Genomic DNA, 144,179 nt, shown 5'->3' on the forward strand with positions numbered 1-144,179 from the left:
AGATTGCTGCCTCACTGCTTCAATTAATCTTAATCATTTATTATAAAATTATAAATTCTAACAAAAGAAATAAAAAATAGTGAACAACTGATGTCTTCCACAAAAAGCATATGATTCAAAATATATATGACTGTGTATTGGGAGGAAATGAGCTTGGGTGACACATGATCAACAATGGATAGATGACATCAGCCCTCAAAACCTTCTTCCCAAGAAACCTTGACAGCACTGTGATGTGATGTAACTGGATGGGATGGCCAGTTTGGATGCTGCCATGTGAATTGCATTGCAGAATGTTTTGGTGTGATGGGACTTAAAGTGACAGGTAGTGTGAATTGACCTTTAGATAATATCATGATTTGGGTGATACTATGATTGAAGTTAATGTTATCTGAACGATACTGTACCTATTTATGTATTATATATGGAGAATGTCCGCAGCTTGTGGTCTCGCTGTAGCGTTCTTGTTTCCGAAGCAGGGGTCCTGCATTCAATTCCCGGCAGGGTCAGGGATTTTCACCTGCTTCAAGATGACTGGGCATTGTTGTGTAGTCTTCATCCTCATCATTCATCCCCATTATGGTTGGAGGAAGACAATGGTAAACCACCTACACTAGGACCTTGCCTAGTATGATGGTACTGCTCTCCTGCATCGTTCCCCTATGCTCTGTCAAGGAGTATGGGATTTCATCATCGTCATATGGAGAATATATAAGAAAAGAGTCCACATAAAGGCTAATTCACACTGTCTGTCACGGCATAATCACGTCACGTCACATCAAGGTGTATTCACACTGTCTGTCATGTCACGGCATATCAAGTCAATTCGAGTCATGTGATCTCAGTTAGCATTGCTATCCTCAATTGTTCTTTTTTACAGAATTGGATCTTCACAAGATGTTTTTCAACTGTTTTTAAACGTGAAGTGCACATATGCACTGTGGTAGCTTAGGTTGGAGTGTACATTTATATGAAAATGATGTTTGTTGGACTCAAATTGTTTGTAGCTTGCAGGGATAGCTTTTATATTACAGAAGGAAGACAGAGGTGCAAAACAGTAAAAAGAAAGTGTGTGGGCCTTCAAAAATGTCATTACATGGTACAGAAGGAGAATGTCACACACTTGAGGAAGAGAAATATGCATTTTATATTTTGGAAAGACAAAGCAACGTTCTTTTTATTTGTTATGCCCCCAGCATTACTGTAAGAAACACAGTGTTAGTGGCGACCATTACATACTGTGAAAATTTGGTTTGTTTTAAGGTTATCTTTAGTTTTAGTTCAGTGCAAATTTTTGTGAACTAGATCTCCCTCAATACCTTTCCGTTCAAGATAGATTTCCTTTAAATGTTTTACTTGGTTTTGATATTTAAATTGCCTTAGTTGTATTAGGGTTAGCAAATGAAACCACCTAAGTATTGACCACTGATGTTTGCAGACCTGTTTCACACACAATTCAGAGAGCTACTTAACAATAACTACGCCTGCCATAAATACACATTAAAACAAACAGCTTGAGGAGTCTAAGGGTTTCAGTGCGTTTATTTATGTAACACTATAAATGCGTGACAACATACACATAAATTCTACCTACCAATCAGTCTGATTCTAACCACAATATTTTGTTTACTTGTAGTTGCACCCATGTTGCAATCCATTTCATTGTAAAATGTTAAATACTGTTCCAATATCAATAAAAATCACTCCATATTTGTAGTAAGGAACAAATAATTTAGTACGCTTATGTTGTACAATTCAGATTGCTGTCTCACAGCTTCAGGTAATCTTTCGTCATTTATTATAATTTTTAACGAAATAAATAACGAAACTAAACAATTTATAGCTAATTATGAGCGGCAAATAACTGATATCAACTACTAACACCACGATGGAACGAAATATCTTCGATGGCCATGTATTGCTAGGAAATGAGCAAGTGAGTCACGTGATCAGCAACGGGCGGATGTCGTCAGCCGTCAGAACTTTCCACCAGAGAAACTTTGACCGTGCCGTGACCTGACCTGACTTGACGGGCCGGTCAGTGTGAATTGGTCTGAATTGTCACAGAAAATTTCTAGTTATATTACATTTTCTTCCAACAACAATGAATCAGTCAAGATTTGATGCTTTGTATTGGAGCATTCAAGGCAACGGTCAACTAAGAAAAAGAAGGAAAAAACAGAATAATATTAATTCTTTTCTGAATGTACTAAATAAAAAGTCCAACATGATACACTAACCAAACAGATGTATTCTGGCCGCAAACTGCATTTTAATTACGAGTATTTTCTATTACGATACTTTTGCTAAGGCGTTACGTAACGTAGTGAGATGGGATAATTCAGGACCAACAAGAGAACACGTGAATTCCTGAAAAAGAAAAAGACAAAACGCTTTAATGCACCAAGGATGCCTTAATCCACCATGGAGGTTCTAGCCTCCTCGGAAAACGGGAAGATGATTTCAACTTTCCAAGTGGAGCTTCTTTGAAACGAGAGTGTTTGGCAAGTGCGATCGCGATGTAGGAAGAAATGACTTTTAGCGGAAATGGATTTAGATAACAAAGTGCAAGTGAGGTGTTTTATTATCAGTTGTGTAAACAAGTAGTAAGGATGTGAGACACGTAGCGGTATTTTGAGGTAGGTTTGACTTGCCGAAATGCGTGGAAGCAGGAATACATTTTATAAGTGCTCTGCTTCAATCCATTCCTAGGCTGTAATACTACATGTAGAATTTATTATTTTACCACATATTTACATGCACATACCTCAAAAGTTCCCATCACTTTTTGTAAAATTTAATTTTAAATCGTATGACGTTATGGTGGATTTGAATTTTTAAATCGTGGTTGTATCAGAATAACCACAAGAACTAAAATTATTGCCCATCTTTTCAACTTTGGCGGTGTTTATAATCTACTCGTAACTTTACGTAAGTATGTTTGCAAATGACTTGTGAGATTTCATTGGAGTTAAAGAAAATCATTGCGCCTTCGTGATTGTACTCTGGTGTTTTTAAAATATGCCACGAGTTGAGCAAGGTATCTCATGTGATTCTCTTATATTAGGTAATAGAGATAACCATGGAGAACGCAATGTGTGATTAATAAGGAAAGCGATTAGGTAATGTTGAACAGGTTGCAGCAGTCTAGGGTGTATAATTATGTTTAGCTGATGGATGCAGAAACTTTTCGAAATATGCAAACAGCATACAGGAAGCTGGCGAAAAACGAAAGAAAAAGAATCTGGGAGTGGTTAGATGGACTTGGGGGGGGGGGGGGGGGGTGTAACTATTGAATGTATTGGTGAACTAGTAGTGGGTGAAGGATCCTCCTCACTTCTCCCAATCACTAGTAGGTGAGTCACTACTGATAACTTGCATGTGAAATCCAATTAGGATTAACAAACTTTATGTAGGCTATGTGTTTTTCTGCCAATCCTGTATAGGAGTGATAGTCCAATTCTTGTTTTTTACACTGGATCACCAGTGATATGAGCCTATTTCACTGTTGAATATGACAGTTTAAACTCTCAAAACCAGTTAAGTGAACCAAATACAGTACTTCTTATGCAGCTGACAACTGACTTCCTATCATTGGTGAAATATCCTGTAACTGTTGAACTACAGCCATGAATAAAATCATTCAGCGAATATTGATATATACTAGTGGAGAACGAGGTTGAGAGATTGCATTTCTACATTGGATGTAGTCACCCATTGGCATCTGAAAGAACCTTGTTGGCTTGGATGGTTTGTGGATACCCTGTAATTTAAAAATGGAAGGATTAGGGTTAACGTTGTGTTATCCTGTAATTTAATCCCAGCCAATATCCCAAGGAGATACAGCGGAGGCGTGAAAAGTTCCTGACAAACAGAACACAGCCTGTCATTGTCAATAAATGAAGATATTCAGGTGTAAAAGTAACTTTGTATGTACCCCAAGGGAGTGTTACAGGGCCTTCACTTTTCATGGTATATATAAATGAACTGATAGATAACATCAGAAGTTCCATGAGGCTTTTTGATACTTGTACATACAGAGCAGTCACAGTGCTAGAATTTTTAGTGAAATAAAAGATGACCTGCAGAGGGTTGACACCACATGCTTGATTGACAGTCGACACTCATTGTAGACGGTTGTAATGTGTTGTGCATAAATGGGCAGAAAGACTTACTACTATGTGATTACATGATTGCAGAACAATCACTGGTAGCAATCACAATAATTGAATTTCTGGAAATCAGCATTAATGTGTAACAAATATACAAAACTACTTGCAAGTAAGGCGGTGAGTCATTGGAAGAATCCTCACAAAATTTAGTCCACCCACAAAGGAGGTAGCTTATGGACGAATACTTGAACATGGCTTTGCAGTCTGGAATTCGCACCACAAGGTGTGCCACACACATCATAAAGTGGTTTATGATACAGATACTTTTCGTTTGAGTATTACACATGTTCCAAACAAAGTGATGACAGCTTTTGAATTGTTAGGTGTAAGTTTGCATTGCTAGTTTTGGAGTGGTTATTATGATAAAGCTTTGAGATATTTCCCCTGTTCAAAGATTGCATCAGCTTTTTGTTACCAAAATCTGCAGAAAGGGTTGCCCAGTCCTAGCACAGAATGTGTTAAAGTGTATTTAATTTAAATGATGCCAATAGGCACTGCTGAAAATAGGCTTAGATGTTTAATGCATTACTGGCAGAATATTCCATTTTATCTTTTATGAGCAAATAAAGTACTAGAAGAGAATAGGCCTAGATGCTTTTGGAAGCAGATTCACCTGCATTGGGCCCGTCTACATCCTTCCCTGGCAATAGAGAAGGGATTTTTTTAGGGAAAATGGGACTCTTCAAGTATTAGACATGCAAGTCATCCACAGCCCCTTCTCAAGGAAGACTGATCAGAATTGGATGACTGGGAAGTCACAGTGTGAGAACATAGGACCTATCTTGGTTTTCAGGGTGGGAACTGTGGTGCTTGATTCCGAGTGATGTCTGCATAATCTGACCATTGTGCTCAAGCCTCTTTTGACAGAATAAATTAGTCACTATCTCTCGTTTTTCTTTGCGTGTTTACTTAATGCTGTTTGATGACTGTGCAGTCCTTTAATCTCTTTATAAAGCTATTATTTTTGACTTCTTTTGTTTAGGATTGTATTTGTATAATACATATAACTGAAAAATATTGTCTAGCACATCTCTTCTCGAGCGTTATGTGACATTACTCATTTTTTATTCACATTACCATAGAGCTATCAATGTGAGAAACATGTCATTTTGTCGATGTTCCAATCACTGCAGTGTTTTTTATTATAATTTTTGAAACTAATAATTTTTTATTTTTATTTTCTAGAATCATATTTCCAATATGCCTTGAGATCTTTAAAAAAAGAGGAGGAGCAAAAAACGAAAAAAAAGCTATGGATACGGTTGTTGATGAATTATATCTCTCTCTGTCAAATGTAGTTAAATGGATTGCTATAGGAGCAATAGTGTTTGGTGGCATAGTGCCATATATTCCACAGTACAAGGAAATAAAACGAACAGAAGATACAGAAGGGTTTTCATTATTTGTATGTCTCACATTGCTAATTGCTAATACACTGAGGATATTTTTCTGGTAAGTAATGAAGCTTTTTAAGACAACCTGCTATTTATTACTGTACATAAGATATATACCTGTGAATGATTTGTAATCCATTTTGTTCCCAATTGGTTGTTCTGTTGTTTCATAAAAGTAGCTTTAGGTAGATAAGCAAGAGACATTGCATGAATAACTTTTCTGTACCTGTAAACTTCATTAGAATGTTGGGTATTGCATCTCCCTATGGGAGGAAAATTAGGTTTAGGTTATGACTCGGTGCATTAGAGGACTTCAAATAGAATTAAATTCTGGAGAAAATAAAACGATTTGTAACTGATAGAAATTATTGTTGGATTATTATAGAGAGATACAAAAGCTTCTGTTTCTTATTTTTATTGCAGTGTTTAGCAAAATCCGATTTAAAGAGCTCTCAGGAAACGTACTGAAATCCTGGTTGTATGTGTGCATTGTCAGTGTTAAAGACAGACAGTCACGGCTGCCAAAGCATCCAAATTTGAGGGTAGGAAATCAGAACCAGAAATGAACTTACTTTCCAATTGTTCCTTTGCAAAGCAAAGTGCTGGAGTAAAACTTCAGTTTAATTCTCACACCACCTCAAGGATGAGTGATTGGTATCGGTGGCATTGAGAAATAACTTTCATTGATAAAAGTTCCAAAGCCTGATGGAACCCTATCAGGTTTTATATAAAATTTTGCAGCTGATTTAGCCCCTCTTTTAATCGTAATGTACCGTAGAAAACAATGTGCACAGCAGTTGGAAGAAAGCAACAGGTCACAAGGAGGATAGCAGAAGTGACCCTGCACTATTGTTCAGTATCTGTTGCATAATCTTAGAAAATATTGTGAGTTCCGATATAAATATGTATCTCAGAAGATCATCTCCATGCAAACTACCAGATATTCCTAAGACATAAGTTGTGTGAAACTCAAATCGTGCATTGCTCAGATTTCCTGTAAGCAGGGCATCGAGGCAGTCAAGTAAATGCAGTATTTCTTGACTTCTTAAAAGCTTTTGATTCAATAATGCACCCACACTTGTTATCCAGTGTACTTTTGTATGGGGGTATCAAATGAAATTTATGGTCAGATTGAGATTTCAAAGGGAGGATTCAACATATTATGTTGTATGGAGAGTCATAGAACTTCATGTGTGTTGTAGGTACCATTCATGTTCTTGTATATTAATGATCTGCAGGCAATATTAATAGTAACCTTAGATATTTTGCAGAAGATGCATACATTTATAATGACAAAGTGCTATCTGAAAATAACTTTGTTGTCAGACCTTGACAACATTTCAAAGTATTGTGGATCCCAGAAATTTGCTTTAAATGATCAGAAATGTAAAACAGGCTGTGCACAAAATGCAAAAGCATTGCATCCAATGACTTAAAATCAATGAATCACAATTGGACAACTCTTACAAATATGCAAATGTGTTGTTGATATTAAATAGAATGATCATGTAGGTTGTCATAGGTAAACCAGGGGACAGACCTTAGTTCATTGGTGGGATACTGGGAAAATGGAATCAACTTTCAGATCAGATTGCCTATGAAATACTAGAATGAGCCTTGTGAGAATATTGGTGATGATGTGAGACCTGTACCAAATGAGTCCAACAGACTAATTTCTTAACTCAGTGTTTACCTTCCATCACTAATGTGACAAGGGAAATGGTGTGATCAAAAGTATGCCACACTACATTAGGATAACAAACATACACAGAGAGGGGCAGCACAAATAGTGACAGGTTCCTTGACTGACAGGAGAGTTTTAAAAGGGCTGAAAAATCTGAATTTGTAGATAATTGGAGGTAGATGACAATCCTGCAAAAGCCTACTTAGAAGTTTACAGAAACTGTATTCAATGAGGAATCTACATATATACCACTGCCAGCTATGTTCCCTCTTGGGGCACACTGATGAGATTAGACTAATTAACATGTGTGCAGATGCATTTAAGCAGTCATTCTGCGTGCACCCCTTTTGTGCATGAAACAGGAAGAAACCTTAATAGAAGTGGCTGAGCGATTCTAGGCGCTTCAGTCTGGAACCATGCAACCGCTACGGTCGCAGGTTTGAATCCTGCCTCGGGCATGGATGTGTGTTACGTCCTTATGTTAGTTAGGTTTAAGTGGTTCTAAGTTCTAGGAAACTGATGACCTCAGATGTGAAGTTCCATAGTGCTCAGTCATTTACACCATTTGAAACCCTAATACACATTATTGCTTGGCTGTCAGGAGAGCATTGTGTGATAGCTTCTGTGACTACCGTAGCAGACTATTATTAAATGTCATTCCGCAAAATCCAAAGAAATTTGGTCATACACTATGTGATCAAAAGAATCCGGACACCCCTAAAAACATACGTTTTTCATATTAGGTGCGTTGTGCTGCCACCTACTGCTAGGTACTCCATATCAGTGATCTCAGTAGTCATTAGACATTGTGAGAGAGTAGAATGGGGCACTCTGCGGAAGTCACAGATTTCGGACGTGGTCAGGTGATTGGGTGTCACTTGTCATACATCTGTATGCAAGATTTCCACACTCATAAACATTCATAGGTCCACTGTGTCCAATGTGATAGTGAAGTGGAAATGTGAAGGGACACACAAAGCACAAAAGCATACAGGCTGACCTCGTCTGTTGACTGACAGAGACTGCTGACTGTTGAAGAGGGTCATAATGCGTAATAGGCAGACATCTATCTAGACCATCACACAGGAATTCCAAACTGCATCAGGATCCAATGCAAGTACTATGACAGTTAGGAGGGAGGTGAGAAAACTTGGATTTTATATTTGAGTGGCTGCTCATAAGCCACACATCACACTGGTAAATGCCAAACGATGCCTCATTTGCTGTAAGGAGGTTGTGCAGGGTGACGAATCATGGTACACAATGTGGTGATGTGATGGCAGGGTGTGGGTATGGCGAATGCCCTGTGAACATCATCTGCCAGCAGTAAAATTCAGAGGTGGTGGTGTTATGGTGTGGTCTGTTTCTCATGGAGGGGGCATGCACTCCTTGTTGTTTAGCTTGGCACTATCACAACACAGGCCTACATTGATGTTTTAAGCACCTTCTTGCTTCCCACTTTTGGAGAGCAATTCGGAGATGGCAATTGCATCTTCCCACTCAATCAAGCACCTGTTCATAATACACGGCCAGTGGCGGACTGGTTACATGACAACAATCTTCCTGTAATAGACTGGCCTGCACAGATTCCTAACCTGAATCCTATAGAACACCTTTATGATGTTTTGGAATGCCAACTCCGTGCCAGGCCTCACCAACCAACATCGATACCTCTCCTCAGTGCAGCACTCTGTGAAAAATGGGCTGCCATTCCCAAAGAGACCTTCAGCATCTGATTGAACGTATGCCTGCGAAAGTGGATGCTGTCATCAAGGTTAAGGGTAGGCCAACACCGTATTGAATTCCAGCATTACCTATGGAGGGCGCCACAGACGTGTAAGTCATTTTCAAGCAGGTGTCCGGATACTTTTGATCATATATTGTATGTAAGGGCTGTTTGTGGCACCAAAGTTAGTGTTCAGTCCCTACCGAATGAGACAGGAACTTAATTGAGGGTAGCAAAGCGAAAAGTGAAATACTTAACGCCATTTTCAAATGTCACGCTACAAAGGAAATCCCAATAGAATTGTCTCGATTTAATCTTCGTACCTTTGAAAAGATTAATGAAATAAATATTAGTATCAGAGGTGTTCAGAAACAGCTGAAATCGTTAAAATTGAACCAAGCTCAAGGCCCTGATGAAATCCCTGTCAGATTCTATACTAAATTTGTAGCTGAGTTAGCTCCTCCTCTAATTGTAATTAAAAAAAGAAAATGGTGCCCAGTTCTTTGAAAAAGGCAAGGGTCACATCTGTCTATAAGAAGGGTAGTGGAAGTAATCCACAGAACTAGCGTCCAATATCCTTGACATCAATTTGTTGTAGAACATATTCTGAGTTCTAACATATGAGGTATCTTGAACAGAATGACCTTCTCAGTGCCAACCAGCACGGATATCGAAAACATCGATCATGGGAAACCCCCACATGATATACTGAAAGCTTTGGATCCAGGCAATCGGGTAGATGCAGTGTTTCTTGATTTCGGAAGACAGGGTGTATACAATCTGGGAAAAACTCGGGAATTTTTTAGAATTCCTGGAATTTTTTGTTGTTTCAGTTTTCAGTTAAATTTTCGTAATTTTGACTGGTAAGAATCAATACTCTAACAAAGGGTATTACTGTATCCTGCTACTGCAGAATAATACTGCAGCAATAAAACATGAATGAGAGAGAGAAACGAAAATGAAACTTCAATTTAAAAGGAAATGCGCGACATACAAGAACAAAACGCAGTACTCATACAAGTGTTTGCCAACAGCAAAATGTGTCGAAACACTTTAGGAAGACTGTGCAATGCTTCATAACAACAAATTGCCTCCAATGAGTGTGACGTCACAACTGTTTGGATTCATTTTAGCAGATAGAAGTGGGCTCTGTGCAAGCACAGTTGAGTGGCGTATGAGTGGTACCTTCTCCTGTTTCTGGCTGCATAAATGTGGCTGTTGGTTGTGTAAGCAGTCACAGCAAGCAGCTAGATGCAACCAGGAAAAATTTTGCTACTGCGCCCAAGCTGCCAGATTCATGCATACGCAATGAACCCAGATCGATGAGGGAGGGGGGGGGGGGTGCCAAATTCATATTCTTGAGGAGAAAAAAAAGGCCTTGTTTCACAAAGCGCCTAGCATCCAGCACACGTTGGTCTACCGATTACTAATATGATTTTGATGCGCATCCCTGTTGGTTTTTGAACACACTCTGTAAGTTGATTTCTGAATGAATCATAAGCTGTGCGGGATAGCCGTGCTGTCTGAGTCGACTTGTCACGGTTCCCACAGCTCCCCCCATCGGATGTTCGAATCTTCCCTTGGGCATGAGTGTGTGTGTTGTCCTTAGTGGAAGTTAGTTTGTTAGATTAAGTAGTGTGTAAGCCTAGGTACCGAAGACATCAGCAGTTTGGTCCCACAGTAAGAAAAGATTCATAAGTTGATTTTTGAATGCATGCATGGTGTATGTGATGTCTGTGTCGGGAGAATCCTTGTTGCATCTAGAAATAAACTTTCCTGTAGGTGAAAGGGGACAGGGCTATACAAGCTGAATGGAGTAAAGCCGAACGAGTGAATGCCAATCACTCTCTGATTATGGTATTGTTTAGGTTTGCAAATGATCAGCGTTGTTATAATTACTAGGGAAATCCATAGATTCAGACTACCAGAGTGGAAATAAATGACTAACAGGAAAACAGGTAAGAAAGATTACCTGTTTCGTCAATTTTTTGGCCAGATCGCTACACTAATAAGAGCCAGTTGTACAGTCCCTGTCTAGCAGCCGCTTAAGTTTTATTCTGGAAATAGCGTGGAAAATTGTTTGTAAGAACATAACAAAGCCTAACCAGATAATAGTAAGGGATAACTAAACTGGTGATTATGACAGGGTAGTGAAGTTGACTGGCGAATAAGTTTTGACTAAGGCAGGAGTAGTTCCAGAATTAGTCATGACAAGACTGTTTGTTAGAACAAGGAAGGAGAAGAAACGGGGACATCACACAAATTAGGGAAGAATATGACAATTCCAAATTTATATAAAAATCTCTTACTACTACTTTTCGATCTCATGCTTGCAAAACTGCAGCGTATAAATGAAATATGAAACTATTTTCTAACATAAACCTTTTTGCTTGTTGTATGCCTAATAGGCATTTTATGTTGGTCTACGTGAATTATATTCTGTCGTGTTATAAAAATGACCATTTCTGCCAAAACAGTCTCGTTTATTTGGTGTGTGTTGCAATTTTTGCAGTGTTACAAAGACCTATTTGTTTTTTCTAGAAGACAGTGACAAAATAGACGTAATCAGATTGAGAAACTACACCATACTTGGGTGTTATTTGTATTAACAGCTTACACAGTATTAGACAACAATATTTATATTTTTCATGCAGCAAAACGTTCCAATGCTAGGAGCTAAGGATTGAAGAAATGTGTACTGTATTGCTTGTCTCTTGTCTTTACTGGTTTTTTGTATCCTATATTTAATTTTCTGTCACCCAAAAAAAAGTTATTAGCTAACAGGCAATAAAGAGTGCAAATTTTCTGAAGAGTTCTTGTTCTCCCGATTACAACAATTACATTAATCCCATCCAGTATTAATTGCAAGGTGGTGGTGTTTTTGTGAAAAAAAGGAGCAGGATGTCAAACCGAACGGCTGAGAGCAAGCAGGAGAGGCACCGCAGGACATTTTAATTTCCACTGTCCTGAATATAGTTTGATGGCATAGAAGGATGCTGTGTGAAGAGGGATGGCACTGCACTGTGACACACTCAAGACCAAATAATATTTCTTACATTTCCTCAAACGTATATGTTTTATGTAGCAGATTCTTCAGAAAGCTGTGCACTAAAAAGCAACATATTGGAAATTTGACGTTTATAAATTTTTGACGTTGTATCTCAAATGCTCGAAGGAGGGGGGGGGGGGGGGGCACTATCTTAGTATTGAAGCTGATGCGCAGAGCAGTCTGAGTTACAGTGGGGAAGTGTGTAGTCTCCACATGACCTGTGTTTACATTTAGTGATTTTGCTGTTTCCTCTTCGTTTACTGCTCTCACATTAAATGAAAACAAAATGGATTTACGGGTCTGGGAGCTATCAAATGAATTAAAATACATTCACATAATTACGGAAGGCTAATATAAGTTATTAGTTTCAGGCTTTAGTTTATTTCCATTTTTCTGACAACCATGCATTAATTGCCTTGTAGAACAGTGAAGTTATTTTTGTCGGTTTATTAGCGCTAGGATGCATGGTGCCGAAAACACACATGAATGCATATGCAGGGCCTTCAAGGTCTGCCCTAATTTAAAATTTTCCTCTTTTCATATAATCATTCTTTGGAGTTAAATTTATTTCTGTCAAATTTATTGTCATATTGAAAGATTCCTAAGATACAGTAACAGGATCTGGTGGGCCTGATTAACATTTTATTAATTTTTTAAAAAACTCTGAGTGAAATTTTATTGGTTACATGCATTTACATACAACATATACAAATAATTTTATTAATTCACTTGTTGCAGTTTACATTTTATAACATTTATTACAACCAATTTCTTCAGTTAAAAAATACTCATTATTCACAATATATGTATATAGGCAATATTTTGACAAAAAGTTATTATTCATTGTTCACATAAAATTTAATTTTTCTTAGTTTTCAACATGTGACAAACAAGAACCACAAAGAATGCCACTATGTTCCTTGCAAATGTTGGTTTTACACTTAATGCATGACATAGCACTTTTCCTGTGTTTATTATATGGACAATAACTGAATCTTCTTCTTTTTCCTGAAACAGGTAGTTGGTTTAGCGACATGCCATCTTTTTGAACACCTCATCTTTGCATGGCATCAACTATTTTCTTTGGAAGAATAGGGATTTGAATACGAAGTTCCATTAGTGGTCTTACCATTTCCTCTGCTAAATCTCTTAGGAACAAACGCCTTTTATCACTTCTTCTACTATGGTATGTCAGATGTTGGGTGGAAAACAAAATTTCACTCTTCATTGCTGCAATGTCCATCATATTCATCCATAATGCAAATGGCCATCTTCTTGTTTGTCTCTTGCATGTGTAATAACAAATTCTCTGGTCCATTTGATCTACTCCGCCCTTCGTAGAGTTATAGAACTTTATTATCTGTTTTTTTTTTTTTTTTTTTTTCCGTTTTCACATGAGTTTCATCAATGTTTGTCGTGATGCATTGTGCTAATGAGAACTACACATTTTTTCTTTTTGCGAACATAACTCACCATTGTAATGTCACCTCTAAATGCAAACAAAGAGGAATGGATTGCTCTTGAGGCAGATGGTTTCATCTCATTAGGAATTTCTGGTTTATTTTGTTTGATTGTTCCCACCACTGTAATTTGCTTCTGAAGCATCTCTTCTGCCAACTGCACACTAGTAAAGAAGTTGTCAACAGTAATATTTTTTGATAATCCTTCAATGCTTTTAACAATATCTTTCACCACATTCAATCCAAGATTTTTATGGATAGGTTCATGGGGTTTCCTTCCCGTGTAAACAATTCTGTCTAAAGCATATGCCGATGTAGAATCACATAACCAAAATATTTTTATGCCATATTTGGGTGGTTTAGAGGGCATATCTTCCACGGAATGGGACTAACTATTCGTTAACTGTGAGCAACTCATTGGGAATCGTTCTATTTCTACACTTGTCAAGAAATAGTTTTCATACATAGCAAACAGCTGCAAGTCTGTCATCTGCAGATAGAGTTTCACGGGTACGCCTGTCATCAAACCTAATCATTCTTCTTATATCCTCGAATCTATTAACTGACATGGTGGCCTTATATGTAGAATTTGCCTTTTCATCCAAGAATAATTCTCTAATAGGGACATCCCAATTTTTCTCAACACCAGAAAGCAGTAACGGACCAATAAAACCCTCCATTTCAGCAAGCAAAACGTTTTACCACAGAAAGCAGCCACTCTTCTGCCTTTAATATTTGTGCAGTTGATGATTTCCTCTGCTATTTCCTTGGAGATGAAATAGTCCCAGGCAACCTTAGGTTCACAGGTTTTCAAACCACGGGCTGGACCAGGTGCCTTCTTTACCATATAATGGACAGACGTACGAAAAGTTGCAGGAAGATCTAATTTCCAAATTGTTCCATTCTGACTAATGTATGTGTGTGGTCTTCTATACCTTTTTGTGGTGGTTCTTCATTTTCAGACTCGATGAAGTAATATTATCGGAAGGACTGTCATCTGCCTCAGTATTCACATCTGCAGGTTCATTGGCTGATTCTTCACTACCTGCATCTTCAAAAATATTTCCTTCCTCGCAAGAATAATTTGCTTCAAACCAGTGAGCCACAACACTTTCAAAATTTGTTGCATTTGCACCTACTGACACTCTTGCTTTGCGTGTCGAAGCCATAGCAAAAGACATGTCTCTCGAACAGCAGCTTGTGCAGCACTAAACGAGTCATACTCGTAACAATATGGGCCTTGCAGCAATAAACAAACTACAGTAACAATGAGGCTGACAAGAGCAGCACAGGATAACAATACTATGCAATAATAAAACATTTGATAGCAAAATGATAAATAATACACCGACACTGCCAATATGTGAAAGTAGTGTGTATTATTTTTTAGTTATACTACTACTACTACTACTACTACTACAGCTACTGCTCCTGTTGGCACTCCTGTTGCTGGAAATACCACTACAGTTATTGTTGAATTAATAACTGCTCCCAAACAAATGTTGAAGACAATATAGGCTAAAGAACATTTATAAATGTGTGAGGGCTTCTGAAGCCCTGCTTATGCATTCACGGTGTATGGGTAAACATATTGAATTATACAAAAAACTTAAAAAGGTACCTCATTCAGACTTGATAGGAGGAAAGTCACAGTGTTACAGAAAGAGTACTGGAAAGCAGTTTGAAATCAAACAAAAAATTACAGAATTTTTTTAAAAATGAAGACACAAGGGCCTCGGATGCCCTGTATATGCATCCTAGGATTAAAGAAATTTGGTTTTTATTAATCTTTTATGCTGAGGCAGTCAATGTGTTTGAAATAAAGTGCTTAGTTCCACACTATTGGTTCATTTCAACTGCTTGCTGCCTTTTAAGTTCACATTTCCATCATCTACCATGTATGGCATTATGCCATAATAAGGAATCAAAAATGTGTTAATACAGTACTGGTACTCCAAGAAAATTTACATCCCGAAACCCACTCTTAAAAGCTTAATATCAGGTCAAGGCCTACTTCATTGGGAATCTGGACATACGAATGTGGTCATTAAGTATGAACTTTAAATGTGCTATTTTAGTATGGTTCACAAAATTCCGATGTTCTTGGAGTATCCTCTGATGCCTTTTTTCTTTTATGACATAATGTAAGATATTTTAATGTTTTACACGTATGAACATATGGGCTTCCTGTGTCATAGCAGCTGCCAAACGGCGGTGGCGCCTGTCATCTGGCACTCTCTGATGACTACTGAAACAAACCTGTTTCTAACAGGTCATGGGAAAATATTGCGAATGGTGGTTTGAAAAGTGTTAATTTCAAAGTGAATTTCCTTTTACGCAAGTTGAACTCTGTGCGAGAATGTACAATGAATTTCGTAAATCGGAGCGTTTGATGATGAGCCATTTAGAAGTATTTCGAGTTCAGATCATCAGTGTCGTTATTATGAGCAAATGGATGTAGTGCTCCGGGAAGCTCTCTCTCTCCTGTGCGGTAGCTAATTTATTTGTGGAAAACTTTGAGGACAAGTCACTGGACTCTGCTAAAAATAAAAATTTTACTGGCACATTTGTGTGATATATCCTAAAGTGTAACACGCGCAAAAAAATCAACATTGTGTGTGAAAGCTTAGCTTCTCTTGCAGCTTATTAACCTTAAAGACCAGTATTATATGTGAAAGCTTTGCTTTTCTTGTAGCAACACTATGTATATTAATTTAAAACATTAACATTTCCTGTTTGTGTATCTGCGCTACTTAACAGTGATGTTGCTATTAGCTGATTACATCACGTGTCGTGTCGCCTGAATATCCGCTGTCATCGGCGTGTAGGATCGCGTGGCACGAGCTATGGGTGACTTACAAAAGCACATCACAGTCTCGATTACAATGGTTCAGAAAGTAACATGTGTTTATTTGGTTGAATTCGAATGTGTACTTTCATAATGTGAAAATATACAGTGTGTATGTTGCTACACATCAAAAATTTTTCCAAAGGGAGTTTTCTTCCCCGAGTTTAGTTTTCTAAAGTGCCGGGGAATTCTATGCCCGTGTATTAAAACATAAACATTTAGAGGATTGATAAGTTTTACAGTTCTGAGGGAAAGTATACTGTCACTTAATAACATGGAAAAAATGTGTTTTCATCTGGGAGAAAATATATTTTTAGCTGGGAAATTTGTGAAAAACCTAGGAGTTTTTTTCCTTGACCTTGTATATACCCTGGAAGAGCATTTGACTCGCTACCGCTCCTATGCTTGTTGACAAAAGTACAATAATATGAGTATCAAGTGAAATTTGTGACTGGATTGGGGGCTTTTTGTTAGGGAGTACACAGCATGTTATCTTGGATGGAGAGTCATCGTCAGATGTAGAAGTAACTTTGGGTGTGCCCCAGGGAAGTGTGTTGGGACAGTTTTTGTTCATGTTGCATATTAATGATGTTGCAGACAATATTAATAGTGAAGTCAGGCTTTTTGCATATGATACAGTTTTCTATAATGAAGTACTCTGAGAAAAGCTGTATATTCAGTCAGATCTGATTAGATTTCAACGTGATGCAGAGATTGTAATCTTGCTGTAAATGTTCAGAAATGTAAAATTTTTCACTTCACAAAATTAGAAAAGTAATAAAATATTGCTATATTATCAGCGACTTACTGTTGGAATTGGCTAATTCATACAAATACCTAGGTGTAATACAATGTAGGGATATGAAATGGAATGATGACATAGGTTCAGTCATGGATAAAGGAGGTGGTAGACTACCTCATTGTTAGAATAGTGAGGAAGTGCACTCAGTCTAAAATAAAGATTGCTTACAAATTAGTGTGACCGTTTCTAGAACATTGTTAAAGTGTGTGGGGCCTGTACCAGAGAGTTGCACTGTCTGAGGTGCTTTGTCACGGTCTGTACAGCTTCCCCCGTCAAGTTCAAGTCCTCCCTCGGGCATGGGTGTATGTTATCCATAGCAGAAGTTAGTTTAAGTTAGATTAAGTAGTGTGTAGGCTTAGGGACTGATGACCTCAGCAGTTTGGTCCCATAAAACCTTACCACCACCACTTGTACCAGATATGACAAACAGGGGATATTGAACATATTCAGAGGAGAGCAGCATGAATGATCACAGGTTTATTTAATCCATGGAAGAGCGTCACAGAGGTACGGAAGGAACTGAACTGGTAGACGTTTGAAGACAGATGTAAACTATTCAAAGAAGATCAATTAACGATTACTCTAGGCGTATACTATAGACCCCTACGTATCACTTATATAGAGATCATGAGGATAAGATTAGAATAATTACTGAATACGCAGAGGCATTCAAACAATCATGCTTCCTGTGCTCCATATGTGAATAGAACAAGGAGAAACCCTAATATTTGGTACAGTGGGATGTACCCTCTGCCGCGCACCTCATGATGGTTTGCAGAGTATAGATGTAGATACATGCAGTTGTCTGGTGTGCAAATTATGGCTGTAAATGTAGATATTCTCAATTATGGCTGTAGAGATCTAGATATTCTCCAAACACTACTTGCTTACTGCATTTTATTTGTTTCTGATATGTCATGCTTCAATGTGTGCCAATGTACCAAACCATTTTGAACTGCTGACAGATGCTGTGTGACAAATGTTAGTTTCATTCAGTGGTGACATGGGAAGAACTTTGTAGACAGTGAATACTGTGATTATCTGGAATGATTACAGTATATGTTATAAGGAGTCCTTTGAGAATGTATGGGCAATTTGTTTTTGTATATATCCATATTACACTGTAATTGTTTACATTTTTTAAAATACTAGTGTATGTTACTTTATGTGCTAGGTAATTAATGTATTTTATAGTTTGTAGATATCATGGATTTTATGTAAATTGCTTATTACAAAAAGTAAGGGAGAATGTAGAGAAAAATCTGATTGGACAACTGCTCTTTCAGGTTTGGAAAGCAATATGAACTACCACTACTTATTCAAAGTATAATAATGAACATAACCATGCTCGCAATGGTTCACCTTTGTGTCAATATCAGGAACAAGAATCAGATAATCCGCAATAAGGACAAGGTGTTTTCAGGTATGGTCATACAATTTTACTCTTGACACAGTTCTTTCTGCCTGTGCAATATGCATTTTCTTAAAGACTAATAATATTGATGTATGTAAAAGGTATTGAGGTTCTTTGGAATTTCAGTTTTTTCCTGGAACACACTACTGTTACTGAGGAAAAAATCTTCTGTGATCAGTTTTTCCCCCCTGCAGTAGACTTCTCTTCATATTGAATATAATACTTGCACAGAATTTCATCGATAAAATGTAGGTTGCTTCTAAAAGGTGGACACGATGTCGTGTGACTATACTTTAAGACGTAAATTGACTTTAAACTGGATATCTTGAAGCTATCAGATGTGACCACTAGAGTGCTAATGAAGTTCCAAAGTACCATTGTTCATTGAGATTCATGAATGAGATGCATCTAAATGTGAAAGAAGGTAACTTTTTTGCCACTTTTAGTGAATGGGTGATGTTCCACAGAAATAGATGCAATGAATGTATTTGGGGAGTTCAAAATTCTGTATTATGAAAGACACTCCCCAGAAGTGAATGTGTTTTCTGTCATATCACCAACAGTTCCCTGAATCTTTTTTGCAAGAAAGTGATAGCTACAGAATGTATTTTGCGATGCTACAGATTATGCTCCTTTCTAGAAATGATGATGATGATGATGATGATGATTTGTGATGTTTCATTTGTCAACAGGATGTGTATCCAGCGATTTGGCACAGAGATGTTTGACAGTTCCTGATAAACCTGTCTGTCAACATTAAACAGGTCACATGTGAGAAACAGTCTTGCAGTTATTCTTGGGTTTGCTGCTGGATCATATTGTGTAAATACCACAATATTTCATCAGTGTAACTGCTAGTCATCTTCAGGTGGTGGTAGTTGCTGCTGTCATTACTCCAAGACGTGACTGATAATATCACGCAGTGGCATTGAAATTTAGTGCCACCTGCTGGGAGCTGCAGAAAGGTCTTCTATATGTTTGCTGTGGATACTGACTGTGCCGCTGGATGCTTTTGTGGTTAAAAGCTGAACTAAATCTCAGCAGTGCATTGCATTGACTCATGAATTGGAAGTTCTTGTTTTCCTTGTTTTGATTTAATGGCTGCCAGTGCTGGATTCCAGGGAGCACTTAATTGAAAACCTGCATCCCTGTTGATGAGATTGTCCATCATATAGATATGAATGGCTCCCTGAGTAACAAAATCCCAGAAAGATGTTGCTGGGGATAAAATTTCAGTATTTTCGTAAAATGTGTGAATCTACAGGTCCGGGCAATGCTCCGCTGATGTTCGATGCAATGTTCTTGTACAGTTTGGAGTGTCTGCCCAATATAATATTTTCCATGTCAGTATGGGATCGTATACATGCCACATTTCCTAAGGCCAGAGTTGTCTTTGACTGAGCACAATAAATTCCTCAGTTTTGTTGGTGGCCAAAAAACTCACTTGATGTCATGCCTTTTGACGATTCTTTCTATTCTTGAAGACATGCCACCAAAGTAGGATAAGAACAGCATTGCAGTGGGTGCCTGTGCATCTGCATTTACATCCCTGCTTTGAAATTGCTTGGAACAGAATGTGTGGCACATCTATCGGAATAGCTGTTCTGTTGGAATGCCATTCTTAAGTGTTGTAGCTCACCAGGTAGACTATCGACATTTGAGACCATGTGTGCTCAATGCATCAAATAACGCAAGATACTACTGCATTTTGCAGGGTGATTACAACTTATGGTCTGCAACCAAAGCTCTGTGTGAGTTGGTTTGCAATTGGCACTATTTCCCAGTGTACCATTGACTTATTTTCTGATCATGACATCCAGGTATCGTAAAATACTATCTTTTTCCATTTACGTTGTGAACTGTATATTCAAATGGAATGAGTTCAGATGCTGGAGAAACACAGGTAATGTTTCTATTCAATGGGGCCACCCTACAAATGTATCATCTACATATCACCACTATCAGGAAGGTTTGAGGCTTTATGTCAAGGTATTTGAATGTGAGCTACATCATTTGCACACTGTTTATAGTTCATGAAATCTTAAAGTATGACATTACCGTGAGTTTCCCTGTGTAATATAATTTCAGTCCTAAGTGCAGAATAAGTTGTTGAGTCCACGTGTGCTACTACCCAACTGAAGTAGTAAGTTAAGAGTATCAGTTGTTCTTTCCACCAAGACTGCATTATTTTTGTACTCTAAAGACAGTTTCTCAGTCGTTGAACAGTGGAGGAATTAGGTTATTGTCATAAAGTACAGCAGATGGCTTTATAACACATTTAGTTTTAGTTATTCTTTCATGAAAGATCTTTGGATGGTTTTGCACTGTCATTGTTGGTTAAAGTTCATTAGTTAGAACAAAGAATTGACATCTGCAACAACTAAAGAGAGCAGACAAAGGTTTTGGTGTTCGTGGTAGAAAGCAACTTGATCTTACAATTTCTACATCGAATATTTCAGCAGCGATACATGGAAAAATGTGTTTTACACAGTGTGGTCATTTCAACTTTTTGATTAATGACTTTCCATATTCATTTCACCTGAAATACACTTCAGTAGCAAAGTTAATATATAAGATCCATATTGTTGTGTTTATATTTTGCACATTAGTTTGGCAGCAGTCAAGATGAAATACCGTTTGCATTAAACTGACTACATGACAACTGATTCTGAGTGGAGATAAGCAGACAAGACATATTTCTAATGAGGACTAGTCTTTTATGTTGCAGCACAATCTTGGGGTGTGCTTTGTTTGAGAAAAAATTGAGTCGGAAATCTTTCACAGCTACTGCAAAACTGAAACTCCTTAGCTCGTAACTTAGTCACAAAAAATTCTTCTGGTTTCTTACCTCTCATTGCCTGCCCAAATCCACTCTTAAAAAGTGCTGCCAAGAAGCACTGCTGACCCATATGAAATATTAAACAACATACTGTGCTTTTAAGGGAAGTTTAACCCACAAAAATCTGAAGACAACCTCCCTTAGAACCTAGTGGTAGCATAAATAAAACTTTATGAACTAAGAAATAACATACATTTCATCGTCACTGAATAATGGCTCACCATAAGCAGAATATTTTTCATCTTAAAGTGACACTGTTTCAAGCAGTTGAAATATCAGCATGCACAAATGGTTTTATGAGTAAGAAATTAAGGCCAAGATTCTACAGAATAACAGACACTTGGGTTCTCTATGGCCCAAAATAATTACTTTCTTGTGTATGTCGAATCATAGAAAACTTAGATATTTGAGTAACTTATTGATTATTGTCATGATTTGTAACAAGTCAAGATTAAAGGTATTCGTTGATAGTGGGTAAGCTATTAAAATTTGTTTCTAATTTTCTTACATGGCTGAAGTTAACAATTTTAAAAGGGGACATCAAAAAAATGGCAAGGCTCTAAATCATCTTTGCTTCGAGGTAAAGTAAGAGGGAATGGTTGTTGATTAAAAATGATTATTCAGTAGATCCTTCGATTAATGATATATAAGGTTGGGATCTACACTAAATAGCTTTTTGTTCAGGGTTGTGGTTTATACATACCTTTACTGCATTTAACATATTACAGGACAATGTTTTTTCCCGAATCTGTCATTCGGAAAATACAGGCTTGTCTTATATTCGCAGGTTAAACTGTTGCTGCCGACATTGATATTTTTATGTTGTTTAATAGTGTGTTAGAGTGTACAGGGATTGTCCATCATTTAAAGATGAAACTTTGGATATTGAGGTCACATGCAGATTTATTTTGAAGAATTCAGAAAGGCAGCCGTGGGCAAACTATAATCCCATTCGAACAGGTTCGAAATTTCCCTATATGCTGAAGCACATGCTACAGTGTTGACATTTCTTGAACAATCATGTGACATTTGACTCATTTCGTGCTGGTGCAAGGGATATGTGAGAAACGATGAATTAACCACTACAACAGTCTATTGCTCTGCTTAAAATTTGGTAATTTTGTGAAACACAGGAGCAAAAAGTACTAAAGTTTATCATCTTAGGAATTGTTCTTGTATTTGATCAGGTTTGCAATAAAAGTTCTCGTACATGTGTGGATACTGTGTGCAAACATTAATGTTGCTTTTTAGGTAAAGGTAACATTCAAAATTGTAAATGTCGTCCTTCAAAAACCTTACTTGATTCTGAACCCAGAGTAATATCCTACTTGATTATGAGAGACTGCAATGATTTACTAAGTGGTTTGCAAATGAGAAATTCGGTTGATGTTCAGATATTAGAATACTGGGTAACAACATTACCAGCTTTTAATCCGCTTTCGAACGTGATGGTGACATTCAGATAAAACAGGAAGAAAAATTTATCAACAATGAAATGCCAACAGATGAATCCACTCAAATTAAACTGACTGTAATTGTTTTGAGAATAAGTTAAAGCAGCAATATCCAGTTGTGGAGACAGTACCAACAGTTGTCGTCATCACATATGACTTTCACCCTAGAAGGTACTGCAGTACGTTTCACAGTTGCTTAAACACAGCACTATGGAAGGGTTGGAGGGGAACAGTGATACAAACTTCACAGAGAACTAGATAAGTGCGGGGAGGGGTGTAGTAAGCAGGCAGCAAAGTATGTCATGTTGCCAACTATAGGACCACATTTAAACTGCAGTTTGTAGTCAGAATCTAATTGACTTTAAAACTGGACAAAAACAGTATTAATTTCCCCCCATGAGCCATGGACCTGGTGGGGAGGCTTGTGTACCTCAGTGCTACAGATAGCCATACTGTAGGTGCAACCACAATGGAGGGATATCTGTTGAAAGGCCAGACAAACATGTGGTTCCTGAAGAGGGGCAGCAACCTCTTCAGTAGTTGCAGGGCAACAGTCTGGATGACTGACCGACCTGGCCATGTAACATTAACCAAAATGGTCTTGCTGTGCTGGTACTGTGAAAGGTTGGAAGAAAGGGGAAACTACAGTTGTAATTTTTCCCCAGACATGCAGCTTTACTGTGTGATTAAATGATGGCGCCATCTTGGGTAAAACATTCTGGAGGTAAAATAGTCCCCCATTCAGGCAGGGACTCCTCAGGAGGGCATCGTTATCAGGAGAAATAAAAGTGGTGTTCTATGGATCGAAGTGTCTGTCAGATCCCTTAATCAGGTAGGTAGGTAGGTTACAAAATTTAAAAAGGGAAATGGATAGGTTAAAGTTAGATATAGTGGGAATTAGTGAAGTTGGGTGGCAGGAGGAACAAGACTTTTGATCAGGTGAATACAGGGCTATAAATATAAAATCAAATAGGGGTAATGTAGGTGTAGGTTTAGTAATGAATAAAAATCTAAGGGCATGGGTAAGCTACTGCGAACAGCATAGCGAATGCATTATTGTAGCCAAGATACACACAACCCACTCCTGCCACAGTAGTACAAATTTATATGCCAACTAGCTCTGCAGACAATGACGAGATTGAAGAAATGTATGATGAGATAAAAGAAATTATTCATATAGTGAAGGGAGATGAAAATTTAATAGTCATGGGGGACTGGAATTCAATAGTAGGAAAATGAAGAGAAGGAAACGTTTTAGGTGAATATGGAAAGGGTGGGGGGGTAAGGTATGAAAGAGGAAGCTGCCTGGTAGAATTTTGCACAGAGCATAACTTAATCATAGGTAACACTTCGTTTAAGAATCATGAGAAAAGGTTGTATACGCGACAGGCCTGGAGACACTGGAATGTTTCAGATATATTACGGTAAGACAGAGATTTAGAAACAGGTTTTAAATTGTAAGACATATCCAGTGGCAGATGTGGACTCTGACCACAATCTATTCGTTATGAACTGTAGATTAAAACTGAAGAAACTGCAAAAAGGTACAAATTTAAGGAAATGGGACCTGGATAAACCGAAAGAACCAGAGGTTGTAGAAAGTTTCGGAGGAGCATTAGGGAATGATTGGCAACATCAGGGGAAAGGAATACAGTAGATGAAGAATGGGTAGCTTGGAGAGATTAAATAGTGAAGGCAGCAGAGGATCAAGTAGGTAAAAAGACAAAGGCTAGTAGAAACCATTGGGTAACACAAGACATCTAAAATTTAATTGATGAAAGGAGAAAATATAAAAAAATGCAGTAAATGAAGCAGTTGAAAGTGAATACAAATGTCTAAAATTGAGACTGACAGGAAATGAAAAATGACTAAGCAGAAATGGCCAGAGGACAGATGTAAGGATTTGGAAGCATATATCATTAGGGGAAAGATAGGTGCCACCTACGGGAAAGTTAAACAGACCTTTCGAGGACAGCGAAGCAGTAGTGTGAATATCAATAGCTCAGATGGAAAACCAGCCATAAACAAAGAAGGAAAAGGAGAAAGGTGGAAGGAGTAAAAGGGAGGATGTACTTGACGACAGCGTTATGGAAATGGAAGAGGACTTAGATGAAGGTGACATGAGAGAGATGATACTGCATGAAGAATTTGACAGAGCAATGAAATACCTAACTTGAAACAAGGGTGTAGGAGTAGAAATTTCGTTAGAACTACCAATAGCCTTGGCAGAGCCAGCCATTACAGCAAGATGTATGAGACTGGTGAAATACCCTCAAAATTCAAGAAGATTGTAATAATTTCTATCCCATAGAAAAACAGGTGTCAGCATGTGTGTAAATTACCGAACTATCAGTTTAGTAAGTCATGACTTATAATTTGTACAGAAAACAGACGGCAGTTATAAGAATTGAGGTTCATGAAAGGGTGGTGGTGGTGGTGGTGGTGGTGGTGGTGGTGGTGGTGGTGGTGGTGGTGGTGGTGGTGGTGATTTAGTAGGGTCTTCAACTGCCTGCTCTTCAGCGCCCGTACAAAGTCCCAATTTTTACCAAGTCCCATCAAGCCACTGTCACAAATGATGATGATGATGATGATGATGATGTCAACCCAAACACCCAGTCCCTGGACATGGAAATGAATGAGACAGGAGCTTCTCACTGATGTTATTCAATCTGTATATTGAGCAAGCAGTGAAGGAAACAAAAGAAAAATTCGGAGTATGAATTAAAATCCATGGAGAAGAAATAAAAAGTTTGAGGTTTGCCGATGACAGTGTAATGTCAGGGACAGCGAAGGACTTGGAAGAGCAGTTGAACAGAATGGACAGTGTATTTAAAGGAGGATATAAGATGAACATCAACCAAAGTAAAATGAGGACAATGGAATGTAGTTGAATTAAATCAGGTGCTGAGGGAATTAGATTAGAAAGTGAGACACATAAAGTAGTAGGTGAGTTTTGATATTTGAGGAGCAAAATAACCGATGATGGTCGAAGTAGAGAGGATAGAAAATATAGACTGGCTCAGTCAAAGAAAGCATTTCTGAAGAAGAGAAATTTGTTTACGTTGAGTATGGATTTAAGTGTCAGTCTTTTGTGAAAGTAATTGCATGGATTGTAGCCATGTATGAAAGTGAAACATGGATTATAAATAGAAGAGAGTAGAAGCTTTCAAAATGTGGTGCTACAGAATACTGAAGTTAAGATCGGTAAATCACGTAACTATTAAGGAGGTACTGAATAGAATTGGGGAGAAGAGGAATCTGTGGCACAACTTGACTAGGAGAAGGGATTAGTTGGTAGGACACATTCCGAGGCATCAAGGGATCACCAATTTAGTATTGGAGGGCAGTGTGGAGGGTAAAAATCGTAGAGGAAGACCAAGAGATGAATACGCTAAGCAGATTCAGAAGGATGTGGGTTGCAGTAGTTACTTGGAGATGAAGCATCTTGCACAGGATAGAGTAGCATGAAGGGCTGCATTAAACCAGTCTCCAGACTGAAAACCACAACACTATTCATTTCTGCATGGGACGGTAAAAATCTAGGTTGGACTCAGTGACATGTTTCGTGCTGCAGCGTTTTGATGCTCACCATGAGTATGATGGGAAAGAAAGAGGGTGCGTTAGTTGCTAATTCTGCGCAGCCAATGAGAGAGCTTCGGGCAGAAGATATGTTTTCGAAGCAAGTGATGACATTGTAACATTCTCACATCAGTATTGAAGCGAAAAGCGATATGTATTCAGATAAAAACAGCTGTGTTCTGTGGTCCCATGGTAACCACAATCTCAGAAATCACAACATATTTGTAAAAAACAGCCAAATATTTGTTCCGATGGAGATAAGAATTTCCCAGCTGTACAATTAGGATGACGATGATGACAAACAGAAGAAGAATTAAAAATAGTGACAAGATAGACAAGAGGGTCAGTAAGCAAAAAATGTAAAAAAGAAAGTCTGCCAATAAATGTAAACCATTTATCAAAATGAAGACAACGAATAAATGGCATAAATTTAGTATATTTATAATGCTAACTTTTAGGTGGTACTTTGTGAGTAAAACAGTTTGTAATTTTTTTAGTCTGAATATGTTAAAGAAAATTTCTAAAGGAGCCTCATGAAAAAAATGGGGGTCATCTTACAATGAGGGTCGTCTCACACTCGCATAAATGTGGTGCACTGAAACATTAAAAACCAGAAAGTTGGGAGGGGGGGGGGGGGGGAGAGTGAGGGTGGCACGGGGGTTCTAGTGAGAGAAGAGTCTTCGTGACAGAACTTTCTCAATTTGATGAAGGGGTAAGGAATTGTTCATTGTTTTTTGGAGGAACTACCTTCAAGTTCACGTTTTGTGATTATTTAGGACACCTGTATCATTATGAATGTGATTGTCTTATTAATAACAAATCATATATCAGTTGCAGTGTGGAAATGTATTGGAGGAAAATATGAAATTTAATCTATGTACTTAAATTGAGCTTGTGGTTTATGATTGTTCAGAGAGAAAAGTTTTGTTACAAAATATGCTTTCTGTCTTAAAAGCAGAGCGTACCAGCTACGTATAGTCTCCCCTCCTGCCTTCCATATATTTTCCATTTTTTGTAAAATTTTCATCTCACTGCTGTGCTAGTTGGGCTGTACTATGACTAAATTGAGATGTGTGGGTATCTGTTGGTGGGTTGGAAAAGGAAGTTTAATGCATCACGACAACATTCCCTTTGAAGGTATTACAGTGGTGAGGGAAAGCATATTGGAGTTACATTGGATTGTGAAGGAGATTGTATGCAGTGGTGGTCCAATATTTTTTTGCAATATGGTGCTGTCTACCATCTGGATGTCTCTTACGAAGCGTTGCCACCAGTTGGATGTGATCTCAAAAATAGAACAAAGCCTTATAATCTTCAAGGACAATGTAGTTCCCCTTGAATTATTGCAGTTATAGTGATCAATGTGTGGTTATTATTACATATTAAAATCAGTTTCTTTCTGTAGGTTATGGTATGGGAAAAAGGATATTTTTAGTTTTGTTGTTGTTGAAATCCATGGTTTAGGAACATTTCTGGAGGAGACCAACAAGTACAGGTGTTGTTCATAACCTAAACTATCTCCAACAATGACAAGTTAGTGATAGAACTATTCCTGTTTGCATTCATTTGAAATATTTTAATACAATCAGTGTGAGTGTAATCTTTCCATTGCTAAGCAAGTCACTTACTTTTCACATTGCTCTTATTGATGCAGGCATTTCTAAACATGCTGCAAAGTTTTGTAGTTTAGGACAAAAGTTAATGGGTAAGGCTGAAAAGAAACAGTCAAGTATATACATTGTTCAGCCACTTGTGAATTCTTAGACTTACCCTTTATTGTTCATTTATTTCTTATTAAGGCATAAAAGTTTACTAATATTGGAAGACATCTCAGTTTGTATTTAGTGTGACTGCGTGTGCCATTCAGAGAAGCTATTCTGTCTCTGAAAGTATATGAACATGTAATTATACTTGATTTGTGAATCTGTAGTATTCCATCAAATGATTAGCCATCCCTCCCTCATAGGGAGTACAGGATGGACCACGGTAACTTAAAATGCAGTGCTGTAAAAGGCACCTGTTTAGATATTGGTAAACTGCACTTGCCAACATGACTAAAATACTTTGTGTGAGTGTGTGACATTCCCGGAATGTATCTACCTCTGTTAAGGCTGCAGCATGTGGAAGCAATATAAATGGTTGAATCAAAACACTTTCAGCTGTCTAAATTTCCAGTATTTTATTTGTGCAACTGGTTTCAGCACTACAGTACGCCATCTTCAGACCCCATGACCAACATGTAGGAAGGATCACACCTCTGGTCCAGTCAAAATATGGTCCAGCATTCATTGACTGGTTTGCGCAGATTTCTTCTTAACACCGTGATCCCTTTGATCGTCGGCAAGTGATGATTAAAGGGATCACTTTGTGAGGCACAAACCTGCGGACACCAGTCTTTGAACGCTGTTCCCTATCATGACTGGTCCAGAGGTGGATTCTTTCCTACACGTTGGTCAGGGGGTCTGAAGATGGCATAATGTAGCACTGAAGCTGGTTGCACAAATAAAATAACTGGAAATTTAGACAGCTGAAAGTGTTTTGATTTGATACTTTGTATTGAACAACCAAGGTCCCTGAACCATATGTATAGAAATGGACTTAGGGACAGGAAGCAATTTGTAAGAATTTATTGGACCATTATAGAATAGCAAATGTGGAGTAATCAGATAGTAGTTTTGGGTTTATGGGAAATGTGCATTTATTGGATGATAGTTTTGAACTTATCAAACATGGGAAAATCTAGGATGGAATGTAGGCAGTGTGGTTTCAGTTGCCTGAGACTGCAATTTTGTGTGTGTTGTTGTTGCTGACGAAGGCCTTAATGGCCGAAAGCTTTAAACTTGTTGTGCTTATCTGCGATTCAGCATCTCTGCTATATGGTGAGTTTTGAACTTGTCAGCCGAACATTATGTCCACCGATCTATATAGACCCATCCAGGTGACAGCAGTGTCACCTGGCAAGGAATGACTGCTAGTCACACATGCATGGTGCATGTAGCATGAGTGAGTGTGCTATCCATGTGTGGAATGGGGAAGGCATATTTGAAAGAGAGCCAATTGTGAGGGCCCGGAGGCTCGCCATGAGCATTTCGGAAACTGCACAATTTGTCAGATGTTAGAGGAGTGCTGTGGTGAGCATCTTAAAAACATAGTGAAACCAAGGTGAAACCACATCCAGACATCATGGGATTAGGTGGTAAAACAGGACAGGCAGCGAACTGTGGCGGAACTAACATCAGACTTTTATGCCGGACAGAGAAAAAGTGTGCGTGAACACACATTGCACCGAACACTTAACGATGGCCGTTCACTGCCGACGAACCTTGCAAGTGCCAATGTTTACACCACGATATCGGCAACTACAACTGAAATGGGAATGTGACCATCAGCATTGGACAGTGGCACAGTGGCAGAATGTTGCAGGGTCTGATGAATCCTGTTACCATCATCATCATGCTGGGAGGGCGCAAAACCATTGTCTTCTAGGGAAACAGCTCCTTGACACCTGTACTGTGGAACAGAGACAAGCTGATGGCGGCTCCATTACGCACTGGGGAACATCCACGTGGGCATCCATGGGTCCAGTGGAGCTCATGCAAGGAATCGTGATGGCCAAGGGGGTATTGTACACTGGTTGCAGACTACATACATCCCCTCTTGATGATTGTTTCCCGATGGGAGTGGCATTTTTTAACAAGATAATGCACCATGTTCCAATGCCAGGAGCGTGATGGATGGGTTCGAATAACTAAGTGGCAAGTTCAGTTCAGCTGCTGGTCCCCCAGCTGACCAGATCTGAATCTGATCGAACACTTGCGGGACGTTATTGGATGTGGTGTCAGAGCTCATCAGCCCCCTCCCCAGAATTTATGGGAGTTGGGTGACTTGTGAGTGCAGATGCAGTGCCAGCTCCCTCCAGTGATCTACCAAGGCTCATTGCTTCTGTGCCAAGATGTCTCACCACAGTTATCTGTGCCAAAGGTGGACGTACTGGCTGTGAGATAGGTGGTCATAATGTTCTGGCTGCAGTGAGTGAGTGAGTGAGTGAGTGTGTGAGTTTGTGTGTGTGTGTGTGTGTGTGTGTGTGTGTGTGTGTGTGTGTGTGAAGAATTACAGGGAACTTAAAGTCTGGTATTTGCAGTAGGAGTTATAATGATTTCTATTAAAGTTAAACAAAAGACCCAAAGACTTATAAACTGAGTGGCAGCATGTAGATGGCACAGTAGTTCTTTACTATGATTTTTTCTCTTCTTTCTTGTTTTATCCTGTTAAGTATTGAAGAAATTTATACTTCCAAATGATTACAGATCAGAACCTTCATGTTAACAATTGTTTTTTTACCATGCAGTATTATCACATTGCACAACTGTTTTTGCTACTTCATACTGATACAATGTGTTAATGATGTATGTTTTTCTCCCCTTTTGTGTGTGTGTGTGTGTGTGTGTGTGTGTGTGTGTGTGTGTGTGTGTGTGTGTGTGTGTGTGAGTGAGAGAGAGCTAGTTAGCAAGCAAGCCAGCTAGCTGTTCTGTGCTTAAATTATTTCCTCTGACCACCTATACTTCGCTCTTTGAGATTACAATTTACATATGATACTTTTCTTATGCTCGTGCATGAATGTTTGTGTGCAAAGCAAATTGTTATGTGCAGTTGTAAAGTAAATTGTTACACATGTCAGTGTTAAGGAATGCACAGAATATTTTTATTTCTGTCTCCAGTCTTCTGGTATTATCTTCAGCTAAATGATATGCTAAACTGTCACAGTTTCTAGGTTCCTTTGATCGTGCTGTCCACTGGAACTTCTGTGTGAACAGTCCCAAGCTTACATTCTGTAAAAATACTGTGAGAACTAATCCCATGCTCTGTTTCATGACAGAAGTGAGCAGCAAGGATGACACAAGTGGAAGGTCTCACAAGAGTAATAAGCAGCGGTTTCCAGTGCACACCTTCCGTGGTATGTGGTGGATAAGCCTCAGCCACCTTTTCTTCTTGTGCTCTATGCTTATAGATTGGTGAAATTGTGTTTCTGGGTTTCTCAGTCTGCACCTTATTTTCCTTCTCTTTGTGGTTAGCTTGGACTGGTGAATGACCTGGCTTGTTTCCAGTTTCTTATCTGCAATTGCTTGTCTGTCCCCTTTGCCATGTGCCTTGTAAAATTGCTAACGTCTTAATTCAACGTAAGTATAATGTCTATTTCTAACTTAAATATCAGTTACAGTAATTTAGTACATATCAGGTTTTAGAATGCTGAAAGTAGCAGGGAATAAATAGTTTTTTGCTCAACTCGCCATATCCCAGAAAAGGGATTATATACTCCTAGCTGCATGTGAAAAGCAAGGAGGGCAGATTTGTCTATTGTGAATTTTTTCATGTTTCTGAGCACTTCCCATTAACAATAATCACCTTTTTGTTACTATCAGCCATATAATGTATACACTAAATTATCTCTGAAAGGCGATTCGGGAACTTTCTGACAAGACAGATAATGTAAAATATCTAATTATCACTTTTTGAAACAGGAATTACTGAACAAAATGACATAATAGAAGAAAATAGCAGTTTGTTCCAACTTTTGGAATTTTTAAATGTGTTCACTCACTAATAGAATAGGAAAGGTACCAGATATACTTCAAGATGCAATGTTGATAAAGCTAGCAAAAAACTTCTGCAGAACCAAAACTTAAGGTACAGAGAGCTTGAATTAATAGAGACATCAAAAGTAAGCATTTTTAAATTTTTGTAGACTTCTCTTACCTCCTGCCTTAAACCTCTAATGGCTAGAAATTCAGCAGTGGATTCAGTGTGTTTTGTGCCGAGCCGTCCCTGTTGTAATTGTTTTATGTCTAGTCTGGTATTCAGAGTCTCCTCATGTATCCTAAGTATTACTAATATTAAATTTTGTACTTCCATTTTACCAAAAAAAAACCTTATTTAGCATATCACACATCAATGTGGAGCATATTTCATTACTTGCCTATTTGCAGATTGAAGAAATTAGTGATAAATACAGTACATCAGTATGAAATAACATTCATTAGCAGCAAAGTTTGAGGTGTTACTTAAAGTTGTTTACAAATATACTGGAAGATAGAATGGGAAATAGTCTGAAGTGGAAAGAAAAGCTGTGAGATTAAACACAAACTGAAAATTAAAAACAAAGCATTCCAAAAGCATCAAGCTTTACATAGGATGGAATAACCAGAAACAGTATGAATGACAGAATGATTTGTTTTTTCCAAATTTGAATGCTAAATGTATTTTTGTAAGTTCTTGTCTCCTCAGATAAATTACTCACTTTGTGACCTGCATTTGGGCTTCTAAATATGTGGATAGAAGGATTTTATCACGACTTGTTTAGTTACTTTTTCAGTGTTGACAAGGGCAAATACATACATAAGTATTTTGTGTGGTATTTACACGTGTGTTGGTATGCGTTTCTTGCACTGTAGTCATTGTTTTGAGAATACCAGGTACTGTGTGTTCTCAGTTATGTAGAAAATCACACAAACAAGCTAACACATTGTTAGTTTGTGTAACATCATAAAAATATATATCCGTAAATACTGCACTTGACAATGAGTATAAAATCTTAACACTTTTGCTCGGTATAAAAAAAAATGTAACTGGCACTATATTTAAACTACAAACATTTGCATAACCAGGGTTGCCATAAGGTGTGGAAATCGGGGAATTTCAGACTTGTCAGGGGAATCAGGGAAATTTAAAACAAAAATGCTGGAAAAATCTCATTTATGTCTCAGTAGATGAAATGATTTTTTTACGGAGATGTCATGCATCGTTGCTATCTGGGCGCAGCTGAGTACGTGCACTGCTTCCCAACTCTTTCATTCTTACTGCTTCTCCATTTCCTACCACTCGCCTCAGCTAGCAGTCAGTGCTGCCATCACTTCTTGCCACTAGCCTAATATCAGGCAATGAGAGGCAGGGAGGCATGAAGAGTGGTTTGTTTGGATCTGATTCTCAGAGACTGTTGGTGCAGCGGCCGGAGACAGCCGTCATGTGTGCATGAGTTGTGTTTGAGTGATTGTGTGAATATGTGTGTGCTCTCGTTTTCTGACAAAGACTATGGCCAAAAATTTAGTTCTGTGAGTGCAAATGTCTTTTCTATGTTGCCTGTCTGCAGCTCAGTGATCATCTTTATGGTGAATTGGTACCCATATTCGCTAGTATTGATTCTGAGTATTTGTGGTGCAAGTTACTTGTTGCATGGATTGATCACTGCAGTCTCATTTCATCAACATGGTGTCTGTGACTCGTGAATAACTGGCCATACGAGTGGACTTCAGCGATGGACCAAAGCCGCAAGCCATTTCTGCGTGTATCTCTAATGGTTCGGGCCTCCCAATCTGAAGCCCTTTTGTTTCCCACTAATGTGCAGGTCCTGCCGGTTGGATCCAGTCTCACCAATCTGCCTGCTAGCTGGGTCTATTTGTGTGTGGTGTAATGCACCAGATTTTTGTGGTTTATCCATTAACCCAGGACTGTGGAGTTCCTCGGAAGGCCAGAGGGAATGGACGTAAGGAATTGTGACTTGTCACCACAAGTTCATTGTACAATGCAGCATTTTATTTATGGACATTGTATTTATTCTAGAACGTTTTGGCTATTTGAAAGCAGTTCCTGTATTATAAAGTATAGATGATATGAAGAAAATTGTTGCAGTCACTGGCGGTTTATATGCTATGTACTCGTAAAATGATATTTGTTCAGGTGATGCCACATTGGGGGACTTGCATGTCTGAGATCTTGAAATGATGATGACGACAATAACACAGTCCATAAGTGGAGAAAATCTCCAACCTGGCCAAGAATTGCACTTGCCCATTGTGCTGTAAGCACACACATTACCAATCAGCTAAGCAGGCGGACACACGATACCTGTAAAATAATGGATATAACATTGTGGGTAATAGCTGGAAATAACATTATGGGCATAGGAAATCGGACAGGAGCAATAAAGAAGTCATGAACAGCAGGAAAACTGTAATTCTGGGAACGTGAAAGTGGGGTTATACTGTACTGCTGAAAATTGCAATTAGGTTGTGATTTTATTAGTTGTTTCATGAAAGTATAGCTGTAGTATAAAAACTTAGTCTGCCTCCATATCCAAGAGGTAGCACATCTGAGTTGCATGTTGAGGACCCAGATTCAATTCCTTTGCTGGCATGGACTTTCCTTCCTTGGTGGGAGTACTGGAACAGGGTGAATTCCACTACATGATGCAAATTGAAGAGTTACTTGGATGAGAAGTAATGGCTCCAAGACCTGAAAAGCCGATAATGGCTGGGAGAGTGGTGTGCTAATCCCATGCCCCTACATACTGCATCTACAGTGCCACTTGGTGGAGGTTGACATGGTGTCAGGTCAAGGTTGCATGGCATTCAGGGCCTGATCTTGTAGTTAAGTTTAGTTTGTCTATGACAAACCCTCACAGAGCAGTGTACTTCCTGACACACCGTGAAAGATTGAGTAATGGAAGAGAATCACAAAATTCTAATTTGATTTTAAAACATACAATAATATTTGAGAAAAGATCTATTTTGACAATTGTGTCCTCCTGAAGAAGCTTGTGTGTATCACCAGGGACCATTTCTTGCAGAAAACAGTAAGTTTGTACCAGCAAGTTATAAACCATTTTGTTGCTGTCTTCTCTCTGTGCACTTTCACTGCTATCTTCTGAGCACTTTTTGCTGCTGTCTTCATACATTTCCTGCCACCGTTATCTTCTTCTGTTGTTTTTCGTCATATTTATGCCACACACATTCTGATAATATTTCACGAAGTAGGCAGGTATTGCACCATTATCACTGCCACAACAACCACCTCCACCTCCTTCACTTGCTATTACCATCCTATACCCATGTGCAATAGAGCTGCTGTGAATTCTGATAATGTTTACATTTTTTTGTGTGAGATGCACAGCAAAAGTGTAAAACTCTAAATTTAAAAGAAATTTCTTAAGTCCTGATGTTTTAACTCTGTTCAGTCTCAACAATTGTTTTGTGGTGCTGGAAGAATTTACATATTTCATGCTAAATATCTCAGGAGCTGCTGGAGGCTGGTTGGGAGCTGTCCCACTTCTGTGATAGAGTTTCATAATGTTAAGATCAACTCCTTAGGTATAATTTTGCTGGTATTGAAACTACCTTAGTACGCATGCAATAGCCTTAAACTAGAAACAGTGCCAGAAATTTCCCCAAAATGCACCTAAATGTTGACTGTACAAATTTTCGTATTTACTGGCATTACGGAAAGGTGTAAAACTGAAGGGTTGAAATTATGCCAGTGATAAATAATCCATGTAAGACAGCAACCTTATCAAATAAGTTTGTGTAGTTCTCCAAATGTATTTTCTTTCCTTGCATTTGTTAATTTTGTATGTTAAAACTTAATTTCAGGATAATAGAAAAAGGTTTGTGCAGTCACTGAGAAGGAAATGACTGACCTTTTTTTTATTTATTTGTGTTATAGTTCATTCACCGAGTAGAAAATGATAGATTTTTCTTCAATTGTGTAATAGTTTCTTCTTCAGTTCACAGCATAGGCAAAATTCCTGCTCTGGTTTCACCCTGAGTGCTGTTTCCACCTTTCAGAGGTTTTCCAACATCTTTATATTCTCGTATCAGTTTTGGTTCTTTCAATTTCTTCGTATGTTATAATATTTTTGTAACAGTTTCAATAAGTATAATTCTGTTTGTATCTCAAGGGTACTGATCATTTGACTTTTTCCAGGAGTCTCCTTTCTGGTCTTTGGCTTTTATTTAAATCCTTCTTATAAGGGACACACATCACTTTCCCATATGTCAGTATTAGTACCACTGTTATTTTATAAATTTTTGTTCTTGTGCCTTTTTTTCATCGTAGTCAATATTCTGCTGGTGGTGCCACCTATATGATCGGAATATTCTTTTGTTTTTACATCTGTTTCGTTGTCATAAATTATGTCAACTTGCTAAACAAAATAAATGTGACATTTGTGCAATTGGTGTGTCTTCAATCACTTCAATATTAATCTTAAGAAACCATCATTTTGAGCTTTATCTTTGAAACTGATATTGCTAGTATGGCTAGGATGTACTCTTTTTTTCAGTTAATCTAATTTGTCCATAGTGGGTTGGGAGTGATGATTAAATAATGATAATTATCTACATAGTTGCCTTACATTATAGTTGGTTTTCACATTTTGTAAAATATTTTTTATAGATATTAGTGCTGTAGATCTGAAGTTAGTTTCACATCATGTGTTAAACTGGTGTCCTTTCTAGAAAATAGTTGCTAAGTCTGTGTAGTGGGTAGGTGGAACTAGCTATTTATCCTTATAAACTTTGATGACAGTATTTTTATGTATCTTCAACAAAGTGTCTGCAGTTGTTTTGACTACCTTTGTTAGGGACAATAGTGTTACACGATTCTCTCTCTCTCTCTCTCTCTCCTTTTCGAAATACTCCCTCATGGAGTACATAAGCTCACCTGTCTGACAACGTAAAACATGAGCAGATTGTTGAACTTTGCGAAATATTCTGTTGTGCAAAATAAACTGGCTGCACAGTGGAAAAAAGCCCAAAAGACGGACCACAGCTGTTTGCTTTACTGGTTGTGAGCATTGTCTGCAATTGGCTGCAGTAGCCACTACCTGCAATAGCAGAGAAATTTTACAATGGTGAACAGAACAGGAGGAGTGGCAATTACATTCTGTGATTCGGCGTTGCTATAGTAGCAGCACTGTGAACAGTTAGACATCAGTCGCTTCATTATTGTGATCTGGATGTAGAACGTGAACTTTCACAAGTAGCCAACAAGTGAAAGTAAAGGATTTTCACATATTACTGTCCTGCTGTATGTTACATTACTGCAGATTCTCCATTAATGGCATCATATGTGAAAAATTTATTTTACTGTGCGTCATCTGTATTGATTAGAAATCCAATTTGAAAGTGCTGCTGGATAGTGTTGATCTCATAGTCTGTGTATGCTACCTTCATACATTGTCACTACTTTGTTACAAGTTTGTTTCACAAATGTATCCAGTAAGCCAAAAAATGTCACCATGTCTCATTTATATTTTTTCGTCAGTTGTTATGAAGAATTAAATATCCTTGATTAGCTGTGACATGAAGACCTTTGGGCGATTTGTGACTATTTTAATCGCCCAAAGTAATCTTGTATTTGTATTGTAATATATATTAATACCACCTTATAATGCATTTTGATGTGCACTATCTTCAGATCTCTGACACACAACTAAGAGTATCTTGTCTATATGCACTTGCTACAAAACATAAATTCTGACACCTATAGACAACATTGTGCATGTTAAATGGGTTATGCTACAGTGATTGTAGAATAAAAACGATTTTGGAAGTTTTGTGGATTGTGCCTCTGAGAACAATTGCACAATTTATTTATACCTCATTGTATTTCATGTTACAATTAGTTAGCAATGAAAACTGTAAGGAAAGTGATACTTTTATTGTATAATAGTAGTGCACATAACTTCTGCTAAGCATAAAATGGCTGAGTTTGTTATTAATTATTCCTGAAGTTTTTTGGTGAGTAAGAATGCTTTGCCCTTGTATAAAGAGGTGCACTGTGTGGTACTCTACCCTCCACCTTACACATTTTTCAGGGGGAGGATACCTGTCTGTTTTCAAGTGTTTGAAATATCAGGGAGAAGATGTCTACATTCTAGCACATGTTTTACACACCAGGAAGAAAATAGATGACTTATCTGTAACATAATAATGAAATGGCATGTTTGCTCAGGTACAGATCAGATATATATTATTTGGTTTTATGTTTAAATGGCAGTAAATTTTATTTTTATGTTTTTGTAGTTAACTTTTTTAATACTAAAAGGTAAGTTGTACTATCGTTTTTTTGTTTTAAGAAATTCGATGTTAAAAGATGCTACACGTATTCTGTTCTTGTTGTGAAATGCTTGGTCTTTCTTTGCCATTGTAATACATGTAATAAAATGTTCCCCTTATCATTTTTGTTGGGCTCGTGTAACAGGATGTGATGTCTGTATTTGTTTAGTAACTGAAGAATTTGTTTTTATTCCTTTTTTTTTTTAAATATTTGTGCTTGCTTTTATGTTGTGGTATGTGTGTTATAGCTTAATGTTGGTGCAGTATAGAAGTAAGATATTTTCTTGGTTATCTTTACAGGGAATTCCTTATGATGGATATAAAAGCTGAGTCTGAGATATATTGTTTTCGGGCATTTTTATAAACATGGTGGAGATAATAGCTGATCTGATGATGGGGTAGCCTTTATTTCATGTATAATGCTCAGTCTGTACTCATATTCTTAATTGCCTAGACTAAAATGCCAAATATGGACATCATATAATGAATGCAAATCATCTTATCACTATAAGATGCTTTATGAGAGGTCATTTAAAAACTCATTGTGCTTACAAGAGGTCTATTTGATCTGCTGTTTCCAGCGTGTGTTGTGTTGGTAATATTTGGGTGTCATGCCAGGTGATTATAGATCTATAGAGAATTTCTGTGGCATAATATGGCCACTTTCATGCGATGCGTCTTAACTGACAAGAGTAGTTCCCCAGCAATGGGATCCACTTTTTGAAATGAAGTATATGGTGAAGGCCACTGCTTGAGAAAATTTCGAAATTTTGCATGATATCTCAGTAGCATTAAAAAAGTGGTGTTATTAGATTGATTATGTGGTGTATTGAAGAGGGTAATTATTTCATATGCAGGGGTGGTTGGGGGTTTGATTCTCGTCGGATGAAGTACGTATTTTTATTTTTAAATATTTATTGAAATGCTTTTCATCATTATTTTTAATCAATTAATTGGTTTAAATGTAATTTTTTGTTTCCATTTCTTTGTCACATCATTTTAAATGCCATATGAACTTTTTAATGTGTTTCATTTTTCTTTACATAATTCTTTTCCAATGGGAATTTTTGTGAATATGAATTTGATTACATTTATCTATTATTATATTCAGTTGTTTGAAAATTCCAATCTATCAGTTAAAAAACAAAAGATGAAATAATCTATTTTACATTGACTGAAGTGGTGAAAAATGTAGTTTTTGTTACCTGATGGACCATTTTTTCTGCACGGTAATCGTCAGACATTTTAAACATAACCTAAAAACCTACTGCACTTCGGACAAAATATCTGGGGACTGGACAGAATAACACAAATAGAAAGATTTAAATGAAAGAAGGGTTTATGAGTAAAATTAAAAACAAGCAAAATGAGGAATAATATTATGAACACAACAATGTGGATGAAAAAACAGGATGATAAAAGAAATTAAATCTAAATAAATACATAATCTTAAATAAAAACAGTGTAAAAAGACATGAATTGGAAAAAGACTGATACCAATAAAACTGAGAGCAAATGAAGTTGATATTACGATTAAAATTATGTGACAAGGAAATGGAAATAAAAAAATACGTTTAAATTAATTAATTGAATAAAAATGATCAGAGTAATTCTGGTTAAAACACACACACACACACACACACACACACACACACACGCAAAAAAAAAGGTGACTGACGAGATTTGAACCCACAACCTCTTACACGTGAATCTAGTATCCTCCATTACACCATACAATCAGACTATGTTTAAAAACTTTTTTAACACTATTATCACACAGAATTCCATTTTTTTCATCAGTTAGTCGTAAACTAGGGTCCACCAGGGTGAATGGCTGCAGTGAGCGATACCTGGGATCTTAACCTACATAACCTTAAAGCTGGTTTTAAAAAGTTGATCCCACTGTGGGGTGCTTCACTTTGTGAGATACACAGCAAACCTTTAAAGATTTGTCAGAGACTTTTCATGCTGCTCTTGCCGTCTTTTTTGTCCTGCATTCTGCCACAGCTAGCTGAGATGCACATTGCTGATAGTGACAATGAGGCAAATAAGAGTTCTGGAGTGAAATTTCACTCTACAACAGTGTTTGTGTTGTTTACAGACTTCCTAGCTGTTTAAAAACATATTTACTCATTGTTCACGAATTATTTTGTTCAGTGAGTGCTTCCTATAATGAAATTGCATGAAGAGAAGCTGAAAGATTCTCTGTGTAACCGCGGTGGTTTTGTTTTATCAGAGAGCATAAATTTGTGTGCACATGTATGTATTATTTTATCAAATTGTTTGAGAGATGATTAGAGCTTTTCTATAGCTGAAATTTGCCACATCCTTTCAGATACAGTGTAGTGTACATAGATTAGACACTACACAGATACTGATGCAAAACCATTACCGTAACTTCGTTACAGTGTAGGTAATTATTTATGTAAGGACAATGAGGAACAGTGGATATTATTTGAGAAAAGTATACCTGTTTAGGCCATTTTAAAGACTAACATTGGTGAAATTAGTGATAAAGAAATAAGTAATAGTAGTAGTAGCTATTGATACCAGAAAGTGACACTGGTGGTTTCATTATAACATAAAAATGGTTCTCACTTAGCATTACTTGGTTATGTAATGAGGGAATCTAACCTACTCGAACAGTTGCCACGCTTTTGTACAAAGTAAGCTGACATTTGCAACTTAAGAGTTTCAGGAATGGTGGAAATATGAGATAAAAAGTTGCCATTATCTGCAGGAAATGCACGTTACCTGACTAAACAGTACACCTAACATGAAGTGTTGCAAGTAGTTCTGCACATTCAGTGGAATCTTTAGCCCAGTCAACACCAGTCATGTTAATTAACTGCTTAATGTGACATGATGAAGAGATTGAAGAAACATACGATCGATAAAAGAAATTACTCAGATAGTGAAGGGAGACGAAAATTTAAGTCATGGGGGAATTAGGTTGTAGGGAAAGGAAGAGAAGGAAAAGTTGTAGGTGAATATGGAATATGGGTAAGGTATGAAAAAGGAAGCTGCCTGGTAGAATTTTGCACAGAGCAAAACCTAATCATAGCTAACACTTGGTTTAAGAATCACGAAAGAAGGTTGCATACATGGAAGAGGCCTGGAGACACTGGAAGGTTTCAGATATTTAACGGTAACACATAGGTTTAGGAACCAGGTTTTAAATTGTAAGACATTTCCAGTGGCAGATGTGGCTCTGACCACAATCTATTCGTTATGAACTGTAGATTAAAACTGAAGAACTGCAAAAAGGTACGAAATTAAGGAGATGGGACCTGGATAAACCGAAAGAACCAGAGGTTGTAGAGAGTTTCGGAGGAGCATTAGGGAATGATTGGCAACAACAGGGGAAAGGAATACAGTAGATGAAGAATGGGTAGCTTGGAGAGATTAAATAGTGAAGGCAGCAGAGGATCAAGTAGGTAAAAAGACAAAGGCTAGTAGAAACCATTGGGTAACACAAGACATCTAAAATTTAATTTATGAAAGGAGAAAAGATAAAAAAATGCAGTAAGGTGTGAAAATTACTGAACTATCAGTTTAATAAGTCATGACTGCAAAATACTAACACGAATTCTTTGCAGATGAGTAGAAAACTAGTAGAAGCTGACCTCGGGGAAGATCAGTTTGCATTCCATAGAAATGTACAGAAACCAAATAGCAGTTACGAGAGTCGAGGGACACAAAAGGAAAGCAGTGCTTGAAAAGGGAATGAGACAGGGTTGTAGCCTATCCTCGATGTTATTCAGTTTGTGTATTGAGCAAGCAGTAAAGGAAACAAAGAAAAATTTGGAGTAGAAATTAAAACCCATGTAGAAGAAATAAAAACTTTGAGGTTCGCTGATGACATTGTTATTCTATCAGAGATAGCGAAGGACTTGGAAGAGCAGTTGAACAAAATGGGCAGTGTATTGAAAGGAGCATATAAGATGATCATCAACAAAAGCAAAATGAGGATAATGGAATGTAGTTGAATTAATTCAGGTGATGCTGAGGGAATTAGATTAGGAAATGAGACACTTAAAGTAGTAAAGGAGTTTTGCTATTTGGGGAGCAAAATAACTGATGATGGTCAAAGTAGGGAGCATATAAAATGCAGACTGGCAATGGCAGGAAAAGTGTTTCTGAGGAAGAGAAATTTAACATCGAGTATGGATTTAAGTGTCGGAAAGTCTATCGTGAAAGTATTTGTATGGAGTGTAGCCATGTATAGGAGTGAAACGTGGACGATAAATAGTTTAGACAAGAAGAGAATAGAAGCTTTTGAAATGTGGTGCTACAAAAAAATGCTGAACATTAGATGGGTATGTCACATAACTAATGAGAAAGTACTGAGTAGAATCAGGGAGAAGAGGAATTTGTGGCACAGCCTGACTAAAAGAAGGGATCAGTTGGTAGGACACGTTTTGAGGCATCAAGGGATCACCAGTGTAGTATCGGAGTGCAGTGTGGAGGATAAAAGTCATACGGGGAGACCAAGAGATGAAGACACTAAGTAGATTCAGTAGGATGCAGGTAGCAGTAGTTACTCAGAGATGAAGAAGCTTGCACAAGATAGAGTAGTATGGAGAGCTGCATCAAACCAGTGTCTGGACTGAAGACCACAACAATGTTTTTTGGTGGGAAATAATAACATATATGCCCTGAATTCATTAAGAGTATAGTGCATTTTACTGCATTTGCAAATCTCTGATGGATAGACATTAAACAATGGAAACTCCAGGTAGAAAGCTCAATAGTATATGAAAATATGTATTGCTACGTACCACAAAGACAGGCACAATTAAGACACTTCCATAAAGGTTTCGCCCACAGTCTTCCTCAGCAAAAGAGAAACACATGCATCATTCATACACACAAGCAAGCACACCTTGTGCCCGTGTGTCTGCCACCTCTGGCAGCTTGGACTGGAATTCTGGAACAAAAAGTTATGTAATTAAGTTTTTTTCGATGTGATAAATAAAGCTTTATGGTGTGTTCATGAAACACTTGCTGAGCAGTATTCGTTTGGGATGTCTTCATCAATTTCTAGGACAAGGAGAAGACAGCTTTAAAAATATTAAATATATTAAGTGTGTATGTGTTTAATAATCTTCTAAAGACAACAAAATAAATTACAAACAGTTGAGTGGTTTTAAGACATAAAAATGAAACAAATGCAGTGTGGTCTTTCTTTAAGTTTGAATTCTAAAATTAAACCTGAACAATTATAATTTTTGGACAAACATGAATGCTTCAGTGAATTCCTATCATTTGCATTACGTGGTTATTATACTTCAGATCATTCCATATGTTAACACGCAGGAATTTGATGATAATTTTTGTTTCCAGTGATTTGTTGCCAGTGGCGTAATCAAAAAGTAGTTGATCTATTCCCTATTTGTGCTTATTACATTACATTTATTTCTCCCAGTCCATGCTCTGCTTATCAATCCTCCGTAGATATTTGTGCTCTTTCCTACAGTCGTCTAGTACTGCCATTTCATCCTTCATTCCGACAACAGTTTCATTTGTGAACAACTTCACAGAGCCTCCAACATTTTCACTAGATTATTAATATAACTCGCTACGGTGCATACCTGCATTGTCGATAAAGGCCTTGGTGTCTCTATGATCAAAGTCTTGAACAATAGCTGTAAACTGACACCCAGGAATTGTGCAAAAGATGTGCACTACACAGATTTCCAGCTTACACTGCATTTTTCTTCATCAATCATCACTCAAAACACTAGGATGATAGGATTCTGTTTCTCATCAAGTAGCTGTTCACAGTTAAAACACTCACATTCCCCTATGACACAGCATCACAATGCCAAATACAATCACAGTGCACTTTCACTAAGGTTGATACAGATGAACATTCTTATGTTGGTAATGAAATACTCAGTTGTGGACACATTAAGTTGCATGATAACGGATAATAAAGCATGGAAATGTATTTGGTACATGAAGACATTAACACAGTAAACAAACCATAACCGTGAAGTACTGTCTGTTGTTTAGGTATGAACTCGAGAGTCTACTTAACACAACCCACACTAGCCTCAGTTTCTCTGGATCTCGCATAGCTGTCGCACAAGTGGTAACTGGGCCTCCACTGAGAATTTGGGGTGGTGGTTTACGAAATTAAAAACAAGTTTATGAAACCATTTTATGCATTTGGTAATTACTGTAAATAATTCAAAAATTTTAATTAATGGTTTAATCAGTTAGTGAAGTATGTCACCTTGTGCATAATATCCAGGTCAAAGGTCAGAATATAACAAACACAGAGGCAAAATCTGCATTGGAAAATGTAGCTCCTCACAAACTTAAATATTAATGAACTTGTAAATTAATGAGTTTCAAAGAAATTGAAAAAGTTACGGATAAGTCAGATTGCCAATCTCTATAATGATGGTGTTACTATGTCCATAAATACACGTAAGCTCACATGAAAATTGCAATCATACTGTAGTAAAAAGTTCAGTAACTCATATTTTTTGATTAATAATGTTTTCTGCCCCCTTGCGGGTTCGGGGGTAAGAATAGGCCCGCGGTATTCCTGCCTGTCGTAAGAGGCGACTAAAAGGAGTCTCCCAAGTTTCGGCCTTATGTGATGGTCCCCACTTGGGTTTGACCTGCCATTTTCAAAATTTCCGTTGTTAGTGCGTGCCATTTGGGGAAGGACGCCTTACGTGGTGTTTTTCTATTGGTCCATCGTGCACCTCCATCTTGCATGCTATCTATTGTCGTGTGGAGGGATTTACACCCCATGTCTTCTGGGTTGCCTCCACGTCTTGTGCGCAATCCCCTTCTTAGTGCCCACGACAACTGTGGGCCCTTTCAACACCTAAAATCCAGCACGGTAGCCAGTCCGTTGTGGTGGGGTCGTCATGTACCCTCTTGGTGGTAGCCCCCTGACCACGCAGGGATCGCACTACAGATGCCAGAGCTGTTTCCTCCCCATGCATGCCAAGGAGTATGTGCCCATCTTGTCTGGGGCATGGGGACTCCGGGCAATGGGATATCGGCCAGGTACCCGTTGCTTTGGCTGGGTGGCGCCCTTGGGGAGAGCCCTCGTTCGGAGTAGGTGGCATCTGGGCGGATGTGGCGCAATAAATCTCACCAAGCTGGTGGTCGCACTGCCACCAGCGTCTCTAAGCGAGGCAGAATTGAATTCGATGCTGCACAATATGATCCTCAGTCGTTCCCCTCGTTGGCTGCGCCATGGGAGGGATGCAGATCTAGTGCCAAGCAGGAGCCTTATGTACCACAATACCTTGTCTGCAGCAGGACTGATGGTGTCTCCTTTCTTTCGACAAAGCCTATGTTTTTTGTGGAACACCTGGAGGATAAGTTTGGGGAAGTGGCGGGGTTGTCTAAAATGAGGAATGGGTCCATCCTCCTCAAGACGTCCTCCCCAGCCCAGTCACGGGCGTTGTTCTTGTGTGATAAGCTGGGAGATGTCCCTGTTACCGTCACTCCCCACAGTAGCTTAAATATGGTCCAGGGGATTATTTACCATCGCGACCTCTTGCTACAGTCTGATGATGAGCTGAGAGCTGACTTGGAACGACGTGGTGTGCATTTTGTCCGTCGTGTGCACAGAGGACCCAAGACCAACAGGGTGGCCACCGGTGCCTTTATCTTGGCCTTCGAGGGTGCTGTATTGCCTGAGAAGGTCAAGGTAATGGTTTACCGTTATGACGTCAAGCCATACGTCCCTCCCCCGATGCGGTGCTTCCAGTGCTGGAAGTTTGGGCATATGTCCTCCCGTTGCCCATCCAGCGCCACATGTCGAGATTGCGGACACCCCTCTCATCCCGATTCTCCATGTGCGCCTCCGCCTGTCTGTGTCAACTGTGGGGAACACCACTCTCCATGCTCGCGGGACTGCCCCGTTCTTCATAAGGAGCGGAAGATTATGGAATTTAAGACCCTGGGCCGGCTTACTTATCGCGAGGCAAAACTGAAATTTGAAAGGTTGCATCCTGTCCCTCTTCAAACTTCTTATGCTGCAGCCACGTTATCGTCGCCTTCGCGGGCGGCAGTTTTCGCCTCCTCTGTGCCGCCTTCAGTGGGCCCTCAGGGTCGTACATCTCTTGTCTGCCCCCCTCGTGTCTGGGGGCAAGCGTTCCTCTGTTGCCCCCTTAGCAGTTGGGGGCAAACCCCCTTCTGTCACTCCCCCCGCACATGCTTCAGGAGTGACATCTGCTCCAAAACCAGGGGGCTCGATCCCTCCCCCTACCCCTACCCCTCCCCCTCCCCCTCCCCCTCCTCCTCCGCCGGCGTCGTCTCTGCCGGCTCCTCTCTCGCGGAAGGGGTCCCTCGGGGCCCTCCCTCCTTCCGTTTCTTCTGCTACCCCGCCGGATGTCAGCCAGTGGCTGAAGGTTCCTCCACCTGCTGGTCGTAGGGCTTCTGCGTCGTCGTCAGCCTCCGACGCTTCTTCAGAGAAACTTTCCCAGCCCTCTAAGCCAAAGGACAAACGCAAGAAGAAAGGACGGAACGTGTCCAAGAAGAAGGATGCTCCGGCAGTTTCAGTACCGCCTGCTGTCAATAGTTCTGGCTCTGGGGATGCAGTGGAGATCCTCGCCTCTGCCACGGATCTCGCCCTCACGGAACCGTCGGGGGCCTCTCCTATGGACACAGCTGACTCTCGCCTAGTGGCGGCCGTTGACTCTGTGGCACCGTCTGCCTCTTAGTCGCCTTCACGCCCTCCCAGTCCCTTCCTGCTTCCATTCTTCAGTGGAATTGCGGCGGTTATTTCCGCCACCTGCCTGAGCTCCGGATGCTTCTGAGTGTTTCCCCTGTTCTCTGCATTGCTCTTCAGGAAACTTGGTTTCCAGCAATGCGGACCCCTGCCCTTCGCGGTTATCGGGGATACTATAAGAACCGCGCTGACTGTCAACGAGCTTCAGGTGGAGTTTGCCTCTTTGTTCACCACTCTGTCTGTAGCTCGCCAGTACCCGTTCTGACGCCTTTAGAGGCAGTCGCTGTCAGGATTGAGCTCTCGCTGGCTATTACTCTTTGCTCTGTTTACGTTCCTCCGTATGGGCAGCTCCCCTGACATGTCTTGGCTGTGCTGCTGGCTCAACTCCTGCCGCCATTGCTGCTTCTGGGCGATTTCAATGCCCACAACCCTCTATGGGGTGGGACTGTTTCCGATGACCGCGGTCGCGCTGTGGAGCATGTGTTGGCTCAGCTCGACCTTAGCCTCTTGAACACCGGTGCTCCCACGCATTTCAGTGTGGGCCATGGCTCGTTCTCGGCCATCGATCTCTCTCTTTGCAGCCCCGGACTTGTCCCATCCCTTCACTGGAGAGTGCATCCTGACCTGTGTGGTAGTGACCATTTTCCCATCTATTTGTCACTGCCCCAGTGTCATTCTTCTGGGCACCTGCCCCGCTGGGCTCTCAACAGGGCTGACTGGCCGGCTTATACTTCCGCTGCCACCATTGCTTCTCCCCCACAGGGTGACATTGACGAGGTGGTCCGTGTCTTGACCTCTTCAATTATTTCTGCAGCCGAGACTGCCATCCCCCGCTCTTCTGGACTCCCTCGGAGGAAGACTGTCCCCTGGTGGTCGCCGGAGATTGCTGAGGCTATTCGCGACCGTAGGCGGGCTCTCCAGCGTCATAAGCGGCACCCGTCTCTGGAGACCCTCATCGCCTTTAAGAAGCTCCGTGCCTTGGCCCGTCGTCTTATTGCACGGCGTAAGCAGGAGTGCTGGGAGAGGTACATTTCATCCTTGGGCTCCCGTGTCTCACCGTCACTCGTGTGGTCCTGCATCCGGCGGATTTATGGATACCAGACCCCTATGGGTGTCCCTGGAATCTCCCTGGACGGCACTGTCTGCACATACGCTGCCACTATTGCTGACCACCTTGCCACGCACTTTGCTACGAGCTCTGCGACTGCAACTTACCCTCCTGCCTTTCGCTCTCTAAAGGAGCGCGCCGAGCGGACGCCGTTATCATTCCACACACGTAGTTCTGAAAAATACAATGCTCCTTTCAGCGAGAGGGAATTCCTCGCTGCCCTCGCCGATTGCCCTGATACAGCGCCAGGACCGGACTGCATCCACGCGCAGATGCTCAAGCATCTCTCCGGGGACTGCCAGAGACACATCCTCACCATCTTTAACCGCATTTGGAGCGAGGGCGTGTTCCCGTCGCAGTGGCGAGAGGGTGTTATCGTTCCCATCTTGAAGCCCGGTGCGGACCCTCTGGCGGTGGACAGCTATCGTCCCATTACCCTCACCAACGTTTTGTGCAAATTGCTCGAACGTATGGTGGGGCGGCGTTTGTGTTGGGTCCTTGAGTCGCGCGGTCTCCTCGCTCCATCCCAGGGTGGCTTCCGTCAGGGCCGGTCTGCTGTGGACAATTCGGTGCGCCTGGAATCTGCTATCCGTACGGCCTTTTCCCGCCGTCAGCATCTCGTTGCTGTATTTTTTGATCTGCGGAAGGCATATGACACAACATGGAGGCATCACATCCTTGCTACGTTGCGCGACTATGCTGTCCATGTGCATTGCTCACCGGGCCATCCCAATCATCGCCTGCTTTTCCCTGCCAGGGTCCTCCCTCTGCCCGACCGGCGACCTAGGTCTGGGCTTTCCATTGCTGTCAGAGTCCAGTCCCTGCTGTCAGAACTGGGGTCGTTCCCTCTTCTGCCGCCCTTCCGGGCCTGTGCACCCACGCCTCCCTGGTGTATGACCCGTCCGTCCGTCCACCTGGGCTTGGCATGGGAACCCAAGGACTCGGTTCCGCATGTGGCCCTCCGTCACCGTTTTCTTGCGCTTGTCGCCTCATTTTCAGGCTGTGAGCCTGTCTACACTGATGGTTCCCTGGTGGATGGTCGTCCTGCCTACGATTTTGCTCACGCTGCCCATGTTGAACAGCGCTCCTTGCCGGCTGGCTGCAGTATTTTTACTGCAGAGCTGGTGGCCATATTGCGCGCTCTTGAGCATATGCGTTACTGCTCAGGTACGTCCATCGTCATCTGCAGTGACTCCCTGAGCAGCCTCCAGGTTATCGATCGCTGCTATACCTCTTCTCCTCTGGTATCCTTTATTCAGGAGTCTGTTTTTGCCATTACCCGCTCTGGTCGTTCGGTGGTCTTTGTTTGGACGCCAGGTCACGTTGGCATCCCGGGGAATGAACGTGTCGACAGGCTGGCCAAAGGGGCGGTCGACGCCCCCACTTTCGCGATCGGCCTCCCGGCTCGTGATTTGCAGCTGGCACTGCACCGTAAGGTGCTTCAGATATGGCGTGACGAGTGGCGTAGCCTGACTTTTCCGAATAAACTGCGGGCTGTTAAGGAGACGACCGATGTCTGGCGGTCCTCCCTGCGGGCTTCTCGCAGGGACTCTGTCATCCTATGTCGGCTCCGCATCGGCCATACCTACCTGACGCACGGACATATTTTGCGTCAGGAGGATCCCCCCCCCCCCCTCACCCCCCCCCCCTGTGTCAGTGTGGGTCCCAGTTGACAGTCGCCCACATTTTGTTGGAGTGTCCCCGCCTGCGCACCCTCCGGCAGACTTTTAATCTCCCGGGCACGTTGCCTTTGGTTTTATGCGACAATGCCTCCATGGCTGACGACGTTTTAAATTTTATCCGTGGTAGTCCTTTTTATGGTTCCATTTAGGGGTGACCTGTCCCTTTCCCTTTCTGTGCATCTTGTCCTAGAGTGTCTCATTGGTTGCAGATTTTAATGTGTGTATTCGGATGGTTGAGTCTTCTCCAATTTTTGTTCCCATGGTCAGTCAACCAGTCTCCGGCACTCTTCTTTTCTTCTGTTTCTTTCTGTCCAGTGTTCGTCTGTACTCTTCTTGTCTCTAGTGTTCGCTGCCACATTGGTGTTCTTTCAGTGACTGGGGGGAGGGGCGTCGCCTCCCCCCTTGGGGTTTTACTTGTTCCGTAAATTTTGTTTCGCCTGTTTTTGGAATGGGGGACTGATGACCTTAGCTGTTTAGTCCCCCTTAAACATCCCAACAACAACAACAACAACAACATAATGTTTTCGGTAAGTCTAGATGCACTATTGAAATTGACACATTGAGAATAATGGTGAGTAATGAATATATGTCATGAAGAGGTTAAGGTTTCGAAATTTTTGGACACCTGCAAGTATATTATCTTGGAAATGTATATAAACAGAAAATTTTGTAAATGAAAAAATAATTATTACTAACAGGAATACAACAAGAGCAGATGGGAGATTCCAGCTTGCTCTGTTTCAAAACCGATCTGTGAGTGATTTATTTTCATTTTTTCCATTAATGTTCCATTTGTGATACACAGGTCTTAGAACACTAGGGCCTCCACTTCTTATGTTTATTTACATATTTTTGTGTTTATGGATTGCTGTTAATTAGTGTTACTATACTTTACTTTGCAATACGGCGGCCGAACTTCCCCGCATGGGGCCTCCCGCCCAACAGTGCCATATGATCATTTCATCATTCGTACCCCGTTTTTTTTCCTTGAAAGTCCTTGATGTTCTCTTTAGGTTCTCCCCCAACTCCTTTCTCCAAAAACGAAAAGTGCTCTCTCCCAAACACACACACACACACACACACACACACACACACACACACACACACACACACAAACCCCTTCAGTAAAAAATAACAGTTCTTCATTGTGCTTCATTGTTTGATCTTCACGACTGCTTATCAGCAGCTCACAACTTATGGGAATGAAGTACTCATGACTTTTTTCTAGTTTTTGCCCTTGTAAGGGGCAGCTCTTTTGATATGATATGACATAGTTCAGAATTCTGTAGTTCCTGCTGACATTATTACTGCTGAACAAATGTTCTAAGTTCTAATGTATCACCTGCTGAGTTACCTAGCATGTATTTGTAAAGTATGATTGATTGCTTTTGTTGTCTACATTAGCAAACTGTGCTGTACATGAAAATGCATTGTAGTTGTTTTGATCAGCACATGTCCATTAATATTTCTTGAGTTTTGAAATATTATTCAGTGGGTCCCCTTGTTTCATATGAACCAAATGTTGTCCCTGGCTGGTTATTACCAGAATTCTTGCATCATCAGTGAATGTTACATTCTTTCTGGCATACTTTAAAAATATAACAGTGAATTAGATTGCAGTCATATAGAAGACATGTAAGGGGCTTTTGAGATATACCAATAAAATTTTGTAATTTTTTACATAGATCACTCAAAGGTCATGTAAGACAGCACCAGTTTCATTTATGTGCTTTACTCATAATGGTGTGTAAAGATGTCATGGTAAGAAGTCTTTATGAAAGATTTAAGTTTTGAAGTAATGAAGCAGCATTAAGATTCTTTTACAGAAATGTACTTTCTTATCTCTTGCTCTTGCAAGAAGACATTTTTCAGTCCCATAGCTAATATATGTTATTTATGATTCTTAGTTACGGTGACAAAATGCCGAAGGAAAGGGAAATCGTTATGCACTGTGTGAGGTAGTTCTGTCAGGCTGCTAAAACATCTATATTCACATAAGAGGGGTGTTTGAAAAGTCCGTGTAAAGTCAGAGAGATGGCACCAACAGCACGTATCAAGGTCATCTTTGGAAAGAACGCACACCAAGTTTCAGCCATATTGGTCGATTTCTTGGTGTTGTGATTAAACATTACTTTATGAAAGGCAAAATGCCTCAGGACACTAAAGAGAGGCTTGATAAACATTACGGTGAGTCTGCAACTTTGATTAGAACAGTGTATAAGTGGTTTCAAAATTTTCGGAGTGGTCATATGGGCACAAGTGATGCTGAACATTTTGGACGCTTGTGTGGAGGTTACTACTTCAGAAATCAATGATAAAATCCATGATATGGTGATGGATGACAGAACAGTTAAGGTGCATGAGATTGCTAGTGCTGTGGGTATCTCGAATGGGTACATAATATATTGCATAAACATTTGAACATGAGAAAGTTATCTGCAAGATGGGTTCTGTGATTACTCATGCTTGACCAAAAATGGAATTGTGTGAAGCATAGGAAGGATTGTTTGCAGCTGTTCAGGAAGAATTTGCATGACTTTTAAGTGTCATTTTGTCACTGGGTGAAACGTGGATACATTACCATACTCCTGAGACCAAACAACAATCTAAACAATGGGTTACCAAACGAGAATATGCACCAAAAAAAGGCGAAGATCATTCCTTCGGCCAGAAAGGCCATGGCGACTGTCTTTTGCGATTCACAAGGGAAAATCCTCATCGACTATCTGGAAAAGGGTAAAACTATTACAGGTGCATATTATTCATCGTTATTGGATCTTTTGAAAACCGAGCTGCTAGAAAAACGTCGGCAGTTGGACCGCAAAAAAGTCCTTTTCCTTCACGACAATGCACCAGCACACACCTCAGCAGTTGTGGTCGCAAAATTAATGGAAATAGGATTCAAACTCGTTTCACATGCCCCCTATTCTCCAGACTTGGCTCCCTCAGACTATTATTTGTTCCCCAGTTAGAACAAATGGCTGGCGGGACAAAGATTTTATTCACACAAGGTGGTGATTGCAGCAACTAATAGCTATTTTGCAGACTTGGACAATTCCTATTATTTGGAAGGGGTCAACAAATCAGAACAGTGTTGGACAAAGTGTATAAGTCTAAAAGGAGAATGTCGAAAAATAAAAAAGGTTTATCTCAAACACGTAAGTAGTTTTTATTTTTGCATGGACTTTTCAAATGCCCTTAGTATATACTTAGCATATAGTGGCACAGTGCTTGGTGTAAAATTGTTTGGAGCAGTATTAGCCACTTTGTCTACACTTTCTGCACATTGGAGCAAGGGAAAGTTTACAATATGTATGTGATCTGAAGCCCTCTCATCTTACTCCCATGCTCCTTGTGCAGGGTAAGCAATGGAAGGAGTAGAATTATTGGCACTCCTTTGTGAATAATGGCATTCTTATTTTACCCAACTGAGTTTCCTTAGAATATTACTACATTTCTTTCAAAGAGTTTCTCTGTTAGATATTTGTATGAACTATACAAACTTACGATCCTTCCACTGTGTTCTTAGATTGCTTTAATGTATGCTGTCATGTTTCCTTGACAAGGATCCCAAACAGTGGACAAATATCCTACAGTAGGTTGTAGCACCATTGCAACTGACGCGTTCCACTTTTCTCAGAACGCTCACTACATATTTGAATCTCCCATTCTCCTATCCTACTAGTAATTCCATGTGTTCTTTCCATTTCACATCCTGAGCAAAATTCAACAGAAAAGTCTGTAAGTGGTCATGTAAACCTCATTGTTTTTGTTACAGTTCATATCCCTTCATACTGTTACCCTGAGGTATGTAAACAATAAAACAGCCTCCATATGTTTACCAGTTATAAATGAGATGCTGTGAGATTCTCTCACTGATAATAAAACCTGCTTTGCAGTGCTCTAAGTGAAAACATTGTCCAAGCTTTTCTACATTTCGTTATGATCATCAAGCAACATACTTTCCTACAAACAGCAACATTGTGTTGAGTAGTGTGGCAGTTCAGCATAACACACTGGATTGTTCTGTCACAAACTCTTTAAGCCAGTTGCATACTTGCAAAGATGGTCAATATGATTTTATCTTTGTTATCAGTTGTAAGTATGGTAGTTGTCAGATGCTCCTTGGAAATAAAAGATGATAAAATCCACCTGTTCACTTGAACATGCTGTTTGCAAGATATTGTTTGTGAAAAAAAAAAAAAAACATGTTGCACAAAAGTGGTTTTGTTGAACTTATGCTGATTCGTAGAACGAAAATTTTTGACAAGGAAGTTAAAGGTGTGAAGGCTGTTCTGTTGTATGGTTGCGAAACTTGGAAGGTGACTAACCACATAAAAAACCAGCTCCAAGTTTTCATCAACCACTGTCTCCTACGTATTTTAAGTGTGAGATGACCAGATATAATGACAAATGAAGATCTTTGGAGGGAGACAAATCAGAAAACAATCAATATACAAATCAAAGAAAGAAAATAGAACTGGATTGGGCATATATTGAGGAAACCAGATGGAGCTATTGAAAGGATGGCATTGGAGTGGAACCCCTAATGAGTTAGAAAACGTGGTCATCCCAAACAGATGTGGAAAAGGACGATCAAGAGAAAAGCTGCAGAGGATGGGAAAATGTGGAGTGAAGAGACTTGCTGGAAATCGTACCAGGTGGAGGAATTTCATCATGGCCCTATGTTCCAGAGGGAATGACAGGAACTAAGCAAGCAAGTTACAGCATTTTCCTTTAGAATAGGCTGCAGGATGCTGCAACAAATGGATGTTAAGATTATCATGGGTTAGATATTCACTGTCGGATAAAGCAAACATACTTTTTCATGCATCTGGAGACTTTCAATAAGAATACAGAAACATTGCTGAAATTACTTTAATAAACTCCAGAATGCATTCCTTGTATTTCAGTCTGTTATCTGTACATAACACAGAAAAAATTCTGATTTTCCCCAGCTTATTAACTGTTGCTCATTACTACCACGATGTTCTTTATTTGTGGACAATTGCCAGTAGAATTAGATGTCATTCTTTTCTTCAAACTCTGTCTTCCTACTAGTTCTGTTTAAGTAGGTTGACTCTGCGTGTTGATGAACATTGATTTATCAGCCTCGTACGAGTATTTTGAAGTGTAGTTTCACATCTCAGCTGCCTTGATCTCAAACGAGGAGAGAGAATTACATGGATGGATTTAAAAGTCTGAAATTTTAGCAGGAAATTTTGTTTAGCATTAGGGCTAGTATCATAGTTATGGATCTATTGTTGCTTTCACAGTTGAATGGTAACATTGAAACAGATAATTGTAGTGTCATGTCTTAATTGATTGGTTTCACATGTTCAGTCAAAATGAGTAAAGACATGGATCAGGAAGAGGGTAGAAAAAAACCTTTTTATTAATGAAAACTTAATTGTAACCCAGATGCAATGTGAGTGCACAAAACTGTTCATGATTAGATAAGTAAATTTAAGCGTTGTTGTACTATAACATGTGATGATTCTAAATTGACTCTGCAACTTAAAAAGTGTACAAATCTAGTTACAATTGTGGTACTGGTGTAAATAGGTTTTGTTATGCAACAAGTTCACTTTTTATAAAATTCTATTTCACAGGTCTGTCTTGATCGCACAAACTTTTACACATCACTGTTATCGGTTTCTGCTACTGCCATCGTTAGATCATAAAGTATTCTGATGTAGTATCAGTGTCAAACTAAACAGGTAGGTACATAGTACATGCTGATGATGATCAGAATGCATTTGATATATATACAGAAAAAATTTTGGTATAAAAATCAGTCACATTCTGATCATCACCAGCATTTACCATGTATCTCCATGTTTAGTTTGACGTTGACACTACATCAGAATATCTTATGACATGAAGATGGCTGTAGCTGAAACTGGTAATAAGGAAGAGTAAAAGTTTGTGTGATCAAGACGGACCTGTAAAATAAAGTGCCAAAATATGATCACGGACTCACTTTCACACTTTTGTCTTCAGTTTTATAAAATTGCCATCCATTCGACATGCACTACAGGATAAACTATTCCTCCAGACATGCGTTACAAACTTCAGCTATTTATATCCATGATGTACTTGCATGTTTTCTAATTTCATCTGTCCACTGTCAATTAGGTCATCATCATTGCCATTGATTACCACTTATAATCCAGCAGAAAAATTATTTGATCCATCTGCCATCAGTTTGCTTGGCTACATGTTCCAGGAACCCCATTTCCCATCTTCCACTCCAGTCTGTTACCTGATTCATTTGTTTACTTTGAAGATATTAGTTTATAATTCCTTGCATTCTCATACCCTTTTTTATCATTGAAAATCACCTGTCCCTTGTCCTGAGGGAATGTTCATTGTGCAAGAGCAGTAGTGTTTCAGTACCGTTTGATAAATTTAATTATCAGCCATTTGTATGTCTGTGCTGATATTGAAACTTTGATATAGTAGTAGGATTCTTATGCATTTTTAAATATAGAATTTAACAATTTGTTTTCAGTTAGTTGTCTTCAGTTACGGTGGCTGACAGAGTTTTGGAGACTGGATGTGAGAGGCAGTGTCCTTTCATTCTCTTCTCTAAACAGAATGTAACAAACACTGTTTCCACAATATTCTGTGAGTGCTGCATATAACAGTGTTCATTGACTTTACATAGGTCCAAACAATCTCCATTCATTCTCTTTCCTAAACAGATTGGAACACTGTTTCACATCATTCTGTGACTGCTGCATATAACCTAGCTGTTTTTTTTTACCTTACTTCTATGCAGAATGCATCTAGTTTTTTATTTGATTTATTTGAACTTTGGTGACAACTCTTTTTCCTTTTGTTTGATTTGAAACAAAATCTAATTTTGTATATTGAGTGTGACATTAGTGATTGTATAACAGATCCACTAAATACAAATACTCTGCTAGCAGTTGCACTAAACTTATTGCCCTTTTTATATCCTGGTGTCATAGGTTGACTGTTTGTCACTTGCTTAGTTAGGTACATCAAATCACAGGGAAACAAACACACATTTCTATAAGTCTGGAATAGATTGAGTTCACAAAGCGAATGAAGACCAAACAGGTCCTGGCCATAGCAAAGTTAGTGTAGAAATACAACAGTTCCAGATCAGTAACCACTTGAGATCGAAAAACAGTCAAGTCGTTTGTGCAACTCACAATACAGCTACGAAGTACAGAAAGCACTGAATCTGTGCCACAAGCCCAGTGGTAAACAGTTGCCATGGGGTCTACCATGTGACATGCATGTCTTGGCCATGGCTCCCATTAAGACGGCAGCTCATGGACAGGGGACCTGAATCACTATTGGATACAAAACCCTTTGGGATTATATTGACTATAACAGCATTGTGGCCAATATTTTGATGATGCTGGCAAAAAGACCAGGATTAAAATCAGTGGGAAGTCCAGGATGGAATGACAGCAATATGGAAAGGGTAGGTTGTTACTTACCACTTACAGGAGCCACTGAGTTGCAGTTGGGTGCAATGGAGAAGAGCACTAGAAACATTTTTTTGTTTGGGACAGTCCTTCAGAAGTAGAACTGTCGCACAACAACTTGCAAGCGCGTGCGCCCACACACACACACACACACACACACACACACACACACACACACACACACACACACACAACCGCTGTTACGGAGCCTTAAGAGGTTTAATATACATGTTTCGCATATGGGCTGCAAGACAAGTTATTTTAGGCAGCTGTCTGCATTTAGACTGTCTTTACTGACTCTTCTACAGTTCTATGAACATGACAGCCAGTAGAAAAATATGATTATTTAACTAATTCCACCCTCATTCGTTACTCTTGTTTCCACACCTACTTCGGCACGTGAATGATTGCGCATAGTTTACAGTATACAAGCACTCAGCCAAATTGTGGTTCAACTGTACATTTCACTGCCAAAGTATGTTTGTGGATATAATACGTGAACAAATATAAATGTGACAATTATAAATCAGATTGAGAAGTTAGCTCCCGATCTTAAGAATTTATTATTCATAAAATGCCTCCATTCCCTTCGTTCTACCTGTTAAATACCTATTTTACTGTGAATTATTCTTATATTCTGAAAGGGGACAAGTTTTTTTGGTTCTGTGACCATTATAATAGAATGCTTACAATTGCAATCAAAATTGTATTGCTGAAATTATTGCATTAGCGCAAGAATTTAGTATGTATTTCATTCCTCATGTTCAGAAAGATTTGTTGTCAGAATAAAAAGTACTTTACAAATATTAACTTTTATATCTTTCTTAGAAGCTGTAACCCATCAAAATTTTCTCACTGGTACATGGGGGTGTGGGTATTATTATTATTATTATTATTATTATTATTATTATTAATGTTGCTAGCCATGGTTGGGGAGTAGGGAGTGGGTGCTTTCAATGCTTGCATCAGTGTCCCTGTAATCTGTATCATTCTTTTTTTAACATTGCTTAGGATGCATTTTGCTTTACTTTCAATGTTTTTATGTCTGTCATTTTTTCCTTTTGGTATTAAGGAATTTACTGTGTTCTTTAAAGCAATAGTTCAGCTCCAGAGCAAGTAATTTACCTTACGTAGACCTGGCACATTATTCATCCCTGTTATTAACTAATTCTTTTCTCAGTTTTCATTTTATTAGCACCCTTGAATAAGATAGAAAAACTGGATAGAAAGTGCTACAGTGTTACATTAAAAAGTAGCTGGATATCATTTGTTTGGTAATATCTCTTATGGTCGTTCTTAATGCAAGGCATTTTTAAAGTATTAACTACTGTTGTTTGTGTGTGTCATATTTTTGAAAAATCAACTTAATAAGATTTGACTATTGTTTCTCAGTGGCAAATAATAATAGTTGCCTTTCTTTTTGTATCAATAAAAATTTTTGTATTTCTGATTCCCATTAAAGAAATTAATTGGTGAGTGATGGCACACATCATTTTTGCATTGTCATTCCTTAGTGTAGCAATTTATCACTTTAATTTGGGGTGTATAAGTTGTAAATGACATAGCACTTGCATGCTAGTTATATGCATTTTACAAGTATTTATTCTGTGGTTCTACTAGTTTCTACTTCTTACATCATTATTACTGCTACACTAATTGAAATTAGAACTTCACCTCAGTAGCAATTTGTACCATAGAATAGTCATGTGTATTGCAAAGTGCATACCAGGAAACATTATTATGTACATTTTTATGTTATGAGTGATGTTTGTATTTATTTCCTATTGGGGAGTTATTAAGTTTATTATAGTCATGTCACAATCAGTGCAGATATTACAACCTTGCAAAATTATTTATACAGCAAATATATTGTAAATCTTAAAGATTAATGTCAAATCACAGTGCTCTGCTGATTCCCTAGACACTGTAGAATTTGTTCATTTATACAGAGTGTTTATAAAGATCTGGAAACACTTAAAAAAATTGGTACAGATAAATGGCAAAGGACAACATAAGAAATGCCACAGTATGTGAAAGAGATACTCTCATTTTTGTTTACAGTATTTATAAATATTCTGTGTGTCCATCCTTCATTACGTGACACATCTAATCAGTACTACTACTCTGCCCACACTCAACCCAGCATATCAGGAGTGACAGTAAGAACAGCTGCTGCAATGTAAGTCCTTAGAGTTTTTGTGGTAGAGATGGAACATAGACACCATTTTTCATGTAATACCACAAGAAAAGACCGCAAGGCATCAAGTTGGCGACTGTGATGGTCACTTGAGTAGTGCCAAGTCAGTGGCTGCAACATGGCCTGTCCAGCAGTGTGGCCATGTCTCATTTAGGTAGTCTCATACACATTTGTGGAAATGTGGAAGTATGCCATCTTATTGCAAGATGAAATCCTTTCTGTCAGTTTAAAGTTCTGGCATGAGCCGTAGTTACAGTGTGTCAAGATAGACAATACCATTAATAATTTTCTCAGCGAAGAAGAAAGGTCCTAGACTGTCTTGTTGGAAATGGCACAAAATGTGTTTACTTTCTTAAAATCCTGAACATATTCAACAGACAACTGTGTGTGGATTTTGTGTCACATTCACTACCAATTGGCAGAAGGCAAATGGTATCCAGATAAAATTGCCTCTGCCTCATTCTCATTCATTTTCACCGATTATAGTCTGTGGCAATCCTGTCATCGGTTTTCTATGCAGTAGCATGTGAACAGACTTGGCACTCACTTGAAGAAACTTAACCTTCTTAGAAAGAAAGCTGTGTGCTAGTGTATGTGGAGACACAGTTGAAGTCTCAACAAACTCTTACCCATAGGTGAAATGATCAGAAGTGTACCTTATCAGTATAAGCATTGAAATGGATAAACAGAGCAGTGGAGTTCCAACAAGATAGGACTCTGTAGCATTGAAAATTTGAAAATAATTGCCTTGAAATTTTAGGTTACACTGGCCTGAAGCACTGTACCAGTTCCAAACCTGGTGGAAATTCTTTGTGGTGCAGCATATGCATCAGATGCAATCTGTGTTCAGGTGCCATTACTCTGCCAACAGGACAACAAATCTTTCTACATCACTAAAGAATGAAAAGCCACTCAGAACAAAAGTGAAGTAGCAACAACCTAACCTAACATGACCTGGTAGACTAAAAAGTATCAACATAGGTTTACATAAAATAACACTCCAGCTATTGTGAATTTAATGAAATACAAGAAATAATACATGCAGGTTTTATTTTCAGATAGCTTTTATGTAATTGTATATGAGCACCATAACTTTATACTTTACTCTGATAGGTCTCAAGTAAAGGACATTGTTGAATGTTAATGAAATAACTCTCTTTATCTGTATGGAATTTGCCTTTCAGAAGACTGTATGAACTGCCCTTTAAGATCATGTTATATGACAAAGCTGAACGATTGAATAATAATATAGACTACATCACATTAGTATTCTTAGTGGCAAACTGGCCAGTAGGCATACAGTATCTTTTAAGACTCTGTGTCTATTTTCCTAATTTGAAGCCAGATATATTTCGCTAATGCAGTCTGTACTGTTATCAGTCGGCTGTTTTGACATGAAACATATGCATCATGCAATGTTCTGTGATGCAAAAACTTCTGAAGCAGCCGAAGATTTTTTTGTCTGTTGTGATTTCCTAAGCGCCATTCATGCTGTTGAACAGAAATGTGCAGGACATTCACTTCACTCACTACAGTGCTCATAAAAGGAACACCAGGAGCATTGGAAACCCAGAGAAATACACAAGCTGACAAGGCTGTTAGGAATGACTGCATTTCATTTATTACGATATCGTGGACGAGAAAGACAAAAGGCAAAATGTGTATTTAGGATTAGATTGTTGAGGATACTAAATAGTAAATGGTACGAGGTTAGCATTGTGTTGGCTCCAGTCTTTCAGATGGAAAGGAATATCCTTAAGGGGGTGGACCAAGGTCACACTGGATTTTGGCACTGATATTCATGATTTTTTTAACAAAATAACAAATTACAAAATTGATCTCTAACCTTTATACTGCACCCTCAAGATTGTATTGTGTGTGCGGTTGTTTTTTTTATGTAAACTTGCACCCAGAGGACACTACACAACATTGAAGAAGGCCTTCGCGGAGTATGAGGGTTGTTGATGGGACCTCTGAACGCTAAAATTTTCAACCGAGAACAAAATTTCAAAAGGTGCTTTGAAACTGATGATATTGTCCAACATAGTACATAGGAGTGTTTCAAAAATGGTTTTTAACAAAATGGCAGCACTCTGAAATAATTTAATGTTTTTGACAGAACAGTCATGTAACAAACATGCACCAAAAGTCAAAATTAAAATATATCACAAAATTCTATGAACTGCAGTAAAACAAGGCCAACTCACCAGTTGCAAAAAGATGTAACGTCTTTGCTTGTATATTTTATGAGTTATAGCTCCTGCCAGCTTGAAAAATGTTAGGGGGAAAAATCAGGCATTTAAAATTGTTTTTTTTTTATATATTGAAATTGAATAAACCTTTAATCAGCGATGGCTGCACTGTACAATTGCCCACCCCCACCAATGTCTAGACTCTCATTTTGATGAAATGGACCCTCTCTTACAGAATTAAGGCAGTGTTTTTTATTTTTTTATTTTTCCAGGTCATTGAAATTGCTTGAGGGTTCTACTATGCCTTTGTTTAGTGTACTTACCATCTTTAGAAGTCAGTTTAGTTATAGCATATTATTTGTTCTTTTGACATTTTCTGAACTTTTCATTTGCAAATTGGTGCTGTTGACCATATCATTCTGTACTTAATTTAACAACAGCAGCAAGCAGGTACACTGATCAAGCCAAAACATTAAGACCATTGCCAACCGCAACATTGGATGCCACCTGGTGGTGTTGCAGGCAAGTGATTCAGTGAGAAAATTATGTAAGTGAACCTGACATCAACGGGGGATCACCCTGGCAATGGTATGGTATGGGCTACAGGTGGGGAAATCCGTTGCTTATCTCAACTTTGACTAAGGGCAGATTATAATTACACACAGCCTGTGAACGACTGTCACAAATGGCGTAGCTGGTTGGTTAGTCATGTGTTACTGTCTTGAGCATCTACAGAAAGAGGTGAAGGACAATGAAACTACCACTAGATGCTAAATGATTGGATGTCCATAACTCCGGAGGCTTGTTTGCTCTGTAAAGTAGGACAGATGGTGATGTGTGGCATCTCTGCTGAAAGAGCACAGTGATGGTGCATGACCAAGTGTTTCAGAGCTCAGCGTTCATCGTACATTGTTGAACTTGGAGCTCTGCAGCAGGCCACCCCTTTCACATGTTGCCACAATGACATCGTCAATTGTGATTGCAGTGAGCACGAGACCATTGGGACTCGATCGTCGATCAATAGAAAAGCGCCGGCTCTTCGGGTGAATCACACTTTTGCTACATTAGGTTGATGGTAATTTCCACAAACACTGTCAATGTGAATGCTGGCATGAAACGTGCAGCACGCCACAGTTGCAGGCTGGTGGAAGCGGTATTTTGCTATGGAGACATTCTCCTGCGCTTGAGGACCTGTGGTAGTAATTGATGACAAGTTGGCAGCTGCAAATTACCTGCCTCTCTTCATGTGTGATGTCTTCCGTGATGGTAATGTCACCTTTCAGCAGTATAATAGTCCTTGTCTTGGAGGCAGAACTGTGCCACAGTGGTTTGAGGAACATTAAAATGAACTCACATTGATGTCGTGGCGACCAAAAACGCCTGATGTAGAGCCCATGGAACCCATTTGGGTCACTATTGGGTGTCATCACCACATGCACAAATCGGTGGCCAGTTACTTGTGTGAATTACATGACCTGTGCATAGACATCTAATGCCACATACTTCCACAAACCTGCCAAGAAACTGTTCAATACCTGATATGTAGATTCAGTGATGTATTTCATTCCAAAGATGGACAAACAACCTATTAAGCAGGTGTTCTTAATTTTTTGTGTCATCAGTGTATATTTCTGTTGCTAATATTTACAGCCATTCCTTCTCAGCTTTTACATAATTGATTTCGATCTTTTAGAAACAGCAAGTAATATTTTCAAGATAAACAGCAGTAGATATATATTTGTTGGGAGTTAAATATAGCTTGTCACAATTTATTTTTTCAAGTAAAACAAATATGTTAAGTTTGAACTAGACATTATACTCTCCATCTGTGTCATTGAAAAACTTTTGCTGCTTCAGAGCTCAGTATGAATAACTGCGAGAGCATGTGCATTTTCTTTATGTACTAACATACATAGAAAAATTGGCGTTATCTTGTGTCAGAGTTGATTTGCATAATATGGCTTACACCATCCCCCCTCCCATCTTATATCTGTCACTATTTTCTGCAAGTTATTTGGTTCATTTTGCTTAAAAGTGTAATATGATTTCTGTTCTGTTTAGGTATTGTGGCTTGATGAAATTACAAGATTATCCATGCTTCTTTTTCAGACTTTGATTTACAATACTTCTGGGCTTGGACAGACTTCATTTCATATATAGATTTTCTCATAGTTTTTCACATAGCCTGTGGCATAGTTATGTACCTTTTTATCGACGTGCCATTATTTGTGGAATTGGTTGGATTCCTAGCAGTACTTTTTGAAGCAATGCTTGGTGTCCCACAATTAAAAAAAAATTACCAGAACAAGTCTACGCTGGGCATGAGGTGAGTAAACTAAATGTATCACTAGATGCATCTTCTCTAGTTGAGCATAATCTTGAAATGCAATTGATGATGTAAGCTTATGTTTATGTACTGCAAATGATGAAAATGATATCCTGCTATGCCAAGAGCAGCCTGACACTTTATTATGACCACATTGTCAAAGGCTCACCAAATTTCAACTCTTGTAATCATATGTTGAATATTGTCTCGCATGTTTGCATGCATGTTGGCTTTTAACACTTCGAAAGATGAATATCACTTTGATTTAGATTTTAGGTGGAAAAATATTTATTCAGTTATCCTTATAATAATGAGTTGCACACCACACTCCTGTTTAGACATAAAACAGAAACTCATAACTGATGATTTTCAGAACATCATTGTTGATTGTTTTGTAAGTTCACATACCTTGAAAAATGCAGCCTTTTTTTCTTTTGAAGAACAGAGCATTTTAGGGTCATGCACATAATTGCAATAACAATTTGCAATGTTGACATCAAATACCATCTGAATTGATCAGTCGATGCACTGACATTATTTTCAAAGGTCTCAGTTGGAATTTGTGCACAGCTTTGTGGGCAGATGTGCGGTCACACAGGTCTGAAGTGCTGAATGGTGGACTTCTTGCCAAGGCTCACCCTAACTCATGTAGTATATTCTTTTGCAGAATATGGATTCAGTCACATGAAGTTAATTTACTAGTCTATGTATCATCCACTCATTCAGAACACATACAGTGACAAATTCTTTATGAAGGCAAGCTGACATTCTGCTTGCAGCTCAGTTCATGAGTATTCAACATAAGAAACAGGTAATAAATACCTTAATGATCAGAAACTATACACAACAATAAAGGGAAAACAGTAGACTCATTATCACACATTAAACAAGGCACGTAGACTCATCATCACACATAAAACAAGGCACGATACACACTTTTAACCGATATGTACAAACAGAGGGCTGGAGCATCATGAAACCTGCCTGCTTTTGTTTTGGTTCTGGCACAGTGCCCGAAGGTCTAGCTCGATGGCCTTTGTGCCAAGAGTCGTAATAAATAAATAAAGGTAGCACTTGCATTGTGAGTGAGTTTTAAGAAATAAGGTGTGTTGATAAGTTCTGTCTGATATCTACTTGTATCTGTGTAGATTTATGGTAGTGCTTTACAGGATACCAGGTGTTGTGTATGCGAGAGGGAATGTTAAATCAGTCACTCAAAATATATCGCAAGTACCGTGTCATAAATCCCACAAAATGATGTGAAACTTCTTTTTGCCAGAATAGTGACATTTTCCTTGGGGCTGTGCTGCAGTCTAGGTGCTGCAGTCTAGGTGCTGAAGTCCTGTCGTCATGAATATTTTAAAAGATTTAATGGTTGTTGCCTTTAGGAATGTGAATTGATCACACCTTGCTGTAAGAATGTAAATTTGTGTTTTATATAGAAATTAATTTCGTTAACACTTAACTACTATCGACTGTCTCTCAGACCGCTACGAATTTTTGTGTCAAGGTATTTCTCACATCCCTGCAAAGCCAAATGGACTCTTTCTGTGTACCTTGCTATTGGCTGACAAGCTACACATGCCAGCATTCTCGCATTGTTGCTGCTTTGTGTTTTATAATTATCAGCCTTGAGAGGTCACACAGACGTACCATAGTGTTTGCATGCTGTATTTTTGATGCGTGCTACTGTTTCTCCATGGTGGTAAAAGCTGTACCTTCTATGCAATGCCTATAATGTGAAACAGATGTGGATGTGACAGCTGATGACGATGGACCTTACTTCGTTGGTAAGAATAGATGTTTTCGATGGAAAAAAGAAAGCAGCCACCAGCTAATGTAAGAACAAAGCAACACAAAATTGTCTTGCAGCTTTCTGGACTGGAACAGATGGTGAAAAGTCTTAGAGAATAGCCTGCTGTTTTGGTGGTATGGAAACTGTTCTTTACACCAGACATTCTAGATTAAATCATTGAATGGACAAATCTGAAAGTATCTAAGCTTAGAGCACAGTATGCTAACAATTGCTTACCCTATCTACAAGATGTTGATGTCATTGAATTGAAGGCTCTAATGGGTCTATTAGTGTATTCACCCATTTTCAAGTCGGGGAATGAGTCTGTTTTCAGCATTTTTGTAACTGATGGAACAGGCAGAGATGTTTTCGGATGCACTGTTACCAAAGAAACATTTCAGTTTTCATTGTCTGCAATACGATTTGACAATCCAGATGATCAGGTGGAAAGAAAGAAAATAGACAAATCAGCAGCAATTTCACAAATCTTTCTGCATTTCATCGAAAATAGTCAACTGTGCTACTCTGTAGGGTGTGTGTGTTGATGAAATGCTTGCTTGTTCCTTGTCGTGGAAGGTGGGGTTTAGAATGTCATGCCAAACAAACCAGCAAAATATGGCCTGAAAGTTCAGTGCTTGACTGACGCTCTTACAAATTACTTGTACAATGCGTACATTTATTCTGGAAAAGGCAGTGAGGGTCACACCCTTCCCAGCCATGCCATGACAAAGGTCACAGTCTTCCCGCTGAAAAAGAACAAAAAGGAGATCCCACAGAACTTCTTACCTAATAAGAAATGTGGTGTGCTCGGTTTTACAGAAGACATGACTCTGGTTTCCTTCATGCCCAAGAAGTCTAAAGCTGCTATACTGATCTCTTCTATGCACCATTCAGTAAACAATGATCCTGAATAAGGAAAACCTGAGTCATCCTATTTTATAATACAATAAAAGGTGGTGTGGGCTGTCTCGACCAAAGGTGTGCAGCATCTTCGTCAAGTCACCAGGCAAGAAGACGGCCTTTGGCCATTTTCTTCAAATTAGCGGATGTTACTTGTGATGTAAATGGTAATGTGGTACATCAAGCTTATCCGAAGGCAGAAGTAATGACGAGATTGAGCTTCATGAAGACTCTAGCAAGAGACCTAGTTGAACCTCATATGAATCATAGAATTTCTATTGGGCACTTGCCAGAAGAGTTAAGTGACACCATCAGAAGAATCTTTCGCTTACAAGATAAGCCTCAGATAGTGAAAGAAGACTTCGAAAATCGAAAAAGGTGTGCCTTTTGCCCTCGTCTGAAGAGGAAAACAAGATACCCTTGTCACCAGTGTGGTGTTCAGATTTGTTTGGAGTGTTCCAGGAAGGCCTGTGTGAAGTATTTGCAGGTGGAAACTGACTAAAGTATGATTCAGTGGCACATGAGAACACACATTTAGTTTTTACTTGTAATTTTAGAAGCAAAATGTGGCAAAATTTCTCCATTCATAGACTTATGGACTGAAATATTCGCTCTACATTGCAAAGATGAGTCGTAAACTGAAAGCTGACTTCGCACACAATTTATGGTAAGTAAAGTTGGATTTTTCCACCTAGTTATATTACCAATTCGTAATATAATCTCTCTGATGATGATCTGTGTGTGGGTAGAGAGCTAACTATTGGCTCTTATTTTCGTAACTCGTAAAATAAAAATATACTCCAAATTTTGCCTTATTCTAATTGTCAGAGTGTTTAAAATACTGCTTTGTTTAAAAAAAAAAAAAAAAAAAAAATTCTACAAAGTCCACGTCTAAGAAGTGTAATGAATGACAGGAAATCAAGAAACTATATACATTCAGCAAAATTCTGGCTTGATATATAAAATAAAATAAAAAAAAAATGCAGTCTGAGAGACCCCTCCATAGCAATTGTGTTCCTGTCAACTACCATAGTAGTTAAGTGTTAAGTCACATTTTTGAATGGTGCATGTATGTTGGTGCATTCGGGAGGACGACGGTTCAATCCCGTCTCCGGCCATCCTGATTTAGGTTTTCTGTGATTTCCCTACATCGTTTTAGGCAAATGCCGGGATGGTTCCTTTGAAAGGGCACGGCCGATTTCCTTCCCTAACCCGAGCTTGCGCTCCGTCTCTAATGACCTCGTTGTCGACGGGACGTTAAACACTAACCACCACCACCACCAAAACTTTCAGCAACCTCTGAAGCAGAACATTATTATTATTACTACTATTATTATTACTACTATTATTATTGGTAAAATAGATAAGGTAAACTAGACAAACATCTTTAGTGATCATTTCACAGCAGTGTCCTTTCATTTAGGACATACTCTCCTGCTGTGTGTTGGTATTGTAAAAATGTTCCCATTTGTTTGGGTCTGGCTTATGTAAGTGTATAAAATACAAATAAGCTCCTAATTTTATGTTTTGTTTTGTTTTCAGCGTGAAAATGGTTCTAATGTGGACAACAGGAGATATCTTCAAAACAATATATTTTTTGGTAAGGCAGGCTCCTCCACAATTCTGGATTTGTGGAGTTTTACAGATTCTCATTGACATTGGGATATTGTCACAAGTTTATTTGTACCGCAATAGCTCTGGCGTTAGAGCTAAAAAGCAGGATATGCCAGACTAATAAAATAGCATTTATGTGATCAACTGTGTTGTGATTTTGCATTACTGATGTAAATACAGAAGGTTTTGTAGTTTGTGCATTTAATTGTTGGTCTTTTATGAAAAAAATATTGTTTCAGTATTTTGTATTAATGAGAACTGTAACAACTATTATATAGTGATTGGTGTGTGTGTGTGTGTGTGTGTGTGTGTGTGTGTGTGTGTGTGTGTGTGTGCGCGCGCACAGCATAAAATTAATTAGTGGTTTTAATATTTTAAATGCAGATTCAAAGTAATTAGAAGGTATAAAAATCTGTACTTAAACTGAAGTAATTTTCCACTTACTTAAGACTAATCAGTTCTAAATTGAGCTATAATGCTGAAATAGTCTCTTTATGATATACTTTAAATCTAATGAATGAGAATATTTTAGTATTCAGGTAGATGTTTATTCTGGGTGTGGGGGGGGGGGGGGGGGAACTCGCATGCGAGCGTGCATATCTTTATCTACAGATTAACTAGCATTGTTGAGTAATACTAAGTACCCTCAACAAGAAGTACTTTGTATGTGTGTGATGGAAAATATTTGTGGTTCATGACAACTGTTTATAAATAGCCTCAATGATTAGTGGTTTTAGTAGGTGGTAATTATTACCACTAGGTTCTGTTTGTTCAGTATAAAACAAGTATTAATAGTGCTAGGAGTAGGGAATAAAGTATGATGTTAATTTAAGAAATTGAAAAGTGAAATATCTCATTTACATGTGAGTTTTGTAGTATTCAGTTAATATTGCCTTGTCACTCAGCTCTCTAATCCATTATTGGTAGCTGTGCAAATACCACAAAACATCTTATATGTCATTCTTAAATCTACCCATTTTTGTTTGTGTGCAACTACAGGCATCAATCATTACCGTTTGTTTCAAACTTCATTAATGATCTGCAGTAAATGTGGAGGGAAGGGTTTCTTCCCCCCTCTCCTGAGATGTGATACAAAAAGAACCACCTCTCATATGTGGCCAGTAACTTGCAGCTTTCTCTAAAAGTAGATATAGACTTGCAAAATTAACTTCTTATATTGACTTCTCTAGCTTGCATTCCTAAATATGTGGTATAAGAACTTTATTTTGATTCACCTGACTAAAGTTCTTTGTTAAAAACTTAATTGTACCTCCCAGAGTTGCTGTAGGTAGCTTTCAGAGAAGCTAGTGACATTTAAGTGAGTGTGTTGGCCTTGAAGTATTAAAAATCTTAGGCTTGAATTTTATGTAACAATTAAGAGTATATGTGCCTAACACAACATACTAGAGTTTATCCCTATTTGATGCATATTGTACTCCAATTCCGGGCTTAGTGTACAGTTCAATAACAATTAACGATCCTGCACATCTGTTTGTAGTCATTATAACAGTGAGCATAATTGAAATATTTGTAAACAAATAGGTTAAGGAAATGGCTGCCAATAACTTCGAAGGCAGAGATATTTGTTTTGTAAATAATGTTTGTACCCTATTTTATCATTCCCACTGTGTGTGTTGGGCATACCAATAAATTTTAAATGTTTGTACATATCACTAGTATTTTAAGAAAATTAATTGTTAGGGAAGATACAGAGCCCCTGATACATTTGTCAGTACAACTTTAAATGTCTTATAATTTTATACTTAAGGGACTGTGTAAAGAATGTTAGTTAGTAATGTAAATTGATATGTGTGAAATAAGTTGATCCATACTGCAGAGTTTATTGTAATATAATATTCCACGTTGCTTTTTGAGAATAATCATAAACTCATTCATATAAATTTAAAGAAATAGCCTAAAATAGTAGCTACAGCTTCTGTTACAATTTAGTTTTTAAGGTTTCGTGTAAGTGCAAATATTTTTTAATAAAATTCTTTTGGCCAACAAACTGAAATGTTGGTTTACTGAGCACCTCATAAGTATGTTTAATATTACAAAATTGATGTCAGTTGCTAAAGATTCTCTCTCTCTCTCTCTCTCTCTCTCTCTCTCTCTCTCTCTCTCTCTCTCTCTCTCTCTCTCTCTCTCTCTCTCTGTGTGTGTGTGTGTGTGTGTGTGTGTGTGTGTGTGTGTGTGTGTGTGTTTATATCCTTGACTTGTATTGCCATACTTCTTACCTGGTGTACCCCACACAGTCTACTTGAAGGTAAGAAACCAGTCTGGCATTTGTTGAAACAGGAGTGGAAAATATTACTTAACTATCTGTTTTGTGGTGTACACTGGGATGTTCAGATTTATTTTTAAAGACGATATTAGCACAGATATGTTGGTGATGAGCACCATCTGTATGACAGTGAATTGATTATTATTTTTATGTTTTTGGAATGCGTTGGGTGAAACCATTACTCACGCCAGATTGATCAGAGTCTCTTAAGTCTCTCATGGTATCAATTCATATAATGTGCTGATGAACTGCAACTGATTTGAGTACTGCACCCCTGCTCTTCAAACCTATGTTGTACAATTATTTCCTTGCTTTATTTTGGAAGAGAACACTTAGTTTTATAATGAGTACAGTACCTTGTTTGGACTTATCCTGTATTTTGAGCAGCAATAATATTTTAAGTGTTGAGAGCCTTCTAATTTTTGTTTGATATCCAGTTATTATCCAAAGAGAGCAAGCATTAATTTAGTCATAAGAATGGTTCAACAGATAACATGGAAAATGTTCAATTTTTTGCACCCATTTTTGTTTCTAAACATTTTTTTTCCCCGCTGAGGACTGAACTTTTTATTAGTTTTAGTTTGCTGTGAGTTCCTTTTCTCAGTTTGGCTTTAAATATTAGTATTTGGACAACACAGACCTTGAAAAAAACTGTTCACTGGAGTGGGATTCAAACCTAGAACCTTTGCCTTTCACAGGCAGATATTCTACCAACTGAGCACAACACACGACCTGTCCTTGCAGCTTTACTTCCACCAGTACCTCATCTGCCATCCCCAAATTTTACAGAAATTCTCCTGCATAACATTCAGGACTAGTACTCCTGTTCTTCCACGAGTGCTGGTCCTAAGTTAACAGAGAACGAACATCTGTAGGTAGGCGATGAGATACTGGTGGAAGTAGAACTGTGAGGATGGGTTGTGAATCTTTCTTAGCTAGCTCAGTTGGTGGAGCACTTTCCTGCGAAAGGCAGAGATCCTGGGTTTGAATCCCGGTCCAGCACACAGTTTTAATGTGCCAGGAAGTTCTATATAATGGACATTCTGCTGCAGAGTGAAAGATTCATTCCAGAAATAATGACCTTGCTGGTGCTTGCATTTAGAATAGCAACTGACGGTTTTTATCCATGTGAAAACTGGTCATATTGTGTGTGTCAGTCACCTTCAAGGGATCCTGAAATGTGTTTGTGACAGTATCTACAGTAGTGAACATAATAATACATATTCTGAGATTCACCTCATTCCTTACGTCTTGACTGATCTAAATTCAGCAGGGTGGACTACATTTTGGGGAAGAAAACTAATTAAAATATTGAAACAAATACACTGACTACAGCCTTCCTTTTAGAAATACCATATTTACTCGATTGTAAAACGAGGTTTGCCCCCAAGTTCGTCACTTGAAAAATACAGCGTCATCTTATATTTGCTAATTAAATTATTGTTCCCAAAATGAACATCTTTACTTTGTTTAATAGTGGTGTCATCTTACATTTACTGGTGGAACTTTGGCATACTGCCAGTGCTATATGCCAGGCTTCTTTAGGAGACTGAAGGAGGGAAGGTTTCATGAAATGGTACAGCTAGTTGTTCAGTGTGTGAGAAAAACACGATGAAGAGTTCCTGATTACTCAACCAATTTTTGGAATGAAGGTACAGGAGATAAAGAGGAATTTTCTGAATACAGAGCAACTACTGGCAGGTGGGTGAGGCTGATAAAAGCAGGACTTACATTATGAAGAACAATGCCAACTCATCAGCATTTGACAAAAAAAACTACTTAAGTGTCAGTGTGATACAATTAAGCTAAGAAGTCCACAACAATTTTCTGGGCCACGTAGATAACACTTTAGATGCCTGTTTCTTTTGATGTACTGTCAGATATTACTGTCGATGTGAATGATGTTAAAAGTGTTCCTATAAGAAGTTCTATCAACGAAAAGTCGAAAATAACAGCAATTCAGGGTGCACTAGAAGTTGGAATTAAGTTCCTCCTGTATGAAGGAAAGCCACATCAACAGAACAGAAATGTCTGCAGAGCTTGATTTTAGGAGCCAAGAAAATGGATGGATGACAGGTGACCCAATGCTAGATTAATTAATGGTCATTCAGAGCATGCCAAGCTCTTTAACAGAAGGAAGAGGTTGGTACTGGATACTTTAAAGGGACACGTGGAAACCCTCTGTATATATTCTAGGCCAGTGGATTCTTAACTGTCTGGAGCAGAATCTCACCTGATTACACAGGGTTGTCAAACAGCCTGAAAAGCTTGTAAAGGTTTTGCAGGGTAGGTTGTGCTGAGAAACAATTACAAAGGGGAAAAAAATTGATATCTTGTGCTGTTTGAGTTAATTAGCATTGAAGTTAGCCAATCAGGCTATTTGATGCGCAGATTCAAGTGTCCCGCCAGATACAATTAGTGTCAGTTCTCATAGTGTAGATGATAGTTCATGAGACTGCTCAGCCTTTGGCTTGGGTTCGATACTTGCTAGCACCGTAAGTCAAATTTTTGTATCGCTCTCTTGTCCAGTTTTCTAAAATCGAACAAAGAATGTGTTAAGTTTCGCAGTGCCATCTGTGGCAGACCGCTTGAAGTTGTACATGTAACTGCCTAATGGGCTATCTTCAATGCTACTTAACATGGAAATGGTGCAGTGTATCAGATTTTTTTTCTTAACAAGTGTTTCTCAGCCCAACCTACCCTGCAACACACATACAAGCTTTCCAGACAGTTTCTGACCACCCTATGTAATAGAAGGATTAAAAAATTGTTGCATATACAATGCTATTTAGGTGGCTTAAAAGATGACATTATGGAAGGAGTGCTAGAAAGGAACAATTGGCAGTAGGCTCACAAATGAAGATTATTGTTATGATCATTATCATTAAAAATAGTAGGGCCTACCACATACTATTCACTTCGTTAGCGAAACAGGAAGTGAAGATAAACATTGATGTAAACAATCAATACATAAAATTAGAATGGCAATAATATTAATTTTTCAGGCCCATACCTATATCAGTAAAATAGTTTGTAATTTTGATTAGAACACGTTAAAAATAAAAAAAGTTCTCAATGGCTAAACTGAATTCAGATCAATGTAAAGAAAGGATAAATTTAGTATGACGACGAAAAGTAGTTCATAAGAAAAGATACTTTGGTCTGTTACAGAGAGGAGGCAAATCCTGTTGTCAGATCAGTCTTTCCCTTAATACTATTTTGTAGTCCAACTGAAGCATCACTGCAATTGTAATCTAGTATTTCATTATAAACTGTAATCTCAAAGGAAGGTTGTTGCAAAGGCAAGAACAGCAAAATTAGCTTCTATTGCAGTTGACCGATCATATACAGGGTGTTTCAAAACGAGTGTCAGGTTTTTAAGGCTATGTAACACTTATTATGTCAGCTTACAATTATAAATTATACATCAAATGAAAGAGCAACTCAGTTTTTCTTACAAGTGTTTGTCACACAGCACACATTGAATTGATAGAATTCCTCCCAAACCTTGAACAGTGTGTCTGAAGTAACTGTTACAACAACTGCTTCAGTTATGTTTCTTAAATGGCACTTAAGCGTGATTCTTTATGAAACCCAAAAGTAAAAATCACATGGCGTCAGATGTGTGAATGTGGAGCCTATGCAAAATGAGCTCTGTCATCTAGTCCCTTGCGACCAATCCCATGGTCGGTTACTGTCATTTAACCAATCACGTACTGACATTCCTACCTGGAGTTTCCATTGTTTGATTTTGTTCAGTCATGAATTGAGTTATGCACTATCTTGCTGCAAATAAAGTTCTGTGATTCAGCTTCTTCCAGTTGAGGAAAGTCATGGTTCTAGTGCATCAAGATAAGAAACACCAGTTACAGTTACTTCACCAAAAAATATAGGCCCATAAACTTTATGCTGGGCTGTGGCTCAACACATTCTATGTAGAGAATTCTGGTTGTAACTATACCATCTCATGTGGATTTTCTGGCCCTGGGATGCGAGCATTGTGTGTGTTCAGATTTCCACTTAGGTGAAATGTCGATTTATCACTGAAGATGACACGATCCAGAAAATCTTCATTGCCATGCACCATGCAGCAACATATTGTTTGTAAAGTTGGCACGTAAACTGTAGTCAGTAGTGCATGTGCGTAAGTATACAAACAAAACTTAATTTCTCTTCCATTTGATGTATTATAACTAATTGTAAGCTGAATATAATAAATGCTGGAAAGCCTTAAAACTGCGATATTCATTTGGCAGCACCCAGTATTTTTATAAGTAAATCGAATTGAGAGATACCAAGACCCCTCGTGCAAAACAATGGTGTGACACAGACTTCGCAAGGCAATGAACTTACCATAAATAGAGCCATTGTGACCGATAAAAAAATTAAAGTTAGTCAGATCTGGATCAAAGGTATGAACATCTTGTTTGATGTTTTAGAATTGCTCATTATGGTACCAAAAAATGCCTTACGTCTGTGAATGTTCTTCATACGGCACAAGCCACCTGCAGGACAAATGCAACTGGACAAGTTTCCTGTGAAATTCACCAGTGTGTGGTGATGGCAGACATGCCAAGGACTGTTTCATCCTGTGTAGACATCTCCCACATGAGAATATCATTGTCAGTTGGCTGAACAATTTCCTTTTGGCAAATAAGATGTAGCGCCTTTTTCAATTTACTTGTACATTGAGAGTGAAGTCTTCCGTGATGGCACTGTTGTATAAAACATTATCAGTCTTCTTGCCATGTCAGTCAGGCTAAAACCTCAAGCTACGTCCATTGTCTTTGTTAGGAGCAACTGACTGTTAGAACTACTGCTGTGGTAGCCTTATATAGCCCATAGAGGCTTTTGATTGGTCAGTAATTATGTAAAGCTGTCACAGATGGTGTCACTACTCCCACTGTAGCACAAACACTGTGTTAAATATCCGTGGCTCTTCTCTGCAATGAGAGCTTGCTTTCATGTAATACTACGATTATCTCTGCTGTCATCACACACACACACACACACACACACACACACACACACACACACACACACAGGTATTTATACCTGGGAGACAGACTCTTCTAAACAGGGCATAGCATCTTCTTTATCTTCTCAGGTCAGAAAATAGATCTTATATGTTATCTCCCCAGGCCTCTATTTTGAGGGATGTAGTGCCACAGAAAGGAAGGAATGCGGTCAATCGTTCATCACATGAATGTTCAACATTTTAACGTTTCCTTTTCCTGGAGAAAGCTGATTTCATGTCACATGACCCATAGCTCTTCTTTCGGACACATACTTTAGATGATCAATTTCAGAATCTAAGTGGTCCTAATCCGAAACAGTTTTCCTCTGTGTACCAGTATATTTAATGCTGCTCTCTTCTGGACTGGATGGAGAAAACTGTGTGTGTTGGCTTGCAGCACACTGAGTGGCATCCATCCAACTTTCATTTTACCAAAACATCTAAAAATGGCAGCCTTTTCTCTTTCTCTGTCTCAATAGTGAACTGTATGTTTGGGTGCATGTTGCTCATATGTTCATGGAAGTGCTAAAGAGCTGCTATGCTGTGTGGCCAAACCATAAACATGTCATTAACATAATGATAAAATAAAGATGGATGATGGGGAGCTAAGTTTAATGCATGGTTTTCAAAATACTTCACTAAAAACATGGCCCATGGCCATTCTGTCTGTCGTTTCGTAAAATTTACAGCCATACAAGAAATAGGTGGACTAGACCTATGTCATCGTTGTTTCCCACAGTGGCATGACTGGCAGTGGCTGTTATATTTAAATTAAAGCACTTGCGGCACACTCATGAGACAGCATGTGAAAAGCCCATTATCTGAATGACAATGAAGATGGAGTGCCTTGTGCACAAGGTACTGAACATTGGCTGTGAACAAATGCACTGTTGTCATCCATCATACCCATCCTGCACAAGACTGTCATAATAGCAGCCAGTATTACATCTGATGAGCTCATAGTCATATGACAAGCTGCACTTGGTGACAGAAAAGTTCCCTCCAAGTTAACAGCTACCAGTTGCTTGTGAGTGTGTTTTCTCTTTCTCAGCTCATACAAATCGTGTTGCATGTGTGTAGGGTCCTTAAATGACCTATGCAAATAAACAAACATTTGCATCATCCCTGTGCAATACAGATATTATTGGGAGGTATGATTATATCTATGCTGACAGAAAATTAAAAAAAAACTATCATTTTTTTTATCTCATTTGTCTTTTTTCACCAATCTGTGTCTGTCAAGTCTTTTGAGCTGGTGTGATAAAGACATATATAATTGCACTCTCTCACTATTTTGTTAAGTTACAATACCCCAACCACTATATCTGGCGACCAAAACAGGAGAAATTGTCAGTTATGACAGTTGTATAAAACAATACTGTATTGCCAGAATGTATCAGTAGACAGTAAACACAAAGTAAGTGGATTAAGACAAGCAGATAACTATGAAATAATATACTCAATGGACTGCAGTGGTAGAGTAAAACGTTTCCTGGAGAGCAGGACACACTAAGGAAACTTGTCAGATGTGTAGCTAAGCGTAGTTATGTAAGCTTATCGCTAATTCATGTTATGAAGCTTTCTTTCCTTGGCATCTGTAATGATGGATACTCGTGTTATTTGCACTGTATGAACACAGAACTTATACATATTATGTGATAATGTTGTACGCAAATATTTTGTCAATGGTGGGAAATGAGACTGAAAAAATGACAACCTGTGCATGTTAAAGTAAGATGAGACTACTAATACAGAATGTTGACAAATGAACATTCAAAAAGGGAATGCCTGAGAGCAAAAATGATATAAAAAGTGAAGGATGTTATGTGACATAAAATCACAATAAATGTATGTAATATTAACTGTCATGTGTGTTTATGTAAATTTTGTATGATATTGATGTAAAGAATGTAAATGTCATGTTGAAATGTATCTGTACGGAGTAAGAAATATGCACACTCATGTGTCAATATATTTCAAAATGTATATGCTTATGATATCGTAACAATGATGAAATGTAAAGAAAACATGACGCAATGTGAAGTTGAATGTTTTCCAGGACTGCTTATGTGAACTAATAACTGTGAATTTGCTACAAACATTTTGTGAAGGTTTGAAACCCATAATTCCATGTGAGTTCCCATAAAAAAAACTTTTACCACAGTGAGTGTATGGAAAAGAATAAAGGCATTGGAGACCTACCTTGAACCCATTCAGCTATCTTTAGGATGCTAATAGAATGAGCCTGGTTCAACCACTGAAATATGTGGATTACGACAGGAACAAATGCCTGGGCCGTAAACGATGAACCTCTTCGCCACAGCATTGACAGTTTCACTATGCACAAGCCTCAACACACCACGTTGCAGCAATGAGATGAAAACTTTTATAGGCTTAGGTTAAACAAGTGAAATTGTAGTAGGCTCATAGTCAGCTCTGCTTCACTGCAACGTTAACAAACTCAAGTTTGTGCACAGAATATGTCACATGAGGTGCACATGCTGGACAATGTTACAATAGCAGTGGTTAGATTACAATAATCAAATTACAGACTCTGAAATCAAATGTGCCTGCCTTCGCAATCTTTTTTTTTTTATTTATTTATTTTTTTTTAAATAGTGGTAATAACTTGTAAAGTGTACATTAAACAAAATGAGATATACATAATACGTAATGACATGTTCCGGGAGTAAACAATGTAAGCTTGGCTACAAATAAAGGTCACAGTACCCTGCCTAACAGGCCAAGAGTTTCAAGTTCAGAAAAGGGACATACAGCGTGGATGCACCACCACTGTATACCGACGTTGAGTGATATGGATCATGCCTGTGTGTGTGGGGGGGGGGGGGGGAGGGTGTTGTGTAGGTTCTTTACATGAGCTACATATATAAATATTTGTACCATCTCCATGTTGCAAAGATATTGTAGGGGGTATGATTATATCTATCTTTCTCCCAATGTGACAGGGACTTGCATTTTTAAATGAACCTTTTCGTAGACAAAGTCAACGTGAAGAGAGGATAGACGCCGCAGCCACGCAAGCATTGTTCTACATCGTTGGGGAGAAAAGGTAAGTACCAAGCCGTATACCAAAACTAAAAGGAATTAACACTGAATAAATGCATCAGAACTACCACAACATTCTACACACACACACACACACACACACACACACACACACACACACACCTATCTATTCTATACCTGTCTTTCTGGGTAGATAATTTTTGGTGCGGCTAAACGATAATTACTTGAGCTCTGGACAATTCTCATTCTCTCTCCCCCCAACCACTATACACGAAAATGCTGGAACACTTGTAATATGGTGAAAATGCAGCATTTTTTAAAATTACAATAGATGAATGCTACGACCACCCAAATAAGTGTTGTTTCACTTTCAGCATACAACATAGATGTAGTTTTTGCTGTCACATGCTCTGCCAAGCATTTTGTTGAAGGCTGCTGGTATTAGATAATGCACATCATCATGGTATTCCTCCAGATCAGTGATCTAGAGATCTTCGGCTGAATGCAGCCTGAATCAATGTCATTGTAACATATGGCTGAGAACCATAGGCCGCATTCGGACTCCGGGCCGCAGTTTGATGACCACTGCTCTAACTTGAGATGCTGGTTTGTGAATTGCCCTAGCTTGTACTCATCAAACCATGATAGTACATTGCTGCTTTTTTACACATGGATATTTGTCATGATAAAAAAAAGGTCTGGAGGAGAAGTCATGGACCACTAAGGTAACTGAAGTCCATTTTATTGTGGGCTTTCTGTAAAAACCACAAGTACAATCACCATCCAGTATATGATTTTTCTCCTGAAATATTTTACTGTTTCCTTCATTGAAAAGTCAATCACCATGTTCCTGGGCCCATTGGGGTTTTAATGGATTCTGTAGTCTGGTTCATGAACGATGGCAGTTTTCACAGCTCAAGATACGGACAGGAATTGCCTGGTCCAAGCCACAGCTGCAGGAAGTACACACACATGTTCTGCACTTGAAGAAAGCATTTATACTAAAAAGTTATGTCTTGCTTGCTTGTGCAGAATTTGTCATGTACCACCACCATCAGTCTTGATAACTCATGACAAAAAGAATAAAAATTCACTAAATAACTTGCTATGACCACGTTTAAGCTTGCATTGGTTACGACATTCGCAGCAGAGTGCTGAGAACACTACTGAATGCTTCCTGGTTGTAAGAAATGTGCGACATAGATGTGCAGAACAAGCCTAAACTTGACCACAATCATACGTGACTCCAACAATAGTAAGAGATCTACACCACCGTGCATGCAAGGCTGTGTGATGTGGAACGTTATTTGCAACAACCAGTGAACTGTGTGTTCCCTGAAACACTTTCTCCCACCAATGTACCAGTTGAACAACACACTGCCACAAATTCTAATTTTCATAAAGGACAGGCCTTTAACATCTACATTATTGGAAAGACAACAAACATCTTGTCTACAAAATGTGTCAGTCATTCTTCTACTTTTGAAATATAATCATGGCATCACATTAACATCAAATAAGCTTTGTCATTTCCATTATCTCCTTTCCCAGTAATCAGCAAAACGATCTACCCTTTGTCGAAGTCATTTAAATAAGCGTGTTCTCTTGGCAGCATTAAGATTATAGGACAAAAAAAAGTCATGTACCTTCAGTAGCCTGCTGCAGCAGCAATTTGCAGTGACGTGAAAAGGTTGGCCACATTGATTTCATGCTATCTCAGACATCTGACACATTGTTCTATATGGATACACAAATTTCCAGTTTTAGCTGCCAGAGTAAACTTCTGGCTCATCCCAAATTCAGAGCATCAGCTTATACGCAGTACTCCTAGCAGGCACCCTGAAGCCTTAGATAAATGTAGAATGAAATTTTCACTCTACAGCGGAGTGTGCGCTAATATGAAACTTTCTGGCAGATTAAAACGGTATGCCGGACCGAGACTCGAACTCGGGACCTTTGCCTTTCGCGGGCAAGTGCTCTACCAACTGAGCTACCCCAGCACGACTCACTCCCCATCCTCACAGCTTTAATTCCGCCAGTACCTCGTCTCCTACCTTCCAAACTTCACAGCTCTCTTATGAACCTTGCAGAACTAGCACTTCTGGAAGAAAGGATATTGCGGAGACATGGCTTAGATAAATGTATCAGTTTGCATCATTTACATTCAGCCATAAATGTGTTCATCCGACAAGTTACCACATTTTCAGTCCATGGAATTTGAGGGGACAATGTTTGCAAAGGTCTTACAGCTGGTATTCCCTGAGGAGTGTGGTTGTATCCAACCCATTTCTCTGAAGTGTGAGATGGCCTTTATCAATAATAATGAACAAATTTTAAGCTGTTAAATCAAGGTACACATCAGCAGACCACCCATTATGAACATTTTTGGTCCCGTTAAGATGTGAACCAGTTGGTAGCCATTGTGATGTACAAGTTCAGAGACTGATTTTGTAGCCACTTGATTGCTTTGGAGCCAGCCTGTCTGATGGGATTCTTCCTAGGATCCAATTAAAGCAAACTAGGGATAGTTCTGTACTGTGTGTATCATAGCTTGGGGAGTCTTGCAATCATTCCTGTGCATAGCAACAGTAATTCTTGCTGCTCCTTGTCTGATGGGATTGAGTTTGTGCCAGATGGAATGCAGATCTTTGAAACCCATCAGTTTGAGCAGAAAGAAACCTTTCTGAGGTGGACACAAACACTCCGATTTCCAGGCAGTTGTTGGGGGAGGGGGTTTGAAAGCAAAGGCTAACAACAGTTCACCAAACTGGTTGATAACATGTGAGCTGGATTGTAGAACCATCCTGGATTGTACTATTTAAGGCAAGAGTCTGGTTGTTATGCATTCTTACCCATAACTGAGAGAACTTGCTGTCTTCTTATATGAGGTAGACTAACATTGTTTAGCAGTGTGGGTCCAGTGAACAGTTGAAGGCAGAAGTGCATCACATACAATGTGCATGGTTTCTCCATGCAGTCTAGTAGGGAAATGTGGGAACTATTGTGCCATTTGGGTACCCAATACTCAGCTAATGTGTAAACTAAGTCCAATGCTGCTGCTGTCAGTGTTTTTGTCGGTGCCCACGAAGTAGCAGTTGACATCTACAATAAATGATTACTTTTCACATTTGCAGCTGTTTCCTGAATTTGATGTCAGTAGGTAAGTGACTTACCAACGGTAATCTACCCCCTCCCCCCCCAAAAAAAGATGATTAGGAGTAATATTGAACTGTAATATGCAAAGGGGGCAATCAAATGAAATGAAATGAAAAAAATTAAGTGAACCATTTATTATCTCACAAATAATTGCCTTTACTGTTAATACATTTATCTCACTATAAAACAAGGCCTAAGAAACCATGAGTGTAGCCAGGCGCACACCTCTTCATCCAAAGCAAAATGATAGCCACAAATGTCTTTCCTCAGGGCTCCAAAAACATGGTAATCACATGGGGAGGGACTGGGACTATATGGAGGATGTGTAAAGACAAACTTGGCAACATGTGGGCACGCCTAGGTATAATCATGATTCCTCAGGCAACTGCAAACATTCTTTCTTGAAGGCAAAGACCACATTGTATCACAGTGGGGTAAATCCATTTAACATTTATGATGATTTTTGTGACCGTCCTCTTCCACATCTATACACAAAAACCACTGTGAAGTGCATGGCAAAGGGTACGTCCCAATGTCCGATGAGGGTTTCTTCACTTTCCACTTATGGAGTGTGCGGAAAATGATTGCTTGAATACCTCTTGCATGCTGTGATTATTCTAATCTTGTCCTCAGATCCCTATGTGAGTGATACGTAAGAGGGTTTTGGTATGACTCGTCACTTTTCTGGCAGGTTGTGTGCATTTATGCTGAATACAAGGCACAGAAGTGAACTATGCAACATGCCATTGTTCAGTTTGCAGAATTTACTCTGCATGTGGTTGCAATGGGCTTGCGATAGGCAGTTATTCAGCATATTATTCAGTAAGAAGATGATTTTTATGCAGGCAACTGCCTTGATAAATTTCATTATTAAGTCCTCTGTCCACAAACTTCATTTGCTGCCGTTGCACCTAGGAAGACCAACACTTTCTTCTCAAATGAGTGCTTAGAAAGAGTATTATCACTTCCAACAGACACTGTTATTCTGTTTGGAATAAACTGTTCAATCAATTTGTTTAACACATTGACTGCCACACAACTGGTGACAGACATTTCACTGCCAGGCCACGCCATGGCATCTAGCTAAGGCTCAGGCTCTGCTGTGGCTGTCAGCAGGCCCACAGTGTCACGCCTTGATGTGGCCACCAGTGGTCTTGTCATAGTCAGCATATTAAGAAGTGAGCAATTGCTGTAGCTTTTGTGGAAGCTTGTCATCTCTTCCCAGCTTCAGCAATGTAGTAACTTTTAGTCTCCTTGAAGAGTGGTGGAAGTCTTACTCACTTGATTCCAATGTGCAGATTAAAAAAGCACCAAGTCAGCTTTTAGTGTGTGGCCTACAGTATTTTTAAGTGGTTCCAGATGTATGACGTACAAGCCTTTCTGGAGGTTGCTTAAGCCTTACTGCACTTCTGAAGGTGTAAATGGTTGGAGCAAGCTCATGTTGCTGAGGCAGTTCGCTTTTTTACTTTCCACTGAATTTCTTATCTGCTGCTGTGCTGGAAGTTGGGACAAGGTGGTTTCTATAAAGTGTTGCATATCTTCTGAAGGTATTTGAGTGATCCAGCTTATGAATGACACACCAGGCTTACCTGCTGGAATGTGTCAGATTCTTGATCTACAGTTTTCATCCATCTATCTTTCTTGACATGATGCAGTGATTTCAGAAGTTCTGAGTTGCTTCATTCAGTAGTAAGTCTGCTAGTCTTCTAATACTGTCCCAGTATATAATCTTTATGGACTACTACTTGAACACTTGTTTTAACTCATCTCACATCAATATCAGGGTATTTGCCACATGGTTTATTTGTCATCCAAAATGTTTCATAACTACTGCCTGTCAGTAGAGAGCAAACTAAACAGAATTTTCTTTGATAACAGCAAGTATGAGCTGATGTTCCAGAACAGTTGTTTCTGATATGCTGCTACAGGAAATATGAAACGAAGAAATTACTCTTCATTAATAAGTGATCTATAGTTTTGTATAGGTATGATAAAACATCAAGTAGACATTGGAGAACACATCATACATAACAACTGTACAGTCGTTTGAGTAATAGGTTTCTTGGGAGCTCTGATTTTCCAGACCGATTAAAATACTCACTGGCACATTTTAAAAATGGAATAGGTATAACTCAGTCAGTTTGACTTGCTAACTACCAAGGTTGTCTAACTAATTAATGGAAAATCTCATATAAAGATGTGAAACAATTACTAACAAAGAGATAGAGGGGCTGGCCAGTACTTACCTCAGCTCAGTACAGCCGATAGAAACACAAAAAACAACCGAAAATTTAAGTTCCTAGCTTTCGGAATAAATGTTCCTTCATCAGGGAGGAAAGAGGGGAAAGAAAGGGAAGAAGGGAAAGTGGATTTAGTTACTCACAACCCAGGTTATGAAGCAACAGGGAAAGGAAAACAGGGAAGGTAGCAAGGATGGAGGCATGGTTGTCAGAGGGAAGCCAAAGATATTCTACTGCAGGTACTGTGCCAGCTTCAAACCAAAGAGGATGCATACAGAAGTAAAGAGGTGTATAGTATAAAGATGTAGGATGAAAAGATGCATGAATGGCTACAGAGGAAATGGAAAGAGGAGAAGAGTGAAAAGTAAATGGGAGTGAGGTTGTTCAAGGTTCTTCAACAAACTGTTTTCCTGATTAGCAACACATATCAGTTCGCATATTTTGATATCACTTTCAAAAGGTCTGGAGTGGAATGAAAAAGAGAAATGCTATTTCTCTGTGTGTGATGAACAAGAGATGTTTTGAACTGACAAACATTTGATTGTGCAATACTTTTTCTTAATGTGAAGATAAATTATTACTGATGGTTACCCTTGTTATCTAGAAGTTATTTATGTGCAAACTAACATAGTTCTCATTGAAACATGATACAGCACAGAGAGCTATGGGATTTTGTTTTTAATCAATTGCATTTCTTCAGTTACCTCACTGATTTGCAACTGAACGCATCATAATTACGAGTAAAGCAAACTTATTTCTGCAGGTGACAAGTGACACTTAATAAACTATTAACAAGTAGGTGGTATCACTGTGTGGCTTAAAGTAAACATATCTTTCTAGGAACAAGTAAGCTTATACTTTCAGAGGCAGAACTCTCCTAAAAGTGTCAAGTTATCAAAACCAGCTGGTTGAAAGGTCAGTGATATCAAGTATTTTAATTTATTAGAACTAAAGATGGATAAAAGATTTTTTCAAAGCCTCATGTTCAGGATCTTGTGCAGAAATCAAGCACTGCTGTCTTCACTAAGAGATTAATTGCTACTGTCACTTTAACATGAAGGATGGTTTACTTCCCTCTTTTGTCTCTCATGGTAAATCTACAGTGTCAGTTTCTGAAGTTCTTGCAAATTGTTATTAGTGTGCATCAGAATTTTGACTATTTTTTTATCATTCAACAAGATTAGGAGGTAATTAAATGGGCTCATTGAAAACCAACTACAGCATTTACTCAGTGAATATGAGGGAGAAAAAATATTTGTACTTTGATAACACAGTCGTAACTACTCCATTGACAAGTGTTACATATTCACCAGATTCCACTAAAACTATGGAAAATCCAAATTTTTAAGCTGAAATTGCAAGGCTCCCTTTTGGAACACTCTCCTTATTCCATACCACAGTTCCTCGGTCTAGTTGACAGCCTTTTGTTGTAACTGTTACTTAAATGTAAGAACTGCCATTAACCTCACATCAATTATTTAATAGCAGCCTGTAAATAATTCATTATTGTAGAAAATGTATGTATATTGAATCAGAATAATGAAGTGATTGACAGTTGGACACGGAAGAGAGGGGTTTTGTAGCACTGTTATGCGCAAGTGCAGTATGTCTTCAGTAGCAGTGCAGTTGTGGAGTTCCATACTTAGTATGTTCATACACTTCCTGTTAACCTGCAGACTCACAGTAGTCTTATCACTTTCCTAAATGATTTCAGAATATAGAACTGTTCGCTACACTAATGGTAAAGACCACACTTATCTTCTGCAGTTTGTGACTTATTTCATAACTGAGTAGTTACAATACAAGTGGTCCCTTGGAACTTGAGAAAAAAAGTAAAACCTGTTTAATAGGACTCCAATCACAATGGTCCTACTGGCAGCAACAAGGCCTTGTCTTCCCCAGGCCAGGTATAAGGCAATACAACAGAGAATCGGAGCAAGATGGAATTTGTCTTGGCTCTTGTAAAAGGCTCACAAATAGCAAAAATGCACATTTAAGTATAAAAGAAAAGAACCAAAACCAAACCATTGGACTCCTAATGTGAAACCTACAAAGGAAAATCACTTTTTTTTATAGGATATCAGGAATAAGAGAGATTGCAACCCACCATAAAGATGTCCCACTAAGTTGGTGACAGCCACAATGAAAAACCTAATACAGATGCAGCTGTTGGCCAAAGCCTTCCTCAGAAAATAAACACACACATTCACACAACCATGAACACTTCATGCAGACTTAGCCACCATCACTGGCAGCACACAACCAAGAACACCTCAACGCACACTCGGCCGCCATCACCAGCAGCTCCGACCAGATTCCACTCAGAGTTGCCAGTGATTGTGGCTGAGTGTGCAAGAAGTGTTCTTGCTTGTATGTATGTTTACTTTGCTGAGGAAAGGTTTGGGTGATAGATGCACGTGTAATAGTCTTTTTGTTGTGCTTGTCTGCAACTTAGTGGGTCGTCTTTACAGTGAGTACCAATCTACCCTATTCCTTATATTGTTGTTATTCGAATCTGGAGTCTCCCTAGTTTATTTTAGCATCACACTGCTTCTTAAAAACCTCTAAAATGTGCTCAGTTATCAACTGAAGCATATTAATATTAATCGTAAATACAGACTTTTCTCTGACAATCCCCCCCCCCCCCCCCCCCCATTCAAATGTCAGCAAAAACATGAAAAGACAATTTGGTCTCCTGCACCTTTAGCGGCTTTGTTTGTCAAAACTTAGAAGTACAGAAATGGAGAAACTGAATCCATGTTTAACATATATTTGTACATGAAACTGTGACTATATGCTCTACATAAAATGATTACAACAATTTAAGGTGTTTCGTCACTTTATCTACTAACGGACTAGGTCCTGGGCCTATTCCTAGAACAGTTGCACATCCAGGTTCTAATTGAGTTCTTCCTGCATCTCGTATGAGACATGAAACAAGATTTAGCTCTTCTGCTTTTCTCCTGAGTTCTAATAAACACTCTTCTCCATCCTTATCTCCTTTGACAATTATTTTAGGCTGGCCTACACACTCCCATAAATTTAAAATATCTGGAGCTCTCGTCTGGCACCTTTTGTAACAAGACAAAGCTGCATGGGCACACTGAGAAGCCACTTTCCCTTTGCCCATTTGTAAATCAGGTCTGACAATTAATACCATTTTCACATTATGTCCTGTCTGTGCTGCTGCTATTGCAACCTTCCAAATACTGCTTTTTTTAAAGATGCCCCTGCTCAAAAGAAGCTGACAAGTGAAGGCTATTCCTGCCCCTGCAAAGAAGGCCGTGTAGACATCCATGTCATTAACTTTTAGATTTCTCAATTTCCTTCAGCACTAATCTGTTTCTTCCTGTACACTTCCATACAATTACGAAATTCATTCACAACATCTTGACACTTTCTCCAGTCTTGTGTTTCAGCAATACATTCCTAGAATACAGGAAAGGTATTATTACTTTTATTATTACTATTGTTATTATTTACTATGCAACACGATTATTTTCTACAGTTAAAGAAATCTTTTACAACAGTTACATATGTGTAGATGCAGTCAGATACAAACAAAGACTAGTGAAGGTGAAATGTTGACTAAGAATACGACTATAATTCAAATGACAACCACCAGCCAAATGAGTGCCTGGCTATGTATTATATACTGATACGGGATGTTCACATAAGCCCTCATAAAAAAGAGTATTACAGGCTGTGCTACTTCAGTGAAAAGAGCTACCAGTGAAGCTGGACACATATATGCATGACGTTAACACACAACTCAAAAGCGAATTATTTGAGAGTAACATTGTATATACTTCAGTAATCTGCCTTACTGAAAATCATATGGACAAAACAAGAGTTTCGTCAACAAGCAGCAGGTTGCGAATAAATATAATGCAATACTGTTCAGACAAGCTGTTATAATACTGTAGTTATTAAATGCTATATAAAAAAAGACAGTTTAGCAGAGGCAGATAACGTATAAAATTGACTGTTTGGGCTAATTTCGAAATCCCACAGCCGAATCAAATTCTCTTAATAGTCCTCAATAACACAGCAAGTTCTACTAGTGATAATATACACCAGTAGAAATGAAAGCATCATAAAAAGGTAACAGTATCAGCATACCTGAACCTTGTAATGTAACGCTAGGCATCCTGTCTTCTTTAACATTTTTTCTACGTGGTCTTCAACATCGTCATTTTCTAGGGGTCTCATGTTACGATCAGTTTCACTTTTATCGCTACAAAAGTATTGTATGAAAATCATTAACTGGGCGTTTACTGATCTGTAATGAGAAATAGACCACAAAACACAAGTGTACATTACATAATACTTACACACGACATGTAAAATAACAACTACAGTGCTGATGAAGGTGATTTTAAATATCCCTGTGTAACAGAAACATGGAAAGTAAAATTATAATTCTGGAAGGATCAGGGCATGCACGATACCACTGTTACAACAACCCGACAAAATTGCGAGGTGTACCACACTCAACAGTCATAAACAAACAACGACGTAATTATTTTCACTGATTTACACGTTCAAAGCACTCGATAAAAGAGGTGCACATGCATTGAGAACTTGCACAATGTGTAATATATTCGCCATCTGTATGTACAACAGATTACATGTTCCGTGATACCATGCTTGCGTGTGTAATTCAGTTACACAGTGACAAATAACAAACTAGGTATTCAAAAATGATGTAAAACAATATCTCTTTATTCACTCGTTCTACGATTTATTTGAAATGAGGCGTAATTTCCAGTAAACTCCAGTGTTTATGTTACAGATATCTTAACTTGTAGATAACTGATAATGGAGTGTGTAAAGCTGCGTACACACTAGGGCAACGAAGGCCAACGAACGACAGAGACTGTATTCAGCCGTAAGTTGGTCGCCATTGCACTGACGTTCGGCCTCTCATCCACACCTGACAAAAGGAGTGAAGCCAAGGGACTGGACCATTTGGAACCATAATTGACTCTTGCAACTAGCCATTGTTGCTCCTGTTTTTTGTTGTTGTAAAAACGCGTGTTAATTCTAATTTTATCGGCCGATATTGTGAGGGAAGAAAAGGCTTTAAGTCGTCGCATGAGCAGAGTTTGTTTTGCTGCAAGAAGATGATCATCAGAAAAAGAAGAAGGAGGAAAGACGCTGGTGAACGACCTCTCTTAAAACTAATGAGCAGCGTGATGTGACTAAATGTCTCCCTTAAAGCTGAATCGCAACATCGGCTATTTCATAATTTTTAAATCATGAAAACTACAGATTACGAATTGTCATTGAATTGTGTAGGCCCTAGTACTAGCGCTAATACTACTACTAAAATTTCGAACGATAGCACGTTTTTTAGAAGTTCAGCATTAAGTTAATAGTCACTTCCAGTTTTCTTTCTCTTTGTCGTTCATGGGGAAAAGATGTCAATAACGACACTGTATTCTTTATCACGTTGTGCATTCACTACTTTCTAATAGCTGAGTTATTTTCCTCCAGGCGTCTAATCTCTTCAGTTTGTTTTTATAACCAGAGTTCATAGGAGCCCATCAACAATTCCATTCACAATAAACTCTATCAGCTTTAGTGCTGTCTCCATATTTCACTCTGTACTCCAGTATTTTTTAACACAATAAAATACACACCCTAAGCGAGAGATGGTATTACTTGTAGGTGGAAACAGTGACTGTTTAATTTAATTTTATGAGTAGAGCCACAAATCGCATTTAGTATGTTTTATTGACTGGTTTCGCTCTTTAATTTCGCAGCCAACTGCTGTAATTTAAACTCTAAATTCCAGAGTTTCATGTTAAATTAAAGAGTGAAACTAATCAATAAAAAATGCTAAGTGTGACTTGTGGCGGTACTGAAACCCTTAAATACAGGCCCATTCTAGAGACAACAAATCGTTATATGTTGCCAACAGTTAAAGTGAGCTCAACACCAGTTTCAAGTGAAAAAAACCACCAGAAAACTACTACCAAAAATACCCCTACTTTCATAATCGATAAAATTTCCACTAACAATTTTTTAAAATTATTATGAAAGAAAACAAAAAGTATGTTAGTAATTAGTTTCCTTTATTAATAAGTACCATAATAAAATATCCACAATCATTAAATGAACTTACAGTAAATAAATCAGCAAGTCAAGGTTAGGAACATACAAAGAGTTCTATAACAAAAGCTAATTATTTAACGAATTCATCTTCTTCAGATGAATCATTTTTGTCTGCATCATCATCATTGTCATTTTCAGATTGATACGATTCTTTGGTACTGACTTGTTTTACAATGTTTATTGGAATTTCATTTTCGTAGCAGGATATTCCTTCAAACCTGGAACCAGCAGTTAAAAGATTTAACTTCATTCTATTCCTCTGCTTGTTTTTTTATTACATTCATACTACTAATAGTCACTCAACATCGGCATTGGAATGATGCAATATTAGGAGAGAGATCGTAGAAGTCGCTAATTCCTCAAATCTGGATTCCCCTTGAGTATCTTTGAAATGCAATACTTCGTTCCAAATTTTTATGTGTCTTTGGTCTCGTTCTAGTTCAGCAAAAGAATTTGTCGCCATTGATCATCCATTCTTGCTATAAATTGAACACTTTGATTGAGCTGAACTATTATATCAATTAGATTTTCTTTTTTGTGGTTAAGTGCTTGTTCAATACTTATTCTGGAATGTTTTTCATGAACATCAAATTTTCTGGTAACCTGTTTTTTATTTCTTCAATCAGACTTACTATAAATGTTATGCACCGATTAGACATTTCCTCATCTTCCAGTGGTAATACTTTTTCTCTCATTTCAAGCAGCTACTTTTCAAAGTGGAATTCCAGATAACATCTTCGATGGAAGGAATCATGAATATTTTGAGTACAAATGTTAGCTTTATTTGCAGGTTACGTAACTTTGCTGATAAGCATGTCTATGAGGTTGGTCAACTCAAAGAGTTGACTCGAACATTTTATTGACTCTGTGTATTTCAATTAATATTGGATGTAAAAATGAAACATATGCCTATTAATCTCATTAACAAACATAGTGTCCAATAACTCTGTCATGTGCCACCTTTTGCGGATTTAAGCTACAGAAAAAATGTGTTTTTAGCTCTGTACATTGCGTGTATATTCTTGATACAGTGGATTCTATTGACAACCATCTTGTCTGGCATGCTTGAACTATTTTCAACGGTTTCTGTCCATCGTTGATGGTTTTGTATAGCTCCTTATTAAGAGATTGTCTGTCTCTTTAGTTAAAAATTCCAAATTTCTCAGTAAAAATGTTTTTGGAGCAACTGAAACAGCTAGTTGCAAGGAATGGTACAAGCAACATACTCAAATCAGGTGTGGTATATTTCTTTAAATTTCGTAAATACTCTGTTATTTACTCCAACAATAACAGAGGCATTATCTGTACCAAGGTTGATTAAATTTTCAGGTCACAAATCGAATCATTGAAGTGTCTTCTTTATAGCAGAGACAATAGCTTCAGCATTACCCTCACGCAGTTCAGCAATGTCAAGGTACGTAGATACTATTTTATGGTGTAATTTACTGTAATAAACTATGAGCAATCCCAAATATTTGTGTACAGCAGTATCAGTAGATTCATCAGTTAATAAGCTAAATGGTCGATCTTTGTAATCTTCTTTTAGAACACCAGCGAAATGCGTTGCCAACACGTTTTTCATACCTGAGGTGGACTTAGTTCCGCCCAGCTGAACTTTTTCGATATCTTATTCACGACTGTGACCATGTGGGAGAAAACGGTCTACTATATGTCCCGAGTTCGAGTCTCGGTCCGGTACACAGTTTTAATCTGCCAGGAAGTTTCATATCAGCGCATACTCCGCTGGAGCATGAAAATCTCGTTCTGGAAACATTTCCCAGACTGTGGCTAAGCCATGTCTCTCCAATATCCTTTCTCTCAGGAGTGCTAGTTCTGCAGGGTTCGCAGGAGAGCTTCTGTAAAGTTTGGAAGATAGGAGACAAGGTACTGGCAGAAGTAAATCTGTGAGGACGGGGCGTGAGTCGTGCTTGGGTAGCTCAGATGGTAGAGCACTTGCCTGCGAAAGGCAAAGGTCCCGAGTTCGAGTCTCGGTCTGACACACTGTTTTAATCTGCCAGAGAGTTTCAATGCAAGTCTTGCTTCTTCCTTGATTTATTGCCAATGGGCTGTGACTTAAAAGCAATTTCAGGCTGCATCGTTACAACCTGCAACAATTTACTTAGTCAAAGACAGGTCAATGATATAAAACCGATCAATGAATGACTAATCAATTTAATAAAAAGGGTAGCTTACTTTTTATTTTGTAGATGTTTCTTTGACATCCCATGAGACTTCAAATTTCCATAGTGACTCCTTAAAACTATACCACAAAATTTGCACTTCACTGTCTGACACATAGTACTTTCAATAACTGGAAGCCAATCTTTGAATTGTTGGTCTTGAAGCCAAGAATCTCGAAACTACTGTGTATATTGTGGTTTCGGTATAGTCGTGAAATAATACCATACACCGAGAGTCACGATTGTATAGTGCACACACCGAACGACGACAGTCGAGTTACCTTTTATGCACATCTGAAGTGATGCACCCTGCGTGAGCCAAGAAGTGCTCAGTGGGTATTCAAAGCGACAATCGAATACGTGAGCACACATTATTTGAAACTGGTTGCTGCACTCCCTGCACCTGTGCAAGCCGCTTTTGCTCGTCAAATGAACTATAACTAGGTGCTACTAAATACTGTTCATTCTATAGGGAATCCCTGCATGTAGTGTATTGAGTGTGAAGGATCGTTTGATGTCACATTGTAATGCATCAGTGTTGTCTTTGCAGCTAAAGCTCCTGAAACCAAATGAAGTAGAAGTAACATATTTCGAAGCATATAAATAGGTCAATGGTTGAGAGACTGCATTTTCAGTAACTGAAACTGAATTCTGCTACACCACCAAAAACCCACCAGCCACTAGAAGCAATATTTCGCCATTAAAAGAAGGGTAGAAACCACCAGTTTTAGTGGAAAATCCACTAAATTGGCAACACTAATCGTCACTGAACCAAAGGACATTCGACGTGTTGTTCTCACTAGGGGAGAGGTCCCAGCGGCAACCGACCACCATGCTTTGAAGTTACCTTCAGTAGACCGAAGCACAACCAAGGCCAAACGCTTCATTGGCTCTGATTTGCTGCACATATACACTAAGCAAATCTAGGCTAGCGAAATGGTTTGCTGTCTTCCGTTGGCCTTCTTTGGTCTAGTATGTATATGCCTTAATGTAATTGCTTTCTTTTAAGTAAAGGCCGCTCAGCACCCAATAATCTGCACAAATATCTGTCTATGTAGTAAAAAGTCGCAAATCTCGTGTGCTTATACGACACAATTTCAATACAGACTGTCTACTGCAGGCGCACCTTCTGTTGGCCTAGGAAAGAACATTCAATGACAAGCAGCTACTCCCCCAAAAAGAGTATTTAAGTTCATGACGCTATATTGACAGTGCAGGAAATTATGCTGTGGCCTGTGCTCCTCACCCTTAAAATTGTTAATAAAGTGACAGAGGTAGCAAGAACGATCTAAATAGTCAAGATAGTGGTTGTTAATGCATCAGTTGATTTCAAATATCAATGTACTTCGAGAGTTACATGGTGAACCTGACGACTGGTGAAATTGTTTGTGAGTGGGCATGGAGACACATAAATACCTACTGGGATGCACTACAATATTTTGGACGAAGTCTCAACTGGCAACAGATGTGGAGGCCGCGTCTACTAACCATCCAACAGAAAGCCCATAATATACTAAAACTACTAATAGGCCAAACTTGAGGATGACACCCCTACACTATTCTCCATGCCCTGATATAACCCATTCTCTGCTGTGTGAATGTTGCTGGGATCTGCACCTCACCCAAGTTCTGTAAGTCTGTCCAAATTCTTCAACACCATGGACTCCATCTCACTTTCCACATCCGTTTACCTTTCCCCACTTGGATCCTCTGCGATGCTTTCAAATATCCACCCCTCCGACCCACACTGAACAACACTGCATCTCCTGTACTATTTGCAAACTATATTCCAATAACCCCATTGTCTATCCTCTGATCACAAACCCTCATATACTGTTAATCCTTCACAAAAATGTCCCTCTGGCCCTACTCCTACACACACTCCTTATTCTATCTCAATGCAACTTCAAGCACCTCCCTGTCCTTGACAATGCGATGTGCCTCAATATTTATCCCTCCTACCAACTTTAGCTCTTCCACACCTATCCCACTAACCATCAAGCCCCCCTCTCCTTCTCCCTCTCCATCCATACGTATTCCTTTCCTCGTGTAACCATTACCCTCCTCATTCATAACTGTCTGTGTTTCCACTATCCACCTCTCCTCCTCCTATTATCTCCATCGTTTCCCTACCTGACAGTTCCTGTCTCTCTACCCACACTCCTCAACCATGTGGAACATAGTCTTTTTTCCAACAGCACTTCTCACTGACTGCAACTCCTTCAGATTTTAAGTGAGAGTGTAGCACTTCAGCGTTTATCTTTACATAAAAATTTCACATTTCTGCAGTGTTTTTTAAAAAGGTATATATATATACTGTCGGTCCATCTGAAGGTTCGGATGAGATTATCTCGAAAACTATACATCAGTTAAAAATAGTAGGTAAGACAAGTTCGTAAGCTCAAAGAGGGACATCAAATGATACTACACAGGGCCTCGAGCCCCCACCCCCTTTTGGTGGAGTGGGGGTAAACTTTTAAGTCTTAAATGGAAACACCAATTTTTTATTGCAGATTCGGGAACTCCATAAAAAGTAATCAAGTTTTGTCCGAAACATTTTTTTAAGCCATTGACAGATGGTGCTGAAATCGAGAAAAAAAGTAAAATTGGGGAAAAACTATGATTAATTTAGAATTATCCTAGAAAGACGTATCAAATCGAAAAAAATGTGCACCAATTCTTTCTTTAAGCCAAATTAAGCTATTTTTTTACAAAATGTATCCTATCCACAGTTTTTGATGGCGGGAGGCGGAATGGTATTAAAATCTCGTTGGGGAACTCTTCACAATTGCATTACTCCCCGTGGCCAAACGGCGAACTATGAGTCAGTATAAAGGTCAGTGCAGTGCGATCAGACGTCTCTTCACTTTCAGATTGTGAACTGTAAACATGAACTGATGAAAGTAAATTATTCCTTAGCCAAACATGGCTCACTAGCCTCTTACAGAGATTGTTTATATGATGTTAATTTTAGGTGAATTTCATAACAATTACGGTGCAGCTGCACAATTGTAGCAGATCGTTTCCCAAACACACAACATCCAAGTGAAAATATTATTCGAAATTGCACTCAATGAGGTCGAAATGGATATATGCACCATCCACCTTGTCATCGTGAATACAGTAAAAATGAAGCTCGTACTCTTACTGTTCTCACCTGTGTTCAACAGGATCCCGAAATTAGTTGTTTTTTAGCAGTCCATTTTTGATTTTTAATTTAAAATAAAACAACCACAAATTTTGTTTCTCATTTGTATTTTTTTTATATTCACTTGGCTGAAAAGCAAAATATTATACCCCTGACAGCCCATCTGGCCCCACATGCATATGGAGTGATGGGGATAAACTAACAATAAAAGAAAAAATACCTCTTGTCCTTGTAACTCCTCATATAACACGGAAAAAATGCTTTTATGATGATACTAATTTTACCACATGAACAGCTTGTAGCGAAAATGCGATTTCTGACAGCAAAAATAAGTTACAAAAATTTAAAATTTCGATAGCAGTGTCTAAACAAGCATGGAACGAAACAATAACTGAGACATTCAAGGATATATAATTGCTCTGAAGAGGGATTCCTTGAAGACAAGTTACACTACTGGCCATTAAAATTGCTACACCAAGAAGAAATGCAGTTGATAAACGGTTATTCATTGGACAAACATATTATACTAGAACTGACATGTGATTACATTTTCACGCAATTTGGGTGCATAGATCCTGAGAAATCAGCACCGAGAACGACCACCTCTGGCTTTAATAATGGCATTGATATACCTGGGCATTGAGTCAAACAGAGCTTGAATGACGTGTGCAGCTACAGCTGCCCATGCAGCCTCAACACGATACCACAGCACATCAAGAGTAGTGACTGGCATATTGCGACGAGCCCGTTGCTCGGTCACCATTGACCAGTCGTTTCCAATTGGTGAGAGAACTGGAGAATGTGCTGGCCAGGGCGACAGTCGAACATTTTCTGTATCCAGAAAGGCCCATATAGGATCTGAAAAATGCGGTCGTGCATTATCCTGCTGAAATGTAGGGTTTTGCAGGGATCGAATTAAGGGTAGGGCGACGGGTCGTAACACATCTGAAATGTAACGTCCACTGCTCGAAGTGCTGTCAATGTGAACAAGGGGTGACCGAGATGTGTAACCAATGGCACCCCACACCATCACTCCGGGTGATAAGCCTGTATGGCGATGATGAGTACATGCTTCCAATGTGTATTCACTGCGATGTCACAATCATGGATGCGACCATCATGATGCTGTAAACACAGCCTAGATTCATCTGAAAAAATGATGTTTTGCCATTCGTGCACCCAGGTTCGTCGTTGAGTACACCATCGCAGGCGCTCCTGTCTGTGATGCAGCGTCAAGGGTAACCACAGCTATGGTCTCTGAGCAGATAGTCCATACTACTGCAAACGTCGTCGAACTCTTCGTGCAGAAGGTTGTTGTATTGCAAACGTCCCCATCTGTTGACTCAGGGATCGAGACATGGCTGCACGATCTGTTGCAGCCATGTGGATAAGATGCCTGTCATCTCGACTGCTAGTGATACGAGGCCATTGGGATCCAGCAAGGTGTTCCGTATTACCCTCCTGAATCCACCGATTCCATATTCTGCTAACAGTCATTGGATCTCGACCAATTCGAGCGGCAGTGGCGTGATACGATAAACCGCAATCGTGATGGGCTACAATCCGAAATTTATTAAAGTCGGAAACGTGTTGGTACGCATTTCTCCTCCTTACAAGAGGCATCACAACATTGTTTCACCAGTCAACGCCGGTCAACTGCTGTTTGTGTATGAGAAATCGGTTGGAAACTTTCCTCATTTCAGTACGTTGTAGGTGCCGCCACTGGCGCCAACCTTGTGTGAATGCTCTGAAAAGCTAATCATTTGCGTATCACGGCATCTTTTTCCTGTAGGTTAAATTTCGTTCTGTAGCACGTCATCTTCGTGTTGTAGCAATTTTAATGGCCAGTAGTGTAAGTATCTCAGTCATGATATGTAATTCAGATGTGTTTTGAACTTAACATATTATAATAAAATCATGGGAGTGGAAAACGAGATATTTTTCACTTTGTTTATGAAAATACAGGATTTTCTGTTCCCTGTCTGAAGTCATATCAGTAAGCACCAGAACATAAAACTTCATTCTGAACTGTAGATAAAGATTCATAGTCTCTATGGAAAGTTTTCTTTTGGTAGTGTGGTGGTGAACTGCAGTTTACCAAAAGTTCACTCTTTTTATTAACTACATGTTCCCTAGAGGCTAAGTGTATGGACACATAAATATCCCTATGTTTCTGAAGACACTGCTGCAAGATAATCTTTTGTTAGTTTAGTATGATGTGCTGACATTACTACACCGTACAATAAATAATTTTATTTTTTACTACATAGTCACAAAAGATTATGACATAGGATAGTACTGAGAGGAAGTGTGCTAGCAGCCCCTTATTTAGGTCAAAAGAACATGTATTTCTAAATGGAAAAAAGGAAGAACTAATAATTTTGGTTGTCTGCAATGATTATTTTGTTATTAAAGTTTCCAGTTTGCCATTAGGTCAACTGTTCTTGTTTTTTCTATCAAAGAATTATAAGCAGCTGCCTTCTTATCTAGCTCACTGGATGCCTTAGCCTAAACTTTCCAAAAAAACATGTGGAACTACTACATATTTCAGTAAATTCAGCAATGAACTGCTTAACACACTGACACATATCAACCATTTTGGAATTCACTGCCTCAGCAAAGACGAGAAACACTAGATTGAACAAACAGCTATCTCAAACACGTTTTGCCACTTTTTGCACAACAGTCTCCTGTCTGCATGGTTACTTAACAGGGTGTTTTAATACATCACTGTGCTGTTGTGCTTAAATTAAAAACTGTTTAAATGTCTGAGCTGAATTCAATTTTCAGACAAGATGTATAATTTTGAAGTATTTGTTTAAAATTGTAGCGACTGTCCAAATTGATGAAAATGGAGAATAGTCAAGAAAGTAAGGTATCTGGTAAGACAGACAGTAGGAAAGCAAAAGACAGTGGAAGGGAAGCAGCAATAGGACAGAACAGATATAGTGAGGTATAATTAAGATTTGAGAATGTGGATCAGTGCAGCAGTTGTTACTTAATGTAAATATAGAAGAAAGAAATCTATCAGATAAGGAATGTACTGCAGGTTTGAAGAATGTTTGGAGGAAAAAAATAAAAATGATAAACAGAAAAAGATTAGGGACATGACATCAAAACACCAGAGTGTAAGGAAGGGACTGAAGTTTCTATCTATCAGGGGCACAATTGACACTTTGAAAATTTTATTAGAACAAATGTTAAAAGCAAAAGAGGATAATACTAAGGAAATTAAAGGAGGGATGGGATAATTAAAGGAAAATTGGACAGAGTGCACTATGGACCAAAGGAAGAGTTTAGAAGTATGAGGAACAAGACACAAAGTAAATTTAAGAATATGAGGATAAAATTCTCTAGGGAATTATACACAAGAGTGAATAGTTTGGGTACTGAAGCCAAAAAATGTAAGACATTTAGACTATTAAGCATTTATGCAAAAAGCACAAGGAGATATAGTGAACTGATGGGAAACCTTAAGAGCCCAGTGAATAGAATGATACAAAACTTGCAAAAACAAGCTACTGGTGTGTGGAAAGGAAATCTGATCTGCAGAGAAAGTTGGAAGAAGTAAGGCAGGAGAAAGGGATAGATAACAGAAAAGAAATAGGGGATCTCAGACAAAATACAGAAGAAATGCCACAGCTGCTTACTCAGATAAATAATAAGATAGAAAATGTTAAAAGATATTTAGAAGATAGATTTGTGTAAGGAATAAGCCTCTTAGAAATAGTTTCAGCATTGCCTGATTGATCAGAAATTTAAGCTAGAAGGGAGTTTACATCTTTTAATTTTCGTCAGGGCTATTAAGAGAGATTTACCAAATAAATGGTTTGAAAAATAAAAAAACTGATTTTGTTAGGAGTTTGTCAGAGGGTGATAGTGTTTCATGCCCTCACAAGTCCATTCTTGAACAACCACCCGAATTATTTTCAGAAAAAAACTTTCAGAATGCATGTCCTGTCTGTGGTACTAGTTTTAAGCACATTACATTTCTCTGGCTGTCAAACCAAAATCTTCCTGAATTAAAATAGTATGATAATGAATCTTACAATTTCCTCAAAATTTTCTCTGAACTACTCTACCGCTACAGTTTTTGAGGTGATGGTCTATTAATGCACCCAATTACCCTGTTTGAGCCACTTCTGATACTTATCTTCACCCAGGTTATTTCACATTTGTCGTCTGTAACAATATTACCAAGTACTATTGGCTCCTTTATGGCAAAAAATATACTGCCACCATTAATGCTTAGCATATGCCTATGATATAAATTGTAACATGAACTTAGGAGATTACAGCTATTCACTTCCAGTTTCAGTCAATCTACAATTCTTAATACTATGTGGGCATTATTATGTGAAACAAGTGTGCCTAATTCTGACATCTCACAATGGATGCACATGGAATTTATTAATACCACATTAACATTTCATCTTACTAATCAGCTAGGGTGAATGTTCTATTTTGAGGATAGTCTTTCTATGACGGCAATGGGTATATCATCATTAACTATATGAAGAGATTACTCCAATAAAAAAAACATAGGAATGCCATACATGCTCTGCTATCTGAACAGCATTTTTAGTCGTTTAGTGCGCTCCTGACAGACTGAGAGGGACCCTGCAAATCTCCAGCTGATATTAGAGGCCAAAAAATCAGCATCTGAGATTATCAAAAAATTGTCTGAACCCCTGGTTTGGAGCTTTCACACGGCTTCAAACCAGAGAACTGCTGTGGATTCCGGACATGATGATGCAAATAGTGAGCCATACCCAACCCTTGTGTAAAGTTAGTTCTTTTCAGTAATACAACAGACTCTCTAAAGAAATTGTGGATTGTCTCAAAACACAGCTAACGTAATTGGTGCCTACAAGAGTTGTGATTTGCAAACATTTGCATCCATTGTGTACAATAGCTGCTGACAGGGCCCTCTCCAGATCTCAGTTGATTATTTCTGGAAAACATGCTGAATGCATGCTGCATTTCATTCTTGGCCTATTTGAGGGGTTCAATTACCCACCCAGTATCAGATCTCCCAATGACCAACATTTCCAGCTTGTCCAGACAGGACAGAAATACTGGCCATAGACTCAACAGAAGAGATGTCCTGTGGTGGCTCAAATATATTATCACTACTTGGCAACACCTCTTACCCATTGCTAAGTTATAAGAGGACAGATGCATGATTAATTCCTACATTTGTCTCTCATCATTGTCAACCACTAACCTTCAAATGGCGACAATCTTCCCAGATTTTAAGCATTAGAAGTTGTAGTGTCTTCAGGATTTCCAATAACACCAGAACTGTTACAGCTTTCATCATATGTACCCCAACGATGCTTTCACCATGCTTGTCCCAACGATGTTGCTTCTTAGAGCAGCAGCTGAAGCCTGTCAGATGTGGCCAAAGAGGTTTATTGCTGTTTCGGTACAGCTGAAAATTAAAATTCACTTTGAGTCTAAACAGAACAAACACATTCCTTATCCTTTTCTCACAACGTAAAACTATAAGAACCCATGGAAATATAGTGGTCAGAGTAGCCACACTGACTAAGAAACTATTAGCAGACCACAATGAGAGACAGAGTTCAAACTACCATCTGTGGTGCTGGAGACAGCATAAATGTACGCTAATAAAATTGCAACACACAAAAACAAGAAAAAATCTAGAGGTAATTCTCATAATTATTGTTGTAAGCACATTAGCATTGGTCATAATTTGTTGTTAGTATACTTACCAGAAATAGCCAGTAGTGGCTGGTTGTACATTTTAATACAAAGGTTGAAATCATTTCACATACCTAAACACTCTCTTACATGAAGAGATTTATGGAACATCATCTGTGAATAAATGAATGAGTCAATGAATGGTAAATATGTGCATTGACTTGGAGATTTTTAGTAACTTTTAACTTGAATGGAATTTCTCATGTGCAAAAAAAGTGGTGGGTATATTCCCATTTTTAACATTACACTGTGCAGTGGAACAGGACAAAACTAAAGAACTGTCTCCTTCAAAAATAATTTTTCGAAATCTAATACAAAATTAACAAACTATAAAACAGATTTGGTAACAAATCACACAAAAATTGGTCAAAAATGGTATCAAAATTGTCAAGAATGATAACAGAATTGTCAAAAATTAATGATGACATTGGCAATAACATAAAAAGATTCTTTCCTATCTCTGGCAACAAGGTGTTCTCTGGCTTGCAAACTGAAATGAGCAGGACAGCTATTGTGCATACAATAAATCCTTGCCTATTTCCAGTAGTATGTCATTTGTGCCATCAGGTATAACTTTAAAAAAACAATAAAAATATCTCAAATTACGCATAAGCCTTAATTGACTGTCTTATAACTCAGAAACCAATAATTTTATTTGAAATTTTCTTATTATTCTCATATATGAATTTTGATTTTTTGCTATTGACTAATGTTTTCAATACCCTGTGTCAGTCTTGAAACATTTCAGTATTGTATATAGATGGCCTTAAGATCCTTATTGCACCTTTTTAATACATTGTTTATTACCATTGTACATAAATATTGTAAAGCTATGGAATTTAACTTGATAAGATGACCCTACAGACTGGCACCCTTAGATTTTATTCATATTTATCTTATCTTGTGGTTACTATCTCAACATCAATTTCTTAAAGTAGTAGTACACAAGTCTCAAAAAAACTTGAAGATATCAAATCTGAAGATTTGAAGGTTTTGGAGCACTCTTCAGACACAATACATTTCGAGTATATTAGCAGAACTTAGTCATTTGCACTGCATAGAAGGCTAATAACTTTGAAGTTGTTGGCTCAATTCTCAGTAGCAGCAATATTTCTTTTTACTTTAATATGAATTCTACATTTATATCCAAATGGAAATGTTAATTGACAAAAACGAAATCATAATTTTTAAATAAACTCTTCTTCTTTCTAATTACTAATCAAGTGAAAATAAATTGAAATTTGACACAGAAATCCTAGATAATTAATTAGTAAGTCAAAATTATTGTATCAGGAATATTTTTTGTCTGTTGCACCAGAAAAGTATTTTATTTTCTGTTTGATGTTTTGAGTTTTTGTACTAAATTTTGATTTATCGTGAACTGTCACATTTTTATGTGGATAATGTCTAAAAACAAAAATATGTTATTTTTGTTTAAAATATATCCCAATATTTGTCAATTACTATTTCCATTTGCTTATAAGTATGGATTTAAGATCAGAGTAAAAAGAATATTGGTACTACTGAGAAACAAACTAATAAATTTGTGACTATATCTACTGTGGTAATGGAACCCTGTCGAAATGGTCAAAATGTTTTTTACTTAGCAGCACTCGAAAATTTTCGACTCTTAAAAGGAATTTTTTTTATTTGTTTGGAAATTGCATCATATTACTTTAGGAAACTAATGCTCAGACACTGATCTCTAGACCTTGTAAGCATGAAGAAAATTGATTAGGGACATTTTGTAAAATTGTAACATCTGAATTATAGGTAATCTTTTGTGATATATTTGCAACAAATCGACAGAGAGAGAGAGAGAGGCATATAAGGTGAGCACTTCAATAAAGCTGGTGGAAGTGACTATACATAGCTATGTAATACAAGCAGCAATAGTAGGCCATAAACATTACTGCACATGGAAATGGTGGTGAGTTTATGGTTGCAGTCTGAGCTTAGTATGTACAATGGGTTGCAGTTGACAGTTAATGATAACTGTATATTATGCATTACGTGCGGAGATGTACTTACATAAATTCAGCGTTAAAAACTAGTATAAAATGTATATGAGTCACGTGGACACTCTTGCTGACAATGGCATTGTAGTTAAATCGCATTGGAGCAGACGAAAAGTTATGTAGATTAATATTAATGAATATTTTATAGACCCAGGCCCTACTGAACAATTTGATTAGAATGCAGTCATTATTATGTTCATACCTATACACTGATTTCCCAAATCATTATCATTTGTATTAGGGTCAACACCAGTTCTAAACTGCTATTTACATAGTCACTGAACAGCGAAATACCATTATCATAATCAACAATTTAAAAAAAGTGCAATGAAATTTGTGTCATAAAATAGTGATGTGAATTTGAAGTCAGTTTTCTTTAAACAGTTCTAGTAATAAAGTTAATTTATTGCACTAGTAGCTCCATTTAATTTATCACTGTAACTGCTGAAATGAATGAAACTATGAGTTCTTTATTTGAGTTTAAAATTGTCTTGTTGTGCATTGTACTTATCTTGCAATTTTTTGGCATGCAGGATTCCATTGTTGTCATAGCATTTCAAGTGATCAAAAGTCGTTAAGTGTTTTTATAGCAAATAGATGTGATGCTGAGCAGTGTCAGTTACTTCAGTTTCCACATTAGCTCTACTGTGTCATAATAAGACTTGCACAGTTGCACAAGCAGGGACCGAATTTTTCAGAAAAAAACAGTACCATCTTTTGTACAAAATTTATGTATGTAGTATGTCCAAGTGAGTGTGATGTGCCTTTATTTGGGAGAATAAGGGCATTTTAGCTTTTGAACTATGTGTTAGTATTCTAACATTCTGCGTGGTGTCTGTTTTTTCTAAGTCATGTTTCCATGCCACTTTCGCGCAACAACGCTCTGAGCGTGTTTTTTAGGGAATTGACTAGTTAGAACCTGGGACCTGTTGCTGGTAAGGAAACGCCAGACTACACATCACATATAGAGTTCAGAAGAGTTCAGTGAGACTAACGATGATATAATCAAATACTTAATGATTTCAGTGTCAGCTCCACTGCACTCCCTGTAAAAGATTCTTAATACTAACTAAATTTAGTGGAAGGGGTTCAAGGCTTTCCTATTTTTAGTTAGCTGGTAAAATAATGCCGAAAAGGCAGTTAAGTTTACCATTGGAAATTTTATGCTACTCACAAAACATTGATTATAAATTGCACTATTGATAAAAGGAAAATTTTAATACAGGATGATAAAAACCAACTGCGTTCAACAAAAATGTGAACGAATATTCCCTGAATGGGTTTCCAAGTTCTACAGTGGATCAAAGGATGACCTATGCCATATCACATCTATAATCTAGATTTAAGTTAAGTTTCATAAAAGAGAAAACTATCAAAATGGTCCACAGTGATGCTCAATTATCTTTAATTACTTATTTAACTTGTCGTAAATTACAGTGGCTGATGTGGTTTCTCAATAATTATATAACAAAAAAATCATCGTGTTTCAGATTTTTACTTCAAGTAGCAAATGCGAACACCATGAGATTTAATTGACGATCGACACTAGTATCACGTAAAAAGGGGATGTAACAGATGAGACTTCTGCAATTCTGAGTGAAGCCTTAAGCGCTCAAAAATGCGGCATCGCGTGCGCTCATTACCTTGTCGGTGTTTAGGCAGCGTCAGGGGGCGGCGGATGGCGCAACTCCACACAGCTCGCCGTCTTGGAAGCAACTCTCTCCTAACTTCTCCTTACTACAATTTACCAAAGTTGGTTTTAGGAAAGCTATCTGGCTGTGTTTTCAACTGACCAGTCAGGGTCTCAATGTTAACCTTAATTGGCGCCTACAAAACTTCTGTCTATCCAATGAGAGACGTTATGCTTTTCTTGGCGGGGCAATGTTTTTAGTGTTTGCTACGTCACAGAGACGTGAAAAAGTCTCACGCTAAAACTTGCATCTCGTGTAGCCCTTTTAGTGTTATCGTAAGATCTATACTGTTCTTCTGGAGAGATCTATCTTTGAACATGGACTGGGGGGGTGGTTTTGGAGGTTGGATGGTGACGTGGGTGTCCGTCCCTTATCGTAGGGCCTCCTAGCCTACACGATTCTGCTCTCAGCTTCTGTTCTCGTTTCTCCTCTCGGAACTGCGTTTGTTTCACGGTGGGAAGGTATAATATGCATTTAGGAATTCTTCTGTTAGTATGTGGTATTCCATTTGCTCACACGTTGATTGTATTACTTTGGTTAATTTAATGTCATGATTTATTTGGAGCTATGTGACATACTGCCGGATTTGCTATCATGTCAGGGTTTTCGTGGAAGGTGTTGGATTTGTCTGATACCTTACAGTATTACTGCATCAAGAGACATGTGTAATTACAGCGGCTGCATAGTACTGATGATAGCTACTTGGCTACAGAGCATAGTGTTCTCCATTGTTGGACTGGCAACTGTTCTTATTTTTGTAAATAAATTCAATTCAAATTTTAAATGATATGGTAGCTTTGAAACTTTTCAGCTCCTTTATGATAGATCTGTAAAAGAATGTGGAACAGAGAATACAGCATGATGAAGCCAAGAAATGTTTAGAAAAGAAAGTGAAGAAAATTTTAGCAGATTCTAATGCAAAGGATACAGACGACGATGAAGGCATCAGTGTGAGAGTACACAAAGGATACAGAGGAAAAAGTGATGCCTGCTCGATTTTATAAACTTGGTACTAAAGCTAATATTTTAAAACAACTGTATGAGTGTGAAATCTGAATTGAGTGTTTACAAAGAGAAGTTTTAATGAAAGAAGATGACCCTGGTGGAGAAATATCTTTATGTGAAACAGCAATAAAACAAACCCTTTTGTTACTGGACAGGGTTTTAGAAAATGTGACTGCAAAACTAAATGCACCACCAAATAAGTGTTCTTGTTGCAAAAACTAGTTTCCATATGATCCAAAGTGTCACCAATCTTTAGACTGCACTAATAAGTAAGCACAATTTTATCATAAACTTCATAAATTCATTTCATCAATTGTAATGATGTTTTGAATCATTTGATTCTTTGTATTAATTGGTGATAGGTACTAAGGGATTAGTGACTCCCTCTGTCCACTAATTTATTGATTGTTTGATTGTATTGACTTGATTCCTTAGAGACAAAAAATAAACAATAAATAAATAAATAACATTATGTTAATTAAAGTATACAGAAGTGTTCCTGTTTTTCCAGGAACGAACTTAGGTAATGTGGAGATTATTAGATAATTTGCAGATTATTTGCAGATTGTTAGATAATTTGTGGATAACCTAGGCAGTCTGAGATAAGTAAAAAGTACAGGACTTCAGTGCATTAGTATGACACTAGCTAATCTGCATATTACCTAGATAAACTGCAGACTAGCTGATTACTGCACTTTAGCGGTGACATATACACTACTTACAAGGGAATGGTCCAATCTGTCATGTCAAAATATACCCTGAATTTTTTTTACAGGGAAAGAATACACTGAAAGCAAGAGCCTGTCAAACTTTTAGCTGCTAAGATATACTGTAAGTATTTAAAAAATACCGAAAATTGCCAAATTCGTAGCTCACCAGGCAGCTGGATAAATGTGTACTCCTACTGAAGCCCTAGCGAACTATACATTCACAACATGGCAGGTGCAAATCACTGGTTGATGGCGCATCGGTAAGTAGATAACAAGACTCTGCATGACTGTAATTTGTAAAACAAATTTCAGTTTTCGTTGACAGTTTCTCTGAAAGAATTCTCTGACTGTGAACTGTGTAAATGGAAGAAATACATACATGGAGTAATAAATATGTGCCAAAATGAAACTCACAAAACTGTGAAAGAAGAATTATATGAAAGATTTACAATGCAGGATGGCCACAAAGTCCCATTACCAGCATCCCCCAATTAATAACCAACGAAAACCCAAAAAGTTGGATAAATAACGTGAACAAAAGTTTTTTAGAGGAGTTTTCCTGAGATATGAATCATGTGCAGCTGCTTGTGAGAGGCAGTGCATCGTTAATGATGGCGATGTATAAGACTGGGCTCCCCAAATCACAATTGACATAAACACTGCTGATCTGAAGTCTTTTTCGACTTTATTAAGCAGATTCAAGGAATCACACAGTATAGGAAGCTGCAAACAATGAAATTTAAATCAAGGGAAAGTACAGGGGAGATGCCACATTTGCCATGTCGAATGCATATCAGTCATGTGTCGTGAAAGAACTATTAGCAAACTGCGCTTCATCATTTCGAGGCAAAAAAAGACAGAGTCTATTGTACAATCGATTAATGCTATGACGTGTTGATACACAGCAATGACGTAATAAGTATTAGTAGATTACTTTTTCCCTAGCTTTAGATCTGTCTACAGATAATACAAGGCATATTAGTAGTAAAAATAACAAAGAGAGACTGTTTAGTGGCAGAATTCTTATAATCGACCAATCAAAATCTGGAAGAATGTGAAAGAATAATTTTTAACATTTCGTTCAAAACAGTTCTAAACAGCTGCTGAATTTACTTCACTGCTGTTGTTGACCTCTTGGCCAGGACAGAATGATACCTCTGTCTTTAAGGAGGACTGCAAAGAGACTGTTGAGATAATTCAGATTTCACCCAGAACAACCAATATAACTCTTGACAAAGAATGTGTTCAACTGTGGAAAGTATTTTTGAGGAAGTTATCGGACAATATTATTTCCCATAGCACTGTACCATTTGAGTTTTATCAGAAAATTATTCTTAAATTTCAATATTTGTGCATTATCAGTTTGTATTGCCACATTTTACAAATTGCTTTAAGTATGCTCTATATGCACCACAAAAGCAGAACAACGGTCAGGATCATTTCTTGCTCCATCGCATTTCTGTCTAAAAAAAGCTAGTAATTAATGTGATGTCCCTACAAGTATTAATTTTTATTTTGTCAGTTGTGTCATGTAAGGGGAATGTGTGTTTTCGTCATTCAAATGACACTTTGCTTTGTTGTGATGGCTGTGGGGAATAAACAAGAAACTGTTTCATTGTTAGTAAAATGTACATTATTCAAAAATTATAATAAGTATGTATCAGGAATTGTTACACAATAAATGTTTATGAAATATTTCACTGCAATAAATTAAAGTCATGATTGATGGAAGCCTTCTGTAATGTAACGTGAAACACTGACTTGATACACTTGCATCACTCTAGATATTAGAACTACATGGCCCTACACTATCTTATTTAGGCTGATCACGCTCTACTCAGGAAGGACTGTACAAACTGCTGTCATCAGCTGTTCTTCCTGGGATAAAAACGTTTAAGTTCAACTATAAAAAATACTTGCAGTGCATATTAGTCGTCAAAACTGTGATAGTGCATAGCTTATGTTGTATTCTTCCTGTATAAACAATATCGGGGTAGGTTTCAACTTGCTTTAATGGACCATTCCCTTGTTAGTTGTAATTTTAGGTCCACACTGCCTAATAGTGACACCACTGAATAGTGACTATTTGTTTTTAGCAGCCACTAGGTTACGCTGTTCTTAATGTAACACTTCAGTAATACATGTCTCATAGGACTTTTTAGCAACAGATGGTGTTTTGGAATTTTAAATAACTCATAATAGTTTTTTTATGGGCTCTATATTTCATTATCTGAGTGGATTATTATTTTCATGTTTTAGTTTATGGTACAACAAACTGAATTACTCTGAAAATTTGTACAGAACCTGTATGTTTGGTTCAGATCCTCACGTTTTATGTAGTAAGACCACATTAAAAACTAATATATATTCATGTAATATTGCAATATAAGGTTTAGGTACACAATTAGTATACTGTCATACCACCTCTGAAATTGTACATAGAATTTGTCATGTTTCATTCAAATTTTCACATGCTATAAATAATGGGACTACATTAGTATGAATTTAATGGACGTTTATGTAACACTGAGGTATATTATCAAGTAAATAATATAGCTCACTGATCTCCCATCTTCTGTCAAACCCATCTTCCACCTCACTACATACCCACCTCCAGATCTGCTCCATCCCCCATCCATTCGAAAGACCTCCCACTCCCCCTCAACTGTCCTCTCCACTCTCCCCATAACCCCCATCTCTTTTATCTACCCCACTTGCCACCCACTTCACCCACACACTTAATTCTCCCTCTCTTGAACAGCTGTATTCTACTGTGAGCACTGTCAGAGTGTGCAGAGAATGTCATTGAGTAGATTCAGTTCCAGGATCTTTCAGTTTCTGAGTTTTGTGACGTTTCGACCATCCAAAATGGGTTGTGCATGTTGTTGCATGTGTGTGATTTTTTTGTAGGTCACTAGGAATCAGCAAATTACTATTTTATAGTAGTACATCTATCTGATCATTTCTGAGACTATAATTTTGTTGTTTGTTCTGATCATACAATTTTTGTCGCATTTCTGTTTAGAATTTCGTGCATGGTGGGACATCACATGACCATGTGCAGCCCTGCAGCATGTTGTTGAGAGGGCATAGGGAGTTGTGCCTGGAGCAATTATTTTATCATATCCTACCCAGTTAAGGAACGCAAATAAGGAAGCAGTTCTTGGCGCAATATTCATTTCAAAACTAGACTTTACAGCCCAAAGTATCGTAACATTTTGTTATGTGTTGACTTTAACATAGAGTTATTCTTATTCGTACTCTGCAATATTGTTATGTAACGTTACCAATCAGGTTCGTGTGTACACAGCACTGCAAAAAGCTAGTAAGAAGGAATACACATTTCTTGCAAAAAGACACTGTTCTTTGTGTAGCTTACATCAGAATAAAGACTATTTCAAAATGTGTAAAAAATTATCAAGGTTATTTCTGAGGCAATGAAACTGTACAACTGACATTTTATACTTTAGGAGTAAATATAAATCCATAAAAAGTTAAAAGTTAAAATGATAAAACACAGTATACTGCCAGTCTACAATTTAGCCTAGAATGGCATTCAATAAACTGAAAATGTAAGCAACATAAATTAAGCAAAACAACTAGCTTAGATAAAGTACAAGACAAGTGTCTTGTGGCGAAAAACTTTGCTTCACAGAAGGCAGATTTGTAAAATTCTGCTAAAGCTGTCAATGTATTTGAAACAAAATATTTAATTCAAAACTGGTGACCAAATTTGCCTGCTTAATCAGCTTCAAGTAAATATTTACTAATCTTCATACATATATAGAATTAAGAGATCTTACAGTGCCATAAAAGAAACAGGACATCAGAGACTGCTCCAAGAACATTGGAATTTCGTCAACCACACTAAAATGGTTAATTCGGCTTAAAGTGCAAATTTGTGTTTCCAGATTCACATGGAAGTACCTGTTATTCAGCTTTTCTATGGTTTTCAGAATACCAATTTCCTTGTAATACTATAGTTCAATTCTTTTATCTTGGTGGCTAGTGCATGCCAGCCCAGACCATGGAGACTGCTGTGTTGCCTGTTAAAACGATGCACACCCCAAGAGTAGCAGCGGCATTGTATAGTATAGTTCGCAAAACGAACGACTTAATTTTATTTAGATGTTCAACGCAGTTATTGTGCAGCATTCAATGCAGTAAACCACTGCACGAAATTTTAAAAATTAGCAGAGGTAAAAGTCCATAGGGTATACTTTCTGCATGGTCGATTTTAGTTGCCACAATGTTCAGAATGAAATGTGGACAAGATACCTAAATTTCATATAAAATTTACTGTATAACAATATCTCATTTAATTTAAGTACCAGATAGGTGTCATATGTAATATTGACAAATATTCCGTCTTTCACGACCCAAAACTGAATTGTGGACGTAATAAAACACAGGAACTAAAATATATTGTCAGTGAGGCGCAGTGCACAAACAAGTGTTTGTCACAATGGACAGCAAATACTTGGCAAAACATAGATCAGTCGACGAAAACATTGAGTATGATGATGTTGCCAAAGCAGCGAAGCAAATAATTGCGTCAGACAATCAAGTAGCTCGGCAATGCACGAGCCGAAATTCTGCTCTAAATAATTCTTTTAATACTGTCGCAAAAGAATATATCTCAATATGAATAGTAAAACAGGGACTGCAGAAGAGAAGATATACAAACAAAACAGATAACATGAATATTATATGTGTGATTTTTCATTGTTTTTAATTGCTGTGAAAAGAAATATTGAAGGACAAAATTAGAAAAACCGAAAACATATTATGATTATAATGAAGAGACAAAGGACTAGAAATTTCAAAAAATTTCATTCAAACGAATAAAATTCATGAAGTAAGACACTTCGGTATTGTTTTTAAATATAGAAGATATTAGGCACCAACAAGGTTTGAACCCAGAATCTTTCACTTAGCAGCCAGTCACCTTAACCATTACACTAACGCAGTTGGTCGTTCAACAGCGTGCCTTGAGGACTGTAAAACATCAAGCAAAATACCGACAAACGCTTGGTATGACTATGAATTACTCACGTTTCGTCGAAGTACAATAGGAAATAAACAATTATCGCTGTTCTTTATTGTGAAAAAGCGGTTCATGAGAATGATACAAACACCTTTCCTTGCTGTTGCCTGACTTAGGAGGCTTATTGCTTGTTTGGTTTAATTGATTAATAGAATATGAAGCAATTGGTATAAAGAACGCTTTTTCCAAACTTTCTATAAAAGAAAGTCTGCTATCAAGACTTTGTTTTTGTTCAGTTACTTTATTTATGACTGAACATTTCTAAAACTGAAGACATTCGCCCCTGCTCTGCACTGCAGTCGAGCTCTGCAACATCGTTCTCTGTTCATTGGCTGACTGTGTTGTGAAGTCAGACGCACAGAACGAACCTAAACTCGGCCGCCGTCGTAAATGATGCGCATTATAGTTGTATGTTATGTCATGTTAGGTTCTTTATTATGATATAATGCCATTCGTGCCAGAAAAGGAAAATGTGCTCTTGAAACTGAACAAAATTGAAATTAGCCTATAGTGTAGAATGAGACTTTTTTTTTATCTGGCTACTTGCTGCTACTGCTCATACGGCAAACAGCCAGACTTCAAGTAACCAGAAGTGGGAGAAGGCACTGCTCACACACGAATTCAGCTCTGCGCATGCACACGAGCCCGCTGGCAACTTCTCAAAAGAACCTAGGAGTGTCGCTTTGTTGTGATCTCTGCCATTGATCTGTAAAATGTTAACATCAGTCGATGCACAGATGTGATGGATGCAGGTCACAGCAATGTATTGGTTGTTAAAAGTGTCATACTGTGTGCTATTAGTTATTGAATATGCACAATGTAAGCTATATTATGTATCTTCGATATGTATTCATATCCTTTAGTGTGATAACTCGTCCATAAGACCAGAAATGTGATTTTTTGACAGTGACATGTCACATAAACTGGCCAGATAAGTTGTAACATCCAAATAGTGTTTTGAAATACGTAATGATTTCTTGTTCCCATGACCTTCACTGTTTGGTATGTACATTACAGTCAAAACTCGTCTTTAGTTAGAACATTCTTGCTAGTTGAAAATAGTTTGTACTGAGCCACTTTGTCAAAACGCGTTTTGCCTAGCTAAAAACTAGTTTTAACTGACTTTCGCTTTTGATCAGCAGTAAATTCTGGTTGCAACTAAGGCAATCAGTATCAACTAGTTTCAGCTAGTAAGAACGCATTCTAACTAAACTAGACAGAACTAGTTTTCACTAAATTTATTTAGGGGCAAATATTAAACTTAAGAGCAACCACATGTTGATTGAAATAAAAAACAGCATTTTTGTATTATGCAATGCAATATTTATTGAGAATATTGATCATACATCTAAGTCATTAATATTAACTACAACAATACAAAAATAACCATACACTGAAGAAACATTTTAAGGAACATTACAGAGCCATATTAACAATATTAGTTGCGAAAGTGGAAAGAAAATAATCATACAAGAAAAGTATATTAATTACTCACACATTTGACAAAAGTTACTATTGTTTTAATAAAAGAGAAATGTACTAGAAATTAACTATTAAATTTTGATTATTTGTTATTGAAAGGCAAAATGTTGTGACATTTTGAGTTACAGGGGCTTCATTTTTCCTAAAACAGCACCTTTTAGAAATACATGCTTTCTTACACACACAGCGAACAAATCCTTGTCCTGATCCTAAGGCTGCCACCTTGGCAACAGTTCTTAATGATACTTTTGTCTCTGGCACGTCTTCTAGCAGCAAGAATTTTTGTTTGGTCACATTGAATTCGGATCTGGAAGAGAACTTTTAATTAGCTTGTTTGAAAGGTGATTAGGTACTTAATACATATTAAAAATATATTACAATGTAATTATTAAAACTTAAAATATTAATTAATTACTTGAATAGTTAGCAACATTTTCAGAGCATTAAATCACTGAAGTAATGAATATGTCTGACTTTTGTCCTCAATTATTGAAATCAGCTCAGAAATACATACCTGCGAGTATTCCATATTTCGTTCCAATCTTGTGCAAATCCTGTTCATCTTTCTGAAGAACAACTCCAATAAAATTGGGGATATATGGTTTTGCTCTGTCGATAACAGGAATCGGTATAATTATATTGTCACTGATTTCTACAGTGGCGTGTATTGAATCTGAAGCCATCTTTATGCTTTTGGCTGTTTCGTCAGGTTTTCATGAGTGTTTTCTCTAGCTGTTCGTATTTGAGATTGTCGTTTCGCAATAGCTTCAGCTTGTGGATCTTCGTGACAAGCTTGAGTTATTTGAGGCTCTGCTCTCGTACTAGCTACGGCTTCTGGATCTTCTTGATTGGCTGCTGCTGTTGTTGGAAACTGTATACTTGTACTGGGCAAAGCTTCTGCATCTTCTTGTCTGGCTGCAGCTCTAATCTGTCCATTGCTACTAGCCATAACCGCTATCTCCTCTGAGTCACGTGATAGTTCCAGTTCATCAGGTGTCTCATTTACTGCATCTAACACAATAATTTTATTTAAAGCCCTTTTAAGATCATCTTCATCTTGTATCTCCTTAATAACATCTATGTATCTCCTTAGTAACATCTAGAGGTAAACTTGAAGTCATAAGCCCTGCTCTGATTCTGTGCCAAACATAGCTTTGTAAGGTGTTTGCTTGACACCAGAATGATATGCCCGATTTTTCATGAACTGTACACAGCGAAGACCATTTGACCAGTTGGTGGTACTGTTGTCTTGCATCCATGAAGCCAATATTTTTTCAACATCTTGGTTGGCACGTTCAACAGAACCTTGGCTTTGGCTGTATCTCAGTTTTCCGTGAACCAGTTTACACTCAGACCAAAATACAGCCTGCTCATAAAATACAAGGAGCACCAAATGTCAAAATATATCTGCTAAATGATGTGCCACTTCCTCTGCCCTTTTGCTTTGCAGTGCATGTAACAAAACAAATTTTGTCAAGTGGTCCTGATACACCATTATATACTTAAATCCACCATCTTCTTGATCGATCAGATCAACTTGGCAACGACTGTCCATTTCTGAATGAAGTATAGGTTTCGAAACATGGTCCCTTTTCTTAATGAGTCTTTTTGCGCTGACAAGTTTCACACATAGACAGATAAATGTTTATCATCTCCAGTGTTATATTTGCATATTTTCTTGAAGTTTCAGTCTATAATCTGTCACGACTTCCATGACCAACGGCCTGATGAGCTGCTTCAATAATTTCGAAAATTTCTTTGACACAGAAGTGGTACTTCAGCGGCTCTTTTCTTTTCACTAACTTCCTGGTCCCACAAATATTAATAACCTTGAATCGATTTAATCTTTTGTACTGCTTCTGTCTTTTTCTCAGCTGATTGTGCTTCTTTAGTTTCGTCCACTAATTTATCGTAAGAATCTTTTGTCATAACATTGTAGTGGTTTTCTCTTTTGTCGTGTTCTTCAATCTGTAACACCCTTCTCACAAATTCTTCTTTCCATCGCCTTTCTTGATTTAGATCTCCCATGGTAAATACGTACAAGCTGATCTGCACGTGACGAACCCCTCGACCATGTTGTTTGTTGTGGCGAAAAGCACCCAGTGGCGAGCTATTGCCGGCTGCTGCGGCGCTGCTCAGGTGGGGAGTTTTGGCACCTACAAATGTTCCTGCACGTGTAATTCTTTCCCCGACTCTAGCCCTTATTGTAGTGGCACTTATTTGACACGCTTATGTGCGACTGTTGTGGGGACAAGTGATTATCTAACAACTGAAAACCTAACAATTCGAAGGTTTTCACAGTAGTAACGCTGTTACAGAATTAAAAATTATTTATTATTGATTTTTATAAAACGAGTAAGGATTTTAGCGGTAGATCGCACGAAGTAATGGCCGCTATCGACAGGGGATCTCAAGTTGATTCCGTATTTCTAGATTTCCAGAAAGCTTTTGACACCGTTCCTCACAAGCGACTTCTAATCAAGCTGCGGAGCTATGGGGTATTGTCTCAGTTGTGCGACTGGATTCGTGATTTCCTGTCAGGAAGGTCGCAGTTCGTAGTAATAGACGGCAAATCATCGAGTAAAACTGAAGTGATATCAGGTGTTCCACAGGGAAGCGTCCTGGGACCTCTACTGTTCCTGATCTATATAAATGACCTGGGTGACAATCTGAGCAGTTCTCTTAGACTGTTCGCAGATGATGCTGTAATTTACCATCTAGTAAGGTCATCCGAAGACCAGTATCAGTTGAAAAGCGATTTAGAAAAGATTGCTGTATGGTGTGTCAGGTGGCAGTTGACGCTAAATAACGAAAAGTGTGAGATGATCCACATGAGTTCCAAAAGAAATCCGTTGGAATTCGATTACTCGATAAATAGTACAATTCTCAAGGCTGTCAATTCAACTACGTACCTCAGTGTTAAAATTACGAACAACTTCAGTTGGAAGGAGCACATAGATAATATTGTCGGGAAGGCGAGCCAAAGGTTGCGTTTCATTGGCAGGACACTTAGAAGATGCAACAAGTCCACTAAAGAGACAGCTTACACTACACTCGTTCGTCCTCTGTTAGAATATTGCTGCGCGGTGTGGGATCCTTACCAGGTGGGATTGATGGAGGACATCGAAAGGTGCAAAATGGGCAGCTCGTTTTGTATTATCACGTTATAAGGGAGAGAGCGTGGCAGATATGATACACGAGTTGGGATGGAAGACATTACAGCATAGACGTTTTTCGTCGCGGCGAGACCTTTTTACGAAATTTCAGTCACCAGCTTTCTCTTCCGAATGCGAAAATATTTTGTTGAGCCCAACCTACATAGGTAGGAATGATCATCAAAATAAAATAAGAGAAATCGGAGCTCGAACAGAAAGGTTTAGGTGTTCGTTTTTCCCGCTTTGTTCGGGAGTGGAATAGTAGAGAGATAGTATGATTGTGGTTCGATGAGCCCTCTGCCAAGCACTTAAATGTGAATTGCAGAGTAGTCATGTAGATGTCATGTAGATCTAAAGGAAATACTGTTTCTTGAAGGATACTTATTAGAAATGACTCTTTGTATGGTACAGCTCAAAGCATGGTGTTGCACACAATCTAACATCGCACTCTTCACAATACATACGCATTCCTCTTCTTATGTTTTTCCCATTGTCATCCAGTTTGCAGCAACACTCGCCATTTTCGTGTCGGCACCTTATTGTTTTCACTATCTGGAATGTGTTTGGATGTATGATGAGTATTCCAATAAATACTGCATTGCACAATACAAAAATTCTCTTTTTTATTTCAGTCAACATGTAGTTGCTCTTAAGTTTAATATCTGCCTCTAAATAAATTTAGTCAAAACTAGTGGCTCTGAGCAGTATGGGACGTAACAGCTATGGCCATCAGTCGATTAGAACTTAGAACTACTTAAACCTAACTAACCTAAGGACATCACACAACACCCAGGCATCACGAGGCAGAGAAAATCCCTGACCCCGCTGGGAACCGAACCCGGGCCCAGGAAGCGAGAACGCTACCGCATGCTGCGGACTGAAAACTAGTCCTGTCTCGTTTAGTTAGAACGTGTTCTTACTACTTGAAACTATCTGATACTGATTGCGTTAGTTACAACTAGAATTTACTGCTTATCAAAAGCGAAAGTCAATTAAAACTATTTTTAACTAGGCAAAACGATTTTTGACGATATGGCTCAGTAAAAACTAGTTGTAACTAGTAAGAACGCTTTCTAACTAAAACAGGTTTTGACTTTAACATGAACACTTCATTAATTTTCATTTCAACATGCACTTGAAAATAGCTATAAAGCGGAAATCGTAACTGCGTAAACCAAATGAACCATTTACTGATATTAACTTACAGAGACAGTAATATTTTAAGACATGCTTAATTTAAATTGACATTGGTAAATTTGTGTCTGAGGTAAGTCAAGTTGGACTATTACCTAAGAATGTTGTGCAGGGTGAAAGAATATGAAAACAGGAATTTTTAATTGCCTTCCAATACTGACAAGTCACAGGTGTACGAGATTAGTACCGATCGGCTGCAATGACATAAATTCAGACACAGAAGTGGCGTGGATTAATGAATGAGCATCATAGGCACTGTCATCTTCAAATGCAATAAATATTTGCAGAAAGGAAAATGAAATGAAATTAAGGCTGTTGTAATACAATACAATGAGTAGAAGAAAAATGACATTCAAGACATTTAGTAAATATTTGTGTTTGTGTCATACATGCATAATGCTTTTAAAAATAAGTACAATTACTGATAATAAATTAATCATCCTCTCACTCAGACAAAACAACAACACATCATCAGGCAATTACAGTGAGACAACTTTGGTGTCGCTGAGGGTGGCAGTAGTCTCAAACAGAAAACAGTCAGCACGAAGTGTTCCAAATGACTGGTTGGGAAGGGAGTGAGACAGGGTTGTAGCCTCTCCCCAATGTTATTCAATCTGTATATAGAGCAAGCAGTAAAGGAAACAAAAGAAAAGTTTGGAGTGGGCATTAAAATCAACGGAGAAGAAATAAAAACTTTGAGGTTCGCTGATCACATTGTAATTCTGTCAGAGACAGCAAAGGACTTGGAAGAGCAGTTGAACGGAATGGACAGTGTGTTGAAAGGAGGATATAAGATGAACATCAACAAAAGCACAACGAGGGTAATGGAATGTAGTCGATTTAAGTCGGGTGATGGAGCGGGAATTAGATTAGGAAATGAGACACTTAAAGTAGTAAAGGAGTTTTACTATTTGGGAAGCAAAATAACTGATGATGGTCAAAGTAGAGAGGATATAAAATGTAGACTGGCAATGGCAAGGAAAACGTTTCTGAAGATGAGAAATTTGTTAACATCGAGTATAGATTTAAGTGTCAGGAAGTCGTTTCTGAAAGTATTTGTATGGAGTGTAGCCATGTATGGAAGTGAAACATGGATGATAAATAGTTTGGACAAGAAGAGAATAGAAGCTTTTGAAATGTGGTGCTACAGAAGAATGCTCAAGATTAGATGGCTATATCACATAACTAATGAGGAGGTATTGAATAGAATTGGGGAGAAGAGGAGTTTGTGGCACAACTTGACTAGAAGAAGGGATCGGTTGGCAGGACATGTTCTGAGGCATCAGGGGATCACAAATTTAGCATGAGAGGGCAGTGTGGAGGCTAAAAATTGTAGAAGGAGACCAAGAGATGAATACACTAAACAGTTTCTGAAGGATGAAGGTTGCAGTAAGTACTGGGAGATGAAGAAGCTTTCACAGGACAGAGTTGCATGGAGAGCTGCATCAAACCAGTCTCAGGACTGAAGACCACAACAACAACAACAACAACAACAACCACATAATACACCACTGGCCATTAAAATTGCTACACCACGAAGATGACGTGCTATGGACGAGAAATTTAACCGACAGGAAGAAGATGCTGTGATATGCAAATGATTAGCTTTTCAGAGCATACACACGAGATTGGCGCCGGTGGCGACACGTACATCGTGCTGATAATGCACGACCGCATGTTGCAGGTCCTGTATGGGCCTATCTGGATACAGAAAACGTTCGACTGCTGCCTGGCCAGCACATTCTCCAGATCTCTCACCAATTGAAAACGTCTGGTCAATGGTGGCCGAGCAGCTGGCTCGTCACAATACGCCAGTCACTACTCTTGATGAACTGTGATGTCGTGTTGAAGCTGCATGGGCAGCTGTACCTGTACACGCCATCCAAGCTCTCTTTGACCCAATACCCAGCCGTATCAAGGCCATTATTACGGCCAGAGGTGGTTGTTCTGGGTACTGATTTCTCAGGATCTATGCACCCAAATTGCGTGAAAATGTAGTCACATGCAAGTTCCAGTATAATATATTTGTCCAATGAATACCGGTTTATCATCTGCATTTCTTTTTGGTGTAGGAATTTTAATGGCCAGTAGTGTAATATAGTCGGCACATATACGACCAGAAATGGTTCCCCAAATGTCAGTATTGGTCCATGGGCATAAACGTTTGACAAGTATTGAGTTAGTTATTTTAGGCCATCGCTTGCTTTGTGAGGATTTCAAATAATGTTGTTCATACACTCGTTTCTCAAGCTGTAGCTTCCACCAAATTATGTCATGCACTAATGATTGTACTCGGAAACGTTGAATAATTATTGAGTACTTACTAACCAGTAACGGCACTGGACAAAACATTAGTCACTCCCAGAAGACACCACGCCGGTGGTGTGTACCAAAGCCCTTAGCTTTGATAATGGCCTCGGTTCTTCGAGGAAGGAAGTCCACTATTTTCTTCAGCTGTGCCACTTCTAGCTGTTTCCATTTGTTGGCGATTGATCCAGTAGAGCTACCAAATTGCGGTGATGCTGAATGTTATGTTTCACCCACCGTTCCAAACAGTCCCATGACAAGACGTGACACTCGCCTCTGGTTCTTGTCGGTTGTGTTATTTTTACCGCCACTGTGCTTACGCCGTGTTACATGGCTGCAAGTTGTAGATCAGTTCCTTTGGACACTTTGGACTATCTGCGTTGATATGGCGAATCGAAGAACGTCATTAGCGGTTTGATAACGGGCTCGTCCAAACATGAAGGTTCCTTTCTTTGGGGATATGGAAGATGATATTTTAAAAATAATTTTTCCTTCCTGACTGAATACTAAAGGAACCCGATAGGGTTTTCCTGCTCAGGAAATTTCATTTTTACACACACGGAATAATTACCACCTTTCGCCTCCTCTCACGGTGTCATTTCACAGGAAAATTTGTACACTATTCAATGTAGAGTGCGTATTTAATGACAATAAACAGCATGATAAGTAACTGGATTTGTGAGTCCCTTTATTTACTGCCAGTCTCACTGAGTATCTGCAGAAACACGTCATTCTGTTTTTGAAATCAACAGTACATTGAAGTGGAAATCTTCTGCTTGTTTGCAGAATACGCAGTGTGTTAGCTATACGTGACGATTTGTAACGGTGGGCGGACTGGGTCTGGAAACTGGACACTTGCGTTTTGAGGAAAGTGTGCTATCTACACTAAGTGATTAAAAGTATCCCTGGGCACTTGGCTGAAAATCACTTACAAGTTCGTAGCGCCCTCCATCGGTAATGGTGTAATTCAATATGGTGTTAGTTCACCCTTAGCTCTGATGATGGCTTCCACTCTCGCAGGCGTACGTTCAGCAACGCGGGGTAGCCGGAGGTCTCAGGCTCCCTGCACGGTCTGCGCGGCTTCCTCCGTCGGAGGTTCGAATCCTCCCTCGGACATGGTTGTGTGTGTTGTCCTTAGAGTAAGTTAGTTTAAGTTTGGTTAAGTAGTGCGTAAGCTTAGGGACCGATGACCTCAGCAGTTTGATCTCATAAGACCTTCAATCAAGTGCTGGAAGGTTTCTTGGGGAATGGCAGCCCATTCTTCACTGAGTGGTGCACTGAGGAGAGGTATCGATGTCGGTCGGTGAGACCTGGCACGAAGTCGGCGTTCCAAAACACCCCAAAGGTGTTCTGTACGATTCAGGTCAGGACTCTGTGCACGCCAGTCGATTACAGGGATGTTATTATAGTATAACCACTCGGCCACAGGCCGTGCATTATGAATAGCTGCTCGATCGTGTTGAAAGATGCAATCACCATCCCCGAATTGCTCTTCAACAGTGAGAAGCAAGAAGGTGTTTAATCACCAGTAGTCCCCACCATGAGAAACACGACTACACCATAACACCGCCGTCTCCGAATTTTACTGTTGGCACTACACACGCTGAAAGATGACGTTCACCAGGCATTCGCCATACCCACAACCTGCCATCGGATCGCCACATTGTGCATCGTGATTCGTCACTGCACACAACGTTTTTCCACTGTTCAATCGTCCAATGTTTACGCTACTTACACCAAGCGAGGCATCGTGCAACATTTACTGGCGTGACGTGTGGCTTATGAGCACCCGCTCGATCATGAAATCCAAGTTTTGTCACCACTCGCCTAACTGTCATAGTACTGGCAGTGGATCCTGACGCAATTTGGAATTCCTGTGAGATGGTGTGGATAGATGTCTGCCTATTACACATTACGACCCTCTTCAACTGTCGGCGGTCTCTGTCAGTCAACAGAGGAGGTCGGCCTGACGCTTTTGTGCTGTACGTGTCACTTCACTTTTCGACTTCACTATCACTCGTAAACAGTGCACCTCGGGGTGTTTAGGAGTGTGGAAATAACGCATACAGACGTATGACATAAGTGACACTCAATCACCAGACCACGTTCGAAGTCCGTGAGTTCCGTGGAACCCTCTATTCTGCTCTCCCAAAAAGTCTAATGTCTACTGAGGTCGCTGATATGGAGTACCTGGCAGTAGGTGGGAGCACAATGCACCTAATATGAAAAGCGTATTTTTTTTGAGGGGGGGGTTCCGGATACTTTTGATCACATTATGTATCAATTTCTCTGTCCCAACAGTTCAGTGTTAAGTAAAAGTTTTGGATCGGGTGATGTGGTGTGTTTGGGTAAGTTGTAACACGACTGCACTCGAAAAGACAGGTATGCGGTTTTAAATTTTCACATACGAGGGTAGTGATGCACCTCGAAAAGAATGAAGCTGCGACTATGGAAGGTGATGTTAATCGTTCTCTGTACAATCACCTTCCGATATGACATATTTTCTCCATATTGGATTACTCTGAGGGGACCTTGGTTGGAGAAGTGGACATTTTGATTGTCCAAGAAGTGTTCCACTTTAAAACTCACATCGTCTTCACTCCTGAAATACTTGCAAAGCAATGGCTTCTTCCCCCAAGGAAAGAGGAAGAAGTCATTGAGCACCGTGTCGGAAGAAAACTGGGGCGATGCAAAACTTCAAATAGGCAGCATGTGTGGCTGCGTTCAGTCGTTCAGTGCAGTATGATCTGGGAACTGGGGCTTTGTCGTGGAAAAAAAATCCCGTTGGATAGCTTCTCGTATCGCTTCATCTTGATGGCCTCGCGGAACCTCGTCAAGAGATATGAGTAGTAGGCTCCTGCGATAGTTTGCCCCTTACGAGCGCAATCTGTAGCTCCACACCTTGGTAGACCCAAAAAAATTAAGCATCACCTTGCCCGATGATGGTTCGGCCCTTGGGTCTTTCAGATGTGATGTTTCCATTGACTTTTTTGCTCCTCAGTCGTGGGCTGATAGTGATATATCCATAACTCGTCCATGGTGAGTAGGTGGCTAAGGAAGTCATCTGGGTTGTTCTGACACAGCTGAATGCAACATTTCTGCTGCTGCCTCAGTTCCACCGGCTTTTTATATGGGTTTGAGCAGTCACGGAACCCAGAGGGCGTCGACCTATGTCGTATACAAAATGTTCAGGATGGTATGGACTGATTTTCGCTTTTCCCGCTATCGCCTCACTTGTGAAACGCACGTCTTCGAGAATTACCGCCTCCACTTCTCTTGCGATTTCCGTTTCTTCACAGAGATGGCCTGGTGCTTGATTTTTCGCCATTAAAACTTGTTAGACCACACTATAAGCTCCTGCGCCCCTTGTCTACTGTCGTATGATGGTGTATTGTTGTCGTACACTTCCACCAACTCAGCACGGATTGTAGCAGAGTTGTTCCCATTCAAATCCAGAAGACTAATTACCGCATTATACTCTACTTTATTGCGGTATTTCTATGGGCGCACTACGGTATTACGGTGTGGGCATTGCAATGTATAGGGTATACTTTTCGCGATAGAAGACACATTTTTCTCCTCAAGTAAGGCAGGCATTCTGCATACTGTTCCAACAGTCCTCAACAAATGGGAGGAATTGTTTTCACACTAGAGAAACATTCTGGGCGAGAATAAACCATGCGTGCGGAACATGTAGTTTCTTGTTTGTTGTGTGGAGGGAAATACGAAGTTTGCTGCTGTAATAAAAGTGTATTACGGTAAGTTGTCCAAGTAATCAGTCAGACACTTAATATTCGGTTGTACGAGCGTTGACTGAAAAGTAATGCCTCCATTTTCTTAACTCTTCTACAATTGGCAGAGCATTTGTGTGCGGCAAGTGCTGGCTTATCCCCTAGCCTCTTCTCTACAGCTCCAGTTGGCGGGAAGCTTTAGCACTGGATGGCTGTGCTGTTACAGAGTAAAGTATGGAACCCTGCGCAGACGGTCGGTCAATGCGATTTAAGCAACGTGCAGACATTGAATTCTTGACAGCAGAAGGTGTCACCTCAAAGAAGATTCATCAGAGAATGATAGCAGTTTATCGTGAGTGTGTTGATGTGAGTACTGTGCGTCGTTGGGCGAGTATGTTTAAAGATGCTGAGGCGGGAACATCTGACCTGCGTGACAAACAAAGAGTTGGACGTCCTGTGACAGCAACTGCAGAGTTTCACAAGCAAAATGTTACAGATAGATTCAGGACGGTCGTCGTATCACTCAGAGAGAAATTACAAGTACAATCGGCATTTCACAAGAACGTGTGTGTCACATTATTGCTTTGCTTGGCTATCGGAAGATCTGTGCACGATAGGTACCCCGGATGCTGACTCCTGAATTGAAAGCGCACAGACTTGAAATTTGCCAGGAACTCTAGAATGAAAGTGACGCCTTTCTCCATTCAATTGTGAAAGGAGACGAAACGTGGGTACACCATTAAGACACGGAGACGAAACTTCACCACAAAGACTCGCGCCAGAAAAAGAAACTCAAGACGCAGCCCTCAGCTGGAAAAATCATGGCCACAGTGTTCTAGGACGCAGATGGTGTTATCCATGTTGCTTTCCTTGATCGTTGAACAACAATAAATTCAAAGCGATACATCACAACGCCGCGAACTCTGAAATGGCGGCTAACAAGGGTCCGAACGGAAAAGGAAAATGTTTTCCTGCAGCATGACCATGCCAAACCACACACTTCACGTGCTACCACAGCAGAACTTCAGAGACTGAATCTCACTATCATATGGCATCCTCCGTCCAGTCCAGATTTAGCACCGTCTGACTTCCATCTGTTCCCGATAATTAAAGACGATCTGCGGAGACATCATTATGCTTCTGATGAAGACGCTGAGAGAACTTTGAGACTGTTGTTGCGGAAACAAAATGTCGACTTATAAAGTGACGGCTTCAGAAAACTTCTTCATCGTTGGTAGAAATGTATCCAAATGGCTGGTGTTTATTCGGAAAAGTGAATATTAGTAATTAAAGATCACATTCTAAGGAATATTCTTGCGTTTGATTTATAAAAATATTCCCATACAAATCCAATTAACGAAGTTGGAGCCATTACTTTTCATTCAACCTTCATATTAGCAATGGAGCACACTAGTAAACTTAGCCCTCATTGTTGAATTTGAATGCCTGATTGCTGACTCATTCGCTTAGGAAAACGACAGCAACTCTCAAGTTTTGTGTTCATTTCAGAAACAATGGCTCCGTTTCTGAGCAAATGTGCCTAGAAGGACAAGCCAAATAAGAGTTATGTGGACAAGAGAAGACAATACTACTCAACTGATGACTTTCGTGTAGCACTTCAGAAGGCTTTCGAAGAAAAGTGGTCGACGTACAAAGCTGCTAAACATTTCTCCATTCCCTGGAGTACTTTAGAAGACTACGCACACCACACTAATGGAGACAAAGACAATGTGACAATTTGTTAAATGAGTAGACCATTTGCCCTTACGAGTGAATTGGAAATTAAGTTAGTTAATTTACTAATACAAATGCACGAAATAGGGTTCGGCCTCATCATTAAGCGAATAATCTACTGACCATTGCAGTGCAGTGAAATCAGCGTCTGAGGGAAAACCGAAGTCAAAGAACAAAAGAGATGATGACATCTGATACACTTGTGGAGCTACAACTCTGGAAAGGATAAAAATTCTTGGATTCAGTGGTGTTTTTATCTGCTGTGGTTTCCTGAAAGTTATCAGCCCATCGATTCACCTGATGCTATGGCATTGATGTGTAATATCTGTGCAAATGTTAATGACTCGATGCTGAAAATGAATGAAAATTGCTTTAAGTGAAATTAAACAGCGCAAAAGAAAATATCACGGAATTAAATACATTTTTATGAAGTTAAGCGCAGTGTCACTGATTTAGGTACCCTGTAACGAAATTAGGTAGCACGTCCTCTTCTTTTATTACAATCTATAACTTCAACAGATTAGATTAGATTAGATTAATACTTGTTCCATAGATCATGAATACTTCGTAATGATGTGGAACGTGTCAGGTTAAAGAAAGATGTCTGTACAAGATATTACATTACACAAAATATTGCATGACACTAATGCTTAAGTTAGTTTTTTTTCTCTCCCTTAATTTATATCTAAAAATTCAGCCAATGAGTAGAAGGAGTTGTCATCTAGAAATTCTTTTAATTTATTTTTAAATGTTGGTTGACTATCTGTCAGGCTTTTGATGCTGTTTGGTAGGTGACCAAAGACTTTTGTGGCAGCATAATTTACCCCCTTCTGTGGCAAAGTCAGATTTAACCCAGCATAGTGAAGATCATCCTTTCTCTTGGTGTTATAGCTATGCACACTGCTATTACTCTTGAACTGGGCTGGATTATTAACAACAAATTTCGTAAGTGAATATATAAACTGTGAGGTTACTGTGAGGATCCCTAGATCCTTAAATAGATGTCTGCAGGATGACCGTGGGTGGACTCCAGCAATTATTCTGATTACACATTTTTGAGCAATGAATACTTTTCTACTCAACGATGAATTACCCCAGAATATGATACCATACGAAAGCAGTGAATGAAAGTAGGCATAGTAAGCTAATTTACTGAGATTCTTACCACCAAATTTTGATATAACCCTAATAGCATACATAGCCGAACTCAGACGTTTCAGCAGACCATCAATGTGTTGCTTCCAGTTTAACCTCTCATCAATGGACACACCTAAAAATTTTGAAAATTCTACCTTAGCTACAGACTTCTGTTCAAAGTCTATATTTATTACTGGAGTTGTGCCATTTACTGTATGGAACTGTATATACTGTGTTTTATCAAAATTTAAAGAAAGTCCGTTTGCTGAGAACCACTTAATAATTTTGTGAAAAACATCATTTACAATTACATCACTTAGTTCTTGGTTTTTGGATGTTATTACTATACTTGTATCATCAGCAAAAAGAACTAACTTTGCATCTTCATCAATATGGAATGGTAAGTCATTAATGTATATCAAGAACAGTAAAGGACCTAAGACCAAACCCTGTGGGACTCCGCACTTGATAGCCCCCCCCAGTTTGAGGAATCAGCTGTTGTATTAACATTCATGAACCACTTATTTCAACTTTCTGCATTCTTCCAGTTAGGTATGAATTAAACCATTTGTGCACTGCCCCCTTCAAACCATAATGATTTAGCTTCCATGATTTACACAGTCAAAGGCCTTTGAGAGATCACAAAAAATACCAATGGGTGATGTCCGGTTATTCAGAGCATTTAATATTTGATCAGTGAAAGCATATATAGCATTTTCTGTTGAAAAGCCTTTCTGAAAACCAAACTGACATTTTGTTAGTACTTTATTTTTACAAATATGGGAGGCTACTCTTGAATACATTAATTTCTCAAAAATTTTTGATAGAGCTGTCAGAAGAGAGATTGGGCGACAGTTGTTGACATCCGACGTATCCCCCTTTTTATGCAATGGTTTTACATTGGCATATTTCAGTCTATCGGGGAAAACACCCTGCTCCAAAGAGCTATTACATACGTGGCTGAGAATCCTACTTATCTGTGGGGAACAAGCTTTAAGTATCTTGCTGGAAATGCCATCAATTCCGTAAGAGCTTTTACTTTTCAGTGAGTTTATTATTTTACTGATTTCAGAGGGAGAGGTTCGTGGAAATACAGTTGTTTCTAACTGCACAGGTATGGCCTCTTCTGTTAGAAGTCTTGCCTCTTCTAGTGAAGATCTAGATCCTATTTTCTCCACAACATTTAAAAACAGTTTTTCATATTTTGAATGTTCTTTATCGCAGGTTAGTAGGGCAATGTATGTTCTCTTACATGTAAAATGTACAATTTCTAGACAGAATATTTGTTTGTACTTATAATCATGTCATATGTTGTTTATTTGTAAGTGGCCAACGTTTCTCTCTAGTATGTCTTGATGGGGACTCGCAGATAGTGGCAGCTGCCCAGTCTTCCTGGTACCGACTGAAAGAAAACTGCTATCATGGGTGCAAATAAAGCGATTTAAAAACTACTGTTTCGCATTTTATTTGTATTGTAAATAGATATTCGTGGATTCAGTCATCGTGCAGTCTGTTGACGTTCCTGCCAAACAAATAATCCCGTATTTTGGGCATGAGTTTGTAGCAGACAAGTTGGACTCGGGTGTTGAGTGTGTTTTCAATGAGGATATGTCGTCGGTCGGTCGTCAGGACTACTCCACCCAGGATGTTTGGTCGCAGGAACTCTGATGACATCAGTTTGATCTGCACTTCCTGGCCCACTCTTTCCTTATACTCCGTATACAGCTGGGGCAGCATGTGCTCTACCATTCTTAAGTCTTGACGCCTGACTTTCAAGCATATCACTGGTTCGGTGAGCTGCACAGAAGAAGAAAAGGGGATGATACTTAATGGTATCAATTTGAGAGGTAACGGATCCCTTGATAATTTGATTATTGATCTGCTTTTGAATGTTAGATAAAGTACCTGGAGCATTCCTTGCATGATGAGGTTAAACAGAAAGGGCTCGTACACTGCAGTATTATTGACTATGCGTCCAGCAGCAATCCGAACTTCGTCTACTAAATTTTCGGTCATTCTTCTCTGGGCCTCCATTATCTTGAAGCGCACGTCGCAGCGTCTTCTCAGCGCTTGACTGTGAAAGATGAGTCATTCATTTGTTACTTCATGTTTGTGTTAGAATATTTGTCTACATACTGAAAGCAACTAAATGGAGAAGAATGTACGCCAGTCGCAGAAACTGGGAGCAGAAGTTGAAGAGTACAAGAATACTGTGTATTTGGTACCCTCTTTATTTGTCTTCTAGCACGTTCCGGTGCATACCCGAGGGAAATGCGTCGTCTCTGAATTCAAGTACACTGATGGAAAAAAGTACAGTAATGAAATTGTGGGAATACGTGTTACGGAAGTAAGTACAGTGATAAAATTTCGGAAATACGTGTTTCTAGGTGACACATTTAAGTGATTAACACTGCAGAATCAAATGATAGTGTAAGCGCGAGATACGCAATAGTAATGTGAAATGCTGGTACATTGATAACCGGTGTAGCCACCAAAATGTTGAATGCAAGATTAGGTTAGATTAGACTTACTTTCATTCCAGTTGATCCGTAGTGAGGATGTCCTCCAGGATGTAGAACATGTCAGTAAAACAATAATACATGACAAATATTTACAACTCAAACAAATAAGCTAAAGTACCATTCCACAGGTACCAAGTAGAATGATCGTCATTTTTTTAATGAACACTATCTAAAAGAATCATTTTACAAACACTAATGCACTGAATTTAAAATAAGAAGTTTTTTTTATTTATAAGGTAATAAACATCCAATAGAACTACTATAATACTTGTTTACAATGAATACATTACTGCACTGAAATGGTGCAGAAGTTAGATTGTACTCACACACACACACACACACCCACACACACACACACACACACACACACACACTCACACACACACATATTTACAATGAATTCATGACTGCACTGAAATTGTGCAGAAGTTATATTGTACCTATACATATATGTACACACCCACACACAAATCAATTGGTTCTGCTGAGAAATTCATCAATGGAGTAGAAGGAGTTGGCTACCAATAAATCCTTTACACTTCTTTTAAACTGAATTTCATTGGTTGTTAAGCTTTTTATGGCTGCTGACAAGTTATTGAAAATGTGTGTTCCTGAATAATGCAAACCTTTTTGTACATGAGTAAGTAACTTTAAATCCTTGTGAGGATTAATCTTATTTCTGGTATTGATTCCATGAATTGGGCTGTTGGTTTGAAAAAGTGATATATTTTTAAAGACAAATTTCATTAAGGAATAAATATATTGGGAAGCAGTAACTGGTGTCCCTAGTTCCCTAAGCAGGCTTCTGCAGGATGTTCTTGAGTTCACACCACATATAACTCTTACTGCACATTTTTGTGCCCTTGAGAACTTTAGCTTGCCTTGATGAATTACCTCAGAAAATAATCCCATATGACATTCTGGAATGAAAGTAAACATAGTATACCAGCTTTTTCATTTTTATATCCCCTATGTGTGACACAATTCGCATTGCAAATCGAGATTTGTTGAAACGCTTCAGCAGTTCTGTGGTGTGCTCCTCACAGTTGAATTTATTACCCAAGCTGCAATCCCAAGAATTTAAACTGTCCACTTCTTCTATCTGCTTGTCATATTATGTTAGGCATGTACTCGTGGGACACCCCTTACAAGTTGTGAACTGCATGTAGTGTGTTTTTTCAAAGTTTATTGACAAAGAATTGGCTAGGAACCAGTGATTAATGTCCACAAATATTTTATTAGCCCATGTTTCTAAGACTACACTTAATTTGCTATTTATTTCAATGTTTGTATCATTGGCAAACAAAACGAACTTGGCATCTGGTAATGTTACTGAGAAAAGGTCATTGATATACACAAGAATAAGTAAGGTCCCTAAAATGGAACCCTGTAGGACCCCACATGTAATTAGTTCCCAGTTGGATCGTGCCTGATAGCTTAATACATGTCTCTTCCCTAATAACACCCTTTGTTTCCTGCCAGTCGTATAAGATTTCAACCATTTTGCAGCATTTCCTGTTACACTATAATATTCTAATTTAATTAAAAGGATATTGTGATTTACACAGTCAAATGCCTTTGACAGATCACAAAATATACCAGTTGTCTGCAATTTTTTGTCTAATGAATTAAGCAGATTTTCACTATAAGTGTAGATAGCCTTCTCAATATCAGAACCCTTTAGAAATCCGAACTGTGACTTTAACAGTATGTTATTTGAGATAAGATGGTTATAAAGCCGGTTGTACATTACTTTTTGTAAAATTTTTGAGAATGCTGGCGAAAGGGAAATTCTACGGAAATTTGATGCTATTTCTTTATCTCCCGTCTTAAACAGTGGCTTAGCTTCTGCATATTTCAACCATTCAGGAAGTATTCCATTGATAAACAACTGGTTACACAGGTAGCTTAATATGTTACTTAACTCAGAATCTCATTCTTTAATTAACTTGCAAACTTGCACGCATTTTGTTGCACAAGTGGGGTATGTCAGTTTGTGAGATGGACTTCCATGCGTGTCGCACTCACTCAGTCAATAAATGGCCGGTTAATGCTGTTTGTGGATGATACTAGAGTTGTCATCTGACGATGTCCCATAAGTGCTCGATTGGAGACAGATTTGGTGATCGAGTAGGCCAAGGCAACATACCAATGCTCTGTACAGTATGTTGAGTTACAACAGTGATATGTGTGCGAGTGTTATCCTGTTGGAGAAAAACACCTGGAATGCTGATCATGAATGGCGGAATAATATGCTGAACCACCAGATTGGCATACAGATTTGCAGACAGGGTGCGTGGGATAGTTACGAGAATGCTCCTGTTGTCATACGAAATCCCACACAGGCCATAGCTCCAGGTGCAGATTCAGTGCGTCTAGCACGCACACAAATTGGTTGCAAGACGTCAGCTGGCCTCCTTCTAACCAACACACGGCTATTACTGGCACCGAGGCAGAACCAGCTTTATCAGAAAGCACAACAGACCTACATCCTGCCCTCCAATAAAGACACAAATGGTTTGGGGTCAGTGAAAAGCACGCTACAGGGCGTCTAATTCGGAGCTGTACTTGAAGTAACCAATTTGTAACAGTTCGTTGTGTCACTGTGGTGTCAACTACTGCTGCAGATGCAGTACGATGTGCAGAAGCCATACGCCGAACATGATGGTCTTCCCTCTTGGTAGTGCCACGTCTCCTTCCGGTGTCCGGTCTTCTTGCGATTGTATATTCTTGTGACAACCGCTAGCAGTAGTCTTTGACATTTTCACCAACTACTTCTGCGGTATCGCAGAAGGAACATTCAGCTTCTCATAGCCCTATTACACGACCTTGTGAGGTGCTGATAGTTGTGTCTTTGTCGCTTTAAGGGCGTTCTTGACTAACATAAAGTCAAAACGTTATACCTCAGAGGTAACTAACGCCAAAGGTATTTATAGCGTGTATTTAAAGCAAACCTGATTGACATTCACATAGCGCCCACTCTTATACGACTGGCGCGAAATTTGAATAGACATCTTCTTTGAGATGTAGAAACACGCCTACCAACTCTCGTTTATGTTGCACAACTCCTTCTTGTTGCTGCGATTTTTTTGCCGTCGGCGTATATTCTAAAAATATAAATGGCGAGCTATAAGGTACTATAGGCTTATGCCGAAATAAAATACATCTGCTCTTAGAAGCTTGCTGTGAAAAATATTGCTGATCTTCCAATTTCTGGCTATGTGCATTAGTTAATGTTATTTATTCATCATATTATTTGACACTATGTAACATATTACATGAGCTGGGACTAACATCAACAAGTAAAAACCGTGAAGTTAGCAATATGTTTTGATTTAAACGTCTTTGAAACTGCCAGATAAGTCGAAAATCTAGTTCCCTTCTTTTACATCCTTAACTTAGCTTTGGAACCCATGGGAAAGTAAAGTTGCACTGTGGTCCGAAACCCACGTTAAACTGTAGGTTCCCCTAATAACTGCCTAGGTAAATCAACTCGAAGGTCGGAGGAAAGCAACGGCATACCACCTCCAACAGGACCGCTCCTATTGAAGCACTGTGGTGTTCAAACCAATCTTTGCTTTCCTATGGGTTCCAAAGTTAATGATCTTCGGGTTATTAACATTTTTGTGTTTTCATGCTGTAGCTTTGATACCAGTAAACGTAAGTAACCGGCCGAGCACTGTCACCGTACGGGTTGTCAAGGTGGTAGACGACGATGCTGTCGACTCCAGTTACAATCTTGGTCATGGCTATGTTTCAGTGGAATACCTCTATGTGTATTTCAAGATATACTTTTATACACTTGGTACCCAATCAAATTTATATCTGATAGAGCTGTATTAAGCAACATGAATCAGAAATGTTTTCCGAGCAATATATCGAACAGCACGTCAGTGCAGTGAGATTTCGTTTGTGTGTTGCACTTGGTGCAAGAAATATTTGTGTTTTGCTTGTTTCTATGATAGGTTTCACCCCACTGTATGCGAGCAAGCTCACGAATAGACTGTCAATAATTGGAATTACGCAATAATACACTTAAAAGGTGTATTTTTGCATTATGTATCCCTATTAAAATAACTGTAAATAGATTACATGCCTACTTGCTTAATACTCGCACTTCTCGATTCTTTCAGCAAAAAATAAAGAGAAAGAGAGAGAGAGACAGTGAGAGAAAACAGAAATGTATTTCAAATATCAGCTCGGTGACGCCACGTTCGTCTCGTGATGTAAAGCAAGGATTACATTGCATAGGTAATAGATCGTTGTACTAGAGATATGTATGGCTACAGGGTTCTTTCTTTTCTTTCTGCAAACAACCAGAACCGAATTCAGTACAAAGTGGTAAGAGCACCTATGCAGTGCACCAATTACTCAGCCTTTCTTGATTATTTTGTTAATCGTTAACAATTGTCTGCAGTAAACATCCTTGATTACTGATTTGTTATTACTACCATTGTTGTTGTTATTCGTCACCTCACAACAGCTTTCCTATCACTCACTGCTGTCGATACAAATAACGAATGGATCAGGATGAATGGAATGTGGGATGTTTCGTCACGGAGAATATACACATTTATCTCAGCGTCTTGTGTTCAGGGTAATATGAAAATCTCAGTAAGAGAAGACGACCACGGGATGCTGGTGATGCAGGCAACAACACCCAACTATTTCTATCGACTTGACACCATGACGACAGACAAATTGGCGTCTCAGTGTATTTTGATTATATTTCGTTAGCCCTCTTGCGACCTCGTTCTAATACCTCTTGGGAACAGGTATAATATTTTGCTTTTTGAATGAGCAATAACACACAAAGATAGTAGATGGAAGGATACAAAGATACTCAGACTCATGGGTGTGGATCCAGTTCATCATTAGAAGACTAAACAAGAGGGAAACATTACGAAAGCAAATGAATACGCTGGTTAGTATACATTATTTGTATAGATCTGAAGATGAAAAAGCGCAGATCTGCACAGTGTCCGCATCTGCACTTTATTTTCTGTCTTAATGGGCATAATTTTTAATTTCTTCGCTTCTGAATTTTCAAATGAATTGATTATTACGTGGCACAGAATAATCAGTTAACTGTGTTTCTTATAGCTTCCATTCGCACCAACATTTTTCTACATTCTCGTGCAATTCATGAAATTCTGCTTGTATGATCACAATACTGCACATAGATGCAATCGATTTAGAGGTGCAAAGTGTTTGTTATCTTACTTTTCGTGACAGGTGGACAAAGTTGATTTCCAAAGACTTTTTATTGTACTGAAATAATCTTTTGTCACAAAGTAACAAGGTAAGTGTTTTATTCATATATATTTTGTGGGAAACTGTAATCGTGATGGAAGATTATACACCTGACTGTTTGACACAACTGTTAGGAGGAAACGCTGTATATTAACCAAACCCCACGCCTCCTCTTCGTATCCTCCTATGACACGAGCACGGGATTCTCCCCCCATGACGCTAGAGAGATGTTCCTAGCACAGCTGAGAATTGGCAACATCGTCACAAACATTTGGCAACACTGTGACAGTGGAATCACTTCTGTGTATGGTACTGAATTTATTCACTAAATTCACTTGATATTCCCTTTCCATTTGAATGACTTGTGCTACATAATCCTCATGTAAACTAAGACACTGAGACAGAAAATTAAATTTTTTGGCTATAGAAATGCTATTCTTGACATAAGTGACAAGCTTTATTATCGTTCACGATGCGTTATGAGGCTGAGCGACCAATACCATGATGAGAATGGCCTACTGGCAGCAGTCTATCCGTAGCCCCGTGGTACCGGCCCTGTCGCAATGGCTCAATGAGTCATCAGTTCTAACCGTGGTAGGGGCCAGCATGTGCGAGCTTTATTTTATGATTTATTTTAAGGAGCTTCGGATTTGCAGAAAAAATTCTGTAACGAAATCGGAAGAAAACCTTTACACATCAAGTCCTCTTGGTAGCTCGACTCAGTAAGTTGTGTTAATGGTCATAGATCTCGGTTTTCTGACTGCCAAGCTGCTTCACAATACAAGAGTCTCTGAAGAAATTCGAATTGACCGTCAACGATACGAATTTCAATATTGTTCTTCACTTAAGACTCACATGCCAGGGTGATAAGTATGAGGAAATGAACCTCTTGATTACTATAGGGCCTCTATGCTAAATTTCCATAGTAGCAATTAGGAACTCTCTGCAGACATTTACTAACAGCAGCTCTAGCAACTTACTTTTTCGCTGGATAGCTTCAAATATGGGCAATTTTGTCACCTTAAATCCAATTGAATATTTTAAATATTACTTTTGAACAGCATTCACTTCACCATTCATTAATATATGGACCTCAAAACAAGCAATTTGGTCGAGTAGCTATAGAGCAGGTTTTGAAAGGTATTGACACAATATTTTGCATCCATTTACCATAGGGAATCAAAGAAAGAAACCAAACACATTACATTGCATTTACTCTCTGCGCCTTGAATAACACATATGAATCCATGACAAAAATAAATTATTTGAAGAATCTCCTGTGAAAGGAAAAAGAACCGGGTCAGAAACAGTGAAATTAATTCTGTGTCATATTGATGTATTGCATACTAGTGTAATAAAATACTCATCAAATGAAAACGGTTTTGTGTCTCTGTTTTTATCGAGTGTGAAACACAAATTGTAGACAGATTTTATGTGTCACCACTCAAAAACATTAAAGCATTTTACACTGTCAAGAGTGAGGAGTGGAGCAGATGTTGTCAGCAGAAGGCGAGGCAGGGCAGTGGCTCGGCCCCTGTTGGTAGGCAGCAAACCAGTCCCAGAGGACTCAGACGCATGCGGTGTTCAGAGCAGATGGTCGGCCAAGAAATCTCGCTAAAGTACTGTTATTACCAATGTGACAGAAAGCGAAATATACTGTAGATTCGCTTGAATTACACTCACAGCTTCAGCACCGAGAGGAAAGTGGAGATAAAAGTTTTGTCGGCGTATGCTTTTGGTTGCCATACGTCGTATTAGCTAGTCTCGCGTTTTACTTCAAGACTACGGTCGTAGTCAAGAGTGATGTACTCAGCCTGCAGTCAAGACTTCCTCCGGGAAGTGCCGCAGTCTACAATGTCGCCAGATCGGGCATATTGCCTGACATAAAATTCTCACGGGCGCACGACTATATTGTCCACCTTACGTGAACTACTCGGCAGTCAATTTTTTTGTCTAACAGATATTACACGCTGAAGACCCAGAAGAATTGAAAAATGAAGTTTATAAGAGCAATGTTAAATATAGCGTTCAAAGTATTCATAGTAATATATACGTGTGTTTAGACACCTTCCAATGCCCACTCAAGGAAGACAAGGATACCCAGTCCAGCTTCAATATTATAAATACGCCACGGTTCATAGATGAACTCAGAATTAGGTTGATAATCATTTTGAATATTTAGCAGCACTGTACCCATTGGTATTAAACTACACTCCTGGAAATGGAAAAAAGAACACATTGACACTGGTGTGTCAGACCCACCATACTTGCTCCGGACACTGCGAGAGGGCTGTACAAGCAATGATCACACGCACGGCACAGCGGACACACCAGGAACCGCGGTGTTGGCCGTCGAATGGCGCTAGCTGCACAGCATTTGTGCACCGCCGCCGTCAGTGTGAGCCAGTTTGCCGTGGCATACGGAGCTCCATCGCAGTCTTTAACACTGGTAGCATGCCGCGACAGCTTGGACGTGAACCGTATGTGCAGTTGACGGACTTTGAGCGAGGGCGTATAGTGGGCATGCGGGAGGCCGGGTGGACCTACCGCCGAATTGCTCAACACGTGGGGCGTGAGGTCTCCACAGTACATCGATGTCGTCGCCAGTGGTCGGCGGAAGGTGCACGTGCCCGTCGACCTGGGACCGGACCGCAGCGACGCACGGATGCACGCCAAGACCGTAGGATCCTACGCAGTGCCGTAGGGGACCGCACCGCCACTTCCCAGCAAATTAGGGACACTGTTGCTCCTGGGATATCGGCGGGGACCATTCGCAACCGTCTCCGTGAAGCTGGGCTACGGTCCCGCACACCGTTAGGCCGTCTTCCGCTCACGCCCCAACATCGTGCAGCCCGCCTCCAGTGGTGTCGCGACAGGCGTGAATGGAGGGACGAATGGAGACGTGTCGTCCTCAGCGATGAGAGTCGCTTCTGCCTTGGTGCCAATGATGGTTGTATGCGTGTTTGACGCCGTGCAGGTGAGCGCCACAATCAGGACTGCATACGACCGAGGCACACAGGGCCAACACCCAGCATCATGGTGTGGGGAGCGATCTCCTACACTGGCCGTACACCTCTGGTGATCGTCGAGGGGACACTGAATAGTGCACGGTACATCCAAACCGTCATCGAACCCATCATTCTACCATTCCTAGACCGGCAAGGGAACTTGCTGTTCCAACAGGACAATGCACGTCCGCATGTATCCCGTGCCACCCAACGTGCTCTAGAAGGTGTAAGTCAACTACCCTGGCCAACAAGATCTCCGGATCTGTCCCCCATTGAGCATGTTTGGGACTGGATGAAGCGTCGTCTCATGCGGTCTGCACTTCCAGCACGAACGCTGGTCCAACTGAGGCGGCAGGTGGAAATGGCATGGCAAGCCGTTCCACAGGACTACATCCAGCATCTCTACGATCGTCTCCATGGGAGAATAGCAGCCAGCATTGCTGCGAAAGGTGGATATACACTGTACTAGTGCCGACATTGTGCATGCTCTGTTGCCTGTGTCTATGTGCCTGTGGTTCTGTCAGTATGATCATGTGATGTATCTGACCCCAGGAATGTGTCAATAAAGTTTCCTCTTCCTGGGACAATGAATTCACGGTGTTCTTATTTCAATTTCCAGGAGTGTAGTGTTCAATCAATGATTCCCACAGCTACAGGAACACAACTTCTCATACCCCTTAGACAAAATACTTACGCTGTGCTATCAGGCGAAAAGATCAACCTGACACAAACTGTGGGAAGTTTGTTTAACAACCATCGTTACTGGATAAAGAGCTTTTCCTATTTCGGAAATGTGTGGACGTTGCTACATAAGACAATTTAAGAAGAAACTAAATTCTTTCAGCTATGACAATGTTTAAAGAAATCGTCTGTAAGTCACTAAATCGTGGTTTGTAAATCATTTACAGGGCCGTACTCTGCCGCATTTCGCTGGTTGGAAGGCAAGAAGCTTTCTGACAATTTCAGAGAAGAAAAAGGGGGACGAAATGTTTCTCACTGGAAGGTCATGTTATTTTATTTAAAAATTACAAAATCAGGTATTACAAACAGTGAGGTTGTCAGTATAAGCACATTATTGTTGTCAGCATGATGTTGCACTGCCCAGGGCCTGTAATGATAAAGGGCCCATTTAGGTCAGGCATATTGTGTACAGAAGTGGAAGAGAGTGCAGATCTGAATTCTACAATCTGTATGCATTGCACACACACAGAAATTACTGTTACAGAGACCAATGAGTGAACTGCGGATTTTCCGGTGAGAAAGAGCACTGGAAAACAGTCTTCGCTACATTAGGTTACTTAAGCTGGTGTCACTCTGAACTAGAATTTATGGTCAGCGACTAAGTGTAAGGACAATGAGTCGGATGCGGGTTTTGCAACTGTGAAATACTTCCCTACATTATAGAAGCGAATACTAAATTTGAATCAATATTGCGAAAATTTTGAACTTGGATAGCTTATAATGAAAATCTTTCTGTTTATTCCAAAGGAAAATAATTGGTCTTCTAAAACATTCTCTGTCATACACAACTTGAAACAGGTCACGTCGACCAAATCATATGGAAGAACTGACAGCGACGTATATCGGAAGGAGTAAGGTCCCTTGGCTTTTGGTTTGACTGTATTCGACAGCCATTTCTAGGCGCAAGTAAATCTACATCTACGTGATTACTCTGCTATTCACAATAAGTGCCTGGCAGAGGGTTCAATGAACCACCTTCATGCTGTCTCTCTACCACCGTTCCACTCTCAAACGGTACGAGGGGAAAACGAGCACTTAAATTTTTCCGTGCGAGCCCTGATTTCTCTTATTTTATCGTGAAGATCATTTCTCCCTATGTAGGTGGGTGCCAACAGAATGTTTTCACAATTGGAGGAGAAAACTGCTGATTGAAATTTCATGAGAAGATCCCGTCGCAACCAAAAACGCCTTTGTTTTAATGATTGCCACTCCAACTCACATATCATGTCTGTGACACTATCTCCACTATTTCGCAGCCCTTCTTTGTACTTTTTCGATGTCATCCATCAGTCCCACCTGATGCGGATCCCACACCACACAGCAGTACTCCAGAATAGGGCGGACAAGCGTAGTGTAAGCAGTCTCTTAGGTAGACCTGTTGCACCTTCTAAGTGTTCTGCCAATGAATCGCAGTCTTTGGTTTGCTCTACCCTCAATATTATCAATGTGATCGTTCCAATTTAGGTTATTTGTAATTGTAATCCCTAAGTATTTAGTTGAATTTACAGCCCTCAGATTTGTGTGACTTATCGCGTAATCGAAATTTAGCTGATTTATTTTAGTACTCATGTGAATAATTTCGCACTTTTCTTTATTCAGGGTCAGTTGCCACTTTTCGCACCATGTAGATATCTTATCTAAATCATGAATTATGAATGAAAATGAAGAAAGGCAGTGCTTTTTTGTTATCAAGTAACGTCTTCATCAATTTCTTTGGTTTTAATGTAATCTACGAGTAATTGCTGATGTTTGGTATTAACACGGAAAGGATTCCATAGACAGAGAAAGAACCTAATCTTGGACAACTACTTCTATAGTGACCAAACGGCATTAAATGATCTTCCAGCACATGTGTTCCAACAGCGGTATGAAGAAAATGATAGTAGTAATGACGGTAATAATCGAATTCACAGTGGATTTTCTCGAACTAAGAAATTTTATGAATTAGTGACAATTTCAAAATGGCTTCACATCGAGGCTATAATGCCTAGAAGAGTCTTTACATCCTGATGACATGAGAATAGCGTAATCTCCGGGTCAGAAGCTTGCTTCTTTTTATCATTTAATACACTAGCATTTTTCCACCGTGACTAATTTTGTAAGCTAAGCACATCATCCGTTACAGAACACTACTGGGGCTGGTAAATGTGGCCACAATGGTCTGGTGGAACGAACTGTCACAGGTGCAATGCGCTGGTTCAGGCATTTACTTTTAAGAGGGCCAAACAGATTTACTTTACCTCTGGTAACCTCAAGAGAAAGACATTATAATCCAGAATCCTCAATAAACATCATGTTCCTTCATTACCAACTGGGCAGAGCCTGTTTACGTAGAGAAATGACGTAAGCGGAAGTTATGTTAAACAGAAATACTGTCGCCAGTAAACTTACTTACATTAGAAAATTTTATTTTATTTGATGAACCGATAGCCATTTAAAAGAGCAGGGCTCTTATTTTACTTTTATTTGATTGAACTAGAGACGTTGAAATATATTGGTGTTGGACTGTGATTCGAATTCGTATCTCCTCTTTCGAGGATCTGAATCTCACGGAACAGTATAGTTCAATCATTTCGTTCCTTTTCCCAAGACTGCAATCTTCTCTAGGTCTCCTCCAAAGGTAAGTATGTGGTTCGAATCCTGATCCAGTACAAAAATATTCATAATTCCATTTCAAGCCCTATCACGTGCACACCGGCCTGCTAGTGAAAATTAGCGTGCATTCTTAATGTCCGTTCATGTGTTGCCAACAATCGCAATAGGTGTCGTTGGTTAAATATGCACACATCTTACTGCTGGTGAGTAAGCAATTGATACTTAAGCTATATTCGTGGATGATAAAGAAGGACGGCAAGTGTGCGGTTCGATTGTCGCTCAGACACAAATTTCGGTAATTCATGACTCTTCATGCCTAGTCAGCAATATGATTAGATTAGATTAGATTAATACTTGTTCCATAGATCATGAATACGACATTTCGTAATTTTGTAGAACTTGTCATTTTAATGAAAGATTTCCTCACATATAATGATTCAATTTCTTTACAACAATTTTTTACACACACTCTCTCTCATTCTTTTTTATATTTATCTCTCTCTCTTCACACACCCACACCCACACCCACCCACCCACCCACCCACACACACACACACAATTCTTTTTTATTTTTATTTGTTTGTTGTGCTCGACTATCGGCCAGGCGCGAAAACGTCCGTCAATGAGTTTCTTAGTTTTGAGTACACTTACGAAAGAAATATAAAAACAACTAAGAGAGTTACTGATTTATGATACTTAGTTTGCAGTCAGTTCTGAGTATTATTAGTAATACGCTCCAGTCCCTAAACCTAGTTACAGAAATGCGAATCAGACGCATTGGTCGTGGCAGCCGCGTCTTTGAGATGCCAGCTATGGTCACTTCCCAGGAAGCTGTAGGAACACATCGGTTCGTCTTCTTCCTGTTGGTACTGTAACTGAGATTTGGCAACAAGGCAAGGTATGTTTGGCAACTCTGTGATGGACGAGTTACTTCCTGGTGTGCACGGAATTAAGCCTCAAAGTTCACTTGATTTTTCCTGTCATTTCCATTGAATAACCTGAGTTATTATCGCTTGAGTTGTAACAAAAGATTGTAAATTTACGGTTTTCAGCACAGGAAAGTCGTTGCACCTGGAAATTGCAACTAATCTCGTCCTTTAAATAGCGGTTTACGAGCTCTAGCCCCTTATGGTCCTTAAGAGGAAAGACAGATACATGCATTTTCGCTAGCTCTGTGCTGTCTTGTGAAAAAGTGTCTGTTACGGTTTGTGGTTCCAATGTCGCTGATTGTTACATTTTTATCCCTCATGTGAAAGAGCTACAAGCAGTCAGATCAAACATCGATAAGGAAATCACAAGAAAATACTTTTGGCTCATAGTGCAATGGTGAAAAACTTACAACGCTGTACAACAGGTATCGCTTCTTTCCGCTGCTGACAAGCAAATTTTGGGTTTCCAGGAATACATAACTTTATTTATTAAATGCCACATTTGCATACCTCTTGAGTATGACACAGCATACCAATTAAACACAGACCCTATCAAAATCTAAGTGAGTAGTATTTTACTAAATTGTGTCGATATAGGCACGCTTGTGTACAGATACTCAGTTTTATTAAAGCAGACTTTCATCATAAGATTGTCGTGGGTAGTTTTATTTAATTTCTTATAATACAGTGCACAATTTTCGTAAGGTTTGTTTCAGTGTTGTTAAAACAATAGTAAACACGAGAGTGAAATTAATCATCAAAGGTATGTGCGAATTCTCTGATGTTATCTATAACAGTCTGACAATGCACGTGCAGTTTATTGATTACATGCATGTAGAAAACTTGTTCTGAGTTAAAGCTGTCAAATAAGGTTTGAAGAAGAATAAAATGCCATTACCGCGCGACAGCTAAAGTAGAAAATACTTTTCTGACGTATTTTGGAACGATGGGCTCTCCCCGTACGTAATACAAAAATTTACAAAAATTTCGAGATGCATCTGCTGCCTGGCCGTCTATTAAACATGAAAAGAACAAAATGTCGCAGAAATTAGCCCTCTTTCGACATGAGACTATTTTGGGTTGAGAAGTGAAGGGAATTATGTTAAAAGTTCCATTAGACTGATAACTCCAGCAGACAGCAGAATTGCGTTTAAAGAAATGTAGCAGTGAATGTACTCGCACTCTTGATGTCTCATCTATAGTGCACAACACTTACAGTTATACTACCATCTGATATGTAGCTACTGCAGCTCCAGAAGTCAACAACAATTACTCCAGAACTTTCTCATTCCACAGTGCTGTGAGATAATACATATGGCCCGATCTAGACTTCTGAGAGACAGACAGTTACAGCTTTTCTTTTGCACTGTACGACGTTTTCAACAAACAGATAACGCAATAGATTAGCTCAAGTAGAAAGGAACACTTCCTATTTAAATTTCTGCGTCCTACGCTGTTGACAGTTCTGTGTAGGTGGCAATTACGTGGTTTAATTTCGGGGATTACAAAATAGAGGCGAATGTATGCAGTGGGTAGCCGAGGCAGCTAGTTCATGGCGATTCGGTTTACCAAGTAAATGAATGTACTGAACATGCTGAAAACCACTACATAGAGCCTGTGTGTCAGAATCCTCATCCAGTGTGGCGCAACGGCGTTACTATAGCAAAATGAGTCACAGAAAAGAGGATTTTGTGGTCTGTTGGGTTCATGTTAGGTTCATCCACTAGCGGTATGGATTCGATTCCAACAACTGCCAATGATTTTTGACAAGGAGAGACAGATTCTATTCCCTTCTGGTTACGCCAAGTGAAGAAGGTATAATGGCATTGTGGTCTGAAATTCAGATTGGACATGATATTCCTTCTCTACCAAGCAGACGTTAGGTTGAACCACAATAAAGTCAGGAGTGGCGACGTGTAGAAACTCTGTCACCAGTAACCTTTCTTATACTAGTTGTTTATTTCTAGTGACGAAACAAACGCTATGTAGGGTCACAAGACACTTATTCCATCTTTTATTTGAGATTCTGTATGTCGATAAAATTGGTTCTGAACTGGGAATGCAACTCAGGCCGCCCTTAACGCGGAATTTGATCCCTTCGTTGCAATGCAACTCGACTACAATTTGTGGTTTGTTCAAAACTGCAGATTCCTCAACATCCTGGGCCGGCACTAAAGTTTTCATTATGTTTTATCAAGCTCTAGCATCAGGACGCTGGTGGATAATAATTTTGATTTTTAATGTGTTTTCATTCGTTGTCAACACTAACGATATCTGACGTTTTTGACTCCCAGTGAGACACAGAAATATTTGTGAGATCACTGTAAGTTCAAGGATGTTATTCCAAGCTGCTGGTGGAGAATAATTCGGTAGCTGACGTCTCTTTGTCTGTAGTCAACAACGATATGTGTGGGGTTCGATTACCAGTCAGCACTGAACTCTTTTTCGTATTATTTTTAGTTCTAACATGCTCACATGCCGCTTCTGGCGAAACACTCCCATATTTAACGTCCTTTTTCTCTAGGATATAACAGCGATAGTTGCCGGGTTGCAGTCCTGAGAAGGAAAAAATTAATGTTTCGTCTCGTCATTTCAGTTAAAACATCTTGCTACTGCCGAGAAAATCCAATATGTCACAGTTGATTGTGCTTCGATAACAATATGCTTAGGTTCTGGGTTCGAATCCCTGATCAACACAAAGCTTTACCTCACGGCATTTCAAGTA

General features: G+C 38.9%; 1 protein-coding gene, 1 long non-coding RNA gene and 1 other non-coding gene across 7 annotated transcripts; 1 reads left to right on the forward strand and 2 right to left on the reverse strand.

Moving 5' to 3' along the window:
• The first annotated feature begins 2,462 nt into the window (after positions 1–2,462).
• On the forward strand, positions 2,463–70,304 carry LOC126336974 (solute carrier family 66 member 2). Of its 3 annotated transcripts, none has more exons than XM_050001195.1 (6): positions 2,463–2,639; positions 5,358–5,624; positions 18,422–18,558; positions 31,301–31,375; positions 63,771–63,987; positions 68,225–70,304. In XM_050001195.1, exons 2-6 carry the CDS (start codon positions 5,425–5,427, stop codon positions 68,415–68,417), a joined length of 822 nt encoding a protein of 273 aa, XP_049857152.1. In that variant the 5' UTR covers positions 2,463–2,639; positions 5,358–5,424; the 3' UTR covers positions 68,418–70,304. The 3 variants fall into 3 exon arrangements, with proteins under 3 accessions (XP_049857152.1, XP_049857151.1, XP_049857153.1); XM_050001194.1 differs by having other exon boundaries at positions 2,464–2,639; positions 31,298–31,375; XM_050001196.1 differs by lacking the exon at positions 31,301–31,375 and having other exon boundaries at positions 2,465–2,639.
• Positions 70,305–80,550: 10,246 nt separating this feature from the next.
• Trnas-cga (transfer RNA serine (anticodon CGA)) lies at positions 80,551–80,625 on the reverse strand. The gene has a single exon. It is a non-coding gene; the product is annotated as a tRNA-Ser (tRNA).
• A 7,538-nt stretch (positions 80,626–88,163) lies between these two features.
• LOC126336975 (uncharacterized) lies at positions 88,164–88,960 on the reverse strand. Of its 3 annotated transcripts, none has more exons than XR_007565028.1 (2): positions 88,869–88,960; positions 88,164–88,302 (listed from the first exon to the last, which is right to left on the reverse strand). It is a non-coding gene; the product is annotated as an uncharacterized LOC126336975 (long non-coding RNA). The 3 variants fall into 3 exon arrangements; XR_007565027.1 differs by having other exon boundaries at positions 88,865–88,960; XR_007565026.1 differs by lacking the exon at positions 88,869–88,960 and adding an exon at positions 88,753–88,858.
• Positions 88,961–144,179: the final 55,219 nt, after the last annotated feature.

The sequence above is a fragment of the Schistocerca gregaria genome, chromosome 2 (assembly GCF_023897955.1).
Source record: "Schistocerca gregaria isolate iqSchGreg1 chromosome 2, iqSchGreg1.2, whole genome shotgun sequence".
Lineage (NCBI taxonomy): Eukaryota > Metazoa > Arthropoda > Insecta > Orthoptera > Acrididae > Schistocerca > Schistocerca gregaria.

Coding starts and splice junctions, on each gene's coding strand:
- LOC126336974 (XM_050001194.1), top strand. CDS start 5,425: ATGGATACGGTTGTTGATGAATTATATCTCTCTCTGTCAAATGTAGTT. Junction 5,625..18,421: donor ACACTGAGGATATTTTTCTG/GTAAGTAATGAA, acceptor CTGCTCTTTCAG/GTTTGGAAAGCAATATGAAC. Junction 63,988..68,224: donor AAGTCTACGCTGGGCATGAG/GTGAGTAAACTA, acceptor TTTTGTTTTCAG/CGTGAAAATGGTTCTAATGT.